General features: G+C 42.1%; 1 protein-coding gene across 3 annotated transcripts; it reads right to left on the minus strand.

The window, feature by feature from the left end:
* Window positions 1–7,994: 7,994 nt before the first annotated feature.
* Window positions 7,995–117,352, minus strand: DOK7 (docking protein 7). Of its 3 annotated transcripts, none has more exons than XM_066573344.1 (11): window positions 117,144–117,351; window positions 116,976–117,021; window positions 103,830–104,060; window positions 99,889–100,089; window positions 57,714–57,833; window positions 52,878–52,976; window positions 48,012–48,838; window positions 40,487–40,535; window positions 37,803–37,874; window positions 19,975–20,127; window positions 7,995–10,637 (listed from the first exon to the last, which is right to left on the minus strand). In XM_066573344.1, the coding sequence occupies exons 1-11, from the start codon at window positions 117,195–117,197 to the stop codon at window positions 10,501–10,503; spliced, it is 1,989 nt and encodes a 662-aa protein (XP_066429441.1). In that variant the 5' UTR covers window positions 117,198–117,351; the 3' UTR covers window positions 7,995–10,500. The 3 variants fall into 3 exon arrangements, with proteins under 3 accessions (XP_066429441.1, XP_066429443.1, XP_066429442.1); XM_066573345.1 differs by lacking the exon at window positions 7,995–10,637 and adding an exon at window positions 19,780–19,892 and having other exon boundaries at window positions 117,144–117,352; XM_066573346.1 differs by lacking the exon at window positions 19,975–20,127 and having other exon boundaries at window positions 117,144–117,349.
* Window positions 117,353–144,179: the final 26,827 nt, after the last annotated feature.

Below are 144,179 nucleotides of genomic sequence, written 5' to 3' on the forward strand. Positions count from 1 at the left end.
GCTTGACTTATGTATCAAACATAGGCACCACCTTGCAAGATGAAACGTGCCCTACCATTTGTCCATATGATGCACATTCACCACTGAACATTGTGACTGGTTATGCAAACTTGCCATTGTCATTGGAATTAGAGCTACTCATACAATATCCATAGGGGTCATGACAAAGACTGTTAAAATAACATTGCATAGTTATGCATAATCATCAGCAGTTACAGTTGTCACATTTCTCCTAATGAACTTCACCATTTATGGCATTTACCCTAATAAACACCAGGATCCTACATCATCTCTCGAAATAAACTCTAGCAATAACTTCAGTGCCCATTATGACAAACATATCATTACAAGCAGTTAACTTTTCACATTTTTATTTCATGGTGAACATGTAACTAATAATGTCTATACAAATTAGAAGTACATCTGCCAAATCCATTGATTTTTGGCGGGACCATCCGACCATCTAATGTGTATGGAGGCCTCCTGACTCACCCTTGATGGCAGATGTTGGAAAACATAAGCATTGGATTACAGCTGCCTAATGTTTTTGTGAGTCTGATAGCGGCTTTCTCCCCTTTCTGCATTTATACTAAATGCATATTTGGCCAAGCCAAACATGCTTGTGTATGTGGGGTCAAGATAGTTATTGGCCACGGCCAACAGCTATCAAATCTTTATGGCCAGCCTAAGACTGGAATGCAACAGAACATAAAAATACTCTGTGTTCCGAGGGCCAAAATAATGGGTTTCCTTTAAGCGTTAAGAAAACTACAAAGATATTCTGTTTACTTACCCTACATCTAGATGTATCAGGGGAATAGTGCCTGTCGTATCATAAAACACGGCATATTTTATATCGTCATTTGTAGAACATATTAATTCTCATCTCAACTCGCTGAGGATTATACGAAGAGGTTTATGAAGTAGAATAACACTTATTTGCTAGCAAGAGTTTGTTATCATACCTTGGAGGAACGTTCGTTCTGCTATACAAAGGGACATTATTCACATTTTCTTATTCATTGCAGGCTGATTTTCATATTTGTAGGGAAAGCAGGTTCTAGCACCGCACAGGCACAAATTGCTTCTTTTCACAGAACACTGTGCTACTCTATAATATTGTCTAATATTCATGATTCCAGCAGATTGCTTCATCGTATCCAAGCATCCTGACACGGCAGATATTCCAGCACATCCATCTTATTATCAGGGTGGTGCTCATGGAAGCTGTGCACATTTCTAGCCACAAATCAATTTACTTTTACTAGTTTTCCATAGAATAGAGAGCAGAGTACATGGAAATTGGACAGTATTAAAGCAACTTTGCCTCAGTCTCCTCTGCATATGTGCAGCAATTTGTAAGGACTCTTAGGTCGGCTTCACACGGACGTAATTCCGTGTGCAATATACTGTGAATAGAACCCATTAATTCCAATGGGTTTGTTCACATGAGCATGTCTTGTGAGCGCATTTCAGATGCACAAAAAAAGATTGGACATGCGCTATTTTCCTGTATATTTGCACACCAAAGATCCCCATAGAAGTCAACAGGGATGCGCAAATGCAAGGAGATGCTTGGAACACTGCAGAATTGCGCTAAGAAAAAGAACGCATCTGAAAATAATTAGCCATTTTAATCGGTGTGTGTTTGTTGCGTGCAAATTAACATGCTTTGCAGGCAGAAAAAGTAGAGCTAAATACGCTGATATGCAAGCAAAAAAGCCTTGTACATAGTGCAAAATGTTACACTCGGGTGGAACCTTAGAATGAGGAAGTCGTGCAGACTCCGACTGATGAAGACAAAGGCCTCACTCACACAGTCGTTTTTGTACAGTGAGGCTCCTATTCATTTCAAGGGGGCTGTTCACACAAGGCTGAAAATGATGCGTTGAAAAACGCTGTGTTTTGAAAGCGTTGCATGTTCTATTCTTGGCCGTTTTCTGCCGTGTGTTTCTCATTGAAATGAATGGGCAGCGTTTTCAGCTGTGCTGAAAATGCTGTGAACGCAGCGTTGAAAAATGCTGCGTTTTTGCAAACACCCTGTGTAAGAGAGGCCTTAGGCAACGCTTTAATTGAACTACTTGGCAACAACTGTAGGAAAGTAGGGCGGTCTACAATCGGCTTGACAATCTCAACCACCATGGGAATTCCTCTGTATCCACTTATTCTCAAGGGTCTATGAGAAAATGGGCCTAAACCTGTGGGTCACCGAGAAGCCACCTTCTACCTCACAGCAGCCTTGGCATTCTCGCCTGACTCTCTCTCCTGGGAGCTTCAAACCAAGGAAGATACCTTCCTGGCCCTCCACACATCGCAGGTTCTTGCAGAGGAACCACTACCATTCATTACAGACCCTGCATGTGTAAGGCCCTATTTAGACACAACGATTATCGCTCAAAATTAGCTCAAAAGCCGTCTTTTGAGCGATAATCTTTGTGTCTAAATGTGCCCACCTTTCAGTCTTCTGCCGAAGGATGGTTTTTAGTTCTGCTTGAAAACCATTGTTCAGCAGAACTGCTGATAAGCAGGACCCCACACTGTGCTCTGCCAGCAGAGATCTGATAACTGATAATATTGTTACAGCTGTTCTCAGCCTCTCTGGCAGAACAACAGATTAGCAGGACCTTATGCTGTGCCTGCTGTCCATGGTGCTGAATTCTCCAAGGGGAGCCTGTGGCTGAACAATACAGCTAATTACAGAGCCCGGACCTCCTGCTGAGTTCTATAACTGCTCCCAGAAGCTCATTTGCATGCAAATGAAGCTGATAAATACTAATAGCAATTAGTGCCTATTAGTACTTTTATGAAAAACGATCGCTGATCTTTCAAGCTTTTGAAAGATATCTGTGTGTGTAAATGGACCTTAAGGCCGGCTGCACACGACGCCCCCCAGGAAACCCCAAACTTACCTGCGGAGAAAATAGTGGAAAATTAACTCTTTCCATCAGATCTCAAGGTTAGCTAACAATGGGTGGTTCCAAGCAGGGTATCTTCCTTTATGATGTATTTATGCCCTTAGGCCTGTGTCACATAGGCATATTTACAGAGCGTTTTGTGTATGCAAACTCTGCAGCGCAATACACAGTGAATAAAACCCATTGGCTTCACTGGGTTTGTTCACATAAGCGTATTTTGCACACGCATTTCATTTTTGCCAAAAAATACACAGCATGCTCTACTTTTCCTGGCCATTTGTGCAAAAAAATAGCACATATTGAGCTAATTTAATGGCCCATAGCAATCAATGGAAGCATGCTTGCGTGTGCAAATTTGCACAACTTGCATGTGCAAAAAGTACAGTAAAACATGAACAGGTATGTGCAAAATTGCAAGAATACATTGTGCAAATGCACGCATTAATGCACTAACACTCTATGTGACATCAGCCTTAAAGGGGTTTTGCCATGACTTAAAATTGCTTTACAACCATTCTGTCTTTCCTGGCTGCTGCAGGGCATGTGACTACTGCAGCCAATTACTGGCTATAGAAGGTCACTGCTGTGGACAAGGATTGGCTGCAGCAGTCACATGTCTTGGTCAACAGGAAGGAAGGACAGAGCAATTGTGAATTTTAAGTCATGGGAAAACCCCCTTAAAGGGTTTTTTTTTTTTTTTAAACCCCCCCCCCCCCCCCGTTCGGCGCGAGACAACCCCGATGCAGGGGTTAAAAAAACCACCCGCACAGCGCTTACCTGAATCCCGGCGGTCCGGCGTCTTCATACTCACCTGCTGAAGATGGCCGCCGGGATCCTCTGTCTTCATGGACCGCAGGGCTTCTGTGTGGTCCATTGCCGATTCCAGCCTCCTGATTGGCTGGAATCGGCACGTGACGGGGCGGAGCTACACGGAGCTACACGGAGCCCCATTCAGAAAAGCGCAAGCGCGGCTAATTTGGCCATCGGAGGGCGAAAATTAGTCGGCACCATGGAGACGAGGACGCCAGCAACGGAGCAGGTAAGTATAAAACTTTTTATAACTTCTGTATGGCTCATAATTAATGCACAATGTACATTACAAAGTGCATTATTATGGCCATACAGAAGTGTATAGACCCACTTGCTGCCTCGGGACAACCCCTTTAAGGACATGGTTTGCAAAGATTGAATAACTCTTTTAAATAAATCTGCTGTATGTGCATATGTGTTCTTGAAGGACTACTAAATGGAGATAAAGCACCTTATTGCCCACTTTATATAGTACAAGTGCTTTGTGTCAGAAGGGGTTCCCTAGCTGATGACACCTCGACCCCCCAACAATCAATGGCAATCTGTAGGAAAAAGGAAGCATTACACATTTCTCATAAAAGGGGATGTACCAGAATTGACTTTGCTGCACGCCCACAGTGACAATTGAATGGAGCAGTAGTTGTTCATTGCACCACTCCATTCACTTCAATGGGGCTGACAGAATTAGCTGAGTACAAGCACTTGGCTATCTCCAACAGTCCCATTAAAAATGAATAGAGCTCGTTTGAGCTATTAATCGTTGTGTCTTTTAAGCGCAAGATGATCACTCAAACGTTGTGCCTGACCGCTCTGTTCTTCATACCCCGCCTATCTTCAGGGAGCAGGATACAGCTGAAACAATAGTATCAGCTGTATCCCACTGTGAATCCCTGATAAGGCTCATCGTCGTCTTTTAGCACACTGAAAGACGATGAGCGACGGCTTAATGAAAACTGAACGATGTCAGTGCAGTTACACACAACGATTATCGCTCAAAAGACGCCTTTTGAGCAAATTTTGAGCGATAATCGTTGTGTTTAAATGGGCCTTAACACTGCATTCAATCTACTGACCACCGCAGGGGGTGCTCTAATGAGAAAAGGGGACACGGGACCCCTGTTCTCAAGATCAGTGGGGGTATCATGGATAGATGATAAATGTCAATATTGGTACAACCCCCTTAAAATGAATGTGATGTCCATGTAATGTAAAGGCAATTGTGAATGGGGGGGGGGGGCACCTTTGTTAACTCAAAAGGCCCTATTAATATTAGCAGAATGGATTTTCTAAACCAAACATCGCCTTTTAATTATTTTCTCAGTATGCATAGTTGTGCTTTTTCTAATAGCCTTGTTAAAGGCTATTAATTCTGCATACATTTGTCTACCACTTATAAAGATAAGTCAACCTTTGACTCCCCAGCTGGTGTTCACATGCAAATCAACTTCAGTTGCAAATAATTAAGCTAATATGTAAATATAAGGGCAGCAAGGGAGCAGCATGAATTGTATTCATAGATAGTAGCACAACAATAAGAATAATTCTAATACATTCTACGTATTACGATATTCAGACAGCTAGGAATGAGATAGATATGAGATAGATAGATAGATAGATAGGTAGGAGAGAGATAGTAGATAGATAGGAGAGAGATAGATAGATAGATAGATAGATAGATAGATAGATATGAGATAGATAGATAGATAGATATGAGATACATAGATAGATATGAGATAGATAGATATGAGATAGATAGATAGATAGCTAGATAGATATGAGATACATAGATAGATATGAGATAGATATGAGATAGATAGATAGATAGATATGAGATAGATAGATATGAGATAGATATTAGATAGATAGATAGATATGAGATAGATATGAGAGAGATAGATAGATTGATATGAGAGAGATAGATAGATATGAGATAGATAGATAGATAGATAGATAGATAGATAGATATGAGATAGATAGATATGAGATAGATAGATAGATAGCTAGATAGATATGAGATACATAGATAGATATGAGATAGATATGAGATAGATAGATAGATAGATAGATATGAGATAGATAGATATGAGATAGATATTAGATAGATAGATAGATATGAGATAGATATGAGAGAGATAGATAGATTGATATGAGAGAGATAGATAGATATGAGATAGATAGATATGAGATAGATAGATAGATTGATATGAGATAGATAGATAGATAGATAGGAGATAGATATGAGATAGATAGATAGAAAAATAGATAGATCGATAGATAGATAGGAGATAGTGATCAGGATAAAGGAAAAAACACACACTTTAGCGCTCCGTTGAACTGTGTCAATACATGTAAAGGTCTTACTTGTTAGGGGGTGCCTAGACTCCTGGCACCCCTCACATCCAGAAAAGCAGAAAATCCAGTTGAGAAAGGCGTATTCCTGTAGATCAATTTATTGTATTTAAGGAGGAGGAAGGGGAAGGTCCACTCTGTCACTCCCCTAAGTGGGCGTGATCTTTCGATTATTGGTGTGTTGAAAGACATAAAGACTCTTAGAATGTCTTATCCTATATTGTTAACATCATCCCTTGGTATTGCAGAACACATCGTGTGATGCAACAGCAAGTCTATGTTGGTGGATAGAATTGTATTGAACGGCGTCCACGTGGTAGCGTGGCACCGTTTAGTGACGTCTATATAGTTGACAGAGTGGACCTTCCCCTTCCTCCTCCCCCCCCCCCCCCTCCCCTTGTCTTTCCCATTTGTATGCTCACTATAAATAGAGGCAGTCTGCAACTTGTTTCTTATGCTTGAAAAAGGCTTGGTACAAGCCGAAACGCGTCGCAACACCACAAATTTGTTTTAAATACAATAAATTGATCTACAGGAATACGCCTTTCTCAACTGGATTTTCTGCTTTTCTGGATGTGAGGGGTGCCAGGAGTCTAGGCACCCCCTAACAAGTAAGACCTTTACATGTATTGACACAGTTCAATGGAGCGCTAAAGTGTGTGTTTTTTCCTTTATCCTGATTGCACATTCTTTCCTCTTTAAACGCATTGTTTGGAGTCGCCTTTTAGCTGCTCTCCCTCCGGGATGTCCTAGGACCGTTGATTTCTATTTTACCACACTTTGGTACAAGAGGCTCACGTGGACCAACAAACTGACCGGTTCCTAGTACTTAGGACCGGTTCAGTTGAGGTGAGTCTCCCCATATACCAGTCCTCTCTCTACTATTTTCCACACACCATTGGAGCGCCGCTTCTGACCCATATTGTTAGATAGGAGATAGATATGAGATAGATAGATAGATATGAGATAGATATGAGATAGATAGATATGAGATAGATAGATAGATATGAGATAGATAGATAGATATGAGATAGATAGATAGATATGAGATAGATAGATATGAGATAGTGAGATATGAGATAGTGAGATATGAGATAGTGAGATATGAGATAGATAGATAGATATGAGATAGATAGATAGATATGAGATAGTGAGATATGAGATAGATAGATAGGAGATAGATAGATAGATAGATAGATAGATAGATAGATAGATAGATAGATAGATAGATAGATAGGAAATAGATAGATAGATTAGATTGGTTAGATCTGAAAGATGGGAGGGTCCTTGACAATCATACTAGTACTTACCAGAAGCCAAAGAAGTGATGGGTTTGGAAGGTCCATGAGGATGGGGTAGGCACCCTATAGAATAGTCTTGGAGAGATAATAAAGGAATGTTCACGCAGCAGATTTTTCTGCAGCTAATTCTGCCTCTAAAAACCGCATCAAAATCTGCAGCCCTGTCAAATGGGCTAAATCCGCATGCAGAATATTGTGTCTTCAGAAGTTTTTCTATCAAGAAGTGACATCTAACTTCTTGATGCGGAAATGCTCATTTCTGCATCGAAATTCTACTTAATGATTTTGCTCATCGCCATAGCAAATTCCGGGTGTGGATTTGCACCAAAAACCGCAGTAAAAAGGTGAAGGGTTTGTCTTTTTTTTTTTTGATGCGGAGTTTACTGCAGAAAATTCTGCTGTGATATCACCGGGTGAACATTCCCTAAGGAACAGGAGACTTGCTTGTTAATTTTACGGGGTGAAGCCTTTGCAAAGGGTGAAATCTGCAGCAAATAGGTAACATTTCCACACCAAAATCCATGACACCAAGTAAGTCATTTGTATAATAACCATTTTTAAGAAAACACTTGATATCAAACTTGTTAAAAAAAATGATCAACAATCATAATTTTGGCAGTAAAGTTTTATTGGATGTTTCGGTAATAGTGAATGATGGAAATCAATGCCAGTAGGATTTTCCTGTAAATTTAGCTAATAGTCCAAAACTGCTGTTCAACAGAAAATGTGTAGTTAGGGTAGAGGCAGATGGAGCGCATTGCCTTGACTAAAAATGAAGAGTGGCTGCATGACTTTGCCAGAAAGTAGCCGTTTCACCCACATAACTATATGGCCATTACAATGAGCTGCACGATTTTGAGGGTAAAACAGCTATTTTCCAGTAAAATCATGCGGCCACTTAATAATGAATTTATAAATGCCCCAGTGGCCGCACGATGATGTGGTTTCTGCTGCATCAGCGCTGCTCCCGGTGTCTCTACCCGAGGGTCATCCTACATTTTCTGGATTGCTGTTGGCACTTGATAACATTGTTTTACAAAATAATTCCATTTGTTACATTATGTGGTAAGAGTTATTCAATCTAATTGCATGTAAATGACCGTAATACAAATATATCGCTTTGTAGATGTGCAAATTAAAATAGAAAACAAAAACACAAAAAGTACTTAGAATATTACACACAGTTCATATACATTGTATTTCTGCAAAAACTTCTACTTTTTAGTGTTTTTATATGTCGTAACATTCCTTATATCACAGTAAAATAATATGTTATCTGAGTATTATTTACATACATGCAAGACTGTAACACAGTAGAAACCCCCCATGCTCCTGTGTTCAACAATACAAAGGCATGTATACTGAAAAAGAACTGATAAAAATGTACCAAATACCGATACTGTACATAAATGCCCCAGGAAATATGACATTAAAGGAAAACTCCAGTCATTACATAATGCTACATCAGTGTCAGTCATCTAGGGTCTCCACGGTGATTGGGATTGAAAATTATAGAATAAAAATGTCTAAAGACTATTTTTTTTTATCCACCATAAGGCAAGCCAATACCAGTATTATGACTAATGTTGAGTGAACCAAAGCAGTAGAACCCTGTTTCCAGTCGAACTTTGCTAAAGGTTCAGTTCTATGTGAACCTGAATCGGTCTTTTATCAGAATTATACCAAACGAGGCTTCTACTGGAGCTGTTCGCTGAACACTACCCTGAAACACTGGTGTATAACTGTTACATTTATTCTGGACTGCTAACAAACCCTCTGAGATGACTTGGTACAGGAGCAACCAGGACTGATATATTAGCTTGCTACACTGGTGGCTAGACACAGGAGCAGACAGAAACAAGAGGTAGCACTCAGAGCAGGGCACTCTGAACCACTCCGGCAAAACTCAGCTCGCGGCGGAGCACCCCTCCCGAAAGGGACGACCCCACTACTTTCACGAGGATAGGTTCAAGGTCAAAAGGGAACTAGAGTACAGTAAACCAGGGACACACAGAAACGGACAATAAATAAAAGATGAGAACACAGAATACAGGATAAACAGAAACACAGGGGATAAATCAGAACACAGGAGCCAGACAGAGAGAAGAACTAAGCAAGCTTAATTGATCAGGAACACTGAAATATAACCGCCAACTCCCAGCCAGATAGAGCGGGATTATATAGGGAAAGGGAAGAAGCTGATTGGCTGACACAACTGTCATCACCAGCCACTACCTCAGCTGCAGGACTAACTGAACTAGTAAGCAGAGGAGATACTAACTCTAGTTAGTTAGGATAGCATCTACAGTAGCAAAGGTGTTCTGGCAGAGACTTGACAGTGTGCTGGCTGTAACGGGACAATAACACGTTGGCACATGATAGGTGGGGGACCCTATTGCAAACTTTGCATTGGGGACCAAAAACTACAAGTTCCACTTCTGGATATAAGTACAGCAGAATACTATGAGCATTGTGCTACAGCTAGGTACATGAAGCATAACAGCTACATGCTGCTGCAGTGTAGAAACCATGCTGTAACAGTCAGCACAATGCCTGTACGATGTCCAAATCCTATATAATAATCAATTCCCATTTTTTGACTGAAATTTTCCTTTATTCAGCAAAACTGAAGTCATTTGTGTTTTGCTTTGAAAAAAAAAGTCCTATGTGTAAGACCATAAAACTGAGGAGGTATGTTGCAGAAAACCTTCATGTATAAAATGGCACGTAAATAAAATTAAATAATAATACATGGTGACAGGATACAAATAAATACCTAGATTACCTACACATACAAAACTATGTGACAAGGAAGAAAATTCTATGTGAATATACAAGTATTTATACTGTTGAATATTTTTGTTTCATTCCACCTCAAGATTTAAAGGCCACTACTATGACCAGAAAATTCAGGCTGTTATGTCTCCAAGAGGGAATATCAGTTTTGGAATGACCCCTGTGCCATCGAGCAACATGTAATTCCATTCTTTCAAAAAGTCACACTGGGCTTACCATCTGACTCAAAAAGTTCCAGTAGTTCATCAAGCCCAGTGGACCCTAGTGAGTCAACTTTCAATAAGTTTACAACTAGTACCGCCAGCCCTTCAGCCACACACCTAGATCCATCATTGCTGATTTCCTTTCCTTTTTTGCTCCAGCTCTTGTAAACGTTCTTCTCTGGACTGAGCATGCTGTGACCCCACTTTGTGTGCCGTCTCTGTTGCAGCAATGTCTATCTGAGCGTATCTGGTGGCGCCTCCGCCTGGAAAAAAGAAAAATGACAAACCTTTGTCAGTCTGTAGGTATTACTTTATCGTAAGATGTGATGCAAATATGTAATAGGAACACTGGAAAATACACCAATGACATTTGGCTGGAGCTGTTAGGAGGAAGGTTAAGGGAAATATTGTCACACACACATATCCTGCAAGTTCTGTTTGAGTTAAATGAGTTGTCTGGGTTTAGAAGAAAGGATCGCCTTTTTCCCCAGAAGCAGCACCACTCTTGTCCATAGGCTGTGCCAGATATTGCATTCACCTGAAAATAATTACACTGTAATACCGGACAGAGAACAAAAGTGCTATTTCTGGGGGAAAAACACACTTTTTCAGACAGACCTTTTATGATCAATCCCACCCAAAACTTGTTCAGAGATCTCAGCATTTCCTTGGACTACTTTTCCTTGACATCCTAGAATCTTGCACAGGTCAGAATGATCCAGTAGACTCAGGCCATGGGAATCATTTAAGTGGATATCCACCTTTGAACACTCCATTTTTCTCTAAATAGTTCTGCCATTCTGTGCCGATAGATTTCTTGATAAATCTTTATGACAGATGACACTTTTCTTTTCTAATGAAGAACTCCCAATCACCTGCATAGGTATAAATAATACATTTCTGGCTACCTGCATCCACCACTAGAGGGAGCTCAGAAGCATACTGCATTTAAACTCTTTTAAAGAGGACCTAACATTTAAGTCAGCAGGGCCGGCTGTATAGCTTTGCATTAGCAACCCCACTGACTCCAAACTTTTGTTTATACTCACCTCCGTGTGACCCTTCTTAGATTTGGTCCCCATTGCTCATCATCTCTGACATCACCCACTGTAAATAAGTGATGGAGAAAGCCTACATTTACAACTCTGGACGCCAAATCTAAGTAGAGCTGTGCGGGAGAAAAAGGGTGATTATAAAAAAAAAAGAAAGACATCATTGGAGTTGATGACTATGCAGCCAGTGCTGCTGACATGAGAACATGACAGGTCCTCCTTAAAGTACAACCAAACTTGTAGATTAACTTCTGACGTGTTCTAGTGACACATCAGAACCAGCAATCATCAAAGCAGATGGGCAGAAGCGTTCTTCCAAGCAATCTACTTGTTTGTCTCTTTTCAAGTCTGGTTGAGCGATGTATGGGCTCAATACAAAGTCTTTGAGACCAAACACCTCTTGCTAACCACAACTGAAGAGGCTTAGCTGAGCACTTCTGCGTCTTCGTTTTAGCGATCAACAAGGTCTCAGTATCCAGATCCCCCGTGATTAAAACATCAGACGTTTTCTAAAAATCTAGTTACTCTTTAAGTCTTTATCTTAGCAGGGGATTTGGAGCTCTATATCAAACAAATGGATCTTCAACACTTATAAAAAATATATTAAGAAATTAATCAGCACAGAATTTTCACTCACTTTATGATCTCCGGAGACACTTCGTTATTAAACTTTTGGATGAAGGTTTCAAAAAACAGCCTCTTAATATATAGCTTCCAATATATGGTAGGCTATCTGAAAACATTTTCTACAGCTTTTAACTGAAAATCACCAGCTGCAGACAAACGTTAGTGAATATGTAGCAGAATTGTGACAATGTAAAGAGATAAATAGTTTTCGTCTCGTTGCAGACTGTGAAAAAGTAAACATTTAAATGATCTTGCTTACAATCCAATTCTTTTGGGGAAAAAACTTTAATAAATGCTTATTTTGTACCAGAAAGTTGCAAACAAAAATCAATAGCAGCAATTTACTATCTTGAAAAACTACTGCAGGGAAAAGAGAATTTTCTTTTATACATAGTTGCTATAAGAGTAACCTAGCAATTCTTTCTGCACATTATCCCCCAAGGGTTAATATAGCTCATTAAAAGACTCATAAAAGTGATCAAAAGCAGAAAAAAAGCTGGCTAGAATCAGCTTGTTGGGGTAAGGGAGGGGGTGTAAGATGAACTAATGTTATCAAATGTAATAAAAGACCTTGACTGTGTTTTGCAAGAAAATGCTGCAGAAAAATGCTACACTTCGGTTACTTATGATACTTGGATGATTGTTAGCACTACTTTGTATTCCTCTTTATAAACTATGATATAAAAGACACGCTTCAGACAAGCTGAGAAACACTCAGGTGAGTGTTTAGAAACATCACTTAAGTGTTTCTCACTGTGTTCTTCTCCAATGCTTTGCATATTCAACTACGCATACTTGGTTGATAAGGCTATGATAGCCCTTGAGTATCACCTAAATTGGAACAAATACTCTAACATTGCCTTATAGCTATAGAGTGGATAGATTTCTGTTTGAACAGTTAAAGCTGCAATGCTGACCGCTAACTATAGAGCAATATAACATTCTCCACAAGCTTTTAAAATCTCTACTTTATTTTGACATCACTAAGGGGGAATCTATATACAACTGAAAAGTGGGGACATCTAGGGGTTAAGATTATAGTATTTATGTGATAGAATGGAGGAACAGTGCTCTATGCTGAATACATGGAACACCATAGATTTATTAAGTATTTATGTTACTGGTTCCTTAGCCAAGTTGCTAGACATTAATATTGCAATATGAAAAAGTTATTTAACTTAATGGCTACTTTAAAGGCGAATTGTCAACTTGAGTACCATAATTTAAGGTAAGGAAATGGTGAGTCCGGGAAAGCTTCGTTTGATATTCACCGGGTCCCCATGAAGTTGGGGCATGCAGACAGCATGACTCTTTTCAGAAGGCTGTTTTTGCACATGCTCCCTAAGAGATGAATAGAAAATCTTGTGCAGAGAGCCAGCTGAAAAGAGCAATGCTATGTGTGCGTGTCAATTTCATTGGGGCACAGTACTGGAACAGGGCGCCCAGTGACTATAAAAAACACTGCTTCTCAGATTTCCAGTTCCCTCACATTTGAGCCCTACAATGTAGATTATTGGGCTTAAAGGTGACGACAGGTTCCCTTTAAATTCGTCTAAATTTAAGATAATGCGCCACTCTAAATTAAATAGTATTATATAAATATAGGCAAAACCCTTAACTAAGTTTGTAACAGTGAACATATTTATTTAGTATATTCTACACTTGTCCTTGGAAGCCTGTAAGAGATTGTCCAGTTTAGTGTAATCAACTGAAGCAGACCCCTCCTCTCCTTAATAGATACAATAGCTTATTGGCTAATGATCATTTCTTAGTAAGCTTTCTAGTGTGTTTTATTCTAGGATTTCATGGCAACTTTTGGTCACATTATAGTTAAATTGTATCATTCATCCTTCTTTTTTATGGAAAATTTTCATGACAAATACAAGGATTCCCACATGGTCAGAATTTTTGCTTTAGCTCTATGTTGTCCGCAACTGTGAGATGAATCGTAGCAGTAGCAACCCAATATTTTACGAATGAATTGAGTTGAATCTCAAGTACCTGCAGCAAGTGGTTCTTAAGGTTGCTTCACACGTGATGATTATCGTCCGAATTATCGCTGGAAACCATCGAATCTGGGCGATAGTCATCCCATGTACAAGAGGTTGCCGACAGGGCACTGAGCAACAAATAGCTCAGTTGTCGGAGTCATTTGGCTTTTAGCTCACCTATAAACCAAGAAACTGTAGGGCCATGTAAAACAGCCGAGGCTGTATTGTTTGGTCTACTCATGTAAACAGGGCTATGTTGTAGTACAAGATACAGTCTGTATACTAGCACAGCACTGTTTCCAGAAAAAAGCTCAGCCTTTCTTCTAATCCTGGACAAACCCTTTAATTCATAACATGGTATTTTAAAATAGACTTTGTACGTCCAATATTGAGCGCATTCAAAAAGTTTTACATTAGTAGAGATTTTAAACTTCTCAAAAGGCTCTTTAAAACACTCTAATCTTGATAAAGTACTTATTCCCTTTATATAAGAGGAGCTCCAGCGCCAAGTTCTCAGCTTTTCCCAAATATCTTAATTTCCTTCACTCATAAATACACTTGTGTCTTGTTAGAAGGCATCAATTAAAAACAGCTCCAACTATAAAACATATTCATTAAAACTTGGAAGGAAATGTATGCAGGTTGAGAAACATAGTCAGCTTGGCCAAATGAAAAGACATTCAATCTTTATTAATTTCCAGGTCTTAATTAGAATGATTAGAGAATAAATAAACACAATTTCTCTTCCCTATGCCAACCATTATCATTCATTATGTTAGTGATAACATATAATCACTTTTAGTTAGATAAATGTTCGCTTTGCAAATATGTGGATGGACAGGAAACGAAAGGTGAGCAGTAATGCGCCCTGCCTGGCTAATTACAAATATCTGTCTCTTTCAGATGCTTAGGTGATTTAATGGACATGTTTGCAGCCAGTCTATCCATCTAGATGCACGGCTAATTGTTGACTTGTAGATTTATATCTAAAAGTGACTAGAATAATAAGCGAATATAGAGGTATAGTACATCTTATGGACTAAAGATCCTTAATAGATTTTGTATCCAATGCGTAGCCATTTGTGTGTCAGGTAGCCATCTTGTATGCCTCTTTTCATTATATTAATTCGTCCTCTTTCTTGAGGATTTATAGATATTATATATAGTTACTCAAAAAGCCTTGAGTGAATAATCGAGGTCAGAGCTACAGGAGATAGCTATGTAGCATTTAAACTCGTGGGTCGAGATGATATGTTCCTAGCTGTTCATATATGTTCCAATATATTCTCTCTAAACAACCTATTGTTTACCATTACTGTACTTTTGTGTTCTGAGAAGCTAATCATGTATGATTCTACTGCGCCTCCACTGAATTGTTTGGAATTTTAGATGTTAAATTCCTTATCTTGCATATTCATATTGTGTTTATGTTTTATCGACCGATGGTAATAAATGAATTATAATAAATTTGAATTATTGTAATTGAAGCATGTGCCTCTAAAAAAACTGCTGCCCTTCAATCAATAAATGGATAACTTTGATCATGCTAAGTGGTGTTGTCGTGAAAGTTATTACCCGTAGCTCAGTCTATCCTCTAACTGAATTTGGACCCCAGAAGTATATCGTACAGCAAATAGATTTATTTGCACTAACAATATCATAGTGATGACACACACTGATCAAAAGAGACTGGCAGTTGTCTGCTGGACTTTACACATGCCGATTTAGACTCTACGATGAATGAATGATTGTTCATGCAGTCATTCATTTCCCATAAAGTTTCATTATTATCAACCACACATCCAGTGTTTACACAGCTAGCTGTGCCGCCAAGAATGATTTTTTTTTTGTGCCATAAAAAATGATGCAATTACTTGACAAATGAGTGTTTGCTCATTTGTCCGATGATTGATGGCATCTTCCCATGGCCCAATGATTGGGCAAATGAACATTCCTAGGATGGGACCAGCCAGGGCTGGGCAGCCTCTATAGTATGTGCACACCTGAAAGAGAGCAAATCTGTTTAGAAAATGTATATCTGTCAGCTAAGTATCTAATGCTATCTATTCTGCCTGGGGCTTATTTACTTCTACCTTATGCTCATTAAACATCTTATCTTCCATATAGGGACAGATTAGACCTCCTAGGTTCCTGATGTGGGGCCAACCCTATCAGGGCAACCGTCCTGCTTCAAGGCAGGATCTACCACTCAAAAGTTTGTTATGGCCCTTTTACATGGGCCAAGAGTCTCACAATCCTCGTTTCCCCGAGCTAATGAACTGGTGACATCATCACCAGCTTATTCGCACTTGTGCAGCCTGTTTAAAAAGCACGATTTGCATTGCGAGTTGTGCAGTTCTCGTGCACTGGGCATTCAGTGTTTCACATTACCATGTAAAACATTGAACCATCAGTGCTTAAATATCACAATAGATACCTGACCCAGTGATGGTTTTCATGTTGGCTGAAACTTAACAATGAGCAAGAATCTCTTGATTCTCATTCGTCATTCAGTTGTTTACCTGCATTTAAACTGAACGACTATTTGAACGATTTTCTGCATGATAATCGTTCCGTCTAAACATGGCTTTAGAGATGGTGTTCTCATTCCTATATTTCTCTGACCATTATTTTCCCTATTTTGTGTTCCCAATGTTTTCGTGATTAAATATGTGTCTGAAATGGTCCATTTTGGACATTAATTATGTCTTTGTATGACATGATGCCCGTGAAATGCACTATACTTTTGACCCTTCACGAACATAATAATATTGGGGAATTTCTGTTATCTATTTACTTTTTCCTGTACATAGCCTGCAGCATTCCTCTTCACCAAACATTGAGCCTGAAACAAAATACATTTTATCAGATATGGGCTATAGAGTCTGATGGCAATGGATTAAAATCTGTTAATTCTGCAGCACAACACAGCATGAAAGTATGGATATTACATGCATACAAAAGAACATGAATATTTATGCCTGTAAATCTTATTTTAATGAGGATCAGTCGTTATGTATATAATTGACTTTAAGTGTGGCTCACACTCTTCTCTGACTTTATAGCTGATTTTTCAAGGTCAAGGTCAATATAACAAACCATTTGATTAACATATAGTTCTTTATCTGCATAGTCTGTCAATTTTAATGGCTCTGCTAACAAAAAGCACTGCGGGAATCCTGTTAATAGATGTTCTTATTGTATTGTACAAAGGATGATTGTTCTGACTGACACTTGGATTGTTTAATGCTTTGAATTTCCCATGTATATATTCAATATGGAATTATTAATTTATTTATCTAAAGGTTCATTTCAAGGCTTTTGGCGCTTGTCTAAGTATGCAGTATTGAACTTTAAAGAAGTGGCCCAAAACCCTTTGAAATGACTAGTCCAAGCAGCGAAGAAGTTTAAAACTTGCCCAATTTTTAAAGGACTTTTTCTTAACTAATATGTTGATAGCTTATTATTAGAATACATCATCAATGTCTGATCAGACAGGGCCAACCAAATAAAGGGTCCACAAAGCTTCAGCTAATTGATTTAAGGCACTGTGTCTGGACAAATAATGATGGGGCCATAGCTTGTTCATTAGAATGATTGATGGGGGTCCTGGAAGTTCAACCCCACTGATCATAACATGTAAGCATAAGCCATCAATGAGCTCACACAGTACTATGATGAGGTGTAAATTTAGTTATGTAGAGACATAATGAGCACTTTTAAGAGCTAGAAGTAGACAATATTTTGCACAGAGGACCTCCTATTGCAAAACAAAAGGTGTTCCCATTGCAATACATTAGATGTCAGCTACCATTTTTCGAGCAAAATGTGGAAAATAAAACAAGCCGTTGTTTTGTCTTAACTAGTTTCCACATATAGAATGAGGTTCAGAGTGATTGCAACATATTGGGCAACATGTTATTGTCTTAACTAGTTTACATATACTATAGGTGGTTCAGAGTGAATTGCAACATATTAGAAAGTCTTGATAAGATTTATCCTAACCTACATCAGTGCATAAGTGTCCTGATAGTATTTATCTGAGGACTGATGTCTCATCAACTTTCACTGTTGTGAAGAATCTACAGTTCTATAGCTGCCTTGAGAAAGGGTATTATCTATTTACAGAATGTACTCTTCTGTCCGCTCTTATACATTGAGCAAATAAGATCTTCATTAGTTCCCAACAACTCCTAGAAGAATCAATTCCCCGTAAAAGAGAAGGAAAAATTCAAAATTGATCTTGTCAAATTCCAGTAACATTCTTTATTCTAACACATAGTCAGGGACAATTACAGTAAAGTAATTTTCCACTTCAGACATGTGAATTTCAAATAAATGTCTAATGGGTGGGGGTCCTCGGACATTGACGATCTTGTTTCCCTAATACGTGGGGTTTCTGAGTAACCCCTGCTTTAGGACATTGGTGGCATATTCTGCATGCATGAAGTAGATAATTTCTTTAATATACAAGAAAATAGCAGTGATGTTTCTGAGCAACCTATATATACTTCATTGAGCCCCTTCGAAAAAAATCGATTAGACTGAAATTTGCTGTTGTATGCTAACATTTAAAATATAAGGTTTTCTACTGTATTGTAAAGTGCTAACCCATTAATTTTGGCATTTTACTGATTTTAAGATGTAGAAAGTGGATCTCTAAATTTACGAACCCCACTAAGGGGAGTGCGGTTACAAATCTTTTGCTCTGGAGGACAACTCATTGATTTGAATGGGTATTGTGAACTTATCTTCCCCTGTCGTGGTGCTGTAGGGAAACTGAACAATTCTTGTCTTGTTTCCCCACAGATTGTGTATGCTGGGAGTCCTAGTGGGGGAACACTTTATGACCTGCCTATCGTCAAGGCACCCTTCTAACAAGTAGGGAGTGTCCAATGTGGAGAACTCCTTTGAGTCTTTCAATGCGCGAAGTACAGAGATTGACCCTGGCATTGGTTCTCTCTTAGGGCATTAAAATTTGGCTTCAACTTGTATGTCATTATTGCCCAAAGTATTCTTCAAGCCATGTAAAAATTTTCTGCAGGATTCTAACTATATTGTGTCTTAACACAATTGCTAATGAACACATCATTTAACCCTTTCCAATCCAATTTTGGATTCAGTGTTTCCTAAAAGGCTCTCTTTTTGCTGTTATACAACAGCGCCATCTGCTGGCTAAAGCCAGTGTGTGTGCGCCGGAGAGGCACTGACAGCAGAGTGGCTAGCAATAGACGGTAAGAATACCCTGTCAGACGTCTTCTGACATTGGAGCTGTGCAAGCTTCAATCAGAATGTAGGAAGACGTCAGACAGTGGATTGGAAAGCGTTAAATGCTCCATGGCCAAATTTATAACCAGTAGAGCACATACATTGCCACAACCAAGAAACAAAGGCTTTCAACTAGCAGGGGTACATCTTTGTTCCTCACTTTTGGCAAAATATGAAACGACGTTGCGGTTTCTATGTGGCTTCACTTCAACATGAGATAAAAGCTTTCTCTAAGAAATGGTTTCAACCAAGTATTGAATTGGATCTTACTGTATTTTTTATACATTGCACTATATAGTACCATACTATTGGCTTTTAGTGTTCTTATCTAATATGTGTCAATAGACTATATGGCATTATACTACTACTAAATAGCTGCAACATTTGGTGCTTCTATCTAATGTGCTCCAATTTCTTCAAATGTTGGACTTACTATTTAGGTTTTGACTTAATGTATTTGATATAGAATAGAGCAGGTCAATGGTTATTGCAGAAATTGCTTGAATGCACCACTTTGGGTCGTGGCTAAGTTATCAGGTAAACCTCCAGTATTCTGTATCTTCCCTTGTAATGTTGACCCCTGATGATGAAGAAGGTTAACAATTAGTCATTGCCATGTAGACATGTGAAGGATCTGCTTGCATGAGAGTGATGGATGTTACCTCTTATTCCTGTACTAGGATCTTGAAGTTCTAATGCCATGTAATGGAGCTGTTTCTTTGATGTTGGGCTGATAGGAATATTTACATAAGTTGCTGTCTCACTGCGAGGTCGGTCAGAAACCAATGGCTCTGCTGGATAACCTCCTGCCCCTGCTGACCAGATGAAGCAGACATATTCTCATTAATTCATGCTTGCGGCATGTGTAGCTTACACCAGTGAATGTTAGTGATGATGATAAACACTGCAGCACAGGCTGCTAGACATCTTACACATGTAATATACTGTAGACCATTTCGGTGGGTCTATTGTATACAGTCAAATATGTTCCATAGCACCATGTTACCATATTCTTATGTAGTGGAATTCTTGGTAAAAGCCATATTTCACCATGCTCTGAGTTTGAGTTTTCCATTTCTCTTTCTCATTGTCATCCTTAGTCTAGCCAAAAATGACTACAAGACAACTAAGGCAAATACTTCTCGGCATGACCCATTTGAAGAGTATAACTGGGCTCAGTTATAGTAATTCATGTATGGCTAGTGCTGGTATGCTGTTTCTTGGCCCTACTAGAGAAATGCTTCTGAGGCTCACCCAATCTATACAGAACATGGATATCCACTTATAATTTAATTATAATCTTGTTATGATTCTACACACAGGACATATTAAGAAGATGTAATAGGGTATTTGTGTATCAATAAATACACCATAGAAATAAGTGATTGCTCAAAAATCACCTCCAAATTGTGTTTTCGTATTGCCAGACCCATTATTGTAGCAGATCGTAGACTCACTTGTACTCTTCTGGGACAAATTGACCCTGTTCGTAGCCCATGCACACATAGCTGCAATACCCTATCTGTTCTGACAGCTTTCTATCATTGCCAATACAGTTTTCTGCAATTTGTGCTACAGTAGCTCTTCTGTGGGACTGGACCAAACGGGCTAGCCTTCACTGCCCATTTACATTAATGAGCCTTGGGCATTGTTGCTTGTTCACTGGTTGACCTTCATTCGACCACTTTTGGTAGGTAATCTTCACTGTATTCGAGAAACACCCCACAAGACCTGCTGTTTTGGAGGTTCTCTGCTCAGTCATTTAGCCATCACAATTTGGTCCTTGTCAAAGTTGATCAGATCTTTACATTTGCTCATTTTTCTTGGTTACAAAGCATTAACTTCAAGTACTGACTGTTCACTTGCTACCTAATATATCTCACCCTTAGACTAGCAGTGTTGTCACTAAATAAGCAATGTTATTCACTTCATCCTTTTGGCAAATAAGGAAGATGGAACAATACCTCTGCAGCGCCACCTATTGGATGGCAGCATTCCTGCAAATCAATGTCCAACCTTTATATAGGTCTATGCAACAATGATTGGGAATTGAAAACCAAGCCAGAATCTATACACAGACAGCTGTTTCGGGGTGGGGGGTGGGGGGTGCTTCTGTGACATATCAGAAGTTTAGATCAATAGGGTTTGGGTGCAGGGACCTATCAATCACTAAAATGAACAGACAGAAATGCTCATCTGAGCACTGTGCCCATTTGTCTGTTTCTGTCACTGCTTGGAGCAGTATATTGGCTCCATAAAAAGTCTATGGAGTTCGTACGCTACTTGCAATGACAGCAAACAGGCACAGCACTCAGTTGAGCATTTCCGCCCATTTGTTTTTTGTAATCTATGGGAGTTTCAAAACCCCTCTGAATAAATCTTCTGATATGTCACTATAATGTGTCAAAAGTTTGTAAAAAGTTTAGTTATACTTTAACTTTTGGTGCATAAAGGAAAAAGAACAATTATTATGGCCTTAACATGTTTGCTGCAAGGTAACCCTCCCCTATATACAAAGCCATATTTGCCATTAGGCACTGGTGGTCCATTACCTAGGGTGGCTACTTGCGGGGGATTCGCCTGCATCAGGGAGCAGTAAAAAAAAAATTATCTTTTTCATCCCCCTTCCCTGTCTGCAGTAAATCCACTGTCCTTTGCTGGGGGGGGAGAGTGAAAGAAAGAGCCCACACAGCACTGTACTAGTATTAGCTGTGAGATCCATGGATGGCAATCTGAGTTATAGAGTTGATTGGTGGAGCAACAGTCAACAGGGGCTGCTGCTCCACCAATCAGAGAGCTGTTTGACTGCACAGAGTCACTAATCTACCTAGTGCATTGGCAGTCACAGCGCCACTGATGAAAGTGGAAGTGCTGCTGCTCGCAGCACTTAGGCCTCATATCCACGGCATGCACAGAGTTTTCAGGCAGATTTCCTCAGCGGATACACTGCGAGTTATCATCAAATTGATTTTTTATTGCTTGCGGGAGATCGCGGATTGCATTAATTTTCCTCCCACCTCCCAGCCTTTTCCCCACCTCCCTAATTGATTTTAACCTTGAAATCTGCAGTGCATCCGCAAATGTATTTGCGGATACACTGCGGTTCGTAAGCTCCCATAATGATGAATGGAGCACATCCACGATAAAATGGAGCATGCTGCGATTTATTATCCGCGCGTCATATCCGCATATCAAATAAAAACAAATCTGCAGGTGTTAAATGCAGTGCGGACGCCCAATGCTTCCCTATGAGTGGCTTGATTTGCAGTTCTCATGCACGGGTGCCAACCGCGGATGCCACAAACAAAATCCGCCTGTGGACATTGGGCCTAAGTCACCCTCGTTGACCATCTGATGCAGAAGAAAAGTCCATTATAAACTGCCATACTAATGTTATTCTGATGAAGAGATGTCGGGATGGGTCCTGGGTTGCCAAATCTGCGGGGAAGGTGGGTAGATTTCAGGGCATACAGGGGACTAAGAAGGGTTGCTACTGCAGTATAAGAATTTTAAATGAATTTTTTGTCTATAGGAATAGGCTGAGCAGGGTATGTGATAGGGTCAGTTCACGTTACTGCAGAACATCTTGAGGCTGTCATATACACATATGGCAACCTGAATATGTTCTCCTGTAGCTACACCCTCTCATCTATGCTGCTCAGTTTATTCCTAGAAGCAAAAATAGCAGCATTAAAATTCCCTAGTTCCCTATATTACATCAATTGATCTTAGGAACTTAGCGGCATTAACCATATGGGCACTTAAAGGGAACTTGTTACCAACGTCATGCTGTTCAAACCACAAGCAGCATGAACTCAGGACATGCACCCACATTGTATGTTGTATTCTGAAACACTGTGGCATTTAATAAGTAACATAGTTTGTATATCTGCAGGGATGGGGTTTGGAGTAATGGAGGCAGGGCCTTTTCCTGCTCGTATCGTCTAGACTGGGAGAGACCTGTCAGTCTAGGTGATCTGGGCGGAGAGCTCGGCAGGATACCCACCCATTACTCTTCTTCCTGTTCCCAGCAGACTTTCAAAGTACGTTTCTTAAGAAACACAGTGGTTGCAGTGTGGGTGCCTATACCAAGCTCATGCTGCCCATGGTTTGGACAGTATAAATTTGGTGACAGGTACTCATTAATAGGCACCATACATGGGCAAATTTATATGGGGTTCTTGGTGAGATACACGACATTTTACAAGTTTATTACAAATTATCTTCCAGATTTGAAATACTTATTACTCCTGTATTATGACACTCCCATACATACATTTGATATAAATGGGAAAGGTTTTGTAGCACAACATCAAAAATGTTTTCCACATCGGAGGTGATCAATGTGAGCCACTTTTGTTACTCAACACATATCAAACCTGTAGTCAGTCACGTTCCTGCCATACACATTGTACTGTACCATGATTGACTGATGCAATGGCTTCTGTGATGTGTCCTCGCAGATCATGTATGGTGGGTGGTAAGTGGGGCATGTAGACTCTATCTTTAACACTGCCCTAAAGACAAAAATCACAAGGTCCGGGAACGTGGAGGTCAAGGAAGAAGTTCACTATAGTCACCACCTGCACGGCCAATCCATCTGTTTGGTATTTGCTTATCTGACTTCATTGTGAAAATGGATGGGGACGGGGTGCCCCACCCCGTTGGAAGATGAAACCTGGGATTTCCTGTTCCAGCTGCGGCAGAAGCCATGTCTGTAGTGCCCAGGTATGAAATCCCTGGGATTGTTTCTTCATGGAAAAAGGGTCTGTACACGTTTCTACAGGTTATAGCAAAAAAATATTCACCTTGGGGGAGTCGCACATATACCCCATGTAGATTCTGACATTACATTTTGTAACTGTACTTGAAAGATGGATGGCGGCTTTACCACTTAACGCTAAAGATTCCATCAAACCATCCGTTTCCATTAGTTTGCATACTCTCAAAGAACGTCGCCTCACTTTGTCGTCCGGCTTCATGGCTAGTAACAATTGTAGTCAGTAAGGATAATATCACAAATGTTTGCGTAGGATCTCCCACACAGTCGGCTGTAGGATGTCCAATTCTCTGCATGCTCTGATGATGGATTTCTGAGGACCTTCTGTGAAACTTGCACGGACGCGCTTCACTGTTTTCACGCTGACTGGCGGACAGCCGGATGATTTTCACTTACAGATGCAACCTTTCTCCTTAGAATTGGAGCACCACATACGAATTGTGTGCCCAATGGATGGATCTTCACCAAACGTTGTTCGAAAATGACGTTGCACACTAATAACAGACTGGAAAAATCAAGAACACAAAACACTCTCTTGTCTTCATTGGCAGCGATGTTGTCTCATATTATAGACAGCTCTACCAAATAAAAATCTTTGAGTTTCTATTTCTATTGATATCAAATTTATGTATCCGAGAGTCATTAAATATGAGTTATGAGGGGTTCAAAGCGGGAAGAGTATTTGTAATAACCATGATTTGGGGGCACTTTGGGGAACACTGTATTAAGGGACTATTAATTGTGGGGCACTTTAGAAGGGGCACTATGGATATGGCACTATTTACTACTGATTACTATTTGTATGGCATTGTTGAGTGCGGGGTATTGGAGGGGCATAAGTTCTATGATGCTATTTCTGTATTACTGCACATATGATGCTTTTAGCAGGCACAAAGTGTTTGGTAGTATTTGTGGGGACAATATTTGAATTGGCAGTATTATTTGGGGGTATTAGAATTATTATTTATGCAGTATTTCTGAGTACTCTGGGCAGTACACCTGGCACAGTACTGGTATCAAGCGCTGCACTGAAGTTGGAAGCAAAAAGGAGGCAGCATGTCAATGCTATTCTTTTCTGCAGTTTAGTATCAGTGCACACTACTGGGGTCAATGGCAGTATGGGTAACAATATTACGAACAGCAACAGGTTAGGAATATTGAAGGAGGCACAAGATAGGGAATTTAATGGGGCATATTCAATCTAAAGGTACTTTTACACACAATGACTGTTGGGCTCATCAGCGCCTCACAGTCGTTTTGCCGACTATCGCTCCTGTGTAACGCAAGTTGTTTCATTTCGTGAATAAAGGCAAAGGGGGCCAAAGATCGTAGTTTAATGACTCCTGCTTACACTAACTGATAGCTTGGTTTTTAGTTCTGCGACTCCAACAAATGAGCAATTTCTCGCTGAGTGCCTTGTCTGCATACACGACTATTGCCCAAATTTGCTGTTTCCAGCAATAATTCAGGCTTAAAATTGCCCCATGTAAAGGTACTTTTAGTGCTTACAGCAGTATGAACTTGAAATACAGCACTGCCTACATACATAGTGATGTACCAGACTTATGAGAAGAATCAAAATGACATCTTCTTCTGGTTCACATCATCACACGCCTCAACCAAGAAAATAAGGACAGTATTTCACTTCCATCCTTCATAGCCTGTATGGGACTGATGGACCCTTGTGTTGGACACCCCTCTTTTTGCTCTAACTAATACCTGAGAGTGGGCCCAATGTAACTACACGTACCTCATGAGAATGTGAAAGGAACCAACTGAAGCAAGGCACGCACTCCACAACTCCAGTAGAGTCTACTTTTGACTGCATATGTTTTTTTATTAATTTTGTTTGCTCATTGTGTGAAGTTCTAAATTTTTCCACAATGTCAGAACTATATTTGTATTTGTAAATGAAGACATCACTGAAAGTGATCAAAGGAGCTTATGGATTCCATCATTCCTTCACCTGTGTATGACTCATTTGTTTTTTCATAAGTCCTTAACACTACAGGAAACAGCAAAATTGTTGGATGTACTGGGCTTTACGTCCCCTTCTGTGACTTCACTTTGTAGCTATTGGCTGTAGCTTCACCTCATAGACTTCCTGCCCCTACACACACTCTGCACGCAATACTGGCAATTCTGAGAGGCATTGGTAGCCATTTTTAAACATTTACTTTGGTGTTAAAGGGAACCTGTCAGATGTCTTATGGGGCCTTATCTGTAGCCAACACAATGTAGTGCCAAACACAATGATTTCAGGCATATGCCTTTTTGCAGTGCTGCATCAGAATCCTAGAAGGGGTGTCCCTTGTCCTTTGATACTGTGGTCAATAGCGACCGTGAAACCTAGGTGGTTGACAGAAGAAGGAGGTTCTCTCTCTTTCCCCAAAGCCCTGTTGCAATGTGATCTCAGAATACCAATGGGTTGCCATGCCAGTCGGAAGCCTAGCAATGACCCCAGAAAGGTACAGAAGTCTAATAAGCCCTGCCACAGGCACAGTCTAGTAGGCTGCCTGCCAGCGTAAAATTGACAGACATAATACATTGCAATAGAGTATTATGGTACTAGTAGTATTCTAGTATTACAGAATGTTATAGAAGAGATCGGAGAATATCTAGTTCAAGTCCACTACTGTGAACAAAAAGCAAACAAAAATTACAAAAATAAAATCTCAAAAAAAAATCTTACTTTTGTAGCATTGCCGCATCCAACCCTAAATATTAAAATTAACACATCTATCTTGTACAGTAAGCATCGTAAAAATAGGGAAAAAAAGAAAACAAATGTCAGAAATACTATTTTATAGCGATTGACAAGTTGTATGTACCTCAGATAACCAATGAATAGTACAATTAGGACTGCAAAAAAACAAGTGCTTATCTACCTCTGTCAACTGAAAAATAAATAGGCCATGAGTCTTGGAATGCAGCAACATACTGTTACGTGTGCTGCTGGGATCTGTAGTTCTAAGCTTCCTAGCAGCACAGCCCTCACAGAGTTAATTGATTGAGCTGTCTGGGTGTGGTACTTCCTGCTAGCCAATCTCCTGGGTCTGTGCTCACATATAAACCCAGCTCCTGGTCAGTCTCTGTATGGTGTTCAGAGTGAGCAGTCATGAATCCTTGTCTGTTGAAGTTTGCTGTGTGACCTGCTATCTGTGCTTTCTTGCAGCTTGCTGTGTGATCTGTGCCTTGCGGTTCATGTCCGTTTGTACATTTATTTTGTGTCAGTTTGGTTTGCTGATTTTGTTTGCTATGTTTGTGCTAGGTTGGCCCCTAGGGCCCTCTAGTAGATGTGTCTTGCTAGTGTAGGGACTGCAAGATACGAGGGGCCTTGCCGGGGCTTGCAACTTAAGTTCATTGGCCAATGTACGAACTAACACCTCGCATTTATATTCAACTTATCATCTGCTATTAGTGTTTGCATTGTGGCTGCTGTATGCTGTGTATTCTGGCTCTGTGTGTCCTGTTTAGTCCCTTTCATGTGGCATGTGTATGTGTCCTGTTCTGGTGCGTGGCTCCTAGGATCAGCTAGGGCCCAGATCCGAAGACCGCTGGGCTGCCCTTATTGGGGCAATGTCCCCGCTTAGGTAGGGCCAGGACAACCTCCTCATAGCACTGGGTCAGTTTGCCAGAAACCCGTGTGCGTACCCATTCCCTTCTGGATTGTTGGTCGCGATCATGTGGGCCCCGTGCTTAGTTTGCCCACACGATCGTAACACATACAAAACTTTTTTTAAACCAATTGTTTGGACTGCAAATGCTGTAAAATTTAAGAAATATATATCTGCATTTTCTATCACCATCAAGCCTGAAATAACACACGGTGAATACCGAAGTGAAGAGAAGTTGCTGTTTTTTGTTCATTCTATCTTCCAAAAAATAGAATAAAAAACAATCAACAATTCATATGTACCCCAAAATGGTACCAGTGAAAACTAAAAGTCATCCCAAAACAAGTAGACTCTTACATTGTCATCGACACAGTGATAAAAACGTTCTGACTAACTTTTTCATTGTCCAAAAGTAGTAGATCAGGAAAACACTGTATTCATTTGGTATTACTGTAATTGTAAAGATCCGTAAAACAAAATTAACTTGTTATTTATACCTCACTGTAAATAATGAAAATGTATAATGCACAAAAACAATGGTGAAATTGCAGTTTTTTTTCTATTCCCATTTAAAAATCTTAATGAAAGTTACTAAATACATTCTAGGCACCCCTAATTAGTTCCATTAGAAGGACAACTCATCCATCAAACAACAAGTCCACATAAAGCTATATAGACCATAAACTAAATAAGTTATGGCTCTTGTAATGCAAAGATGAAAGAAGGAAAAAAAAACTGCTCGGTCATTAAGGTGCAAAACAGAGCAGTCACTGAGAGGATAAGCAATCCAATCTTGGAGCTTGCATAACTACTACAGCCATGCCGCCTATGTGAAAAATGCCCATTAACTGGAAGGTTCTTTGAGGTCATTTAAAAGTGGGTACTGGGGTGGGAATGATCATATGATCTTGAGTCTTGTAATCAGAGTATTTACCATAAGTGGACAATATCAAGAATCAGCCATATCAAAAATATGCATAAAAACAATGTAAACATATCAAGTTCCCTATAGTTATCCCTCTATTTTCAGTAAAATACTACATTATTTCAGAAGCTTTACAAACTGAATTACAGGGCTAGTTTTCTAGGAAAGTACTTATTATTCTCCAGGATAAACTCATTTTTACTACTCTGTAGTGAACTGGCCTTCAGGAGAAAAGCAGAAAAGAAAATGCTGGCTCCCAATACTTATTATATACTCAGATATAATGTTCACAGCCTGTGTGGCTGAGAGCTACCCTCATGGGACGCTCTACATTATCTTTCTCACCCTCTATGAATTTATCTCTATGAAACCATTTATTTTTTTCATACAGAAAGTATTCTCTCTCATATATGGACAGTTTTTCATCGTGCGATGAACAAAAATTACTTTAACCCTAAACCTCTCCAAAGCCTCATTCCGATACAGAAGCCTCTGGGAGACGTAAGGCTTAACTTGAGGTTTTCTAAGATGAATATAAAGATTTTTGTTCTCATTTCCTCTAATGACTGCAGGTCTTGCATCCAGAATATAAATACAGCAATGTGTAATACTTTCCACATCTCTCACATGGAGAAAACCAAATTTCAAACCTAACTAATAAATGTTTGTATATTTACTGGTAAAGTTGAAAATTCCAAGACCTGAAATCACAAGAACTGCTTCTAAATTCTTACAGTTGTATATAGAGACCTTTGTGGACTTTCTTAAAGCAGTTGCCATTAAAGTGCCTTGACAGGAACATAAGGGTTCCAATTATTAGCCAAAGCAAAGGGGCCATGGCAAGCAAAGCGCTTTGTTCTGTAGAACCTTGGGGAGGAAGGAGTTTACAATAGGACATTAGATTGTCTAAACTTAAGGCCCATGTACAGGTAATGATTATCGCTCAAAATTCATTCAAATGACCGAAAATTAGCGATAATCGTTATATGTAAACGTGGGCATCGTGCACTTCTAGCTTGAACGATGATTATAAGGTGAATTTAAAATCCATCATTCATTTAGTGAGAGATAAGGTATCTCTCAACAGACTGCAGGCTGTTATCTTGACAGGAGTCGGGAGATTACATTGTAATCTGCGGGCAGCCACGAAGAGAACAATGCAGCTGTGTGCACAGCGGAGCATGTAATTAATCACACTCTGAGCTCTGACAACATCTCCTGGAGACCCTTTTACATGCAAATAAAGATGATAAATTGTTAATGGCCATTAACACTTTATGCAAAGAGATCGCAAAATCAATCTTTCAGTCATTTGAAAGATTATCTTTGCATGTGAATGAACCTTTAGGTTCTCTTAGATAAAACTTCAGTGTGAGCCATTAGATTTGTGTAAACACCATATTACAGATCCGTACAAAATATGTTAAATCTGTATCGCAGCCAGTTTTGGACTGAGGTGTAGATGGCCCATGAGTAAAATGCACTCTGGGGGACCACTGTACACCTAGCTACATGCAAATATTACCTGATCCCCATTAGCAAATTATGCATTCTTCATACTCTTCAATGGAAAGGTGGTTGTGTTTGCATGCAACCCTGTCCCATTCAGGACCCCAGTGGTGGCATTTATGGCATTTCCTGTGATGGATGAGCTCGCACCACATGAGCAAAAACTGCGCCAAAATGCAGTTTTATCATAAAGCGACAGTCTTTTCACATAGATTTTTATCGGCTATGAGGTTTTCCAGATGAGCAGCAGTATTACCCACAAAACCCCACGGTGATTACCAACCATATCGATATACAGTAAAACTGAATGTCAGCATGGCTTTTCTGTTACTTCACCCTTAACAAGGTCCCTTGTAGAATATAATCTGTGTGGAAAACTACAACTCTCAGCAGCTCCCAAAAGTTTATATTATTATAGCTCCTTATACAAGAAAAAAGGGTAGTTGGAATTTGATAATTAATTGATTTAAATTACTTAGTAGGATTGGGGACACTTTTAGTTTCTGGAGGCCCTCTCAATAGCCTGCTGCATGGTCCTTGCCTTGAACTAGGGACTAGAGATGAGCGAGCACGCTCGGTAAAGCATAGCTCTTCTCGAGTAACTGCATACTCTCTCTCTCCCCCTCCTCCCGCTCCACCCCCCCCCCCCCCGCACATTTGCTCGGATGAGTATGCAGTTACTCGAGAAGAGCGATGCCTTTACCGAGCATGCTCGCTCATTTCTACTAGCGACCCTCTAAGCCTTGAGCCAGGCATATGTGCTTACATAGCATCAGGGTGCAGTCAGCACTAAGAAGCTGCTAGATGTTTTTTTGAAAGAGTGGTGCCCATCATGGGAAAACAATGGCCGGCCTCCCAATGTGCCTAGATGTCATCTCAGCCACCTTGAGCATCTATACAAATAAATAATCTAGTTTATTATATGGACGTATAGGCTGGATGAGATGATGCTTCTCTGTAGTGTAGCTAGGGTACTGCACTGTGTGGCTCATACATGGGTGGGGAATAGAGACCCACTCCTGACTTGGGGCCCACTAGGGGATTCACCTGTCCCCTATGGGCCAGTTTAAGCCTGAACACAGCCCTCATGGAAATTTGTGAGCCTGTAAGCCAACATCAGGCTCAACAACTGGGCTTGGAAGAACTGCGCTGGGCACTGCTGCCATGCCTGGCCTCCTCATGTTGTCTACGGGCAACCTAGGTTTTCTGAAGTTGTGCTAACCATGTGTTGTGTCTAACAGGATAAACCACAGTGAAACAATGGAGAAAAGAGATAGGGCAACATGGTGATGCTTTAACAGTTCTTTACTGAAGAAATTTTTAAGGAACACTAATACCGGTAACAGGTGTCTTTTTTTGGCTTAAACTCCATATGACAACACTTGTGGGAGCACTAGCTCATCAACTCTGCGTCTAGCTCCAATATTGAAGATCCCCAGGATCTGAGGATCATCATGCTGCTGAGGAGGCATGGAAGGGAAGAGCCATCAGGTAATGCTGGGTGGCCAGGTAAAACAGAGGCAAGACAATATGTGTAGTGAGACTGAAGTGGCTTGGAGCGCTCTGTACCCACATGATTCAAAATTTGTGTGACAAATCATTCACCCACATGTCGCTGCTTGAACTTAAACTTCGCTGAACAATTTAGAAAATTTTTCAGCATCAGGGGCACCAACTTCTGCTTTTAGAGGGAACACACTCACTATCAATCTTTGCCTCTAGTCCTCTCCAGAGGTTATAAGAACCCGCTTGTAGCCCACAGGGGCAGTGTCAAAACCCACAAGACACCTCACGCCAAAAGTGTTGTCCCCTAGGCACACCAGCCTTAAGCCACTTCATATATAACTAATTTTTAACTACAGGCCTACTTCCATTATACGTTGCACAGGAACCCACTACACAGTCCCATAAGCGTACACAGCCACGCACCCAAGATACATAGCTGCCCTGCCATACTCTGTGCACCATTACAGTTTTGCCAAGTCATATTTATTAAAGTGACAATGTAAGGGCCCATTCACACAAGCTTATTTTCTGTCCGAATTGTAATCATATTTTCTATGGACGCAATACAGATAGCATACAACACCATGGATTTCTATTGGTGTATTCCGATAAGCAATTTTTTCATGGACTGATTGTTCGCTAAAAAAAAGCACTTTATCATGTCCTATTTTTGTCCGTATTTATGAACTAAAAATCGACCATTAAAGTCTATGGGATCACATAAAAACGCAGCAAATACGCTGTTGCATATATATTCACTACGTTTTTAAGTATGTTGCCAGGAGACAGTGGTAAAGAAAAAGTGACATCAATGGGGCCTTCTTGTGAGTTTTTATTTGCGTGCATGGAAAACGCAGTGAATACAGATGCGATGCGGACGTAAAAACTGCGCACATGCATCAAATGTCTTTGCAGCACGTACATACACACAGTGAAAACAGAGCGTTTTTGACAGACCAAAATTGCATATGCCTTGGTGAATGAGCCCTAAAGCTCAACTTTTAATAACATTGAGATTTTGCAATCAGCTCTACACAATCCCTATAGTTTCAGGTGATCAATAAAGATTAAACACTTCTGAGTGGTTAATGTGCTTGTGCAGACCCTCCATCCCATATTATACCAACATGTGCCTCTGATTTTACATATTCTGTATATTTTTTAAATATTTTTTTCCTTTCATATTTATAAAGCTAGAGGAAAGGACAGAGGTGCCCCTTATGTACAGAACCACAGATTATCTTTCCCTACTTGTAAAATATCTTCAACCAGCTGTTCAAGACAGACAGGTGTTAGGAAACTATTATTCTCAGTGTGCCCTGACTTCCAGGGCATACTAGGAATTGTAGTTTCCCAACCAGTGAAAAACAACAAATCGAAGTTCACATGTTGAAATGAACTAAAACACTCCAATGGAGCCTTCATGGAGTCTCCATTAACCCCTTCAGTGACTGGTTCATTATTACCATGTCATGCCGTGCAGGGCAGGTTTTCTATATGAGTCAACAATGCAAGTAAAAACCCCAGAGATTTTCAGATAACAGCTCAGTGCTCTGCACATTTCAGCAGTAGAGCTGTCCACGGAAATCTTCCAGGGTTTAACTGCATGGTCAGTGCAGCAAGCCCCGGAGATTTTCCGGGCGTGCCACTAAATGGGTTAATAGCCCACAACCTGCTAATCTGTGAAGACTAAATGGATAGAAGGGTTTGCATTAGAATAAAGTTGTGCTGCGATATTAGACCCAGTCTACATGGACAAAAGTAGCATTGCCTTTGGAACAAAAAGCAGATGTGATTTTATTTCATACAACCCCTTTAAGTTTGACTTGAATATGTTTTTTAAAAAATATATATTTTAAGGCCTATTTGAATTGAAATTACGTAAGCAAATTAAACCTGTCTCTGCCATGACAAATTTCTATTAAATCACCTAACACGCTGGCAAAACATTGCTGTGCTTCCATAGAGACCTGTCGCACAGCATGCATGCTATATAATTAAGTGATTATTATGTATGAAGGGAAAATATTAGTTCTAGGCAGGTATCTCATTGTACAACCTACTAAATTATGACTCATATAACAAGTGTTGACGCCCTTTGATTACTGGTAGAAGAAATAAGACTTGAGTGTTAATTATATGTATATTTATGTTCAAAAAGAAAATGTTCAAACCAGATGTGATCAGTCATATAAGAGGTCCGCTGCATTACTCAGAATTTATTTAGCTAAATTAGTCATATGCCATCTGGCAGGTAACATTTGAGTAGGTTAAGGAATGGAACCGTTGTGTTTGCATTATTGGACATGGATAAACTAAATTGGAGACTGATATCCAATGAACTAGGTGCCTTCATTACAAGGAACAGCATCAATAGCTACAACTACAACATTATAATGGAGTGTAGGCGTTTATATACACAGGCCTATCTTGTAGCTCTTTGGCCTCAATGGAATATCTATAACAATGCCCCCACCTATCATGTGCCATTTATACAACTGCTGTACAAGGTAGAGGGGCAACTGGGCACCCTCAGGTACCAGGGTCTAGATATATCTGCACCCCCTAAGGGCTACACCCCTGTCCATGTGTCTTATTAGGGCATATGGATGTTATACAGAGAAGTCCCCTGCTTAGGACTCCTCTCTATTATCCTTATATATAATTGTGACAGTAATTTCACACTTTTTTTCATCCATGCAGTACAAATATGTGAATATACAATCAGATCAGATACAACTGCCACAATTAAAGGGGTTGTCCAGGAATCCACAAAATACCCATGTCCATACAGCCTGTGGATACTCGTCGGATGTGAAAATGCATCTCTAGACCGCAGGTGAAGGGGACAAACTTCGAAAGGTGGCATAGCCAAATGTCATATTTAATGTTCTGCCTTAAAAGAACCAAACAGTGTGACATTAGGCCCCACCCCTCACACACAACCCCGCCCCAGGAACTACTCCCCTCCCATATACAGGAATCTCCTAAACTTCCTTTAGTAGCAGTTGCAGGTAGCCATCATGATATCTTTTAACTCTGTCTACACATAGGATTTACAACTATGTGTCAAAAGGAAAAAGCACCAACAGTTATAAAGATATTTATTAATTAGCTTAGAATGTTGAACCTAAAAATGACATTATGACAAAATATTCACTTTGTTCTACATAATTTTTTCCAAGTTCAAACACCCATAACCCATTGAAAATGCCAGAATACTATGACATTTTCTGGTATCTAAATTCCTATCCTACCATGATATGTCATGGATGTTGTTAGAGATTGCCCACATTATTCTGCATATAATATAAAGAATTTAATGGTATTAACTCAGATAGATAAATGAATGGAAGGACAGAGAGATAGATAGATAGATAGATAGATAGATATGAGATAGATAGATAGATAGATAGATATGAGATAGATAGATAGATAGATAGATAGATAGATAGATAGATATGAGATAGATAGATAGATAGATATGAGATAGATAGATAGATAGATAGATATGAGATAGATAGATAGATAGATAGATAGATAGATATGAGATAGATAGATAGATAGATAGATAGATAGATAGATAGATAGATAGATAGATAGATAGATAGATAGATAGATAGTGGAGGGGGTACAGTGCCAAACCAGTGCTGCAGCCCATTGCTCAGTTTGATCGACCGGGCAATAAAATCGTATCGGGTCATCCTGACCCCATTTATGATAAAAATCTAAAGAATATAATTTTAATAATAAAAATGAAAGAGTGAGTGCATTCTCGTATTAATGTTTTTTAGTTGTTAATACTGTTGCCTTTCACTGCTGGGGTCCTAGGTTCAAATTCCATCAAGGGTAACATCTGCATAGACTTTGAAAAACTTCAGATGTTGCCCTTGGTCAGATTTGAACCTAAAACTCCAGCACTGCAAAGCAGCAGTGCTAACAACTGAGCCACCACACCTGTCCTTTCAGCTCTGGGTGGGGAGAATAACAGGAAGAATAAACACAAAAATGTCATAAAAACATATAGTTGTTGCCTTTGGACAGATTTGAACCTACAACTCCAGCACTGAAAAGCAGCAATGCAGAAAACAGAGTCACCACCCCTGTCCTTTCTGCTCTAAAGGAGGAGAAAACAGGAAGAATAAACACAAAGATAATATAAAACCCTTTTCCAGATGTTGCCAATATACAGATTACAGGCTAGAACTGCAGTACTGTAAGACAGCAATGCTAACAACTGAACTACCACACCTTCCCATTCTCTGGAGGAGAAAGCAAAGAACAGGAAGAGTAAAGACAAAGAGAGCATAAGAATCCCCTCCAGATGTTGCCCGTGTACAGATTTGAACCTATAACTCCATTACTGCAAGGGAGCAGTGCTAACAACTCCTTCTCCAGAGGAGAAGATGCAAAGGAACAAGAATAATAAACACAAAGAAAACATACAAACTCCAGGTAGATGTCGATATTCAGCTGTGAACCTAGAACCCAATGCTATAAGGCAGCACTGTCCGTCACTGAGCCACCAAGCCTGGTACTTCTTCCTCCTCCTGCTTCTTCTTCTCCAAAAGAGGAGAATGCAAAACATAAGAAGGGGAGGAAGATCTTCTTTTTCTCCTTCATTGTCTTCTTTCCTTCTCCTTTTTCTTCACTTCTTTATTGACCTTCACTTTCTTCTTCTTCTCCCTCTTCTCATAAAGAGGAGGATGAAGAAGAAAAAAGAAGAACAATAAGAAGGAAGAATAAGCATGATGGCTCATTGATTAGCACTGTTGCATTGTAGTGCTGGGATCCTAGGTTCAAATCAGTCCAAGGACAACAGTTACATGGATTTCTCCCTTCGTGTTTCTCTGTCTCGTCATCTAGAAAAGGACAACCAAACATGGTGACTCAGTTGTTGACTTGCAGCACTGTAGTTTGACGTTCGAAATTGACCAAGGGCAACTTCTGGATGTAGTTTTTCAAAGTCCATGCAGATGTTACCCTTGATGGGATTTGAACCTAGGACCCCAGCAGTGAAATGCAACAGTGCCTAAATATATGATACCATGAAATAGAATGTTGCAACTCAAAATATAAAGTATTAATCAAGACTATTTTGTCAATGACATAGTTTTTTTAATCAATATTCAGTAAGCAGATTTTGAGGCAATTAGCCAAACGTCTTCATTTCCTTTCATTTACACTAGCACTGAAGGTGGTACATAGGGGGCCAGACAAAATAGGCATCTGGGACATCTGTATGAGACCTTTTTTGTGACAAAACAAACCATATATTATTTTGTGGCAAAAATGTAAATTAAACCTGTCACTAGGTTCATGCTGCCTAAACCACAGACAGTGTGAACCAGAGACTAGAGATGAGCGAGCATACTCGCTAAGGCAAACTACTCAAGCAAGTAGTGCCTTATGTGAGTACCTGCCCACTCATCTCAAAAGATTCGGGTGCCAGCGGGGGAGAGGGGTGAGTTGCGGGAGTGAGCAGGGGGGAGCGGGGGGAGAGAGTGAGAGAGAGATCCCCCCCCCCATTCCTCCCCGCTCTCCCCGCCCCCCGCCGACACCCGAATCTTTTGAGACGAGCGGGCAGGTACTCACATAAGGCACTAATCGCTCGAGTAGTTTGCCTTAGCGAGTACGCTCGCTCATCTCTACCAGAGACAGATATACCCATTCAGCCCATGTACTTTATTTTTCATTCTAAAATGCTGCTGTGTTACAGATAGGGGTTTGACTTCGGGCTCATCTGGAACGGAGCTCCGAGTTAAAGAGGCGGGCCATGCCTCTCCCTGCTACACACAAGCAGGGAGAGAAGCTGTCAGCCTTGATGTGGCAGGTGGGGAGAAGCCAGCACAGCCCTCGCCTTCGAGAACTCCAAAAGTTGAGCTTCAAGTCAAACTTCTCGGTATAATGTCTCTGAAACGCAGTAGAGTTTCAAAATAACACATACATGGTCATAATAAGTCTAACTGTCCCAAGTTCATGTACTTGTGGTTCGGGCAGCATAAACCTAGTGACATATTCCTTTTAAGTTTTCTTTAATGTTGCCTCAATTTTTTTTAATTGTACAGATTTTGGTTTAAAAAAATATATTTTGTTCTACAGAGTATGCTATCTACAAACGTCACTTCTTAGAGTATATTTGATGATACTTACCAGTAACAAGTAATATTGGTGGGACTTTGTGAGGTTTATGTGCTCCTGTTGATGCCAATGCAGAGGTGGCACCTGTGAAATCATTATATAGAAGACAAATGTCATAAATAGCAATTCTGTAACTTGCATTGTTTTATTGATATATATGTGTGTGTGTGTATATATATATATATATATATATATATATATATATATATATATATATATATATATATATATATATATATACTCAGTGTGTTCAAAAAGTATCCAATCGTATTTTTTTTGTGCGTAAACAAATGAAGCTAGGGAGTCATGGTTTGGTGCACATATTTAGCGATCCTAATATACATGCCTGGATTTTTTTCCTGCCTATAGAAGCTATCAGTCGCCGGCAGACAGCCGATGAGTGAGGAAGTGTAAGTGAGCGCCGTCTCCTTTTCTTTTTTGACAAAATGACAGAAAAACTTAAACAACGTTACTGCATAAAATTTTCTGTAAAGCTTGGAGATTCCCAAGTGGAAACGATCCGCAAGATTCAAAAGGCCTTCGGGGATGAAGCAATGGGCACCACACAGATAAAGGAGTGGTATAAATGCTTCAAAGATTGGCACACATCAGTGCAGGGTCAGGCTCCTACTCTCCCGATGGCTCCATGTGACTTCTGGCTTTTCCCCAAGCTGAAAATACCCTGAAAGGAACCAGATTTCAGTCCAGAGAAGACATCATGAAGAATGCTACTGACCATCTACACGCCATCTCAAAAGAGGCATTTTAGCATTACTTCCAACAGTGGCAGAAGTGTTAGGAGAAGTGTGTGGCTGCCCAAGGGAACTACTGTGAAGGAGAATAGAGTAAGATTGTTGAATCTGAATACAGATATTTCTTATGAATGAAGGTTGGATACTCTTTGAACACACACACACATATATATATATAATTTATAAAATTGTAAACATGCATGCCAATTGCTTAAAGAGACACTAAACCTTTGAATCATTAGTAAAATATAAATCAGAATATAAAGTTGCCAGCAGTGTGCAGGATTTTCTACATGTCCTTGAGATAAACAATGTTGTAGAAATCCTGCACTCAAAGATTAATGTTTTCAGCTGGTGAATATCAGAGGGGTCTAACATGTTTGCAGATAGGGCAGAGGGGAGAGGCTCCTGCTGCAGCCAGTTATCCTACAGTGAGACACAGGATTGTGTAGAGAAGGAGGAGTAATGTCCAGGCTCCTGGGACATGGAGAGAAGATTTCTTTACATATTTCTCAGTTTTAATTTTAATATCAGACAAATTAGGATCAAAGGAAAGTAACAGCACGAAGGAGTAAGTGCTGGGACCTTGGGACCTTATTTTCTCATCACGTACAACCCTCTTAATACTGAAATTAATTGATTTAATTTTTTTTGGAATATGCCTGTACTGATGTATACTAGTAGTCAGAATTGCTATCCAGTTTCCATAGTAATTGCCAAAGCATGCTGTCCAACTCCTTGTCTCCACATGTATTCAGACACTTGGAGGATGTAATGTCTATCTAAAAATACAGCATGCTGGAATAAGGAAGGAACAGTTAGCCATGGGGCTATATGGCAAACTTCACTTCAGGCCTAACCACAACAATCAGCAGTAAAAGTGCTCCAGAAATTGGAAGATAGAGGCCCAATGTCCACTTGCACACAATTGAATCCCTGCGTTCCCGCAGCCATGGAGAGAAAAAAAGGTTTTCTTACCTCTCCGGCTCCAGCGCAGATTTCGTCTGTGCTGGACGGATCTTCTTTCTTTAGCACAGCGGATACGTCTGGACGTACCAGTCGCATGCTTAGTGCTTTTTTTTATGTCCTGCTTTCCCGCGGATCCGTGGCACAGCCACAATGACAACTGTGCCGCGCATAGGACGGCTTCCATTTACTTCAATGGAAGCCGTCCTGCGGAATCTGAGACCAAAGTGGAGCATACTGCGATTTTCTCCCGCAGTGTGTGATCTACACACCGGGAGAAAATGGCATATGCATGTTTTTAAATTGTTTGCGGATAATAATGCATCCCAATGGGCGGCTTTTATTTGCGGATCTCCCGCGAGGGTTCCGCAAATCAAAGCCACAAGTGGACATGGGGCCTAATTGTCATGGTTATTGCTCTTGCTGTACCCTCTTACTGCTGTATATTTTACTATCCTTCTTTCTTTCTCCTCATATCTGATATATCTTTAACCCTTTCCAATCCACTGTCTGATGTCTAAAGACATTCTGATTAAAGGCTGTACAGCTCCGATGTCGGAAGACGTCCAGCAGGGTATTCTTACTGTAGATTACTGGCCGCTCTGTTGTCGGGGGACCTCTCCAGCATGTCACATACCACAGTACTGGCTCTAGCCAGCAGATGGTGCCATTGTATAATGTCAGAAAGAGAAAGCTCCCTAAGAAACCCTGAATCCAAAATTGGATTGCAAAGGTTTAATAGTGGAATTTGGTCTACCCTAGGTTACTGGGTATCTGCTGGAGATGAAAAATGTGATAACCATTCATGTCTATAGCAATACTTGTCCTACCTGTAAGGATATTGCTGTTAAACATATACTCACCAACAAGCTAACCACAGATTAATATAAATATATATATATATATATATATATATATATATATATATACAAGCATACATCCAAGAAAAAAATCATAATGCAAGACATATCTTCTTACCTTGCAGGGGTGTTGTCGTTAATATTCCTGGGTGCAAGGCTGTAGCTCCCTGAAGCAGAGACATAGCAATTAGATTGATGAACAGATAGAGTACACACAGTCTACTATACTTATAGGCTCCAATATTCTTGTCTATCGCAGTGACAGTACTATGGAATGAGGGTCAAAATAAGATTAAATGTGCTCCAAGTTATGTCAAATTTTAGAAAGCCTTAAGGCCACATTTACATGGGCAAGTGTGATATCGGTCCGAGAAACTTGGACCGATATCATACTTGTATTTCTGTGATTTTCCAAGTGCAATGCGTTTTGCAAGAAAAACGCATTGCATTGTCTAACATTTAATTTTAACATATGTGAAAAATCGCATGTTATTTCTAAATGAAAAATAAAAATCCCAATGCACGCACATTAAAAAATCGCATCTGCATGCGAGTGCAATGCAATCTTTTCTTTTTACTGCCATAGGAGATAATGGATGATACCGCCCAAAAAATTTGAACATGCTGCGATTTTTCTATCTTGCAGCCTTACTTCGAGCAAAGAAAAACATCCATATAAATAGATCTATTGCAAAGAATGGGTTCTATTTTCATGCAAGTTTTGTGCATCTTGCAACGTGTAAATATGGCCTTATGTGGTCAACAATCTTAATGCCAGCACAACAGGATCATTCACACATTTATATATTGTGAAATATGGATCAGGGATCCAGTTATCTGTCGTACTTATCTTACTTGGAACTCAAGTACTACATAAACATTTCTGGTAATTTCAAACTATGTAAAACTGTTGAATTTGATGTTTTTGTTAACTTTTTACTTCTGCTATTATTTTTCTTGATATAGAAAGTAGATTTCATAGTTGCAGGAAGAACACCTGGATGTATAACTAATTTGTCACAGTGAGGGTTCTATTGTAGTCTCTAAAACGTAACCTTTATTCAAAAGTCAAGAAATAAAAAGGATTTATATCTCAAAATCCTAAATTTATAGACACACGAACAGAAAATAATAAAATGTAACCTATTGTATAATGGGGATACTAATGTATGAGCCACCTTTGGATAGGTATTTGTATCAACAATATCGGAATAGGGAGATCCCAATTTTTTATTCCAAATATCCAATTATGTATGTCTTGAGGTTGAAAATCAAGTATAGGTCGGCTCAATAGGAATAGTGTTCCCACCTCGATGAAAAGATAATGCAGCTATTCAATAAGTAGGTAGGAGATTTAGGGCTCCAAGAATAGAGCAGGTGCCAACTTCCTACTATTGATGAATGCTGTCTATTTCGTCTAGAGCCATAGATGTGTATAAAGGTTGAGAATATCCACACTGTTTACGGCTTCTTAGGGAATGTCAGGGAATAACAGATGTAAAGCTGACATCTAAAAATTGCTACAGCTCAACAAAACCTTAGTGGGCTGGTAGCAAACAAAAGCCTAAATGCAGTGCATCAAACTGCAAAATAAGTTCATAGATGGGTTCAACGCGTTTCCGCTACGGATAGCGTAGCCTCATCAGGAACCACAAAAATTCTATTCCAAAAAGGTCAGCTTCAAAGTGACCGGTAAATCTCAAAATAAGGAGATACCCCTCATCAAAAGGGGAGATAAACAATCCTATCACTAGGTAAAACAGAAAAACTCAGATTCCCCCAGAAAGAAGTTGCAGGAACAAAATAACAAATGGCAGCACCAGCCTCTGTCATTCAGCTAAGAGCTGCCCCTGATTGGCCCTGCGCTGAGCCAATCAGAGGCAGCACTCACTCACCCATTCATGAATTCATGAATGGGTGTGAGTGAGAGCTGCCTCTGATTGGTCAGGCTGTGACTAATCAGAGGCAGCTCATTCAGCAGGCGGGGATTTTAAATCCCTGGCTGCTGAATACTACAGAGAGCAGTTCAGGAGAACTGCCGCCGGCCGCGGCTGAACTCCGTCTGCCGGGACAGGGTGAGTATATATTTTTTTGTTGTTTTTACACATTTCTGGATGAATTGCAGGGAAGGGCTTATATTTTTAAGCCCTTCCCGAAAATTCATCCCGCGCTCGCCGGCAGCCCATTGCTTTCAATGGAGCCGGCTGTATTGCCGGCTCCATTGAATTCAATAGGCAAACATCATTCTTCTCTGCCACAGCTGTTACAGCTGTGGCAGAGGAGAATGATTTGTCTACTATATGTTCTCAATGGGGTCGGCGCTCAATGGGGTTCTACACCAGTTTTAGGGATTCTGCTGAATTTCTGGTTTGGTTTGAGCTCATTTGGGCCGAATCAAACTTTTTACAAAAGTTTAGTGAACTGGCTGAACCAAACTTTTCAAACTGCTCATCACTATCCATAGGTGAATGGATAATTTTAAAAAGTTTAAAAGTAGCCCCTCAATGTTGTGGAAATGGGTGGAGGACATTGTCTTCATTAGAAAGGGCCCCCCTGTGGTGCTGAGTAGTTTGGTGTCCACTCCTTGAATTCCACTCCTTTAGATGGAGTGATGAAGCTTTTCCTTACTTAAGTTTTATGTTAGCGAACCATGCCTCAAAAATAGTTGTCCGTTACTTAAATGTTTCAGCAATATTGATAGCTTAGTGTACGAGGGTAGTAAAAGGGGTTGCACCGGGATTGGAGGTTGTCCCCACTCTGCAGGGTATGGTATGGCTTGCTGATCTGTGGGGGTCTCACCACGACTGAGGCGCCCACTGACTCCAATAATGGGGGTTTCATGTGAAAAAAAAATACATATTGCCACAAGTGATGGACTGATAGCTCCCCATCCCATCCACCAAACTTTTTACCCCTATACTGTTGAGCTCAGTGCGAAGCTCATCTAAACACACGTTTGACTCTTTCAAATATAAAGGTCTAAACTCTTCTCCCTTCCAACAAAATCTTTTATTGAACCTTACCTCCACTCAGAGAAATTAAGTCTTATGTGGATAAATGTAACGTCATGCACTTCGGAAGAGGAAATAAGTTTCATATTTGGGGATTAAAAAGTAAAACACTGGGTACAACTTCCACAAAAAAAGAGACTTGGGGATATTGGTGGACAGAGTAGACTAAAAGAGATTCTGTTAACTCCTATACGCCCCATAAACTAAAGTTATGGGCTTATGGGGGCAGAAGTACTAAGTCCAAAGGTATCACTTTCATACCTATCTTCCTCGCCCTTCCCCTGCTGTGTACTGTACTCATATTGACAGGACTAGTCCTCTTCATTACAAGTGCAAATGTAATGAAGGCAGACAGCAGCGATAGAGTGAGGAAGGTAAGTATGATAGTAACACCCCCGTACTCAGTGCCCCAGACCCTGTGAGCTCATAACTTTAGTTTATGGTGCTCATAGGAGATGATAAAAGATGACTGAGTTCCATTAACTTTAGCAACTAGTACCAGGCAGCTGCAGCCTAGGCCAATAAAATAATGAGATGCATCAAAAGAGGCATAGATGCCCATGCCAAAAACATAAGATTACCCTCAGGCTGCTCTCACATATGCATATTCAGAAAACACAGTGCGAAACTGCGGCATTGTACCACAATTTTATGCAGCGTTTTCGAACACGTTACAGCATTTGACAGCATTTTTTAACGCACCCCATCACTGTGATGGATGATGAGGCACGTTAAAAAGCACTAAGATGCACAAAAATAGAGCAGACAGCACTCGAAAATTTAAATCAATGGTGGCGTTGTATCTTGGTTAGGGCAGCGTTTGGCACACTTTACTAATCTTGGTAAAAAGTGTCCTGTGTGAGAGCGGCCTCAGAGTCAACAAACTGTACAAAAACAGATACATCATACTAATGCGATCTATTTCCAAAAAGTCATCTTTAACCCTAAACCCATTAATCTTGTTCAATTTTTCAATAATTTGTACCTTGCCAACTTCATTTTGGGTACATTTTTACCATGACAGATAGAAATGGTAAAAATGAAATGAATTAAATTAACAATTCTGCTCACAATCATAGTAGTTGATGTTGATTATTTCACTATTAGGGGAACTGTTTTACTATTAGGTATAATATGCTTCTGGGGGCAGTATACAAGTTTATTCACTGCCGTGGTAATAATTAGTTCTGGGTATAATGGTATTATTTGATTTGATGTGTACGTAAATCATTCTTGTGTGTGTGTGGGGGCGGGGGGTCAGGGGTCGTATGCCTTGGGGTTTGTCTTACAAGACCCTAGCAGCGCCCCTGGAGGTCATAAAGGGGTTCTGTCTAGAGATGAGCGAGCACGCTCGTTTAAAGCTGCTACTCGATCAAGTAGCAGTCTTATCGAGTAACTGTGTACTCGCCTGAGCAGCATGTTGGTGGGGCGGCGGCGGGGGGATCTCTCTCACTCTCCCTTCCACTCCCCCCCGCCGCCCCCTCGCATGCTGCTCGGGCGAGTACACAGTTACTCGATAAGACTGATACTCGATCATGTAGCAACCTTAAACGAGCATGCTCGCTCATCTCTATTTCTGTTCGTAAAATAAAAAAATGTATACTCACCTGCATCCTGCCCTGCATCCCTGTAAAGTGCAACCTGTATAAAGAAAAGAGTGAAAAAAGCAAAGCTAACCCACCTAATTCCATTGTCGTTCTTCCCTCCGCTGTTTACCTGGTGCGTGAGGGGTCAGCTCCTGCGCGCGCATGCACGCTCTCGTCGACCTGGCTGTGTCTATCCTCTGCCGTCCTTGGAGAGTTCACAGCTAGTGCGCAAGCGGAAAGGGGGATGCATGCACACTCGCCGTTGACTCTCCGAGGACGGCAGAGGTTAGATGTGGCCAGGCCAATCAGTGGGCAATGCATCACTTGTGATGCATCAACCACTGACCTAGGTGGCAGGAATTGCTGCCTGGCATAGTCGGAGCAGGGGCGGAAGATGGAACTTTGCCAGCTTCTGCCCTGTGATTGGACGGCTGCCGGAGGGAAAGAAGAAGAGCAGCAGCCTCCCAGTGACCGGCCCCGTAAGGCACAGGCGAGTATGAATTTTTTTTCTGAGAGAACCCCTTTAAGCCCCATTTACATGCAACGATTATCGCTCAAAATTTCTTTGAACAATTGCTTTTGAGCGATAGTCGTTGTGTGTAAACGCTACCATCGTTCACTCTTTGGCTGAACAATGATTTTAAGGTGAGCTTAAAATCCATTGTTCAGCTGGAGAAGAGATAACAGGGACCGCAAGCTGAGTTCTGCATGAGAACAGATGATTACATTGTTTTTAGCTAACAGCCCATGAGAGAACAAAGGAGCTGATTGCAGAGCTCCGACCACCTGCTGTGTTCTGCAAGCTGCTCCAAGAGGCTCATTTACATGCAAATGAAGCTAATAAAGTGCTAATGGGAATTAATGCCCATTAGCACTTTATGCATAACGATCCCTAGAACTGTTAGGGCTCCCACACGCTTGCGATTGCGTTTTTTGTTAAGGCGATTGTCAATGGGACTTTCTAATGTTAAAAACACAACGCAATGCACCAAAAACGCAGTTGCGTGCTTTGCGTTTTTTTACTATTGTTTGAAAGATTGTCTTTGCGTGTAAATGGGCCTTTAGAGATCACTGTTGCAGTACTCCGCCTTCTAAATTCATTGTATGTGACTGTGTTATTGGTACAGTATTTCAGGGGCCCACTTTTAGATATGCTAATGGCAACACTTTGTCTACAACTGGCCCTGCTTGGAGCAAACTTCTGTTACTGTTTCTTTACTTGTAAGTACTGTATGTTATGGCGTACCTCCCAGCGTGCCCACAGCAGCTTCACACCATGTTCACTATAATATATGGTGAGAACTCTGTGAGCCGCTGAAGGATTGTTAGCTTTGCTTCCTTCTAAAGTGCAAATTGGTGTCATTAAATTATTCAAAGGCAGATTCCGAACTACGCAATGCCATCTATGTACTATAATGATGACAGCTCTTCCTAGGCCCGGGTGTTGAGTCACAACATCATGTGAACTTTAATAAGCTCCATTTTCCCTGGAGATTATAAAGACCCTATAACTTAAAATACTCAATTCTGCTTCTAATCATACAGACTGCTCTGTTCTCTGTTCTCTACATGAATGTCTCCTACCGGTAATGAGGACAAAGCTGGAGCTCTACAGGTGCGGCACACACACCGGCCTCTATTACAAATGTATGTTTGTCCAGGTATAATGATAATAGCCAGTGCGTGTCGTTTAGAAGCTCATATGGTTGTCTTTCAAAGAGTCTCAAAGCACAAATAAGTCATTCGACAAATCAAACGAATGTATCCTGCGCCATAGAGTTGTCTAGTCTGATGAGGAGAAACAAGACAAATATCTATCTCCTATCTATCTATCTATCTATCTATCTATCTATCTATCTATCTATCTATCTATCTCTTATCTATCTATCTATCTATCTATCTATCTATCTATCTCATATATATCTATCTATCTATCTATCTATTTATCTATCTATCTCATATCTATCCATATCATACCTATCTATCTATCTATCTATCTCATATCTATCTATCTATCTATCTATCTATCTATCTATCTATCTATCTCATATCTATCTATCTCATATCTATCCATATCATACCTATCTATCTATCTATCTCTCATATCTATCTATCTATCTATCTATCTCATATCTATCTATCCATCTCATATCTATCCATCTCATATCTATCTATCTATCTATCTATCTATCTATCTATCTATCTATCTATCTATCTATCTATCTATCTATCTATCACTCTTTGCATATCTGAATAGCATACTGTATATTTCTATGTTGTAACCCCTGCAAGCTGCAGTAACAATGCAGGATATCTCAGAAGTCTCAAAGAAAACTAAGCAATTACTGTACTTTTTAGCAATTAAAAATTCTTAGAGGAGACATTGCAGATAAAGGGAAGAAGTGAATCTTGTATACGGTATGATGCCCTCTAATGTAATTCCTGGAAGCACTGCATATTACCAACACCTGATATTTAGGTAGAAACATCCACTTTAAAAGGGTTGTCCGTTGTAAACTATTGATTATCAACAGTAGATCACCAGATGTCTACCACTGGGGACCTCTGCAAATCAACTGTTCTCTCATGCTCAGTTCCCACTGCGGTGGCTCAGTTTAGTATTACATTCAAAGTTTCCATTGAAGAGAAAGGCCTGTAATACCAAGCCTGACCACTGCAGTGGGAACAGAGCTGTCTACTTCCTGTTGAAATCAGTTTAGTGCACAAGTACACTGGCCAAGAGAACAGTTGATCCGTGATGGTCCCGGGCTGATCTACTATTGATGGCTTATCAACTATTTACAACTGGGAAAACCCTTTAAGTTAATTTGTAAAGGTTATTTTAGTGCCATGATTTACTAAGAGAGCATTAAAAGTGTCATCTACAAAGTGCCTTTCTATACATTGGCACCAAATAATTATTTGAGACCTATAATAAAACATTTGCTTCTTGAACTCATTTTTATATTGGAGCCTTCCTATGTCTGATGTAACCAAACAATGCAAAAACTTTATAAAATATATAGAACAAAGAAAAACGACTTACCTTCAGCCCCCCACATACTGGGCAGGCAGAAAAAAGGGCCCTAGTAATGCCAGGCTGTGGGCTGCAGATTTCACAAGTCTCACTTGTTCCTGCAGCTGGCAAGTCACTTCCTTTTGGCTCCATCCCCTGTGGTTGCACCTTTACAGCAGTCCACTTTGGAACAAAATCCACATAGGTTTCATCACCTGAGTCTTTGCTTTCTTGGAGTAATGATGCAGTTTTTGGGTCACCATGGGGCATCAACAGCTTAGTATCACTAGTACTTTGAGTTCCTTGTGCCTGGTCCTTAGGTAATGTGGAATCTGAAGTCTTGTGTTGAGCTTCTCTAGTAGCTGCCTGTAAAACACTTCGAGGTGTGTCGTATAGATGTCTGACGGAGGCAGGAATCTGATATTCAGACCCTCTCTGTGAATCCGGATGCTGACATGTACATAAATTCTGATCTGTGGCCATGGCCAAAGGTAAGCTAATCAATGACCCAAACTCCTCACCATGGCAAATGTCCAGGCTTTCGGCATAGGAAGAAAAGCTTCCAGAATAGGAAGAGTGACTGCCAGTAGCTATCCCACTGTCAGAAGAGCTTTGACGGCCTATCTCCTGCAAGTGTCTAGAAGGTGCAGGTTTAGGAGGCGGCTTGGATGCACGAAGGGCTTCGGCATAAGCTTTATCTTCTCCAAGATGAATGCCTTTTGCAGCTGCCATACCATGACTCTCAGCAGAAGTACTGGCCGAAGAAGAAGGATCTGCCCAGATGGTCAACCTGCTTCCGGCACTGGCATCTGAATGGCTGGTGTCTGAAGAGGAACTGGACAAACTTTTGTCATCCCCTGCAATAAATCAAACTTTTTTTGTTTACTTGTCCTTCTAAACACATACAGTTGAATACAATGACTCGTTGATACTGGTTTCATTACAGACCTGAGCTACGTCAGGACCAATGGTAAGCAGTGTTCATTTACAAAGTACGAGCAAGGAATGAAAGAGAAGCCAATGACAGTCACCTGAGGCTGGGTTCACACAGGGCGGATTTGCCGTGGAAGTTCCGTCTGGAATGTCGCCGTGGCAAATCCGCCTGCGGCCGCTAATCCTGGGATTAGCCAGCCATGTGGACAAGATTTTTCAGAAATCTCGTCCACAGGGAATGGTGTTGTGACACAGATTCCCTCGCCGCAGCATGTCCATTCCTTTTGTTTTTTCCATTGTGGCCGTGCTCTCCTCTATGGGAGCGCCGGCCGGAACGGAAAAGTGTGCTGCCATGCCGCTCCAAAACTCGCAGACTTTGAAGCAGTGCTTTCCCGCCAGAAATCTTGCGGTTTTTCGCTTTGCCCAAACCCCGAGATTTCTGCCGGGAATGCGCCGTGTGAAAACCCAGCCTTATTCTTTCCTTCCTCCACTGAACCACTAGGCTTCAGCTGTGGACTAGTAGAGGGCAATGGGAGATCTTCAGAATGACAGCATTCAGGCAAGTAAACCTTGTTGGTAAGTTGCAATCCAGGGCTGTGGTGAAATGCTGGACTTTCAGTTGTCGTTTAGAGTTATATTTTAAATGGACAACCACTTTTCACACAACTTATGGTCATCTAACAGCCTACTATATATGTGTATCATCAATCTTCTAACATACTTGCAATTCACTTTTGTTTATTTTATCAATGAAAATCAAGTTTGAAGTGCCGACCACTGGAGGTCTCCCTTCCAGCACTTTTGCAGTCCACTGCCTGTCACTAGGCATTTGGCTTCTCTAGCAAGAGGTACATAAGGACACTACAACAGAGGCATGGGCATTCAGATGCTACCTTGCAGCTGATTGGACCAGGGCTATGCAAGGCAGCATGGAAAGTGTGGTGGAGGACATCTCGGCCAGTACATTGCTGGCAGAATGGCTGGCTTAGGACATGCTCCCTTCCCTACGTGTAAGTGAATTTCAAACAGCAGTGCAGTCAAAAAAAAAGGAAAATTTACAAGAAAAACTAAATTGATAGACTGGGTGCAAAAAAACTACAGCAATACACCAGCCAATGAAGACCTGGACTGCTTTTTGAAATACGCAGGTACACTTTAAGGTATAGAATTATTTTAAAGTATACTCTAAACACAATGTACAAAAAAAAAACTCCATGGACAGTGGCAAAGTAATAAATTCATATCACATATTCATATTGCATTACTATTCACTTATCCATACGGAGTATAATACTTTGCGTTAGCAGCCCAACATGACATCCAATAACTGCAGTACAGCTGCTGAAAAATGTAATATGGGATTTACTCTCAGCCCCCAGTATAAACAGCTATTGTTATAATATCCGTTTCATTCCCGTACCATAGGGACACACTGAATATTTCCCAATAATGCCTATGATTTAGGTTTATTATTGTAACAGGCACTTGTCTGCCTGAATCTCCGTTCTACTGCTGTTGATTCCTCGAAGCCTTAGCGTCATTTTGTTGCATGTTAGAAAGTTGTTCTAGTAATGATGGATCATGAATTTAATTTTATGTTTCACTATAATAGGAATATTTTAATCCCACGTTTAATTATGTGCATTAAAATGAGCTGCACAGTATAAGGTTTCCATAAAAAATACAGGCTGCCTACTGTTATTTGTTCATGCTGCATGCCTTTCTGACAGCACAGCTGATTGGTAAAATGCCTTAAAGGGGTATTCCAGCATTTAACATAAACAATGTCTGTGTCATCTGTATCCTGTACGACCCCCACCAATCAGCACAATGAATTTCTCTTAGTCTTTATAGAATATACTTTATATTATCTTCCAAATACTAAATAAATCATCTTGTTTTTGAGAAACCCCATAGTGAACGTGCTTATGACTACTGATGAGCAAACTTTTAAAAAGTTCAGTTTTGCTAGTTTGTTGAATTCTGGCTAAAAGTTCTGTTCAGTCCGAACCAAAACTTTACTTATACACCTAAAACTGGTATATAAAACTTTCTAAGAACCATAAAAGTAGTAGTAGTTCATAAAAATAATAATGTGTCTTAGTGGTAAGCACCGTGGTTCTAGGTTCAACTCTGACCAAGGACAACATCTGCATGGATGTTTACGTGGGTTTCTACAAACATTCATGCAAACTCCATGCAGATGTTGTCCTTAGTCTGATTTGTACCCAGGACCCAGTACCGCAAGGCAACTACTAAGACATTATGCTTCTGCCTCCTCTGGAAAAGGAAAAGATCTTCTCCAGAGGAAGACGAAGCAGGGTTCGACTGTTTTGGTTTGCTCAACACTAATTATGACTGATCTTGCCCAGAGTATAGAGTAACTGCGTACTGACAGTAAAGTTACTCTATAGTCCCCTGTCTTTAGCATAGTTTAGCATTGACCACAACTGTCAACTAGTATGATTATTTTTGTGGTAATAAGTATAGATGAAATTTGTGCTACAAAACAAGATGGTAGCACATAGTAAGGAGTGAAGTTGTAAGGGTTTCTGCTGAGATCTTTGCTACTACATGGGTTTCCATCAGGTTAGCCCTACAGATGGGGGTTAATTGAGCTGACTTGGAGTGAATTTCTTCAGCCAGTCGGTCCACCGGATTTTAGACCCCTGTGTGGTAGGTGCCTGTGCCTTCAGAGCCCCCTCTTTAACGGGGAGCTACTGTTAGGGTTTCTGCTGGGATCTATTGTACTACATGGGTTTTTAGCAGGTTAGCTCCAGCCAGCCGATCCCAAAGGTCTATTGCTCATATATACCAGCTCCTCTGCTAGAGGCTGCTGGCCTTTTCTCTGTTTGTTCAGTGTGAATAGTGTCATGCTCCTGCATGTCTGTGCATTTGGCTGCACATGAGGTATCTGTGCAACGATCAGGATGTTCAGTGTGAACAGTGTCATGCTCCTGTGTGTCTGTGCAGCTCTCGGTACGTGTGGTATGAACTGTTTCTTGCTGTGCGTCGTTTATCATCTAGAACGAGGTAGGTCCTTAGGTTCCAGCATGAGGTTGTCCCTATCGGGACAATCGCACCTCATTGGAGGCAGGTTTCCTGGGGTTTGTTGTCTCGTTAGTGTAGGTACCCACGAGACCACGAAAACCCTTGAAGTGGGCTTGTGGGCTTAAGTATCTTGGCCAAAATACAAATGAATACCTCATATTGTATCTATTCCATCTGTAAATACATGCGGGTGTGCTTGGTGCGTGTTTTGAGTGTTTATCAGCCGTTGCTTTGTGTCTGTCCACGAGTATGACGTTTGTTTAGCAGTTTTGCTGTTCAGTCTGGTTTCGCCAGTTTGTGAGTGTTAAATGGCTTTTCTCAGTCATGTATGCCAGTTTTGTGTCTAGTCCGCAGTCCTGTGGTTCAATCTGAGTTTGCCTGCCGGTGAGTTTCATGTCCAGTTTGCCGTTCTGCAGTCCATGTACCAGTAAGACTCTGCTGAGTGTTTATGTCCCAGTTTGACTTTACAGAATACACATGTACACAGATAAGGAGATATTTGTTCATGTCCCTGTTTGCCACTTAACAGAAGTACTCATAGGGAGTGCAGCGTCCACAGTTACACTCAGGTACCTCATCCAATTACATCCGTAGCCCATAACAGGAACGAATAGATCAATGGCATATCACAGTTAGAGTGCCTGAAACAGATTTTTCAGCTTTGCCAAGGAGCTTCAAATTTCTCTATCACAATGCATAGCAAAACAGCCCATTAATTGCACTCTACTATAACCCACAAGATCACAGCTTGAATGCTGCTTCAAGAGCCACAGGAAACTAATGTTGTGCGGTAGACCTGATCTTTGGTTCCTCGGAAGTAAGACATACATTTTTGATGACTCTCCTAGTGTCTACTGCAATGGTTGACTTTTGTGCCATCTTTTAAATAATTTATTGTACTCTAAACCTTACCTCCTAAGCTATGATGAGAGAGCAGGCTGAGTCGCTTCTCCAGCTGTAGGGTCTCATGAGCCACCCTTTCTTCCATATAAGCAGGGTTTAAATTTGGATCTTTAAAAGAAAAAAAAAATTGTCAGGTATTGTCTACTGCATTAAGTAATACACATATTTTCTAGCGTATGTCAACCTTTGACATAAAGGAGTTGTACAAGAAGTTGAAGTTTTCCCTATCCACAGGATAGGTGATAACGTGCTGATCATTGAGGATTTCACCACCGAGGCCCCTGCCGATCTTTAGAAGAGGACTCTAGTGTCCAGTTATCCTGTTGCTTCTGCCCCCGCATTGATGTCACTCTGAATAAAGCGCTGGCCGCACATGCGTAGTCAGCACTCCATTCATTGGCAGTCTCATTGAAAGTGAATGGAGTGCTAGTGCGCTTGTGCGACCAGTGCTATATTCAGACTCCTCCTCACAGCTTGAGTTGCAATAACCTCACAGTGAGGAGGATGGGGGACAAGAGACCCCTGTTTTTGAGATTAGAAACCAAAAATCAGGGATAGCGCTCCAGCTTTAACACCATATTGCCATAAGAATAAAAGGAAGAACAATATAATAGGACTTACCTGGCATCAGGGGGGTACTTTGCCTATTTTGGCAGCCCCCCCTACTGACACCTCCCAGTCCTGGATAGCGTTTAATCAAATCAAAGGGATAGATTCCACTGGTAGTTTCCCACTATCCTGATGTGTTCGCAGGAGAGCAAGCCTCACCAATCGTGTCTCCCAACCGGGGTCCGATAAAACTAGATGCATATACTGGATAGATAATAAAGGCTCAGCGCTCGAGGAATGTTTTTTTTCTGCACGAGCGCCGAGCCTTTTTTATCTATCCAGTATATGCATCCTGTTCTTGAGATTGGAGGGGGTTCTCCCACAATCAGCAAGTTATTCTCTATCCTGTGGATAGGGAATAACTTCAAATTCTTGTACAACCCCTTTAAATTTCTTAATTTAGTAGCAGATCCGCTCTTAATAATGGACCTTTCTGACACTACTGACTGCATAAATATATACTTCCTATGACTGACCAAACCCCAGTGATTGTGAATGCTAGCTGCAGTTTATCACAGCCTATGTTCTATGAATAAATTGTTACACAATTGTCAATGAAGTTTTCCAAAAGTAGGCGGCTCTAGGACTTTTTATTTCTGTAGTTGGTGATTCATCAGGGACAGAAAACTCCATTATCGAATAGGAGAGGATGTGGTAAATGAAGTACAAGTACCTATACAATCACACATTAAACTATCCATTCCCATCCCCACACTAATTACACCCAGATTGTTTGGAATCCCCCAAAATAATAGTATTATAATTTTTATGATCGTATGCTTTTTTTGCTGTCACAACAGTTTTTATGACTATACTATAGATTTTTCTTATTATAATCCTCATTATTCTTTCGATAACATTGATTATTCATCCAGGCAAATGAACAAATCCATGACATTCTAAAGATGAAACAAAATAAATGCAATTAAAACTAGCTTCTGCATTGAGCGCTATAAATAGCAGGTGGTAATTCATCCTGAATGTTCCGTTCTTCATTTATTTACTTTGCACACCCCTCGCCTGCCCCATGTGCAACCTTACACCCTTTAGGATAGTGAGACTCCAGTATACATATATACATATTTATAATTGGCTTTGCAGTGCATTCTTAGGGACTCAGAATGAACACATGGAGCATACTTCTCATAAAAGACACTAAAAAAGCTCTGGAATTAGATGTTTTAGTTGCATTTTATGTAAAATTGAAAAGATAAAAAAGCAAGAGGACACAGTCCCCAGACAACAATTCTTATGTTCTCTTAGCTCCATAGTACATGGAGTTCTATAAACCACTTGATGTTCTTTCATTCAAATGTGCATCCATCTGCCGCAGAGACTTTTTTGCAAGAAGGGATTATTCACCTGAGCTGCCAGGGACGAATAAATTGCTAGACATTACTAGAAATAACTTGCTTACATGGTAGTTTTGAACTTGTATGACCTTTCATCTCCCCTGTCTGGGTAATTTGTGTTTTTTAGTTTTATTTTCATTTTATGTTGCCAAGTTGGCTTGAGTTCTACTTAAAAAACAGGTAAGAAAATGATCATTTGTGCTGCTTCTTAGTAGCCCTGCAATCTTTTGGATAGACCCCAAGGACCGGACTTTACAATAATGATCATAATCTTCTGAGATTGAGGTTAGAGATGAGCGAACCTACTCGGCCACGCCCCTTTTTCGCCCGAGCGCAGCGATTTTCGAGTACTTCCGTACTTGGGCGAAAAGATTTGGGGGGCGCCGTGGGTGAGTGGGGGGTTACAGCGGGGAGTGGGGGGGGGAGGGTGAGAGAGAGGGCTACCCCCTGTTCCCCGCTGCTACCCTCCGCTCCGGCACGCCTCCCCCCGCCCCCCGGCGCCCCCCGAATCTTTTCACCCGAGTACGGAAGTACTCGAAAATCGCGGTGCTCGATCGAGTAATTACTCGAAACGAGTATACTCGCTCATCTCTAATTGAGGTGTATTTACCCAGCGAGAAACTTGTGCGAGTTCCATCTGATGCGATTTGGACGGAACTTGCAGAGTAAAGGTCCCATTATTTTCAATGGGTTCATACACATAGGCGATTTTTCTGTTAGACCAAGAGTTTAAGATAGAAAAATTGCAGCATGTCCTTTTTTATGGGTGATTCCAATCCAGAATCGTCCATTTTTTCTATGGGTGCATGAAAAAATTGCATCACATTCTCATGCTATGAAATTTGTATGTGATTACAATGCATTTTTGAATTATAAGCAATGGAACAGCAAGTGATTTTTTTTTTCGCGCGCATTAAAAATGTGTGAAAAAACGTTCATGAATACGAAATTAGTCTGATATTGCTTTAGTCCGTGTAAATACAGCTTTACAGAATTGAGTGGAGGAATGATGTACATACTATAGAAGTAGCCTGTTAGGTTGTGCGTCTGGGACCTGTGGTTCTACAGGTTGCCATGAGCACAGCTTCACAGGTGAGGGTTAATTGAGCTGGCTGGGTGTGCTATTCTCCACCAGTCAATCCCCTCTGGTCTGCTGCATATAAAACCTGCATTTCTTGTTAGAAGATGCTGGTCATTTTAGTGCTTCACTCTGTTTTAAACCCACTCAGAGTTGGTGTTATGCATGCTTGTCAGAAGTGTCTCTCTCTCTCCTTCCCTTAGGATGGTCTGGACACCTGCTGTCCCTCCCCTTCTTCCATTCTGGGGTGCATGCATTGAGTAGTGTGTGGTTTGGTGACCATGCAGGTGCATGTGCCTGCAGGTTGCTCCCTATTCCAGGGCAGGTGCGGCCTTCAGGCGTCTGATGTCTTATGTGTGTGTCAAATAGGTGATGCCTGACACTAATCCCTGTATCTCAGCACAGTGTCTGACTCTCTTTCCCCTTTGATTGAGGACACTTGGACTAGCTATAGTTTGTTATCTGGATGCATGTGAGTTCTGGGTGGTGATTCTGTTCTATGTAGAATGCAAAACCTTGTGTATTGGTGTGAACAGTGACATGTGTGATATGTCTGTGCAAGTGGCCAGACATGTGCTCTATGTGCAGTCCTGTTCTATGAGGTTTACTTAAACATGTGTGTTGGTTTGAACAGCGACGTTTTTTGTATATGTGTGCAAGTGGCCAGACATGTGGTGTATGCGCAGTCCTGTTCTGTGCGGTATGCATGGCCTTGTGTGTTGGTGTGAACAGCGACTTCTTCTGCATGTCTGTGCGGGTGGCCAGACATGAGGTGTGAACTGTTATGTTCTGTGTTTTGTGTGTGTAAACAGTGTTATGTCCTGTGTTTGGTGCATCTCTCCAGGTTCCTAATCAGGGATAGCCAGGTCCCAGATGAAGACAGTGGGGCTGTCCTTATCAGAACAATCACCCTGTTTTTAGGCAGGGGTTCCCCAATTTCCCTGATTATTAAGGGACAGAAGTCCTTCCATTTTAGCCTGGAGAGGTGCAATTGGTCCTTGCAACACCATGAGAGATGTTTGCAGTTTTAAATAGGACACCATCTTGCATCCGTGTTTAGGCGTGGCGCTTTAGAGCACAGAGCAGACGTAACACAGCCCATACAGCAGTTATGGGTTTGGTCCATGAGAAGACAGGGCTAAAAGGGGTTAGAAAAGCATGGTGCTTTCTTCCAATAACAGTCTCATCACTCCTGTCCCCAAGTTGTGTCTCTTATTTTAACTTAGCTGTATTGAAGTGAAAGGGGCTAAGCTGTAATATCACACACAACCTGTGAATGGTGTGGTGCAGTATTTGGAAGAAAGCAGCCATGTTTTTTTTTTCTAATCTTGTGCAGCATTTCAACTGGATCAATACATATTCTCTTTCCTATTGGGTGTTGAAACTACACATGGTTTTCCTACCAAAAATATTAGGGGAAACAACCATGCAATAATATAATAATAATAATGTCCTCTCCTATAAGAGGACAAAAATCTCTTGGCCTTTCTGAGTGATGGTAGGAAGCAGGTTATAAAGGGCCTCATTTTGGATTTTGCTATGGAGCCCCCTCTTGTCTCTGTACATTATTAGATTAGGCATGTTGGATGGAGCAAGGACACAAATTTTCCCCTTTCACAGTTTAGAGATGGGAATTTTTCCAACAATGTTGAAAGAGCAATCTCAATTGTTCAGATACGAATGAGCGAAACATTTTTCACACCCATAAGGATCAGTTCCCTGGGCAATTCTATCCATTCAGTGATACAATGTAAATGAGCAAATTAGCCCAAAAGGATGTTACATTGTTGCATTTCTAATATTAACCTGGTAACACCGGGCGCAGACCGAATGGGCCTTTCGTTGGAGAGATGCCACGGACAATACAGTCAAATAGGAAACTGATCTGGTCACCTTCTGTACAGGAGAGAAAAAACACACCGGCCCCTGTGAAGAAAGTCCAGACAAATTTGATTAATAATTTCTTTAATTGGAGATGATCTACATATGATTAAAATATTAACCAAAACAACATAACTCTTTCTTGAGGAACAGTCCTATCTGTTGACCCAAATCCCTTTGTCTCTCTGAAATGTCCTTCTTTTAGAACCAACCATTCAATCTTCATTATTAAATATACTATAAAGCCCTGGAAAGGATCCATGTACCTCCAATCCACGTATTAGATCCCACCTTGTATGTTAGTATATTATCTCATAATTCATTCCTATATTCTTGTATGTTTTAACATTCAGTTGATTCTTGTGGTAATGCGGACATACATAAAAGAATAGATGATTCTTTATAGTTTGGGTTCATCCAACCTCTTAAAGTGCTTTAATTATCACATAGTGTTATGGCATTTGACTAGGATATACGATAACATGAAGATGTGTGGAGATCTGACCGCTAAGACTCTCAAGAAACCAAGAATAAAGGGAAACTGGGATGCAGCTGCTCAGGGATCTACAACACAGCTCTATTGAAGTGAAAAACTTTGAAGTTATAGGGTGTAGAGAAATTCCTCCATAAATTGGGATTGTCGCAAAGGGTTACAGTTGCACAATGTGCCTCATAGACTGAGTCGTGATGTGTCATCGGTTTAACAGGTTTCAAAATTGATTCTCTCTTCTATTGCTGCATTGTTCTTATTGCATCCCATGTCTTATGTACGATCTGTTTGATACGTTTTACATTGCACTGCATTATGTAAACTTACATGAATACTCTATAGCTGTGGCTTTCCCTACCACATTAATGATAATATGTGTGCCGGACGTAGGGGGTACATGACCAGGTCTGCAGATCCTCCAAGCAGTGTGTTGCGGATGTGCAGAGGAGCTGCTAGAACTTAGAATAGTTAGAGATTGCATTGGAACAAGGATGTTAAGTTGCACCCACTTGGTGGGCATGAACGGTTATAAAAGTTAGATGAGCTCGCAATGTAGAGTTTTTAGCACATGGGATATGACGCTAAGGAAATGGGCAACTGATTGTTGGCAAACAGTTTGCAATGACTGCAGACCAGCCAGGAATGGTGAGCAAGTGCTACTGTCAAGACTAAAGACGGTCCTGAGCGAGTAGAGTGGTCCCTCGTGTAGAGCAAGTAAATTTGGAGCTGATTGAGCTGTAAGCTACAGGAGATAAGCTAAATGGGACAGAGCTATAGGGACTATACCCATGAAGCAGATGGATATCACAGATGCTGATGCCATCACTGTGAAATACAAGGGAATCGTGCGGAGCTGAAGCTCTGTAACAGATTAAGACTGTGCGCCTCCTGATGGAGAAGTGTTACTTCAAATAAGCACTATGGGGGAATTTAACCCTTTCTAATCCACTGTCTGATGTTTGAAGACATTCTGATTGAAGGCTGTACAGCTCCGATGTTGGAAGACGTCCGGCAGGGTATTCTTACTGTATATTACTGGCCGCTCTGTTGTCGGGTGCCTCTCCAGCATGTCGCATACTGCAGTACTGGCTCTAGCTAGCAGATGCCACATTGTATAATGGTAGAAAGAGAAAGCCCCCTAGGAAAACTTGAATCCAAAATTGGATTGCAAAGGGTTAATAAGACCCGCGTTTCTTTTAACAATCTTTATATAATCTACGCTGCAGAAAGATGCTCCTGATTTATTAACAGTTGCACATCTCTTTATACATAAGGCGGATCTGGTACCAGCACCTAAAAAAAAAAACCTACACTAGCTATGAGCTGGAGTAGGCTTCTGGTATAATTCATACCAGTTTCTGGCATTAATTATATTTAAAGGTGTTTTTCAACCAACCAGCTGGTCTGGTACCCATCATCAGTGCCGCAATGCACAGGGTAAGGAGAAGCAGATTACTCTGACCCTGTATAATGGCCAGCGCTGGTAATTGTAGGCGTAGCTCCCATTAAAATCAATGACCTGCGTATAACGGGTGGGTGGTACATGCCTGTGTTACAGGTTACAAGATGGTGCGGTACTGACAGATGGAGATAGAGGCGGCACATATTTTTCAAAATAAACTTTACAGAGCCGGAACCAAGTTAACATATTTCCACTCCATAGGAGGGTTTGCATACTTTAACATTGCATAATAACTAGGCAACAAACTATTAAAATTAACTGCACTCAAGATATCTACCGCGACACAAAATATACTTTTTTATCAAACAGCGTCCATCGCCATTACATACATTGCCTTCACTCCTCCTTTAAAAACAGCAAGGCACATAACTTTTTCACATAAGTTTCCAGTATCACTTTAAGGCTGGGTTCACACTAGGCGGATTTTCCGCGGAAATTCCCTACGTAATTTCGCCGCAGCAAATCCGCCTGCAGCCGCTAATCCGGGGATTAGCCAGCCATGTGGACGAGATTTGCCGGCTGCAGGATGTTCATTTTTTTTTCTTCCGCTGCGGCCGCGCTCTCCTCTATGCCGCAATGAAAAAGCGAGTGGCCAGTCCACTTCAAAACCTAAGTGCCGTGGGTTTTAAAGCAGCGGATTCCCAGCAGAAATCTCGCGTTTTTTTGCTGTGGCCAAACCGCGAGATTTCCGCGGGGATTTGCCCAGTGTGAATTCAGCCTAATTGCGTCATAATCTTTACATACATCACCCTTAACCATAGGCCCTGACCTCAAACACTTGTAAGTGCGGTGTCAGTTCACTCAGAGCACGATACATTGTAGACGTCATTCATATCCAGAGGTCATCGCACACTACCGCTCTATAACATGTGCCTTAGTGCACCATTAAACCAACATCACATAAATATTCTAAACATCAGCATATCATATTTTACATTATGAATAGATCACACTACAACCATTAACCTTTGCAAGGCCTTGCTCCAACCCAAAACTATGGCACCATGCTAACAGTCCCCACAAGTCCTCATCCCCCACCCTGACCAGGGATTTTACATAATGCAGTCCCAGGGAACATAGTGCACTCGCGCTCTCTCACAACCGTTATTGCAGCTTGCTCTCTTGCTTCACACTTCAAGTGCATAATGTGTAGTAGCCTGAAGTATATATATATATCTGGCCCCTCCATAATTGTTCATATATGTGTCCCTAAATGTCTGTCATGTCTTTAATGTGGATGCACTGTGCAATTGTCTTGTCAGTGATTTATATGTATTGCACAGTTGCAGCGGGCAAGGGGTTAACGTCTAGGTCTGTCTGGAAAATGTAACAGTTTGTGTGTAGTCTATGTTGTCATGTGAGCATGAAAGATATATATGTTTGCAAGGTGTGCAAATGGATCAGTCTGTCTGTCTTTGGTCTTGCTAAGGAGAAAGTGGTGGAGTCTAGTCTGAGTGGGTGGGGAGTCAAGTCGGCTAGCAGATAAAGAGGGAGTCTACAAGTCTACCCGTGAGCAAGAGATACGCCCACCTAGGCCTATCCAATATGGAGGAAGCCAAGCGATATATCCATATGCTGTGAATGGAGAATACCCCGTTTACCCCCAGTTGGAATAGAGGTTGAAAGCTGCCATGGAAGGATTGAGAGAGTGCCTTGTCAGACAAGTAAACAGTGAGTGTTGGCCGGTAGAGAGAGTGAGAGAAGCCGTCCGGGAGAGTGATCCTACAGATAACGTGGACTGTATGGAGGAAACTGCTGCCGGTCACATGCTGTTCGTTGTGCGTATGACCGCTCAACCACTCACAGGCTTTAGAAAGCATTCTCTCACAACCACTGAAACCTGTAACTGGCTGAGCAGTCATATGCACAATGCCCGACCACCCACTAGTTCTTCTGGGTTCCGATCGGTGAGCACTGAGGGTGCAGTGCTGGACAGGGGGGCTACCAGAATAGGCGAGTACTTATTTTTTCTTCACTTTTTTGATTATAAGCCCCTACAATTTTTTTTATGACACGAAAAACCCCTTTAATGAGGAGACACACACATACTGGATCCAGCAGTGTTTTAGCCACTTTATGAAAAAAGATAGGTAATTGCTGCGGGAATCCCTCCTGCACACCTACTAGTCAGTGACTTATAAGCACGTGTCAGATCTGGTTTCCGCAGCAATTGTCTTTCTTCTTTTACTGAAAGTGGCTAAACTGCTGCTGAATTCAGTCAGTGTGTTGCCACTTCCCACAATGCTTTGGGCTGTCTGGCGCTATTGTCTAAAATGGAGTTGCTCCTGGTTACGTCCTACCTTTTGCAAATCCACTCTAGATAAATATTTCACTACCCAACTGACTAGAATGGAGTTGCTCCTGATAGATCCTACCACCAGTAATTCCATTGTAGTCAGCTCAATTGCAGAGTGTTTAGAGTGGAGCTGCTAAATGGAGGACCTGCCAGGAGTTACTCCATTATAGACGGAACCCAACACTGCCAGTGCTCCTTCTCAGTCGGCTTCCATGGCAGGTTATGCAGTGTGACTTCCTGGACGATATTAGCCCCATCCAGACTCCGAATCGTGTGGCATTAAAATGGCAAATTAATTGTAAATTAAGTGAAATGTAATAGAAGAACGGTACTCCCACTGATTTCAATGGGAGTGAATCTGGTGCTTCAACTTCCTGCCCTAACCACTGATGACAACGTCCAGCTACTGCACTGACCACAGGCCAGGCGATCGACTGATGAATGATGATCCTGAGCAGTGGGTCCAAAGGATAAGCCATTAGTTGAAATACCTGCAACACCCCTTTGAAGTATACTGGCCCTCCTATGGAGTGATCTGCAACCTGAGTAAACATTCCAGTTCACCAGGATGAGGGTGGCATGGCATTATTTGTGGCAAGACTGCATCACATTATGGTACCAAACTGTGGCCACAACAGTAAACTAGCGCTGCAGCCCATTCATTCTGTGGATCAGTAGCGTCCCCAGCAATCCATGAGTGATGGCATTTACTAATGGTCATATCTTAACCAAAAGACTAGCATCATAGGGTTCTTAGTGACGGAAAGTTCAGTTCAATAGAACAGCTATGATAATGAGTTTCAGGAAATGATGCTAGTGAGGCATATACTGAAACCTCTGACTTGGACGCCTTAAGAGCCCATCACTGCTCTCATGCCCCTTTCACAGGAAACTAAGATTTGGGTTTATGCCCTCACATTGGGAAATAAATAACGGTGGTGCCTTATCTTTGCTAAAGAAAACAGAGCCTTTGAGTGAAAAATGTATCTTTAAAGGGAGTTTCCAGGACTTAAAAATCAGTTAAAAAGGGCTTAAAATAAAAAAGTTGAATACTCACCTATCCCAGCAGTGTTCAGAAACGTGCCATTCTTTGTACATGGACCACTCAGCCAACAGCTATAGAAGAATCACCTCTGAAGCCTGAGCAGTCACATGCACAATGAATGGCACATAACCACCCGCTATTTCTTCCGTGTGTCGGGCACTGGGGCTGCAATCCTGGATGTTGAGTGGCCTGGATACGGGAGTATTCAATTTTTATTGACTTTTAATCCCTTTTAACTGTTTTGGGTTTTTTTCTGAATCCCGGAAAACTCCAGAGCTACTAGTTGGAAAAAGAGCTAGTCATCACCAGCTCCCCAGTAGGAAGACTTTGCCAAACAGCTCCTCGTATCTCCGGTTCCCTTGAGTGAGAAACAATAAGGGGATAATTTGATTAATTACTGTTCACCAGAATTTGTTCAGGTTTGGAGTGGTTAAGGCTTTCCAGAAAATGTAAACCCAACCGTGTAATTCATGGAGCCTGGTTGCAAGAGGGAATAGATGTTCCTCTCATTTACCTTCTAGGAGTCCTCTCCACTATTCAAGCTTCCATGCTTAAATAAAGTAACAAGCTTTGCCAACCGCATGACACGCCGGTATAATTAGCAATGTTTGTTACTGTGTTGTACATAGGTTAGATGACCGCAGCACATAATTCACAATTTCTATTTGTGTTTTATATGACCTAAATATGAATAGTGGTAACAACAACAAAACTGTAAAGGTATACACTAGCAACAACTAATGTTGCATTATCCGCTCGCCAGGGCGATTACACAGGACGCCTCATGGTCTAGAAGACACAGCATGTCTTATTTCGGGAACTTTTTCGCTCTCCTAGGGTAGTTTGACTTTGTGAAACAGTTCGTTATGTGTTCCAACAAACATTTTGTATTCTTATTAAGAAAGAATATTGAAAAAAAATGTTTTTATATACACTTTATGTGGTAATTATAGGATCTAGAGTTCATAGGAGGGTCCTTAGTAAAATAGTAATGAACAGCTACAAGTATATATTAAACATTTTGGTTGGAACAGAATAACCATCTGTTGTAAATATGATATAGGAAACTGAAGAATGTACAGTAGGCATTACATCCCTAAACATTAAAATAGAGGCAGCATCAAGCATGACTACATTTCACAATGTGCCTTAAAAACTGCCCTGAATCAACTTAATCCCTTAAGACTTTTTTGGAATATTTTTGGCTTTGGCCTGCTTACATTACCATAACATTTTATTTTTAAGGCTACATAGTTATTAGACTCCTTATTTTTTATGGGAATAGTTGATTTTGTAAATTATTTTTAGAGTAGTATGTGGTAGCAATTAATTAAAATAACTGACATTTTCTCCTTTTTTTCATTCTTCTCTACAGTGTTCATCGTTAAAATTAATAGGGGTAAAAGATTTATTGTATGGGTCATATGTGTTTTTCTAAAGTTCCTTTTTTCATTATTACATTTTATTAAGTTTAACCCTTTCCAATCCAATTTGTATCCTGGTTTTCCTAGGGGGCTTACTCTTTTTCTGCCATTATACAATGGCGCTATCTGCTGGCTAAAACCAGTACTGCATGAGGTGACATGTTGGATAGGCTCCGACAACAGAGCGGCTGGCAATATACTGTAAGAGAACCTAGACTAGTATCTTCCAACATCAGAGCTGTACAGCCTTAAATCATAATGTCTTCAGTGGATTGGAAACGGTTAAAGGGGTTGTCTCGCGGCAGCAAGTGGGTCTATACACTTCTGTATGGCCATATTAATGCACTTTGTAATATACATCGTGCATTAAATATGAGCCATACAGAAGTTATTCACTTACCTGCTCCGTTGCTAGCGTCCCCGTTGCCATGGTTCCGTCTAACTTCGGTGTCCTCTTGCTTTTTTAGACGCGCTTGCGCAGATGCATCTTCTCCCTTCGGCTGGTCTTGGAAGCATCGGCGTTTTGGCTCCGCCCCCTTGTACGCATCATCGCGTAGCTCCGCCCCCGTCACATGCCGATTCCAGCCAATCAGGAGGCTGGAACCGGCACACGTCATGGGGCGGAGCTACGCGATGATGCGTACAAGGGGGCGGAGCCAAAACGCCGATGCTTCCAAGACCAGCCGAAGAGAGAAGATGCATCTGCGCAAGCGCGTCTAAAAAAGCAAGAAGACACCGAAGTTAGACGGAACCATGGCAACGGGGACGCTAGCAACGGAGCAGGTAAGTGAATAACTTCTGTATGGCTCATATTTAATGCACGATGTATATTACAAAGTGCATTAATATGGCCATACAGAAGTGTATAGACCCACTTGCTGCCGCGAGACAACCCCTTTAAGGGTGCATTTACATAGGTGAATGCAATATCAGTCCAAGATACTCGGACCAATATTGCACTTGCAAACCTGTGATTTTCTGCAAGTGTGGTGCATCGCTGCACTTGCGATTTGCAACATTCAATATACACCATGAATAGAAGAGCGGTCCTATAAGGCTGGGTTTCCACATTATGGAAATCCCGCGGAAATCTCACAGCTTGGCCACACCAAAAAGCCGCAGCTTCAAAACCTGCTGCATTACACAGCTGGTTTTGGAGCAGTTCGGCCACCGATATTCCTTTGCGGCTTTCTCTTCCCATAGAGAGGAGTGAGGCTGCAACGGGGAAAAAAAAGAATTCACATGCTGCGGCTGTCAATTCAGCGCCGCATTGCCAGTTTTGCCAGGCTTTGCCGCAATGAATTGGCCACCCCGTGTGGACGAGATTTTGCAAAATTGCATCCACATGGCTGGCTAATCCCAGGATTAGGAGCCACGGGCGGATTTGCTGCACAGAATTTCTGCGCCAAATCCGTCCCATGTGAAGCCACAGTTGAGCGTCATTCAAGATATAACTACAAAGACACACATATAATAATAGAACATATTCAGTCACTACAAGAAATACGGGCAAGGCCAAGCATCAAGCACCTATGTTGTGGGAAAACTATGGAAAACAAGTGGAAAGGTAGCAAGAGAATCCAGAAACATAAAAACAGCAGAAAAAGTGAAACAAGAAATGAAATTTTAAAAAAGCTGATGGGGTGGGGGAGGAGCCAGATGGGAGGGGGAAAGGGACCTGCTGTATGCCACGCCACTTACAATGCATACCCATTTCTGAAAACAATCCATCCAGCCTGGGTACGGGTGATTTTTTCTTAAGTTCCTAAATAGGGATGAGCGAACGTGTCCGTTACGGACACATCCGCACCCGGACACCGGCTTTGCCGAACACTGCAGTGTTCGCGCGTAAGTGTCCGGGTGCCGCCGGGGGGCGGGGAGATGCGCGGCGGCGCGGGCGGCAGTAGCGGGGAACAGGGGGGAGCCCTCTCTCTCTCCCTCTCCCCCCCACTCCCCGCCGCACCCCCCCGCGCTGCCACGGCGGCCCCCGAACTTTTTCGCCCGAACACTGAAGTGTTCGCAAAGTTCGGTGTTCGGGCGAAAAAGGGGTGGAGCCGAACGTGTTCGCTCATCTCTATTCCTAAACTATGTACCAAGATATGTTTCATTCTCATGAGATAATTCACTTTAACCCCTAGTGATATCAATCAGTTATTGATGGCGGCACACAAGATTTCCTGATTAAGGCAGCAATTGGAAAGAATCTAAAAAGACCTTTTTTCAAGGTGAAAAATGAGCCAGGGATCCTGGACAGAAGTCTAAGGATATGGTGACACTGGCAAAGAAGTACCAGAGAGTTTATTAAGAAGCTGAAAAATTCTTGTCCAGAAATGTAGAACCACATTGTACTCCCACTAAATGTGGAGCACTGTTCCAGGGGCATCCATGCACTGCCAATATTGATCTGGCACAGAGGAGAATATCCCATGGAGCAAGGTGGGAAACCAATACCACCACGTTAAGCTGTTATAATTCTTCTCCTGTGTAAAACAGGCCAAAGGTATTTTGTGTGGTAACATGAAAGCTTTCTGCCAATCCACTTCTGAGAGAACTGTAAATTAAGCTCAGCTTCGAAGGACCTAATATATGACAAATCTAGAGGAGGAGGAAGTCTGTAGAAAGCTATACATCGGAGACAGTAACCGGAAGGGAGGCGAGGTTTGTATTAAGAAGGCTTCCAAAGGTGTTACGTCTAACAGAAGTAGACAACATCACTCAAAGTTGGTGATGTAGGACTATAATTGAAGATATGAAAGCCAAAACAATGGCCTCTCCAGACGGGAGGATGCTAATAAGGGCAGATTCAGAGAGATTATCAATGCTGAACAGCTATGCTCAGAAAGGGACCAAATCAAGAGATAGCCCCCACTGCTGGTGAAAAACTGGGGTTATCAAATAAAGGTGTAAGTGGCCCCAGACTGTGTGATAGTCACAGGGGCATTTGACTGCCTCAGGATCAGCTGGCAACTGGCTGCAGTGATCATATGTCTCTGTGACGGAACGTCATACCTGGAGCCAAAGGGAGTACAGTAGGGAATCAAGCACCATTAAAATAGGAGCTTTTGGGGATCAGATGAGGTAAGTATTAATTTTTTGTGTTTTTATACTGTGCTAAGCAGATTTCAATACAAATTTTCTTTCCAGATTACCCCTTTAACTATTTTTAAGCATAATGTACTGTCATATGTCTATTTGACACCCAGCATGCGGGTTAAATACTCAACTAGTACACTTTTAAATACATATCTGGATACACCCCTAGAATTGCATCAATCATAATGCTACATCCCAAAAGAAGTCTATATTAACCCATTAACTAGAACTTCTTTACCTAAGAGCTCGTTACGAAGAGAGCTGTGGGCACGCATTAGAGGTACACACAGAAAGCGCTTCTATAGGAACCCGTGGGTTCCTATAGTAGTGTTCACATGAACAATTGTTAGACGCGGTGAATTAGCGCATGTAACAAAGATAAGACATGCGAGTGCAAACTCGCATGTCAGCTCCGAGGTGCACGCTAAGATAGGACCTGTCCTACCATTGCTGCGTGCTTTCCATACACTCCTATGGGAGCTGTAAAGCACACATATCGCACCTCGAATCGTGTGAATAGGCTACTTCAAAGTAGTTTGAATTAACCCGCTCACTCGATATTTAGAGCAGTATAGCCACGAGCTACGGACAGCGCTCGTGCAAAATAGCCCTTAAGAAGAAACAATCCTCAGCTAGTCGGTGGGTTCCTTCCCAGTCTATAAACCTGGTCTTATGCTATGAAATGTACTATATGGCCATTGTAATATGCCTATGAATTACTTTCCAGTGGGGCTGAGACCTCAAAACTAAAGAAATTACATCACCAACAACTTGATGATCTTGCAAGATTTTGGTGCAAACCTGCTGACCAAGATCACCGCCATAACAAAGAGAACAAAGAAAACGGATAAAATTCTCTGATATATAGAGCTCTGCAAAGACCTATTACAACTAGGGATGAGCGAGTATACTCGCTAAGGCACTACACGCTCGAGTAATGTGCCTTAGCCGAGTATCTCCCTGCTCGTCCCCTGAAGGTTCGGGGGCCACCGCAGCTGACAGGTGAGTTGCGGCAGGGAGCAGGGGAGAGCGGGCGGGAAAGAGGGAGAGAGAGATCTCCCCTCCGTTCCTCCCCGCTCTCCCCTGCGGCGGCACCTGAATCTTTCGGGACGAGCGGGGAGATACTCATCTAAAGCACATTACTCGAGCGAGTAGTGCCTTAGCGAGTATACTCGCTCATCCCTAATTACAACCCTTTACTAGTGATGAGCGAACTTTTCAAAAATTCAGTTTGGTAAATCTGGGCAAAAAATTTGGTTCAGTCTAGAGATGAGCGAACACGTTCGGCTCCGCCCCTTTTTCGCCCGAACACCGAACTTTGCGAACACTTCAGTGTTCGGGCGAAAAAGTTCGGGGGCCGCCGTGGCAGCGCGGGGGGGTGCGGCGGGGAGTGGGGGGGAGAGGGAGAGAGAGAGGGCTCCCCCCTGTTCCCCGCTACTGCCGCCCGCGCCGCCGCGCATCTCCCCGCCCCCCGGCGGCACCCGGACACTTACGCGCGAACACTGCAGTGTTCGGCAAAGCCGGTGTCCGGGTGCGGATGTGTCCGTAACGGACACGTTCGCTCATCCCTAGTTCAGTCCAAATTAGTTTGAATCGAAATGGAACTTCACCAATACCCCTAAACAAGAACAAACATACAGAAGAGAAACACAAGGGGTTAGACAGAGAAGAGCAGGGAAGCAGGATAAAAGAGCTCAGTGTACCTAAGAGCCACTATTTGAACAATGGGCTACTAAAACTGGCCATCCCTTGAACCAGGGCTGTATTTTTAGTGTTGTCAAATTTGACAATAGTTAAATTCCCCCGTTTACTAAGGATCCCCTTGAAAAGGAACTTCAAGAGCACACTAAAATTGCTCAGTATTATTTACCATGTATACTGGTATCATGTGAGATTGAAGTCCAATATAATGTGGGAACGTAAAGACATATTCTGGTCATGTAAAGTTGCTGTCCATTGAATGACAATCAAAAGTTATTAAAGTTTGCAATGTGGTTCTGCTTTGAATCTTGTGTCTGCAGCTCTAAAACCCAATACCAACTAGTAGTACTTCAGAAGTGTTTATTCCCAGGTTGTCTCTGGATAAGACCCGCAGACATTCCAGTGCTACAGGTCGGGATTGCTCAGTAGGAACAACCAGGGAAGGATGATTTTCTCTTCAGCTTTCTATATACAAATATTACGTTGAAACTTTTTACAACAAAGGAAAGTTTGGATTTGTTATTGAGATCAAGGAGCAATCAGACCCTGACCAATGATAACATGATCGCCTGTGCTAGGAAGATACCATTTTTGTCTATGATGGAAAACTCCCCAAACTTTGCAACCCAGTGGTTCTTTACAAAGGCATGCTTGCAAAACTCTTCTGCATATGGAAAGAAGCAAGCTAGAGTGAGCAAATATTATAGAGTTGCTACAGTAAGTTTCCGCAATGCATAACTAGATGTTATTTGGCACAGGTCATTTTAATATCATATTGTGTTACCACAATACCAGGCTGTAAATTAAAACATTTGTCAGCTCGCATTTTTTCTCTCATTCTATGTATTTTCACAGAAATACACTAAATATAATTGTATTTGTTAAAAAAAAGTTCAATAGAGTATATAGTAATGGTTGTAAATATAGGGGTCAAGCATGTACTAATTGTTCCATTTATAGAGGTGTAGTAAAGCTGGAGCTGGTGGGACATGCATGCAGTCAGGGCTGCTATTCTAGGCCCCATAGAGTTAGATGGCTAAGGCCCATTGAACTCTCTACCACATCCTTCTACATCTTGGACCTCTATAATATGCAGTTGATGAGCATCTGAAGGAGTATGTTGAAAGGATAACATGATCATAACACAGCATAACTATCATGTTATTCCCCTTCTATGCAGGGCTATTCTGGTAGGAAGAGAAGAGGGAATAATCTGATCTTTATGCACCCTCTCAGGCTCATATCATAAATTTACACCCTCTTAGGCTGATATCATAAATTTGCAGGTCCTTGGAGAAGAGGATAGAAGATTAACTGGGTGTGGTGAAATCAATGGTCCTCGTGGATGCATATTATTGCTTATTAAATAGAACTGAAATGTCACTGTTAGAACCCCATAGAGTGAATCTCAGAAATGGGTGGCATTTAACAGGCTAGTGTGGCCTCCTTCTTTGGATTAATTAGCTCGGGCTTCAGATTAGAATACCATGTATGCTTCCCTAATGACGGCCATGCGTTCATCCGAAGTTCTGATGTCTAGAAGGCAGAAACTGGGTGAAACCTTATATACACAGTGCTTAATTTTGAGAGACAATTTGTAACAAAAAATAGAAAGTTTAAAAAAGTAATAAAGAAAGAAAAAAAACTATGAAAACAATTGAAATAGCCCATAACCCATATAAAAATTTCTACAAAAAAGTCTGATCATTAAAGGCATTGTGCCAAGATAGGCTTTTATCAACTATTCATAGGACAGGTGATAAATAATTGATTGGGGGGATCTGACATCGCTGAGGGTGAGAGAATCATCCCTGCAGTGACAGAAGACGGGGACAGGGCATGTTTTTATGGCTGCTAGTCAATTTTGGGTGCTTTGGATACTTAATGGTCTTGCTCATGATTTACAAGATTATAGCGTTGAGTTTTTGGAGTTCTCCAAAGCCTATTTAGGCAATCTAAAACATTTGGCTCCCGTGGAGCCAATATGCTCATCTACAGTTGCCAATTTAATCTCCGACAGGGTAATAATGTTACTTGATTTTATTTTATCTCCTTTGGTCTTGGGCATCGAATTGGCAAGGCTCCCTTTTTTTCTCCCTTACTCCCCCACCCCTTGCTCTTCTTTTTTCTAGTGTCCCATTAGCTATCAAGTTGCAACTTTCAACATTGACTTTGTCACCTTTGCTCTAATTATCATAATAGATCAGTAATGCTGAGGTCAACTACTTTATATTGCTATGGTTTATTACTAGAGTTGAGCGAACATACTCTGGCGAGCTTGATGCTCGTTCGAGTATTAGCGTACTCGATGGTGCTCGCTACTCAAACGAGCATCAAATTACATTCGATCCCACCCCAGCTATTGGCTCCTCCCCGCTGTAACGTGCCTGTTTTGGCCCCTCCCTGCTGCGACGCAGCGCGCGTCATTTGAATATTTTTGGTCTGGCAGGAAGGGGAAGGAGGAGAGGGAAAGGGAGAGGAAGAGAGAGAGAGAAACACAAACCATGAAAAAAACTAAACAAAAGCTCGGGACCATGCGTTCCACATACAAAAATGTTCGAGTCTCCCATTGTAGTCAATGGGGTTCGCTACTCGAGTAGAGCTCTCGAATTTTACGAAAAGCTCGACTCGAATAACGTGGACCCGAGCATTTGGGTGCTCGCTCATCTCTATTTATTACCATTGATTTCTATATGAACTTGTATTCACTTTGAAACCGCCTTCACATTTGTATTTTTGAAACTGTTCAATAAAAAATTATTGATCAAGGAGAGGGGGACACGGGAACCCTGCTCTCAGAATCAGTGGAGGGTCTCAGCAAGGAGTCTTCCACCGAACAGACTCTTATTACCTATCCAATGGATAACTGATAAATTTCTATCTTGGTATAACCTTTTCATTCCAAAAATATATATGTGCTGCATTAATATTGTGAAAACATATAAACATTATTATATAATGTTTGTAATTGCCAGCGAAGAGTCACTAGATTTGTGTTTTAACAACTAGATCCATATGATGCCCGAAATAGAACACAATTCCACGCACCCAATCATATGATGACCATGAGCACTTGCCAAGAAGAAGCAAAACAATACAGAGCTATGTGCAACACAGAGCCAAAAAAACAGACATATGTGGTCCCTCTCAGTAGCTACTGAGAACGTCTGGATTGTTTCTGGATACCACTAGCTGAATAAGGCGGACTCTACACTAGCTGAATAATGCGGACACTCAAAGACAATGTAGAGGGGACAATGACTTCAGAAACCACCAGGATCGCTTACTGGAGACATTCTCTTTCGGGATTCCCCAACATTTTTTGTTCTCTACTCTTGTGCTAAGTGACGATACCAGTTGTCAGACAGATATTCACAGGTTATAAGATCCAATGCTGGCTCCTCATGCTTTGGTTTACAGCGTGGTGGCGAGCTCTGGAAATAGGCCCAGAACATCTTAGTCCAAGCTGTGACGAAGAACCTCAACAGTTGTCTGACGTGGAAGATGAGGAATTTGTGAATCGGGTTTCATGAATCAGTCATTAGATAGATTTATGCTATCTCTAAGTGAGCAATTCCCAGAAACACGTTGTCAGTGTCATGCAATGACTTCCATTGGGTTAAAAGGGCTTGTGTCTTACCAGGCAATTTGCAGATAGTCAGGAGTCTTGGGCAGTGAAATTGAGAACCTACATTTCTAAAGTGAACACTATCGAGCAAAAAATATGTGGACACCTGATCATCACACCTACTGTGTATGAGCTTGTTAAACATCATATTCCAAAACCATGGGTGTCAATATAAAGCTGGGCCCTGTTTTACAGCTGTGACAACCTCCACTTAACTGTGAAGACTTTTCACAAGATTTTGGAGTGTGTCTGTGTGATTCTGGGTTGGGAGGGGTATCATCTTTCCTTCGGAGAACACCTAGAAGGTGAGTAAGAAGACTTATAAGGCCATGCATGCTCCTCTGGGAAATATATGCAAATAAGGAAGTTGAAACAATACCTCTGTAGCACCACATATTGGATGGCAGCATTTCTTCAAATCAATTTCCGACCCTTTATACTGGTCTTTATAACAGTGATTGAGATGTGGGAATCTGCGCACGTTCATCCATAAGATCATTTTTGTAAGGTCAGGCACAGATGCTGAACATGAAGGTTTGGTTCACAACAAGAGTTTCAGTTCATCCCAAAAGTGTTGGATGGAGTTGAAATCAGAGCTTTGCACAGCCACTTAAATTGCTCCACATCAAACACATCATGCCATGCATTTATGAACCTTGTTTTGTGCACTTGAGTACAGACATGCTGGAGCTGGAGAGAGCCTTCCCAAACTAACAATTGTATAAAATGTCTTTGTATGCTATAGCACCAATACTGGAAAAAGAGGCCTAGCAAAAAAACTCTGGTAAGCCGTCCCATACCTTGATTTCTCCTCTGCCAAATTTTACCATAGGCACTATGCATTGCAGTAGGTAGTGTTCTCTGGTCATACGCCCAAAACTTAGACTGTTAGATAATGAAATGTGATTAATCACATTTCCTAATCTAAGTTTTTCCCATTAACCCCTTTTCTACATATTCCCTGACCATCTTCATCCCACGTATACCCCACACCCCATACACCCTAATGCACTTTCTATCTGTATGTGGCAGGCATCGTATGGAGCAAGAAGGTTAGCGGGCAGCTCCCCTGCACTCCGTGTTATGGACCCAACGGGCTACCGGGACCAAGCAGGCCCTATGGGCAGGAAACAAGTGACACAGATTCCTTACACCTCAGAGAGGAGAGGGCTCATTCAGAGACTTTTCTCCCTGATAGCTGTTTAGAATCGGCTGACATCTGGCCAGGACATCACTCACCGGGTGTGCGAGTATAAGGACTTCTCTACTTTAACTTCTGATAATTAGCAAGGCTGTGCTAGGTTAGGAAAAGCCTTTTGGATCAGAGTTATCAAAAAGAAAACCAGAACTCCAGTCAGGTATAGCCTTATTGTTGTTGTTGTATAGACTTTAACCAACTATGGCTTTACGTTGTTGCTGATGGAATATCTTTGATGCCACCAGTTCTGGATTGTTAAACCCATTGTGCAGCCTAATATCATTTATGGAGGAATGAACAAAAAGTATCTCAAGCGCTCTGAAAGAACATTCGGGTCTAAATATAAATGCAGGAGATTCCTGCTAAATTTATTAATAAATAAATAAAACCATGGCACAGGAAAAATGCCTATGGCTAATCTTACAGAAATATACAGATATGCAACGCGTTTCGTCGCCCCTGTGGCGACTTTCTCAAGCATAAAGATAACACTCACAAATAGCCATATATATACATAAAATCAAACACTTACATTTAAAAATTAACCAATCCTGGTGCCTCTATCCATAACCTTCAGAGCGTCCTTGTAGCAAAGGGCGCGCTGAAAATTGCCGCCCTGCACGGTCCATAGGACTTCCGGGTTGCGGCTGCTTCATGGCAAACGTCATGACGCCTGAAGCGTCATGACTGACGTCCAATACATATACATGGGCTAGTCAACCCACGGGACTCCATACGGAGGTGTGATGCACTGACGTACTTACTTCCTCGGTCATGTGACCGCACCTAGAATGTATCAGTTGCTATAGTTACCTACCCCGTGACCAGTCACAAGCGACGTACCGGGAATGTACCTAGACTAGTGAATCCACGGAACTCCCTGTGGTGATGTGATGCAATGACGTCCTGGCGTCCTCGGTCATGTGACCGCACCTGAAGTGTATCTGTTACTATAGCTACATAGCCCGTGCCTGGTTACAAAGCATATTTATACATAGAAGGCAAAAAACCCTCCGTAACTCATTTTTGCCAATGTAAGGGCACATATACTAATATATTCCACCCAATTTTGAAAAGTTCCTATATCTCCACAGACCTACTATAAATTACACCTAATCCATTCTTCTCCCTTGGATTAGGTGTAATTTATAGTAGGTCTGTGGAGATATAGGAACTTTTCAAAATTGGGTGGAATATATTAGTATATGTGCCCTTACATTGGCAAAAATGAGTTACGGAGGGTTTTTTGCCTTCTATGTATAAATATGCTTTGTAACCAGGCACGGGCTATGTAGCTATAGTAACAGATACACTTCAGGTGCGGTCACATGACCGAGGACGCCAGGACGTCATTGCATCACATCACCACAGGGAGTTCCGTGGATTCACTAGTCTAGGTACATTCCCGGTACGTCGCTTGTGACTGGTCACGGGGTAGGTAACTATAGCAACTGATACATTCTAGGTGCGGTCACATGACCGAGGAAGTAAGTACGTCAGTGCATCACACCTCCGTATGGAGTCCCGTGGGTTGACTAGCCCATGTATATGTATTGGACGTCAGTCATGACGCTTCAGGCGTCATGACGTTTGCCATGAAGCAGCCGCAACCCGGAAGTCCTATGGACCGTGCAGGGCGGCAATTTTCAGCGCGCCCTTTGCTACAAGGACGCTCTGAAGGTTATGGATAGAGGCACCAGGATTGGTTAATTTTTAAATGTAAGTGTTTGATTTTATGTATATATATGGCTATTTGTGAGTGTTATCTTTATGCTTGAGAAAGTCGCCACAGGGGCGACGAAACGCGTTGCATATCTGTATATTTCTGTAAGATTAGCCATAGGCATTTTTCCTGTGCCATGGTTTTATTTATTTATTAATAAATTTAGCAGGAATCTCCTGCATTTATATTTAGACCCGAATGTTCTTTCAGAGCGCTTGAGATACTTTTTGTTCATTCCTCCATTTGCATTCCTTGTTAAGGAGTTGCATCCCCTGGTTTTTTGGGGATACAACAAGCTCGAGCACGCTCCTCCTCGTTTTACGGGGGGTCATTGAAGGAATACACTCACCAGTTCATTGACTTCTACCGACATTCGCCGGTTGAGTGTATGTGCCAACCAGGACTTGGAGGTGTGGAGTGGAAGGGTCTGCCATTCAGGGGTAGTACCCTCTACTCACACCGGGTAAGTCACCTCTAATTTTTATTACACGAAATTGTGTCTTCTGGATATTTGCAAGAGGAGCGCTGTCCTCACTGTTTTTCTATTCTAATATCATTTATAGTCCCTGTTATTAAAAGTTGTAAGCAGCAAATATATCTGGCAACCATCAGTATACTGAGTATCCCTGACGTTCCTGGCTGCGTATCATGTCCCAGGTACAGTATAAGGAAACTAACACCGACCCCAGCCCATATTATGGGGGCCAGACCACGGACATGAGGCGTTAATGACTCTAGTTCCTGATATGTCCGAAAAGGCCAAAATTGACCCTATGGAGGACACCTGCTGCAGCACAGACTGAAGCAATCACCATAATGCCAGTTTTCAAGTGACCAGTAAAACCAGAGGGTGCTCTGGTGGAGAGGGTGTGACTCCTACCTCAATTGTGGCCCGATCCTCTAACAGTGACATATCTATAGGGATCACTAGGGTCGCAATCGCGACCCGCCCCTAAGCCCATGCAAGAGCAAGTAACGTATTGTGTGACAAGGGATAGAAGAGGGGCCAGGCATGAAGGGACATCCCATATGATGAGGGAGGGAGGAAGGGGACGGGACACAAAAGCAGTATTCTAAATGACAAAGGGGCTGATGGGGCATCCTGTGTAATAAGGAGAATGGAGAAAACTACTTGAGGTATTCTGTGTAATTTGGGAAGGGGAATGACAGAACTGTAAGGGTGCGTTCACAGTGGAATTTTCCATACAGAATCCACCTGGAAAATCAGGACATGTCACTTCTTCAGATGTTTCCACATGGAAGCGCTTGAAAATTTTGCACGTGGATTTAGCCCTATCAGTGGGCAAGATCCACATGCAGAATTTCCGACATTTTCTGTGTGGATTCGCAAGTGAGATGTAGTGGTTTTGCAAGTGGATACTGTGTGAAGCCTTGATGTGTTAGCATAATAATATATACAATTGAGATAACATATAATAATAATAATTATGCCTCTAATGTGTGTATGGATAATATATTTCTATGGGGGAAGCAAAGCATATGTCTTGTGGCTGGTGCCTGGGAAAAGCCCTTGACTGCTGATGCAGCATCGATGGGTCACTTAAAAGTCCAGCAATGCAACTAAAAGTGATGGACGAGTTACAGCCATGAAGTGGAGTTGGGGGGACCCAAGCTGCTGTCTCACACCCGCACCCATGGGCCTTTAGCTATGCCCCTGCCTTCATATACTGTCTAATTAGTTTAAAAGTTGGCTGGACTATTGTAAAGAACAAGCACTTGTATCTCTTGTGTAACTTATTTCCTCATGGATTGTAAGGTCCTGTGAGTATTTATTGGGTTAATAATATATGCAATATCCTGTTTTGTGTGTTCATGTTCCCTCTGATTTTGCTGTAGAGTATGTTGACACTATATAAATAATTAAAGATGATTATTACTATTATCACTCTAAAGAACACAGTTTCACTGTTCCAGGGTCCGGTGCCAGCATGCTTTACACCCCTCCAGTTGATGCTTTGCATTGAGCATAGTGACCTTAGTGCAGCTGCTCAACCATGGAAACCCATTTCAAAAGCTCCAGATGCACAATTCTTGCACTGAAGTCACTTCCATAGGCAATTTGGAATGTTTTATTGAGTGATACAACAGAGGAGAGGAGATTATTACGTGTCTGACACTTCAGTGCTTGGCTGCCCTCCTCTGTGAGTTTGCCTGGTCCACCACTCTGTGGATGAGCAGTTGTGCATAGAATTTGTATATTTGTTCAGTGGTGGGTTTGGGTCTCCTCCAGGTTTTCCAATTTCTGGCCTCATCCACACAAATGGGATGTCCTAGTGCTTTCTGATGCAAGTTGCGCCCAACTTTTAAATCACCCATGTACATGTACCTTTAAGTCTCTATTCACACTGGCATTTTTTTTTGCCTTTACCACCAGGATCAGTTTTTGCTATCAAAAATGTAAAAAACAGTGATGGAAATCCACTGGATCCTATTGCAAATCAATCAGGATTTGTTTGGATCTATTTGTAAATGAATCTGTCAAAACTATCATGGCTCTATTATGAAAGTAAGATTTGACGTTTTCACTGAGGTTTGATTACTTGAAAATACAGGTCCAAAGCCTGAGGCTGCACTACTGAGGTATTCTAATGACAACCTTTTCTTTTCTGATTTTTGTACAGCACTGTTGTGGTGGCCTTGAATGAGCTAATATAGCCATTAGTGTCAGTGTTCACGCATATACAAATATTTCCTAATATTCAAAGCACTAATGATGTTAGTATTTATGTAAATGGTGTACAGGAAGAAAGCCTGAGACTGCCCTTGCAAGAGGGTTGAAGGGTCCCCCATAATAATGTTATTTTATTAGTTATGCGACTGCTTTAATAATTTTGTTGGATTGTTAAAGCCCATTTACACGGACTGATGATCGCTCAAAAATCACTCAAAGGACAGTTTGAGTGACAGTTTTGGGCGATCATCTTTGCATAACTCTGAGTAGCTAATTAGCTACTTACGAGTTATGCAGGTGGAGTGGGATAGTGAATATGCCAACAGCTGCATTGTTCTTGGCGCTTTCAGCTGGTGTCCCGCTGAGAACTGCCATCAGGATACCAGCTGAAAGAATACTATCAGCGTCGCCCGCTGAAAAGGCTCATCGCTAATTTCTATCTTGCTAGAAATGATCGATGAACGAACAGTGCATAATGGTTCACGCGTTTAGACGCAACGATTATCGCTCAAAAGATGGCTTTTGAGTGATTTTTAAGTGATAATTGTTGTGTCTTAATGGGCCTTTAGGTCGCTGCTGTGGGATGAGCCAGGCATGCTGGATAATGTCTCATTAAGTGATAGAGCCTGACTGTAAATTTTGTCTTTGTGCTCTGCCAGAAGGCGGTGTAGTGTGTTGCAGCATTGTTTGTGAGAGGCTCTCTGGAAGGCCTGAGCTTTTGCTACATGCTTCTTCGGGCCTTCGTGAGCCTACAAGCACTTAACCCTAAGTGCTCCCTGGGTAACTTGAGTTCAGGCATCTGAAGAAAAACACTAGAACCTTTTTTGGGCAAGCTGCATCTTGTCTCTCATCTGCTCTAGGAGAGAAACTAGGCTGCCAATGCCATCGGTCCTGTACTACCACGATACAGAGCACCAAGAGACTGTTACCATTCATCACATAGAATGATAGAATGGTAGAGTTGGAAGGGACCTCCAGGGTCATCGGGTCCAACCCCCTGCTCAGTGCAGGATCACTAAGTCATCCCAGACAGCTGTCTGTCCAGCCTTTGTTTAAACACTTCCATTGAAGGAGAACTCACCACCTCCCATGGTAACCTGTTCCACTCATCCCTACTGGTGGTCTGTAAAAATAAACCGTTGGTATTGTTTCAAGCAAAAAATATGGTGTGGCTTGTTTGTCAGATCCCCCCTCTTTATCGCTTGAGAGGTTGGCCCTATGATAGGGCATTTGAACAACGCTTTCCGGTGCCAGATCAGAAATGAAAGAGAAAGGACTATGCCTTGCTATCCCCTACAGTAAGTCTAGATAAGCTGCTGAGGGACCCCATGAATTATTGAGAGACTCTGTTGACAATGTGTCTTTTTTGATTTTTGTAAGGCGCAATGTTATCATGAGGATCTTTTATGGAATCAAATTATCATCTACATTAATACTTATATTGCTGGATAGAGTAATGGCAAAATATGTATCTATGTGAACATTGGTGTGTATGGTGATATTTCTAGACTCAACATTATCTTTTTGATAAGTAAGGCTGCAATGTAACTAGCTCACAGCCTATTAGTCTTCTGTAACAATTAAAAATGTGTGACCTTTTAGATGGAACATAAAAATCCAAATTCTTCAAAGATTTCGGCCTGTAAAAGAGATCAGCCAAAAGTACTGCAATAAAGGTTTCTTGGTACTAATAATACAATATTGACGGTAAGGCTTGTGAGCAACCTAAGCAAACTATGAACAAATACAATGTGACGAAGTCTTACATGATATACTGACTGAGAGATTTACCTAAAACCTGGCACCAGTAGGGTGTTGAGTATAATTTGGCAGACTATTTTTAGGGCTAAGTGTACAAGTCTACATATAGCTCAGCTAAACTATATACCTGACATGACTGGAGCTCCAAGGCTACAACGTACATGGTCAGCATTCTTCCTCTTTACTCACACAAGCCTACGAAATTCTAGTAGGTAATCAGTTATATACAGACCCCCTTTTTACCGCTTACATTACGTAGATGCTATCCTGGAAGAGGATGTAAAAATAAACTTTGTGATGAGAAGATAAGTTGCCTCGAAAGCTTGCAGTAGCCTCATGCCTTTTTGTCAACCATTAAAATGTATCATATCTACATTATTTTGTTTTTGTTACATTTTGTTCTACTGGCTAAACGTTTCTTTTTCTGGACTCAACATTATATTTTTCACAAGTCAGAATGCAATTAACCCCCTATTCATCAGCCATTCGGCTATGTACATCATAACTGCTTATGACCCGTGCAGTTAGGTCGTATATAGATGTGCACAGTATATGCGGAGTATGGAGCGGACTCAGAAGCCAAGCGCACTCCATACACAGCAGGTATCGGCCCACAACAGCCGGGGTCAGGTAGAATACCGATCCTGCCTGTTAACCCTATAAATTATGCTGTCAATTCTGACACTGTCATTAGAATGTCTTGATCGATCAGGATTTAAATGTCCTAAATGCCTCTGTGAAGAAAGAGAAGATAACCAGCTCCACTGCAAACAGTCCTCAGGAACACACACAAGGACTTCAGTACATCAGCCCAGTGTCTATACACTTATCCAGCATAGCGAAAGAAGATAAAACTTAAAATTATATTATAATGTATTAACCCTTTCCAATCCACTGTCTGACCTCTGAAGACATTATGATTTAAGGCTGTACAGCTCCGATGTTGGAAGATGTCCGTCAGGGTTCTCTTACTGTTTATTGCCAGCCTCTCTGCTGTCAGAGCTATCCAACGTGTCACCTCATGCAGTACTGGCTTTAGCCAGCATATAGCGCCGTTGTATAATGGCAGAAAAAGAGTAAGCTCTAAGGATACAAATTCAATTGCAAAGGGTTAAAACCAAAAGCACCATATGTCCAAAATACTGACCGCTGTCGTGTTTCAGATGATATATCCTTAATTGTAGCTACAATTAAGGGCACACCATCCGAAATGCATCTGAAGTCGCTACAGTTTATAATAAGGCTTGATATTTTATCCTTCTTTACTATCCTGAACTTTCCCCCATGCAAAGAGATTGGTGAGGTTAGTAATTGGATGCCTGTTAATATACAGTATACCATAGTACTGCATTATTCTGTCTAAGCAATCAAACAATTGCGATTTCAAGTGCCCTATAGTGACTGAAAAGGAAGAGTAAAAATAAGTAAAACAAAGACTTTTTAAATACAAAAAAAAATTAAAAAAGACTTTTCCCAATCTTCACATTAAAAAACACTGCGTCCATAGAGGTCCAATCTATTGAAATATCACATTATTAATCCCAGACGGTGTATGCCATCAGAACAAAATATGCAGTGCCATATTTTTGGTCACTTTGTCTTAAAGAAGAAATTGACTAAAATGCAATCAAAAAGTCATATGTACCCCAAAATGGTAGCAATAAAAACTACAGTTCACCCTGTAAAAAGGAGCCCTCATACAGCTGCACTGATAGAAAAATAAAATGTTATGGGACTCAAAACATGGCAACAGACAGGTATTTTATTTTTTCTAAGTGGTGCCACATAAAAAAATGATATCAACTTAGTATCACCGTAATCCTACTGACACAGAATAAAGAAAACGCATCATTTGTATTGCATGCTGTAAAAGCAAAACCCACCCGCCCACTTAGAAATTTTTAAACATTTTCTAATACATTATATGTTAAGTCATACTATTGAAAAGTACAACTCATCAAGCAAAAAACAAGCCCTCAAGTAGCAAAGAAATAAAAGAGTTGTGATTTTTTTCCGAAAGTGGAGATACCAAAATATCTGAAAACCTATTAGTCCGAAGCAAAAATTGAAAATGTGTGCAATTTTCAATGGACGATTCTTCATGCGATGTCATGTCACATAGACTTTTTGTTTTTACAGTAAGCTGAGTAAACAAGAAAAAAAATGGGAGTGATGCCCATAGAATGGCACAGAATCAAGGGGGGAAGTATATTGCAATATTTTTTTATTTAAAATTTTCAGCTCAATGGGCCGATTTACTAGTCCTGTTGTGTCCGGCATTAGTTGTGTCAAACGTTTGGTACAAATCATTTTAGATAATTTCTTTAATGATTTCAACTAGAGATGAGCGAGTATACTCGCTAAGGCACATTACTCAAGTGAGTAGTGCCTTAGCCGAGTATCTCCCCGCTCGTCGGAGCGGCGGGGGAGAGCGGGGAGGAACGGAGGGGAGATCTCTCTCTCCCTCTCTCCCCACCGCTCCCCGCCGCAACTCATCTGTCACCGGCGCCAGCCCCCGAATCTTTAGAGACGAGCGGGGAGATACTCGGCTAAGGCACTACTTGCTCAAGAAATGTGCCTTAGCGAGTATACTGGCTCATCTCTAATTTCCACCAAAAGAACAGAAAGTTGTGCCTTTGAGTATGTAGAAAAGGAGGCAACAGTTTATCAAGTTGTGAAATGCACCAATTTAACACTGTCATGTGCTAGTGTTTAGATGCAAAAAACTGCTCTAAAGTACCCCAGCCAAGAGGCGGTATAACGTAGGAAGCCGAGTCAAACGTGCACTAAAAATGCACCAAATCTATCAAGTATGTTTCATGCATTTTCAGACTGCCTCACTAACTTTATGCTGTCTATATATAAGACTGCCCTAATAAATCTGCCCAATTACATTTTATTTTTAGATCCTGGGCAAACCCTATAGATGTGACATATCCTGCAGAGCCATAACTAGAATGTAACATTCATGCCAGTAGAGCTGCCGAATACCACCAGTCTGTGTTTACAATGCTAGGCTGTTATATGTCATCCATAGAGACGGTCATGGATGCGGAATCTGGCTGCAGCAGTGAGTGGAAGCATTTTTATAACCATAAGTATATTCTATTCATGTATCTCCTAAGTATTAATAATGGAAGCTTTGGCATGGCTGAGCATTTAACTACTCCGATAAACTACAATAAAGAGAGCTAGAAACGTAGAATCTGGTTAAAACTGATGATCTGCCTAGTTGTTCAAGGAGCAACAAAAGGAGAAAACTAGACACAATACTAGTTTTGCATGGATTGCTGCTGTCAGCATCTTTGAGCCCCATAAACTACGTTATGGGTCTCAAAGGTGATAGAACAGGCAGTTTGGGGAGCTGCGTTTCATACTCATCATGTGCCCCGTTCCAGCGCTGTGTCCCTGCCAAGTTACTGAGCTCACACCGTGACTCTTTTCAGCTGGCTCTATGCATGCGCTCTCCCTTAAAAGGAGCACCTAAGCAAAAAGCATTGTGCCCCCTCAGGCCCTGCAAAAGGCATAATTGTGAATAGGTTTTGCCTGGAGTGATTTAGCAATCCTATTAAAATGAGCAATCCTATGTTTTCTACTGATACGGTGTAATAGTTGATTTGGGATTTAGGATCTTTGCCCGGCACCAACATTCTTAGAAATAAATGATTACATGTGCAGTTATAAGTAAGATAAAAACTAGCAGTGAATGACTAAATAACTGCGATGACGGCTGGTAAATAGCTTTCTATTACTTGACAAGTGTATTCTCTCATCTGTGACATATCTCTGCATGATTACTGATTCTTTCCAAACAAATAGAATGTAACCAACAATTTGTAGAAATTTATTGTGAATAGGGATGAGCGAGTATACTCGCTAAGGCTAAGTACTCGAGCGAGTTGTGCCTTAGCCGAGTATCCTCCCGCTCATCTCTAAGGATTCAAGGGCCGGCGGGGAGCGGCGGGGGAGAGGGGGGAGGAACGGAGGGGAGATCTCTCTCTCCCCCCGCTCCCCCCTGCTCACCGCTGCAACTCACCTGTCACCCGCGCCGGAAGCCGAATCTTTACAGACGAGCGGGAGGATACTCGGCTAAGGCACTACTCGCTCGAGTAATGTGCCTTAGCGAGTATACTCACTCATCTCTAATTGTGAAACTTCATTTAAAGTCTTAAAAAAATAATAATTTCAATTTGCATTATGTCAATTCTCAGAAGAAAAAGTTGGTACATAGCTTTCATGGGAGGCAGTGGCATACATAGAAAACAGAGGGCCTCATAGCAAAGATCAAAATGCGTCCATGATTAAGGTGCTGGATTTTAGCACCCAGGACAGAGGGTCTGGTGTCTGTTTTCACTTACACTATATTTCTATGACCCTCAAGACATTTTCCAACTCCCTGGGTTTCAAGCAATTCAGATTATCTGTAGAAGGAGGTTCTACACTGGTTCCAGTCAATCAGTAAAAAAAGTGGATTAGGCCAAACATTGCAGAGACCCATCTCCCCATGGGCCCTATAGTAACCACACCATCTGCAGCTATAGTACATACCCCCCAGATGAAAGGAGGCCAAAAGCATAACTGGAAGCTCATGGGCCGCAATGTATAATTTGTAACAGGGCCTCCTATCTATAATACTGTGTGTCTTCTTCTGTTACAGAAAGGCCAATGGGTCCCTTCAAACAACAAACCTGGGTGCAGCTGCAGCCTCTAAACCCATAGATGGTATTACTTCCATGGAATGCTCATTAGATTTGGTTTCACCACTCTAATGCTCTCCTATTCACATTTAGCTGCTCGTGTAGAAAAAAAATATTGGTAGGCTACCCAAATCTTCTATTGAGCGATAGTGATAGGGACCTGGAAATTAGGATGTGCGCCACTATTTACAGCATCCTTACACTGTATACCTGCTTTACTTGCTCCCATTGAACTATTATTGGGGTAACCCAATGATCATTTTGGTTACTTTTTCCTTTAATTAACTTAATATTGTCAGAGGTCTAACCTGGCTCCAAATGCACAATCTGTAACATGTCCCTCCCGACATCTGGGTGACCATGTGCCATTTATAATACTAGTGTCTTCTTATATGACCCCCTAGAGCTTAGACACTACTGCTTGTAACCCCTATAGCTACACCTATGATGCTGGCTCTGTAGTGTCAGAAAATAGAAGTAAATGGGAGAGAACTGCTATACCCAGATGGATATATTATAACAGGGGTATTTAATTTTGGAAAAGAAGGCTAATCTAATCACTAGTAACAAATATATCAATGGACTGTTTACAAATCTATCTAATAAATTATTTATACCCCGAATTCTAACTATAACAAGGGGGCACCCTCTATGTCAAGAAGAAGATTCCTTACTGTAAGAGCAGTGAGATTATGGAACTCTCTGTCAGAGGATAGTGTGATGGTTTAATGAAGGTTTTTATACATAAGTTATATGTACTAGATTGACACACCTGTAATGTTAACTTCGGGCTAAATCGCTGTTTAAGCTAAGTTATACTAATATAGTATTCTTTCCATGCTTTCGCTATCACATTAACTGATGTAAGCCTAAGGGCCTACAATACTGAATTCAATTTACTCATATAGTTTTATTACTTATGCATACTTCCATATGCATATAATGACTTGGCAACCAAGAACCTTCCTCACGTTCAATATTTTACTAATCGGAACAGAGAAACTTCTGCAGCGCAGCTTTTATCAATGTACATATTCCGTCCTTGCAAAAGGTTAAAATCCTGATTCAGAAATCCTGCTGTAGCCGTTCTACATCTCCGTCATGTCTTGGGGCTGAGTTCATGCCACAAACATTTGGCAGCTCAGTTATATGTGGCATACATCAGTGTAATACCACGCAGCTGTTTACTGGGTAGAAGGCCTCTGTGTGAGGAGAGGGATGGAGTGAAATGCAATCTGTAGCAGGCTGTACAACGTTAAAAGACTAATCCTGTCATTAGCAACGCTTGGCTGTAAGGTTATCGTACAATGAATTTTCCAAATGTATAGAGCCTATTGAGGAAGGAGGCCACATTTGGACTTTCTTTGACCTGAAACACCCATATCGTTCCTAATACATATATTGTTTTAAATCACGGGTACGACATCTCTCACCCTTGGTGATTAACGGTTATTGCCAGGGGAGGAACTTCAAGACACACATTTGCGCTGCAGCAGCTTCTATGGGGAATCGGTAGCATTAAATTTTAACCACTCAATTGAATGGGCATTCATGTAATGAATGGACATGCCGGGCCACCACAACAGAGGCCTCTTTTACACAGCGGCATGCAGAAGGGCATCCGTATGCCCTAACAGAAAATATGGACAGAGGTTATGGTGATGAGAAAAAACGCTTTAAGGTAGACCTCTATTGTTTCTTGCTCTGCACTTCCTCCTGGGTTAGACTGATGACTTTTAATGGAGAGTTTACTTTATAACTCTGCATTTCTTCTGTGGGATTTTATTATTGCTTTTCCCTCCATGTATCTCCACCCATAGAGACTCCACATATTCATCTTTCTCACATATAACTTTCCAAAATGTGGGCTTTAAACAGGTTTTTGCATAAAGACAAACCCTCACCCTTTTCAGTTTCTACGATCAGTTCTGAACAGACTATAACCCTGTAAATTCACCGCCAAGTCCCAGCTTTCATCCAACCAGGTTTCCATTCTTCCCACTATGTCATATTTCCACTTCATCGTTATTGGACACATTTCTAGCATTAATTACCATATAGTTTAAAGGCTTTATTTTTTATATGATGTGTATCCCTACTAATTGTTCTGCTGCTTCTAACTCTACTAACCCCTTACACTGCTCCATCCCCACTCTCATTACTTAGTCCCAGATCACTGTCCACACCAGTGTTTCCCAACTCCAGTCCTCAAGGCACCACAGCAGGTTATGTTTTCTGGATTCCTTCAGTATTTCACAGGTGATGTAATTATTGTCAGCGCCTCAGACATTGCTACAGGTGTCCTTACTATAGGATATCCTAAAAACATGACCTGTTGGGGTACCTTGAAGACTGAAGTTGGGAAACACTGTTCTACTTTATCTTCCCCTCTATCTTTCCTTTTGCCCCCCCCCCCCCCGCCCCCAATCTTTAGTTTAAACACTCCTCCAACCTTCTAGCCATCTTCTCCCCCAGCATAGTTACACCCTCCCCATTGAGATGCAGCCCATCCCTACGGTAGAACCTGTAGTCAACAGCAAAATTGTCCCAGTTCTCCAGGAACCCAAATCTCTCCTTTCTACACCCAGTCTTGTATCTCTGCCAGTGTGCACCATGACCATTAGGTCTTCACCAGCCCCTCTCAGTAATCTGTGAACCCAATCCACAAGGTGTCGAACTGGAGTGCCAGGAAGACAGCACACCCCTTGACGATCCTGGGTTTTGTGACAGACTGCCTTGTCTGTCCTCCTAACAATTAAGTCCCCTACTACCAGGACCTGTCTAGTCTGCCATGTGCTCCTGTTCCCCTTTTTACTGGAGCAGATATCCCCTGGCTGTCAGAGGGCATGTCATATCTTCCCTCTACCCCTCCTTCTGTCACCCAGCTGCCTGATCATGCTGCACTCCCAAACTACCATCCACCCTCACATCTACCCCAGTAACTGCCTGCTCAGTGAGCAGCAAACTCCTTTCCATGTTGTCAGTGGATCTCAGCATTACAAGCTGCTCATTTAAATCCAGGATTAGTGCTTCAAAATTGCGCAACATGCTCACATCTCCTACAGCAGTATGCACTATTGAATGGCTGATCAAAGACTGCATGTATGGCACAAGAGGTACACTGGATGGCACTGTCAATCATGGAGCATATTCTAAATGAGCACTGCACATTTAGATTAGATAAAAGTAATATATGTAAGTAAAAATTAAAATGGACAAAGAGTAAATAAATACTGTATAAGTGACTATGAAAAGTCATTAATCAAGTCACACACTTAAGAAACAGCACACTTTAAAAGACAACACACTTAGAATACAGCACACACAATCACTGCTCTTCCTCTATTTAAATATCCCGTTTCTCTAATGAGGTTGGAAGAAGCCCAGAAACGGTGGGATTGGCAAACAAGGGAGAGTGTAAGGAGAGCACTGAGGATGGGTGCGGCATTAGGGAGTATTTCCTAGGAGCAGCGCAGTGAATTGTCCGCTTTCAATGGTCTTACAGACTGCAAGTAGCAGAGAGAAAGAGAAAGCACCTTGTCATCAACTGTTCCACTACAGGTAAACGGGACATGGCATAAGAATGTACGCACTGCTTTCAGTTTTGTACCTTGTTCTCACTGACATACCTTGGGAAAAGAGTAAGGTAGACTGTTAGGGACTATCATTCAAACTGTTAATAAATTGTGCCCAGCTATCGACATGAGTCTTCAGCCATATGAGTCTTTTTCCTGCATGCTCCGGTGGACCTCTTGTGGCCGTGCCCTTTTCCTGACCTGGTATGGTCCAACTCAGGGACCAACCTGTATAAAGCTCTGATGCTCGTGAAAGGAGAAGTACCAGCACCCATGGTACCCATGTCCTTTAGAGCCCAAAGGCCTCTATTACCCACCTACCCCTTCCACCAATATTAAAACCATACTCCTATTCGAGTTTTGCGCATGGCCACCTTAAAAGCATCAGCAGCAGTCTACCTTTAACTTTAAAATCCAAAGTCCTACAACAAAATCCATGTAATAACAGCTTAATCCCCTGTGTATAATGACATGGAAATGCATATACAATTAGTTCTATACATTGAGCGCACACAATTAAAAAAGGAATTCCCGCAACATTAATTTCATGACTTTATATAGTCTGCCTCAATTCTCTCCTTGCACAATACACTGCTCTGCCGGCCCATGGGAGATGGCGGTCAGTACCCTACAAGCCGCCTCTCTCTCCTTTGCTTGACATTGGAGGTTTAATACTTGAGCGCAGGAGGGATTGGAACGCCATTCATCAGTCTATTACTGCTGCTTATGTGCTCAGTACAATGAGGTCTTGCTCGTCTTGTTTTGTAGTGCTATCCGGTTACTTTCATTAATCTTTTCTAATTGTCTCAAATGAGGTTAGCATTAAATAAGGGAACAAATGGCACATCAAAGCTGTGAACTGACTAGGAATAGCACAAATTAGAGAACGATTCTGGATGAGATGAGCCGCAATTTGGAGTGAGATAGAACAATTTGCAATAGACCTGCTGAAAGCACAGAAGATTAATGCCCAATTATAATGGTAACATAACAGTTCTACTAACACCTCTGTTTTAGATAATGCTCCTATGAAAATATAATGCTGGATCATCTTCTCTCACAAAGTCAGCATTGTGCCGCTCCTCTGTTATTCCTCCTGGAAATGTATGAATGATTGGATTATTGTCCTCCTTAAATGTTTCTGCACACTATGGCACTGTTTAATCCGTGCTGATAGTGGTATGGTGGCTTCATACGAGCGTAAGCGCAATTACGCATGTCTTAGCGCACCTTTATTACGCTATGAACAAGACTTTTTGTTGACTGCATATCAGCGTATTTTACTATATTTTTCTGCCTGCCGGGCATGTTCACTTGCATGTGGCAAACAAACTCACCGATTAAAATTGGTAATTAGTTCCAGTGCCATTTTGCAGTGTTTCACGCATCTCCTTGCGTATTGCACATGCATTTGAGCACCCACTATTGACGCCTATGAGGACCTTTGCTTCACAAATGCGCAGAAAGATAGACCATGTTCTTTCTTGTTTTTGCTCAAATACTCGCATGTGAACGAACCCGTCGGGATCAATGGGTTCTGTTTGCTGCACGTGCAAATTGTGTGCACGCAAATACATCCGTGTGAAGCCAGCCTGTAATCAATAGGTTAAGTCTGAGTTTTTGCTCGTAGGCCAATTGTACGCGGCTAAACATCGCCCATTTGAACGAATACATTCAAACGCTTGTGTGAATAAGACCTTAGTGAGCATTTGCATACCAAAAGCCCCACAGAAGTCTATGGGGGGGGTGCACGAATGCGCACCCGATACCCACGTAATTGCCCAATACACTGCACAATTTTGTGGGAAATTGAACACATCTGGTACTAATTAGGCTTCACAGCCTTATAAATCATGGCATGATTGTGTCCCCTTCCAACTAGAGATGAGCGAGCATACTCGCTAAGGGCAATTACTCGATCGAGCATTGCCCTTAGCGAGTACCTGCCCGCTCGGGACAAAGATTCGGCTGCTGGCGGTGGGCAGGGAGCGGCGGGGGAGAGCAGGGAGGAACGGAGGGGAGATCTCTCTCTCCCTCTCTCCCCCCGGTTTCCCCCTGCTCACTGCCGCAACTCACCTGTCACCTACGCCGGCAGCCGAACCTTTGCTCCCGAGCGGGGAGATACTCGCTAAGGACAATGCTCGATCGAGTAATTGTCCTTAGCGAGTATGCTCGCTCATCTCTACTTCCAACAATAAAAAAAGTACAGTAAAATGAGCAGATACACGAGCGACATTCACATCGCAAAAACATCCTGCTCTTGTGTGAGTCTTTACGTTCATGCTTGTGTAAAAAATCGCGGCCATGTGAAGCATGGGATTCCAATGCATTCATTCATATGGCCAATTGTTAGCCGCGTAAAAACGCCAGACCGGCAAAGATAGGACATCGGTGGCAAAATACGCCGTCAAAACATTGTCCGGAAAGGATAGGTCTTGCCCTATCTTTCATCACGATTAGCTGGCAGTTCTCATAGAAGTACAAGGGAGCTGCTGGCAAAGGGAGGGAGTTTCGCAACGGCTAGTGCTGCTAAACTATGTCAGCTGGCTCTATTTTTCCCGGCCAAGGCTGTGTGAATATGCAAGAAAACACGAAATTTAGCCGCGACTCGGTTGCGGCTTTCTCTCGTTCATGCAATTTTCATCCACAATAGGGGCAGGCGAAAATCGCAATGCTTGTGTGAAAGATGTCTTAAGGTTATATTACACAAGTGCTGCCAATACTGTCCCTAAAATAAGCCCTAGCTGCATAAAAAAACCAAAAACAATACATTACCTAACAGGCGCTGTGCGCTCCACTGGACTTGTTTTAATCTTAAACTAGTGCTTCCTGGTCTGGGGGTTCAAAAATTCCGCCTTCAGGAAGCGCTGGCCATGATTGGTTCTCGAGCACCGCGGCTCAAACAATCATTGCAGTGCTCGATGAACCAATCACAGCCATCGCATTGATTTTTAAAAAATGCAACTAGGGCTTATTTTCGGGGTAGGGCTTATATTTTAACCCCCCACCTCCCCAAATATCCCAGTAAAAGAGCATTACAAATTCTCGCGACTTTGTAGTGCCACAGAGTCGTGATATTGCAGCGAGAAAAACACAGCAATGTCGCACAGAACACAGCTGCGATATCGCAACGATTTTTTCATTGTGCTATCACTGTGGACTGTGTGAAAGAGACCTTGGTTACATGTGTCAAAAATTCACAACTAACAGAACCAATGGTTTCCTACGGAAACCTTCAGATGAATGATTTGTAGCCACGTCAAAAAATCGCAACAAAAAGGATACAGCGAATTTAGCGACTGCAATTCCCTGCTGCGTCAAAAAATAGGTCTTGACTAGAGATGAGCGAGTATACTCGCTAAGGCACATTACTCGAGCGAGTAGTGCCTTAGCCGAGTATCTCCCCGCTCGTCTCTAAAGATTCGGGGGCCGGCGCCCGTGACAAGTGAGTTGCGGCGGGGAGTAGGGGGGAGCGGGGGGGAGAGAGGGACAGAGAGATCTCCCCTCCGTTCCTCCCCGCTCTCCCCCGCCGCTCCCCGCCGCCCCCTGAATCTTTTAGAGACGAGCGGAGAGATACTCAGCTAAGGCACTACTCGCTCGCGTAATGTGCCTTAGCGAGTATACTCGCTCATCTCTAGTCTTGGCCTATCTTTCGGCATAAAATCACAGAGCCTCCATAGACTCCTATGGGAGACCATGTGATTTGGCCGACAAAGGGCGATAAAGGGATTTCCCCACAGCGGCTAGGGAAAGAGAGAGCAATGGAGGGAAGCATGGGGGAACCCCCTTCATTGCTGGAGACTTCCTTCATCTCAGCCAGGCTGGAGTGATTCCTATACTGCCCGCTGAATTCCCCAGCAGCCAGCTGGAGGGATCTCCCCACAGCATGGAGAGAGGGATTCCCCTGCAGGTGAGATGTCGGGATTTACCTGCCACAGGGGAATCTCTCCTTCTTCCCTGCAAGGCGCTTTCCTTCATTTCTCTCTCCTTCCGAAGCAGTAGCCTTTTTTTTCAGCGACGCGCAGCTCCCAATTGTGTAAATGGTCAGTTTTACCGCTATTTACGCATGGGACTTGATAGCAGGAAATTGTCCATTCATGCGATTTTCTTGCGAGTTAGCTGCAATTTTTTTGCACGGCTAACTTTCTTGTGATTTTTACGCCCACGTGAACGAGCCCTATTGGGGAATGCCAGTGTATGCTAATACAGACATATCAGGAAGGATAATTTTTAACCCTTTCAAGACCAATGTCTTCAGATCCTCTTATCTATGCGCCAAAGCAGAGCGCTATTGTGTTGAGTTTCCACTAGGCATTTATGTCACATGACATTACCTGGCACAGAAGAGAATCATTAATGCTGAAATATACTGTACTTCACTAAATCCTAGACATATCTAGATAAAATAGATTTTATTGACGGACTGATTTAAATGAATCTGAAAGCTATAGACTGCAATCACCCCCATTTCATAGGAAAGGTAACGTTCAGCAATCTGTTCTGGAGCAGAAAGATTACAGAATGAGCGGTATGAATATAGCGAAGAGCAGAATATCAAGACGACTGAAGAACAGATGATTAATGCAACTGACAGGCAAAATTAGAGGTTGCGTGTCAGTGTCAGAGTGATGGCTGCGGAGTATTTGTAATGATTAGTCATAGATGAAATGACGCCATTATAGCGGGAACAGACTTCAGATTCCGTGGGAAATTGCTGGTGTCTTATGTAATAACTTTTGCTAAAACTGTACCTGCACTGAGCCATGTCACTCTTATAGGCAAGAGGACAAGGAAGGAGTGCGGGAGGAGGGATGTGCTTAGTTACACCAAGACTCAGATCTATAGGTAGGGATAGAGGATGTAATTATATGGAAAATCAGGTTCAATGAGAATATACTCCATGAAAAGTAGATTCTCTGTGTGTGATCCAATTCAGTAAATGACTTTGAAACAGAAGGAGAAATACATTTGAAGGATGGAGGGTCGGGAGTAAAGAGACGAGGTGGAATATTTTAAGTTCTGAGGAGATCTGAAGACTACATTGGTGTCAATTTCTTTTTTGAAGTAGGTGAACGGATTATGTACTATAGAGGAAAGAGTATAGAGTTGTCAGGGGGCTGAGACAAAGGTTTAAAGTAGCAATGCTTACATCAATGTCAATAAACAGTCATGAAGAAAGCATGCCCTTATGGGACCTTTCACATAGAACTGAATTACGCCGCAGCTGTGGAATTCTGCACCAAAATCGGCAGGTCTAACTATAGATTTTGCTACAGAATCACAGGCAGGTTTTAACCCTTTCCAATCCAATTTGTATCCTGGTTTTCCTAGGGGGCTTACTCTTTTTCTGCTGTTATACAACAGCGCAATATGTTGGTTAAAGCCAGTACTGCATGAGGTGACACGTTAGATAGGCTCTGACAGCAGAGAGGCTGGCAATATACAGTAAGAGAACCCCGATGGACGTCTTCCAACATCGGAGCTGTACAGCCTTAAATCATAATGTCCTCAGAGGTCAGACAGTGGAGTGGAAAGGGTTAAGCAATCTTCAATTCTGTATCCAAATCTACAGGTAGCCTGCAAGTGCATCGGACGGCATATTCCGCCCCGTGGGAAAGGTCCCTTAGGTACACTTCAAGGCAATGATGGCGAGTGGTTTAGAACAAGCACATTTGGTGTTCTTATTTTCTCCATTTTTGGATGACTTCAGTCAATACAATTCTTCATATGTCTGCGCTGCGCATTTCATCACTGTGAATATAGCTATTATATATATATTTTTTTTTTAGAGAAGTCAATAGAGCCTGAAAAAATATTCAGACTTATTTTGATTATTCATGGCTGTACAATGGGATTATATTGACTACACAGCCATAATTTCTACATGTTTTTAAGAAGGAGGAAGGTAGAAGCAGAACAAGTATTTTTGGGCTCCAAAATTCTAGATTCAGGATACGATACGTCAGATGAGCTTACCAAAATGTACAATATTTATTCAAGAACAAAGGAATGAAAGTGAACAGAGTTATGATGGCAATTAAGCAGTCTTCCCTTAAAATAGTTTACCACTAACTATTGCTAGCTGAATCCTAGGAGTAATACTAATACTTTGTACATAATACAAAAAAACAGCAAGGCTCCAAAAATCGTATCAACAAAGCTATTAATAAATCAGTCCCATCGAACAAAAATATACAGCAATTAACCACATAACGTAATACAGTCCGTCTATAAAGGATTTACACTTGTGGTGATCAATACGACAATCGGTCTCTTAGGAAAGCTAGTTCCTTTTTACTTGTGTATTGTTTGTTTAACCCATTAGTAACCAAGCTTTTTTGTTTTTTTCTATTTTCATTTTTTCCTCCCCCAACTTAAAAAAAATCGTAACTCCTTTATTTATCCATTGATGTAGCTGTATGAGGGCTTGTTTTTCACAGGACGAGTTGTATTTTCCAATGGTACTGTTTATTGTACCATATAATGTACAGAAAAACTTTTTTGAAATTCTAAGCGGAGAGTAATGGAAAATTAGCGTTTTATCGCGGCGCTGCAGCCGAAAATTGCATGAATGAGATGCAGCCATGACCAAGTCATGGCTGCATCTCCTGTTTTAATGCCTGTTCAGATGGCCTGGCCTGTGGAGCATATACGCTGCAGCCTGGGGTACCGGGAGGGAGAGAGTTTAGCTCTGCTAAACTCCCTTTCCTCTCTGCCCCTTGCCGACTCCTGGCAAAGGAAGGGGGTGGGATGAGGCGAGAGCTAGTGTGCTAAACTCCCGCCCCTGTCCGCCACTTGCTGGCTGCCAGGGAGGGGGTGGGACAGGGTGGGAGCTTAGCGAAGCTAGTGTGCTAATCTCCTGTCCTGTCTCGGCCTCTCCCTTTGCCAGGAGCTGGCAAGGGGCAGAGAGTGGGAGGGAGTTTAGAAGAGACGCTGCTAAACTATCTCCCACCTCCCTTCTGTTGAGAACCGCTGCTTCCAACACATAAGCAGAAATTTCCGCTCCTGGTAGGAAAAATGCACCATGCTCCATTGTGTTCGGTTTTCCATCCTGCGGCCCTTTTGCAGTTACCACTGCATAAGGGTCACAGAATCCGCATCATCGCCTAGTGACGGCATGGCTTTCTCTGTACTGCGCTTGTGCAATGGCCGGCGTTTACGCAGTATAGAGAGAAAAGAACCCAGACAGGTAAGCAGGGTCACCGGCCGGGCACAGGGTCGGATCCTTTTCTGACGAACGATGATTTTATGTCTGTACTATTAGTCCTTATAGCAGGCCAGATAGCTAACAGACTAAGTCCCTTTCTAGTGTGCACCCTTAATGTGGAGGCTGGCCTCACTCATGGTTTGCTGCATGGGAGTTTCTGCCTCTACTGACCCAAGCTCGTCTGGGTTCAGATGTGTCACACTAACACTGTTCCCTTTCAGTCCCGGGCCAATTTCCTGGTCTCCAGTCTGCAGCAACCTGGCTTTGTCGTCCTTGACTCGCTGTAGCCAGGATTCTCCTGGGTCCTCTCAGCGAGCAGCTCCACAATCTCTGTTGTGTCTCACAAATTGCCACAGCCATGACCTAGCAGTCACAAAAAATCCAAACCTGAGGGAGTCCTTGCAATTGTCAAGTCTCAAGCCTGCAACTTTCCAGCCACAATGTGACCACATTCACTTACATTAGGATACAATGTAGCAGGGTCATAGTATGAGCTTTGGCTGCTCAATGTATTTTGCGGCCAAAGCTGCTGCATAGCACTAGCCCTATGTGAAGAACCAAGAGATTGTGCAATCTCAAATATTTGTTGATAAATATATCTGTGTGAAATCTGACACTATTATTATGCCATCTGAGTTGGCACTGTTTGGTGAATAGGGCATGTCTGCAGTAAAGTCATTTGTCAGTCATGATCAGAACTCAGGATTCCCATGGTGAGCCACACAGCAAGGAGCCAAGAGCCACCTGTGGTTCCTGAGCCACTGGTTGGGGACCCCTGTGTTACAGTATGTCTAATCTTAGTGCTATCCTAGGAGTTTTCTCGTTCTTAGCTTCTCAACCTACGGAAAGCCTACCCCAGGATGTACTTGCTATGTCTCGAAGGTCTACCTACAGTGCCCTTTTGTAGCAAAATGTATAAGCATAGTCTTGGGGTTATTTGAATTAGAGGGTACTTGGCTTTGAAATTCTGAAAAAACACTGTTCTAGTTTATATCACCAGCACTAACCTACTGCTGCTGTAAATGGAGCTCATTGGCTGGACCCCAGTGACGGGTAGAGTTTCCACCAATGAGTACAAGCCTTCAACATCAAGAAAGTAGTACACAATATAATGGAGTGTGCTCAAACATACACAGCCACTAGAGCGAGCATACTCTTTAAGGACAAATACTCGAGCGAGTATCGTCTTTTTCGAGTATCTGCCTCGTCCGCAAAGATTTGGGTGCCGGCGGGGGGCGGCCAGGGAGAGCGGGGGGAGATCTCTCCCCCCCCCCTGCTCCCCCCTGCTCACTCCCGCAACCCACTGCTTACTCCCGCCGGCACCCAAATTTTTGCGAACGAGCAGGCAGATACTCGAAAAGAACGATACTCGCTCCAGTGTTTGTCCTTAACGAGTATGCTCGCTCATCTCTAACAGCCACCTCTTTTCTGCTAACTGGTAACAAGAGACCCTCATTCTTGGGCTTGGTAGTAGATAAGCCTAGACCCTTTTGATATGCCATAAATGTTTATGAGGAAAACCTCTTTAATATGATTCTGAAATAATGAAAGTTACTTATGAATGCCTCAAATAATACCATATACAGACCCTTTTTTGCTGCCAAGTGAATAATGGATCAAAACAAGTTGCAATCTGATTACTGATATTGGAAGCCCAGGGTCTGTTACAGATATTGGAAGCCCAGGAACTTCCATTTATACCTCTGTAAAAAGAAGGTTATGTTTTCGGAGCTTACACAGAAGCCAGAGGAAGCAAGGAAAATATAGTGCTGTTTCCTTGTTGGATATAAACCCATGATACCCAGTACTGCAAAAAGCACAGTGCTAACCAATCAGCCAAGTAATGTCAACGAATGAGGTAATCACTTTTAAAGAGATGATTACATTTTTGTATACGTATGTAAGGTTTATATGAGAGATCAAATCTATTCTAATAACTCCCTTGAACAGGCCTTTGTCGCCTTGAGTGACCTTGAACAGGCCTTCATCGTCTGTTCAAGGTCACTTATCTGTAATTGGGTTACAAATGAAGAAAACTTCTGTTGCTCTGGTACGTGTCCACTCTACTCCCAAGCCATTGAATGTCAACTCTGTTTTGTTGGACATATTCTACACCTACCTAAGGTAAGACTGTCAAGAATCGCTATCTCATGGAATCCAAAAAATCAGAAGCATCAGTGAGGAAGGCAAAAGTTCACCTGGCGATGTACATTATAAGAGAGGACTTGTATACTGTCAACTTTTCATGGGATGATACAGAAACTGCTGCCTTTGATCACCTACAATGGCGTTCTTTTGTCGCCCCGTGTGCTGAAAAGGGTGGAAGGACATAAGCTTAAGTAAGTAATTCAGCATGTGTTAAAGTCCCCATGTGCTAGAGTCCCCTGAGTGACTGCCAATGACTTGGGTCAGGATGGCTATCATCTCTCCTTAAGGAGAGCACCTAGAAGATGTATGAGGAGACTTACAAGGTCATTCATGCTACTCTGGGAGATACATGGAAATAAAGAAGATGGAACAATACCTCTGCAGCGCCACTTATAGGATGGCAGCATTCCTGCAAATCAATCTTCAATCCTTTTTTACGGGTCTTTAGAACTAGGTGCTCACCTTAGGGAGAGATGATATTCCTCCCGACCCATGTCTTACGGTAAAAAGGGTCAAACATTGATTTTCAGGAATGCTGCCATCCAATAGGTGGCGCTAAAGAGGTATTTTTCCATCTTTCTTATTTGCCAATGACTTAACACACATTTCTTATTGTACTTAGTTCAATCTCTGGTTATAATATGGAGCCAGAGGAGAGTATAGCACTATACGGGTATGTCCACATAGGATATACTTGCCTACATGGGAAAACTGCAACAAATCTATGGCTGTTGCAGATTTGCTGTGGTTTTTGGTGCGGACTCATCACAAATTTCAACTATCTCTTCAAGGTGTGAAATCCATTGTGAACATCGGTCTGGTAAATTGACATGCTACAGATTTAAAATCCGCAATGCAGGTCATTTTATGATGTAGATTTTTTCTCTGCAGTGTGAATGACATTTAGTCAAATCTTATCCGCCATGCTGCTACTGTAAATGCCGCTGGTTTACTGCGTGCAATTCCACTTGGAAATCTGTAGGGTTTATGCACCCTGTGGACATATTTGTGCTAGCAGTAAATGGTGCTGTGTTTAACTAGAAACAAGGCAAGAGATTTACAGCAGATCTCCTCCCTTTATAGAGACTCATTTGTGCTATTAAACGCATAACTGATACTAAGAATCTACTTATTCTTATTCATGTGTTAGTTTATAAACATTTTATTCTTCCAGTAATGCAAATCAGTTTCCCTTGCACTCAGTTCCTGGTAATGCTTACACATAGACGCCAACCTGAGAGCAGCAGTGTAAAGCATGGAGTAGGGATCGCTCTGCTACTTCGGTCTCTGATGATTTTAGACTACAACAACAAACAATGCTAATTTTACGTCTGAAGAAGAGGTCAAAAACAGCCAACAATGAACACCTTGGGCTAGGACTACACCGAGACTTTGTATAGCACTACTGATTATTTTAACTATTCAGTTACAACTGCAGTAAACAAGATTGCATCCAACTCAGTATATTTATTTGGGCTGCAGATGTAGCTCCATATTGAGGTAACATCTCTCAGTAGCATTACAAAAAAAAGTCAGTATTGCCCTGGCCTTAAAAGCAATGTCCACCTTTAACCCCTTCAGTCGCAGGTTTATTATTACCATGTCAACGCAGCAAGTCCCGGAGATTTTCCTGATGTAATTCGAAGTAGCAAACGTGTACAGTGGCACAATAACTGTGTGTCCTTGCCAGCATTTCAGCACTTGAGCTGTCCACGGAAATCTTCCAGGGTTTAACTGCATGGTCAGTGCAGCAAGCCCCAGAGATTTTCCAGGCGTGCCAATAAAGAGGTTAATCATGAAGTCACTTTTATATACAAAACTACATGCTGACTCATTTCCTAGCAGAGTATATCACGCACTATTGGAAACATGGTCGTCCTACGTATAAATGTAATGTAGTTGTAATCGTAGAAAAGACTGAGGCAGTAGAAAATAGAGAGCAGCTTATCATAGTACTTACAGTATCCGCAGCGTGTTCCTCCTTCAAATACAAAGCCATTAGCCACGGCTCCATAGCGTCTCAAGTCTGATAATTTCCACTGTCCTATAACAACTGGTGGAAGATCTCTAGCAAGAACTAAGATGTCGTTGCAGAGATGCAAGGTCGCAGGTCCACTTTCTAGTTTGGTACCAGGCAACACTGCAACATGAAATCTGTGAACTGAGATGAAAAAAGAGAGATGTAAAGCTCCAAGCTGGATCCTAGGATTTTCAAAAAATGATTGGAGATCAGATATTAAATGTACCAAAAACTGTTATTTCTCTAGGTTCTTTTTTATAGGGGGGATGGCTAAATAGGTGCAAAACCTAAGACACCGAAATCCTACTTTAAAATGCAATTCACACTATAGATTTGCAGAAAATGCACTCGGTTATCTCCAAAGTCCCCTTTGAAATAAGTGAAGTGATGGCACGCATGCTCAGCCACTTCTGTTTTCAAACAAGGGATCAATTACTGAGCGGCTGAACTCCCACTGATCAAATAGTTAATTTCTTTTCCAAGGATAGCAGATGTAGATTTGAATTTTTGATAAAAAAAAATGTGCAAAAACTGATCAATAAATGTGGACCAATGTGTTTTGGTAGTACAGGCATAAGGAGGTTGAGCACTACGTATAACACAAGGGGGCAGATTTACTAATCCTGTTTAACATACAGTGTAAACTTAGACTAGACAGTCTGAAACCGTGCCAAATTTATCACAGTGGCTTATTCTGTAAAACTTGGTGCATATTTTTGGTGCACTTTTATGTAACTTTGTGTCACTTTATGCCAGTATTTTGCACCAAAATTTTGCACAGCTTTTTAAGCCACACCCTCTCTCACTAAGTCACTCCCATGTGTTCAACGAGGTACAAAAAGTGTCTGAAGCGCAAAATAAATCTCTTCCATTGTATTAGTTTTTCTGTAGGGCTCAGCAATTACTCAAATTTATTATTAACCCTTTTCCTTTTTTATAACCTTATCATAAAATGCCATTTATTTTTTTGAAAACAGAAGAAACCTTGGGGCGTGTTTACTTGGATTGACATTTCATACGCCGGTCTACGTAAACTCTGCGTCCATCTATAAGCAACAAATGCATTAAGAGACATAAGGCTCTCAATACATTTGTTTCACATGGTAAAATGTCCATGCGCCAGAATAAAAACCTACTGCAGCTAGGAGCTGGACTAGATTTTTGAAATAATCTATGCCAATTTCTGGTGTAGATTATAGTAAAAGCGGTGGACAGTGCGCAATCACGCTACCCAAAGTCAAGCCATACCCGTGCGGTGTACGGGTCTCAAAAGTGCAACCACACTGAGACTTTTGGACTTCACAATGCTATGCCCAGGGGTTCATAATTAGGTCCCCTTGTTCTTAGATTGAAATGTTCTAGGTGACAGCTCAAAAGTAATAAGCCATGGGGGAAAATTATATGTTTCCATAATTCATTAGTAAATATGATCTGCTTCTAGTAGAAATATGTAATTTTTTCCCCATAATTCACTAAGAGGCCTAATTTAAAAATATGCTGACCTGAAAATATATATGCCATGGAAACACGTAAATGTAAATTCCACGTGTCAGGTTAGAAGTAAATTATAAAGTAAAAAATAGATCCAAGCGGCCTAATGATTACAACTTCGGCTCTCTAATTAGGAATGTCTTTTGCAGTTTTTCAAAGTTTAGGGTGCTTCTTAATAAGGATAAAAAATGTCTCTAAATTCCGTGAAATCCAGTATACAATAAATACAGGAAATACTACGGTAATAATTTCTGAAGTTGAATTCATACCAGATAATTGGTCGTAACCAGGAATATTTTATGTTGCTGTCCCAAATAATGTAACTCTCTTCACTAAATGTTAAAGGGCTGTCCAGCCACTTAAAAGTTTTTGAAAAGTGGTCAAAATACTCTAAAATATTATAACAAGCAATACCCTATCGATCCCCCGCCACTCCCATTCTGCCTGCTGATTCACATAATCCTTGCTCCCTGCTAATACAGACATGTGATTGCTGCAGCCCATTAGTGGCTGTAGTTGGTTACCAAAGTGGTCAGAGATTGGCTGTCGCACGTTAGTGTGAACGGGGATCGGGAAGTATCGTTGGGAAGCACTTGGGAGCATCAGATTGGTAGCGGCAGGGAATCAGTAGCGTGAGGATTACTACTTTAATTGTTTTAAGCATTCTAAGAGGTTTAAAAAAAAATTGTAAATGGCTGGACAACCCCTATAAATGCAGCCCTGGTGTGATCCAATTACACTTAAAATATACTAAGCATACTTAAAAAAAAAAACAAAAAAAACAGCATTATGATGGTTTTATTGCATTTTCCTAATATATTTCCCTTGCACACATATTAAGCTGCTTGTTGTCATCACCAGGGGTAGATCCATGTACAGTCATATACAGTGATACCTTGGGTTAAGAGTGCCTCAGCTTACAAGCTTTTTGACTTGAGAGCAGGCTCTCTCCCGAATTTTTGCTTTGATTTAAGAGCAAAAACTTGGGTTAAGAGCCTTGCTCTCAATTGGGTCGTCGCTGCTGCCAGTGGCCCCATTGAGAGCAATGGTCTGCCGGCAACCCCTGCAGTAATTTTCGGGTAAGGGCTTTAAATATAAGACCTTCCCTGAAAATCATCCCTAGCTGTAGTAAAAAATATCTACTCACCTGCCCGCTGCTGCCGAGGCTCAGGCGTGTCTAGCCGCCACTTGTTCTCCCTACATTGTTAATCCCCGCCTGCTGAAAAGCTTCAGAGCAGTGCAGGGAGAACAAGCAGCAGCTAGATATGCCTGAGCCCCGGCATCGGCGGACAGGTGAGTATATATTTTTTTAATTTTTTTTTACTACAGCTAGGGATGATTTTCAGGCAAGAGCTTATATTTTAAGCCCTACCCCGAAAATCACTGTGACGGTGCCAGCGTCCTATTGCTTTTAATGGAGCAACACCATCCCCAATGAAATCAGTGGGAGAGCTTCGCGATCCGGAACAGATTAATGGCTTTTTCATTCATTTCAATGGGGAACATTGATTTGACTTACGAATGTTTTGGGTTAAGAGCTCCGTCATGGAACAAATTAAACTCTTAACCCAAGGCACCACTGTACTGATCCTATTTAATTGAGCACTAATCTCATACAGTTCCGCTCCTAGTGGGGCTACAGGCAGGTTTCTTCTATGTGTAGGTGAACAGAGGAACAGGAGCCTTGTTGATTATGTGAAGGAAATGAATCAATTCATATAAAGTGCTGGTTTCTTAGACAGAAATTTGTGAGGAATATAACCTACCACTACTCGCTATACACCAAAAAATATTTCTTTACTACTGAGCATCAGAGAATATCGCATACCTCCATACACTGGATAACAAAGAATACAGCGTACCCCTATCCACCCTTGGGACACCAGGGAATATAATTCACCTTCCCTGGCATAACTAACAGGATGCAAAAACATGACCGCAATACACATGTATGTGACTATTTGCGAATATATTGGAAATTATCAAAATTTGAGGACCACTAAATTCTCAATGTTCACTAGGAACTACATATGAATATTCCTGCAGATCATTGCTGCTGCCTTAGTATATGTGCATCTGACGGCTATCCTTGAGGAAGGCGTATTTCTCCATATATATGATTAATTTATATGTAACTTGTATAGTCCACCCATATTCCATAATTGCTGTCACCACTGGGCAAATGGCCAAGATGCACTTTTTCACCACGGTTGTGATGCTTCAGCCTATTTTCCTGGGACTTAATGCAAAATTTGTCACAAGCCCCCTCCCATATACTGTGTGCCATTTATAATACTGACAGTAGAGCCATTGTGTCCTGGTGTCAGTGCTGCATTTGAACCCCTTATTGCTACAACCCTTGGAACATAAGATGGTTAGACAGTCTTTACCTTCTCCTAAACTGTAACGTATCCTCACATCCCAGGCATTCATAATTTCTTTATTGTCAAACCCCAACATAACGGTTTGTGAGAAACAGACAATGGCCAGAGTGTGGTTCATGCCCTCATACGAAAGCCCTGCATCCAAGCCACAGATGTCCTCCAATGTGACGCTGCCCTTCTCTTTATGTCCCTTTGTCCTGTCTGACTTGTCTTTATACACCAACATCAGCAAGCAATCTGAAATAGAAAAAGTACAAGTCATCAGTATAGAACATTCTATATCTGCCCCGACATGAAAAATGTTGAGCCTTTTAATGAAGTGCTACTTCTCCCATCACAACTTTATTATTTCAATGCAGCTATGTCAAATTCTTTTTGCACATTCTGTGGTACACCAATAATCTCATGTAACAATATCATGTTATCATCATTATTTTTGTCCATTCCTTATTTAAATCAACTTATCACATTCACAAGCAGTGTAGTCAATGTAAGCATGGGGCATGGACATCTGTTTTCATTCAGTTCTGTAGTACAGTCCTATAAATCAAGTGTGCGCACTGTATATGGATGGTATTGCATCCTAGCCCTTATGAAGTGGATGAGTTCAACTTCAATACAAGTGGCTGGACTAGAACATTGTACATTATCTGGTGAAACTCAAGTGGGATGTAGAGGTCCATCAAGAACCCTTCCTTTTCATGATTTGTGTAAGTCTTAGTAGTTGAGTCCACACCAACCACAGACTGATGCCTTATTCTAAGGACATTTCCAAAGGTTCCTCTTGAGAACATCCGTTAACAGTGGTATCTTGACCCTTAATCAGTAAGCCAAGGCGAGCAGTCGCTGCTACATGTTCAAGGAAACAAATTGGCTGTTTCTGGCTGTTCCATAAATCATATAGACTTCAATGGAGAGTGCCTCACAGCCACCATTGTGTCTCCTTGTATATACAGCTGGAAATAGTTGCCTTTGCTTGCCAAATGGTATCAAGGGTCATGCACAGTGGCTATGCTATAAATGTTTATCAAAAGTCAGAGTAGCATTTTAAGGAACTTGTAGACATTGGTCAAGTTGCCCAGTTCAAATACTAGATGAATCTTAGGGAAGAGACAGAAAGGAAGATAAGGGGGTGCTATCAGGTGTAGTATGTCCAAGATTATCCAAGAAAACAGTGGTAAAACAACAAATAGGTAATGCTCTGGTTTGGTTGTGCCAATGATGAGCACAACTACCTAATATCACATGGGGATTGATAATATCAACCCAGTGGTAGAGCTGCAAGCCTTGTTGTGGTCCTACTAGGAAAAGCCCTTCCCTTGGAACTCACACCAAGATGATAACATGAACCATACAAAACATGACCAGTGGGTAGGTGCTACTCAGAGGACATTGGCACATGTAATGTCAGGCTCACTTCATATAGAACACTATTCTCCAATATAGATAACATAGACAAAACGTTTCCACTCCAAAGTGAGCTCCTCTTCTCCAACCTGAAGAAGACTCCCATTCAGGAGTCAAAACACGTTGCCTGTGTTGGAGAATAAAGATTGTTTGTTGAGAAGTAAGCCAGATAATACATGCGCCAATGTCCTCTGAGCAGCCCATACCCACTGGTCATGTTTTGTATAGTTCATATTTCAAATACTAGTCACTATCTCTGTGAGAGGCTCAAAAAGAGCTGCAATTGCTTTTTTTTCCCCATACGTAAGCAGACTTCGTATTTGTCTGTGCTTCATCTTTCCATCTACATAGACATAAACATGTAAACTAGACCATCAGAGTGATTGTACAGATATTTGATGACAAGCTTTAGTGCTTGCTGTTTCTTGTATCTATGCAGCATGACACAGTATTCCTTCCCAAGCAAAGCAAGTCGAGCATAAATTCCATCCTATCTGATTTCAAGGGCCCCAATCTGTTCTCTACATTCTGTTATACAATTTCCACGGAGCTCTCGGTACAAACAACACACACTACTATACTCATATAAATAAATGCCCACTACAAGAGTATACCTGGGGGGGCTAACTGGGTACAGGAGTGCAATACTCTGTATGGATAGTAGAATACATCAACATTACCCAGGGACCCCAGCTCTCTTGACTAAGACGTCATTGTCATACACTACTCCATAGGAGAAGGATAAGAGAAGATCACAGCAGAATAAAGCACGATTGTCCACTCTGATGTCTCCTTTGCTTGAATGATTTATTAAGTAACCTAATCCTTTCCAGATAGTTCAGCCAGAAGGTGACACAGTCTATGAATCTAAACTTGTGAATTTGAACGGGGAGGGTGATAGGATGACCAATTTAAAGAGGACCTGACACTCGTAAGGCTGATTACCTGTGTAGAAGACAAGCTAAAGAAGCAGGGTAAAGGTCCTTGTTCCCTAGTGGCCCACAAAGACATTAATTGAAAACATAAACATGTATGTCACTATTTCATAACTGATTATTTGTCTTTGGTTTAACTAATTTCACCATATACAGTAAATTTTAATGCCGCAACTTTCCGCAAAACCCCCCTTTCACTCCAGGGCATGCAGAGGCAGATTTGCCATAGGCTCTGCATGGAGAAATCCCAATAGGTCATTCAGGTCATGGGCCGGTTTGGTCAGGCAGGGCTGGCATCAGCACCTTGGCAGATGCCTAGACCAACTGCACTGCAACTGAAATAGGGTTGACACAAAATGGAACACTTGCTATGGACCCTGCACTACCGCTGGCTCTAGGGCCTCCCTGCACTCCCGCTTGTTCAAGGGCCTCCCTGCACTCCGGCTGGCTCAAGGGCCTCCCTGCACTCCCGATGGCTCAGGGGCCTCCCTGCACTCCCGCTGGCTCAGGGGCCTCCCTGCACTCCCGCTGGCACAGGGGCCTCCCTGCACTCCCGCTGGCACAGGGGCCTCCCTGCACTCCCGCTGGCACAGGGGCCTCCCTGCACTGCTGCTGGCTCAGGGGCCTCCCTGCACTGCCTCTGGCTCCGAGGCAGCTGCAGGCTTGCTGCAGTTGGGAAACTTTATTTAATGAAAGTGGTGCTAATGCCTGTATCATCATCAGGCGGCTGCGGTGTCAATTCTAATTTCAACATCCTCCTCCATTTCCTTTGTAGAACGATAAAGAGCTGATATGGTACAATGTTGCAGTGCATCCAGGCCCAGAGAATCAAACAATGAACAGATGATATCTCAAAGCACAGATCCAGCATCAGGTAATACTTGTGCTACCCCCTCTGCTAGTTACTTGTACCCACCTAGAACATGAAGCCACTTTCAGATTTTTTTCCGGGGCCATTTTAAGTTTCCAATCCGCCCCTGTGTGTAGCAGAGTACCCCTTTTAATTCTGTTAGGATGTGTATTTTGCCCCTATTTTATGTGTTTATGCCTGTTTACTCTACGAATATGTGTTTAGTCATGAGTGAGGCATGCAGACGTTGGGAATGAAGGCATGCCCTATATCTGATGGAGCAGCGCAAGGTGTAAAACGAGCAGGAAGTGAAGAGTGGCAGTAGGGATACTATACCAGTCTCGCTCCTCACAATAACACATCATCAGTCAGTACTTGGCCGTGACTGCATAGAAGTGGTGTGGTCGTTGCTACCCCTAGGGACCTCAGTTGAGATACATTCTTTCGACATTTGAATCTGGAGTGGCTTTGACCTAGAAGGACATCCCAGTGTCTGCAGCGATCTTTCCTTGAAGTTAACCGGTCAAGAGACCTTCTGTTAGTATTACAACCAAATATAGTAAAGTTCATCCAAGACTGTCACAAACTCTGTTATAATAAATGTTACCAGCATCAGCAATGTGGTCGCTTCTTCCCTTGACAACTCACCAAAGCCCCTTGTCGACAATGTGTTAGCCCTGTTTTGGGGTCCATTTCAGCTGCTATTGAACAGAGCATGGGGTGAGTCCCCTCGCAGCTATGTTACTTGCTGCTTCTGAGGCCCCCCATTGGAAAAGCTGCCCATAGCCCCTCTTCCATCTAACAAGGCACATGTGCATAACAGTCCCACTGCAGGAAAAGGGATTGCAATGACAGATGTCAAAGTCAGAAGACGAAGAAAAACTCTCACTGCATCCCTTTTATTCTAGCAACTGCTGGGGATCACAGGACAGAGACAGGGACCTCATGATATCTTCTGAGATGTCTCAGTGATACAGCATGTCGGTAGATGTTTAAGGGTGAAACATCCCTACATAATATGGACAATAGAGGCAAATAAAGACAAAGTCATCTGTATTCTGCATCTGTATTGATCTCCATGTCTCATAGCTGGCATAGATTTTAAAGTCTGATGCACAGACTAGCCAAATATGCACCCCATGGATTAAGAGGCATACATCACTCCAGGGTGCTCTTTTCATAGACCAGCACATAAAATTCCGGTCTAAGGGTGCATTCACACGAGCGTGTTTTTATGCGTACTTAGGTGCGCACCTAGGTACGAGCAAAAGCACGCGTGAACACAGCTGTGTGCTTGTTGTCAATGGAGCTGCGGCTGCTGCCGGCGGCTCCACTGAAAACAATGCTCTGCCGGCCCCCTGCATTCTTTTTCAGGGAAGGGCTTTATATATAAGCCCTTCCCTGAAAAAGAAACATTTTAGTGCAAAAAAAAAAATTACCCGCTGGCATGAAGAACACATCTGCCGTATGGGCAGATGTTTCCTTCACCCCCGCTAGTTAAAAGAATTCCCTGCTGCTACATCTGCCACATCTGTGGCAGATGCAGCAGAGGAATTCTTTAATTCTCAACCGCAGCCGTCAATGGCACAAAAACACGCTTGTGTAAACGCCCCCTGAGTAAATTTCGCCCAGTATGTGAATAGAACTACCAGTGACAACTTACATACATATAAATGAAGGTAGTCAAATGCTAGGCACCCAGACTGAAAGTGTCTGTTGCAAGACAACCTGAAGTACCATAAGACAGTGCAAATTATTGCAGTTTTACTTCTGCAATGATTTAATGTTAAGTTCACCATATTCTAGCTAGAGTTTCCATAAGTTTCTCATTAGTTGCTGCCAGCATGGCCCCACATTCTGTCTACATACATTACCAGTCTTGCTCCTAACAGAAACCTCTGTAGTAAAGTCTGTAAACCTGTCAGCTTTGTATTCCAGGAAGATGATTAAATACCGGGAACTATGTCTACATCGTGTTCGAACCTTAAGAACATGATACGACAGCCAAGGATTTCTAATAATTATTGCAGATGAGCATCAAATCCCTAGAAATAAATGAAATCAGTTTTCAGGTCGATTTTTTGAACTGCTGAATTAATGTAAGTTGGGGAATATGGCTTCTTACTACAGAGGGTTTAGCGGTAAGACTCGTCACTGCTGTTATCCCAGATTGACATGAGAAACTTATTTTCACCTCCAAGGTAATTGCATAGTAGAGTAGTAGAGGCAGCGATATTATGGGATGTTTGAATATATATATATATATATATATATATATATATATATTAAACACAAATATATACTGTATATATATATATATATATATATATATATTCACACATCCCATAATATCGCTGCCTCTTGTATATATATATATATATATATATATATATATATATATATATATATATATATATATATATATATATATATATATATATCAACTCATACTTATATATATTATCAGCTGTGATATTCCCCAACATTTGAACCCAAGTTTGTGGATATTTTAGGCATTATTGCAGGCACTACTCTGGTTGCCTCCTTAAAGGGAAATTCGGGTATTACCTTGGCACCCCACCTATCAGCTATTTGAAAGGTTCATGGCACTCGGGCAAGTGTTGCGGCTTTTCTTCGCCTATGACATTACATCAATCAGTCACATGATCTTTCTACAGTCCAGTCCTACTCAAGTGAATGAGTTTGAGCTGCAATACAAGGAACTGCTGTTACGCAATGTACGATGCTGTGCTTGTAATCAATGTGGAGGCCGCATTGCTTGCACAAGTTCCATGGCCCCTTCAAACAGCTCATTGGCAAAGTGCCCGGAATGAGCCCCCCACTGATCTGATGTTGATGACCTATTCTAAGGTCATCAACTTAAGGACTGGTTGTGAATATGATCTATCATATCAATATAAAAGTCTCAGAATACCCCTTTAACGTTCTTTGAACAGATTCTCTGTCTTTTTCCTCCTTTGCCTTTTTGATCTCCCCGTCGGGCCTCGTGTAGTGTGTCTCCACCGTCCATCGCACACTAGGTGTGGGAGGTAGTTGACATCGTGAGACTAGAGGAGCTTAGTGCATCACGGTGGGGCTCCGAGTAATCCTACACCTTCACTTGGTCCTTAAGGATACAATTCTACACCTCAGAAGCTGTTAGAACGCCCAACGCTGAGCCCAATAGTCCCTATAACAACTTTGCCTGATCAGATGTTATCATGGGGACAATTGGGCGGTTTTAATAATCTGTCCTAAATTTAGACAGATTAAAGATAGACTGGAGAAACAACGTCAAATTCAACAGTGACGCGCGCTGTATGATAAATGTGGCATATTTCGCTAGACAAATTAGACATTTTCCCTTTCTTATGAAGTTCAGTGGCTCTTATACTTTACACCAGCATTTTGTGCAAAAAATGGGGCACGCATTTCATAAATCTTTTGCAGTTTACAAATCCTTTTAGGCTGCCTGTCCACAGGCATTTTTGGATTGCGTTGCCCGCGGCGATAATCTGTCCGCGGAGAAGGCAATGCACGCGTTCCATAGCGTTGCTATGGAAAGCGCAGCATACCTGTCCATGAGCAGAGAATCATAGCGATTCTCCGCTCACGGACGGCAAATCGCAGCATGCTGTGAATTGCCGCAATTCTCCGCCGTCAGCCTATGTGTCAGATAGGCTGGCCGCGGAGATCCGTCTGCAGGCTCTTGCTCCCGGGCGGCGGCTCCACCGCGGGATACCGCAACACCCATGAACAGGGGGCCTTAGTCACTCCCATTTTTATTGATACTTTGTAAAACTGGTACCAAAAGTGTCTAAAACAAATGAAAACTTTATTTGCCTCTCTGATGTCTCTAAAAATTCTAAACAAAACCAGAACATAGACAGGAAGTGTTGTCACAGGAGTAAAGAACCTGATAGCATCAGACCTGTAGCCTCAAGCACTAGGAACTCATTGGAGAAGTTTGAAAATGTCCAAACCATCAAACCAAGACTAGAGCATCACTGTAAGAGTAAAACGAATACCACCGCAGTGCCCTATAATACCTTCACAGTGTCTCCATATCAAAGCAAACCACAGGGCCATTTAATAAAGTCAACCAAAGTTTACCCCTGCCCCATTCAATGACAACCATAGTTTACCTCTACCTTATACAGGGTAAGCCACGGAAAAATAAGCCGTCACCACACTCTTATGAAAGCTGTCTAAAAGAAAACCTGTCTTGTTTCCCGACCAATCACAGCACAGCTTTCATTTCTTATACTGCTGAGGTAAAATGAAAGCTGTGCCGTGATTGGTTGCTATGAGGAACAAAGATTTTCTTGTAAGCCAGCTTTCCGTGGCTGACCCTATACAAAGACAACCACAGTTAAAGTGCTACCTACAGAGCCCTTATTCACAGGCTCAAAGACATCATTTCCGGCCTCAGAGTCCTTAAAGCGAACTTGTTAGCACTTTATTTAAAGGGGTTGTCTCGCGCCGAAACGGGGTTTGTTTTTTTTTCCATAGGCCCCCCCGTTCGGCGCAGGACAACCCCAAAGGATGTGTTAAAAAAAAAAAAATTATTACTTACCCGAATCCCCGCTCTGCGACGTCTTCCTTCTTCCTTCTTCTTCCTTCACCAAGATGGCCACCGGGATCTTCACCCACGATGCACCGCGGGTCCTTTCCCATGGTGCACCGTGGGCTCTGTGCGGTCCATTGCCGATTCCAGCCTCCTGATTGGCTGGAATCGGCACACGTGACGGGGCGGAGCTACGAGGACCAGCTCTCCGGCACGAGCGGCCCCATTCACCAGGAAGAAGACCGCACAGCGCAAGCGCGTCTAAAAAAGCAAGAAGACATCAGAATTAGACGGATCCATGGCGACAGGGACGCTAGCAACGGAGCAGGTAAGTGAATAACTTCTGTATGGCTCATATTTAATGCATGATGTACATTACAAAGTGCATTAATATGGCCATACAGAAGTGTATACCCCCACTTGCTGCCGCGAGACAACCCCTTTAAGACAGTAAACCAAGCCCAACACTAGAATAATAACTTCCCTCTGTTTAGAAAACTTATTGCCCCATGTTTTTTTACAAAATGATATGTGCGTAATCACTGTTTAAAATGTTCCCTTGTAAATTCGGAAGAGCGGTCTAGTGGGCATGCCACGCCGTCTCTCTACTCAGCAAGCTTTACCCATAAGCCCACCCTTCTCTTGTAAGGCAGCACTGCAAATTCTCATGACACTTTGACCTCACTGACACATGCGCAGGTAAGGGGACAGATGATCGGCGCATGCACAAGACAGTGTCATCGGAGCACTGCGAATATGTGCAGCGTTGACTGTAAAGAGAGGGAAGGGCTTACAGGCAAAGCCTGCTGAGATGGCAGATAGTCTGGCACACCCACCAGACCGCTCTCCCTAATTTACATGCCGCGCAGGAACCTTTTAGACAGTGATTAAGCAAGTATGGCTTTAAAAATAAACATGTGGCAATAAGTTTTCTAAATGAGGGCAAGTGATTATTCTAGCGCTGGGCTTGGTTTACTTTCCTAAGCAGTGCAGACAGGTTCCCTTTAACCTCCTAGACACACAAAATAGGCACAGAAATTGTGGATGATAAACAGAAAGAAGATGATTGATGAATACTTCATTTACACCAACAGATTCTGACAGAAAACAAATTAAAACTGATGAAAAATAGATTAACATCATATTTACTCTTAATCAAAATCCACTACCAAAAAAAAGCTAATCTCCAAACTGTAAGTTATATATGTTCCTGCAAGATTTTGTATTCTACAGTAATCTGCTTTAGTGAAAAATGAAACTAAATCAGCATAATTACGTTAATTGCATATTTCACTCAATTGATGGGGAACGATTTATCAATGAATGTACACTGGGTCTTGGGCATAAAGACATTTTAAAAAATGTGCTAATGCTATATTTATAATGTCCTTGAGGCATTTTTACCGATATACGTGGCAGTCTCTCTGTAAGTGGCTGAAGCTTCAGAATTGACTAATTTATTAAACATTTTCGATGCTTTTCTATGTTTATCTTAGGCCTTGTTCATTTAAGCACGGTTTTAGCACACACAAAAGGTTGCGTCTATTAGAACCAATGGTGTCCTATAGAACCGTTCAGATGAAGGAATTTTAACTAACAAAGATAGAACATGCGGCTGCAATGCATGCATCTAAGGCTTCTTTCCCATGAGAGTATATCGGCCGCCATTTTCACAGCCGTCCAATATACGCTACGTTGGGAGAGATAAAACTGGTGAACGGGTACACAAATCAAATGTTTGTGGGCCCGTTCAGACTGCATGGGTCCCGGTGCGTATGCACCGAGACTACCATGCCATCGCCCCTTTCCTCTCCCTCCCCATCACAGGCTCACCTCTGCTCTTCTTCCTGCTTGTTCTTTGCAATGGGAGGGAGCGGGGCTGTGGTGGAGCTAAGTGCTGTCCCGTCCTGCCTCCTCCTATTGATGGTTATGGACAAGGGGCGGGTAGAGGGCGGGAGCCAGCAAAGGGAGGAGACCAGACGGGCTGGTGCTTAGCTCCGCCCCCTCCCATTGCTAAGAGCCAGTGGGGAGGAGAGCAGAGGTGAGCCTGCATGGGGGAGGAGAGCAGAGGGAGGGAGTTTAGCAGCCACGCTCATCCAGCGGCTGACGTATTCCAGCCCAAAAGATACAGGACTATGTTTTGGGCCCGACATAAAAATGCCCGGCGCTATATTGGCCGGCTGGGTGCTTTTACATCTCAGGAATACGGCCATGTGATCTGATGCAATTGGAATCCAATGGATCAGATCACAGCGTATATCAGCCAGCCGTGAAAACGTCCGGCCAATATATGCTTGTGGAAAAGCGCCCTAAGGTCCATGGTGTGTGAAAAGATAGGACCTGACCTATCTTTGATGCGAGATGCGTGTGAGTTTCCATAGACTTCTATGGCAGCATGTGAACATGCAATTTCAAAGCTAATTAAGCTTGAGACTTAATAGCTGAAAATCACCGGTTCACATGATTTTTAGTGCAGTAAAGATGCGTTCTTTTCGCACGCCTATACTGTGCTAAAAGCACACTCATCTGAATGAGTCCTTAGGCTGATGTGGACTGACTAAGCTCATCACCAGGACTGGTCCACATCAGTCTTTCTTGTTCAAGATAAACGTAGATAAAATCATCAAAAATGTTTAATAAATGAGCCAATTCTGAAGCCCCAGCCGCTTATAGAGACGCTGTCATGTATATCTGTAAAAGTAGCATTAAAACAATTTTTTAAAATATATTCATACCCATGACCAGGTATACATTCATTGATATATCATTCCCAGTCCAATCAGCCTTTCTAATTGATAAAGCTCAATTAGACTGAATTATCCGTGTTTCAATACTATAGTGGTTACATTAATCAATTAACATAAATTCCACCTTGCGTATGTGTTTTTTATATATGGAATGAATCATATGTTGGATAAAAAAATAAAATCTGGATTGTTCATCGCAACTATTTGTCCCGAGTGCTGTGGATTCTTTATCAGGGATAGTAGAGGCTTATTTTGGTCATCGTCCTGCACCGTAATTATTTCAGATGGTGTGCACCCATAGGCACTGTGTGTGCCTCTATATACTACCATTGTGAGGCACCACATCTAGAAAGAATGCTTCTGTGCATAAAATGTGAGGTGCTTAAAGGTACAGTATTGGCACACAGCAATCTGTGCAAAATAAATCTATAACACGGCCATGTTCATGAGCCCTAAGTACTAGTGCACCCCACCAGAGACGTAACTGGAAGATTCATGCCCCCAATGCAAAATCTGTAACAGGTCCCCCCCAAACATAATGCTTGATTCATAGTAATGGGCTCCCTATATGGGGAAGAGAGGCCTTATGGGCCCCCTAAGGCTCCTGGGCCCGGGTGCAACCGCATCCCCTATAGTTACATGCCTGCACCCCACGTTAGATAGTTTATATCCAGAATTACCACAAGTCATTTGAATCAACCATTAGTTGCTCTTCTGATTAGAGTACTTGCACATGTAGCAGCAATGTGCCGCATTACTGTGATCTGTGCAACAAAACCATGAGCTGTTTTATCAACAACTGCCATTACTTTGCCATGTTCTTCTTTATCCACACGGCTGAGACGGGTGAAATACATAGTTTTAATGTGTTTGACCTGTCCAAGCCACATGGCCAAAAACTTCATTGCAAAACAGCAGCAACTTCAGGTAGAACCATGTGTATTTTTTCCCTTGCAGTAATAAGTTCTGCAGCACACTACCATTACATGTAATATTAATAACATGCAAAGTTAACGGGATAGTTCAGCTCATGGTGGAAAACCCTGAAAAGTACCCAGAGCTATCATATATAGAGCTTACAAGTGTGAATAGATGTGATCACACAAATGAACAAAATAGGATAATCTCATTATTCCTGCAGCGAACTGATAATAGACAGGACAATCCAGGGTTCACAACCCATCAAACCAGTAAATCACATGAAACTAGGTACTGACAGGACCCAGAGCCACCAGGCTGAGACAGAAAAGCTGGTATGAGGACATGTAATGTAAACCTGTCTTGACCAGCTGATGGTGAAAAGTTTCCAGTGGACTGGAAAGTAATGCTGTTCACTGGCTGTATTAGACGGGGAGGGGGGCGCCGTTGGACACAGACTTGGACTGACACGCTAGAGTAGTAGAGGATCCTTTGGGGGACCATGGTTCTGACTCAATAACGAGCCCCAAAAGTTCAGCAGAAAACAACCCAAAATGAAGTTGATTTGGAGTCCACAACTTGCAGCTATGGATAATTTTTAAAGGGTTTATTGGCAGTATGCTGACATGGACGTGGAGTTGTTCTGCATAGACTTATTGTAGGCCCTCAGTATCATTTGCTCTTGTGGGCCCAATGAACACCAGTGCATCATAGATGGGACCTCATTATCTGCAAGTGGCAGAATGGGAGCTTTGAGGCCCTTAGGTTTTGTGCAGTTCCCTGACCACCAAAGTTAAATTTAGTCATTACCAAATACATATAAAACATGCAGCTCTTCCGCTGCTGGAATGTATCATCTGGTTCAAGATACAATTATATATATATATATATATATATATATATATATATATATATATATATATATATATATATATACGGGTATATAAACTAATTCATTTTTTAACATATTTTAAGCATTTACAAAATGTATTTATTTTATGTTTTTTATTACATAGTTTAGGTTTTTTTTTACAATTTAACTTTAGTACGAAAAAGCAGGAAGACCCACTATTCTGCCATAATTTTTCTGTCTGCTGAGAAACATGAAACCTGCCAAAGACTTTTAATGTCATCTCACCCCTTTCCTACAGCTCGCTCACATACTAGGCAGAATTCTGTATCCTCTTTCTATTTCTGTAAGTGCAATGTGCTTTGAAGTAACAAACCCCTCTCTGTGCTCATTGATTTATCTGAAAGGGAGGCCCTTAAATATGACTCTAAATTATATCTCCATTGAAAACTATATCAGCGTGAAGAAAAAATGAAAAAAAAAGGAATTCAACCAAAATTTGCATCTGTATTTACAAAAAAAAAGCCCACTTACAAGAACAAGAACAAAACTGGCTATATAAATACACTCTAGCAGACTTTGAACTAAAAGAAAAGGCGCAATCTGAAAAAAGAGCTCGGGTTCACAAATTCTATTAATTATTTTCCGTCTCTTTATATCAAATAAGGGTTTTTTTTCAATGGCTGAGGCACCAGGACGTATAGTGCAGTCTATAAAAGCATGGGCCCCCTGCTTGGTTTCTTCATAAGGAATCTTTACAAGAATCGTGCTTAGCTTTGTGGGTATTCTAGCAAATACATGTAGGTTCTGTTATCGATTGACATGGTCAAAAATACAAGATAATAGTCAAAAAGAAAAGATAAAAATAAGTACCGTACCTGCCACAGGGGAAGGTTTTCGGAGCAGCACCCACCTATTCTTCCACTGAAATCACAAAACAACAGGGAATGGTTAGGAAAAACGTATGAAAGACCATTTAAAATTCCAGGACACAATGTTTCCTGGAAATCCAAGACGACGGTGGCAAAAATGTCCATTTCGCTGACCTTTTTTCCATCTCTCAATCTGACTTGACCCTCCACCACAATCGAATCCGTCATCTTCAGTCATGGTTCCAAACAGCTGCTACCTCCTCTCTCCCCTCTCTCTTTCTGAACGTACTTAAGCTGAAGGGTCACTTTCAAAATAGCTTTAATAGCTCTGCCTGGCAGGAGACACAGAGACAGGGAAAGTTGCATTTTGTGACACACGCAGCCTACGGCTGAGCAAATGGCCACTAACTTCTCCAGTCGCCTCCCACCGGCTCTTACCAAGTCTTTCACCCACACTAGTGGGCACGGGGATTTAACAGCTGTCCAAATCCTTTTTTTTCCCTTTCACCTCTTTAAGGACAGAAATTATGCAAGAATGCCATGGCTCTAAGTTTGTGTTCAGAATTTATTCTGCAGAAGATATAAGTGGGAGGATATGGCTGTTTGGACATGCAGGCAGTAATCCTACTTATTATCTCTTTATCTGGTGGCTTAGGGATGGAGGAGGAGATGTGGGCACCAGAATTCCAAAAAATCCCATTCCTAACAAGGAATCGGTTACATAATGCTGGAGAGTGTGCTGCCTGGACAATGTAGATCATTGCAATTAAAGACTGTATGGTCTAGGTTCCTTTACTAGGGACGAATAAGGTAGGATCTACAACTGACATTTACATAAAGAGAAATTCCCGAAGATATATATGATAATGTGCCCCCTACTGTTAATTAGAAGAATATTTTAAGTCATTGTGACCATATAAAGGAAAAGGCTGGAGGCTGGGTACATTTACACAGGGTCTGGAACTTTTAATATGTTTCACAATTTATACTAGGGGGTACATTATTGTGATACACAGATCAGTTACTGCAGAAGTTGTTTGACAAGTAAAGAAGAGGTTCATGTCCCCCGGTGAATGATTTTAAACACTTTCATACTTTTCAAAAAGAAGGGCTGCAGCAGCTGAGGTGTGGATGATGAAATTCTGCAGAAGCCAAGGCACAAAAATAATAATTCACACTGCTGAAAGACCTGTTTTGCAATGGACCTATTGTCTACATAGTGCTCACATACCTCCCATCACAGAATATTTTATTTCACAAGAGCAGTTAGGCCGGGCTCACACGACTGGGTCGGATTCCGCAAGTGTATATTCACAGCGTATGACCTGCACATGACCACCAAAGTAAATGGTGTATGGTCACTTATGCGTACGGTTTTCTGCATGAACGGACAGCATATCGTATGCGCAGAATAACGAACGCAAGCAGGGCATGACAGCAGAAAGTTGCCCAACCCTTCTATCACTCAGGTGACATTCCCTTGTGCTGTCGTGGTGAGAGTTGCTCTGAGAGCCTTCAGAACGGGATACTGCTCTCTAAGCTTGGCTGGATTATACTACTTTTTTTGAAAGTAGTATAAATCACTTAAAAAAACAAAAACACTTCTTCTTGAGGAGGAAGAGCCCAGAAGAACAAGCAGAGGTTGCAAACAGCAGTCTGAATGCTCCTTTCACTCCTCCCCCCAGGTCTCTGTCCTGCATTGCCTGTCCACAAATTCCTGCTTTCTTTATACCATTTGTTATCTGGTCTCCTAGCAACATGAATACGAACCCGCATCCATATACAATTTTAATTTCGTATGCACTGTATTTTGAAGGCATCCATAGAGATTAATGGAGCTCATACGTGTAAAATCTGCAGCAAAATAGACCATGCTGCGATTTTTACATGTGAATGTGAGTGAAACTGCAAAAGTCAATGCATTTGATTGCCCGTGTATTACCGCAGAATCTGCAATTCAAGTTCGGTCGTGTCAGCCTGGCCAGTCGCAATAGGTATAACCTTGAGAGTTAGAGTTAGAGTCTATGTAAGGCATAACACTTGTCAGTTACAATCTCTTTATGAGAGTCCTTAGCTGAGACATTTCAATTCACAATAAATAGTCTCTCTAAGGGCACACAGCTTAATGGTTACAGTCTCTTTGCATGGCACTTAGCCTACTGGTGAGGCCTCGCACAGACGAGCATTTTACACCTATGTGCTAAAAAAAAATGCGCTCCACGGATGTGCAAAATGCGCGTGACCGAAGCTCCGTACTACTGGAGAAGCTGTGCTTGTAGAAGAGCAGCTGCTCCACGAAGGTCCCCTCATCACTGAACACTGTGACAGCACTGTCACTGTGTTCAGTGATGATGGGACTCCCCACAGGCACGAAAGAATCACCTGCCACAGCTGTGGCAGAGGACTGGGATGCTATCCAATTGATTTAGGTGGAGCCATCACTGCTGCCGCCCCATTGAGAGCAACGAGATGAAGGTAACCCCTGCAGCGATGATTTTTGGGAGGGAGGGGTTAAATATAAGCCCTACCCCGAAAATCATCCCTAGCTGTTGAAAAAAATAATAATTAACTCACCTAGAAGTGCTGCCCAGCTCTTCTCCCCGTCCCCTTCAGTCCTCATCTGTATTCTGGTGGCCGGGGATTGTAAAATCCCTGCTGCCTCTGATTGGCTGAGCGCTGCCTCTGATTGGTCACAGTACTCAGCCATTTAGAGGCAGTGGGGATTTTTCAGTCCCCAGCCACCAGAATACAGATGAAGACTGACGGGGAGAAGAGCCGCACAGCACTTCTAAGTGAGTTAATTTTTTTTCTTAACAGCTAGGGAGGATTTGGGGGGTAGGCTGCTTATATTTCAAGCCCCCTCCCCCCAAAAATCATTGCTGCAGGGGTTGCCTTCATCCCATTGCTTTCAATGGGGTGGCAGCTGCGCCAGCCCAATTGAAAGCAATTGGATGGCATTGCGCTCCTCTGCACATCTGTGACAGCTGTTGCAGGAGAATTCTTCATCCCTATGTTGAGTCCCATGATCACTGAACACTGTGACAGCTGTGACAGAGCGCATCTTCTCCCTATGTTTTCAATGGGGCCGACATTGCTGCCACTGGCTCCATTGACAATGTGAAGCCCCTGGATCTGACAGCATCCAGGGGTTTCCCATCCAAGAAATCCCCTGCTGCTGCTGTCACAGCCACAGCAGGTGATAGTGATTCACTCCCATTGCTTTCAATGGGGTGGCAGTAGCTCTGGCCCCATTGAAAGCAGTGGGATGGCATCGCGGTCCTCTGCCACAGCTGTGGCAGGGGATTCCCCTCATTACTGAACACTGTGACAGTGCTGTCACAGTATTCTGTGATGTGGGGACTCCCTGTAACATCAAACGATGTCTTTACGCACAGCATGGACCTTACCGGCGCGCATTCTATCTTTTGCAGGTGTGAGTATTTTGCGCCTCTAAAAAAAGACATGTGAACACTTCATAGGAAACCAATGGTTCTAATAGAAGCGTTTTTTTTGTGCACATAGGTGACTGAGCCCTTACAGTGTCTTTGCATGGCACTTAGCTTCTCGGTTACAATCTCTGTTGAACATAACAGTATGCAAGGCAAGAGGTTTAGCCTAACAACTTGGTCCACTGAAACATTTTAATTTTTTGTTTGCATATAAACATTGCATATTTTTAGTAACTTTGCTTATTGTATTGCATCCTGAATCTGTGTCGCGATACCATCACCCATAACACATTAGTCTATACTCCAAATATAATGGAAACCAATGGAAACCCTGCCAAACGGACACCAAAGTGGTGTTTGTTTCACTAAGGCCTCATGTCCACGTGGAAAATCAGGCCCGCTACGGATTCTCCATGTAGAATCCGCAGCGGGTCCCTCCTGCCCCGCGGACATGAGCGCTGAAAATAGAATATACTCACCTGCAGCGGTCATAGCGTGTCTTCCCTTCTTCCCGGCCAGATCTTCTTTCTTTGGCCCGGCGGATGTGCTCGGCACGCCGGATGCGTGCCACGCGCATGCGCGGGGCAGGTCCGCCGGGCCGAAGCAAGAAGATCCGGCCGGGAAGAAGGGAATACACGCACGGCCCGCAGCAGGTGAGTATATTCTGATTTTAGGTCTCCCGCAGATCTGGACGGCTTCCATAAGCTTTAATAGAAGCCTGCAGGAGCCGTTCGTGCGGGAGACCCGCACCAAATGGAGCATGGCCCGGATTTTTTCCTGCATGCGGATCCGCGTCTGCAGGGGAAAATGACATCCGCAGGTATTTAACTACCTGCGGGTGTCTAATGCATCCCTATGGGGGCGCGGATCCACGTGCGGGAAAAACGCTGCAGATTTAAAATGGTAATTTACAAGTGGACATGAGGCCTAATGGTTCTGTTTGTTTCCATTCAGGGGTTCTATCTCACTACAGTATTCAGCAGCTGTGACGGAACTCCCTGGCGGAATCCCACAGCATAGTAAATAACGCTGTGTAAATGGTTACTATGTAAAGCTGCTTTCACACCTGCATACTTCCATTTGCTTCCTTTCTGTCAAGTTTTCATTTTTTCTTATGGAAAAGCAGCGCAGTCTGCAACATTATTTTTCAGTCCAAAAAACGGAAACCTGTTGGAATGAAAGCAAATGGAAACCTTTCCATTTGTTTTCCTGTTTTTTTTTAAACCCCATTGAAATCAATGGGCAAAAAATTGGATCAGTTTTTTTTTCCATTTTATTTTAGTTTCTCTCCCCCAAAAACGAAACAGAGAGATGGAAACCCCAAACTGAGCCCTAACGCAGGCATGAACGCAGCCTTAATACCACAATACAGTGCTCAAATAGTATCAACAGAAAATAAACAAAAAACAGAGTCATTCGTAAAGTAATCTAATGAGTGTTATCAATATCTGGGCATCCCCTTCAAGTGCCCAGGTTGTACAACACGAAGGCTCTGTTTAAACCTGCCAATTTCTCGTTTGAATAAGCGAACTATGTCAAAGTTCACTTGTTCACGCGGGCAGGCTATTTATACTCACAGACACATTATTGGCTCGTTCAAACGAGAAGTTGTTCAGTCGTTCACATTCGCTGTATAAGTAAATAGGAATGACCGAATCATCAGTATCTAAAACAAATGAATAGCGAATGAGCCATGAATGATTATAATGCCTGCATAAAATGACTGACGAAGAAAAAGCAAACAATTATTGTTCATTTTTCGCTCGTTTGAACGATTTTTTTAATGATAATCGTTCTGTGCAAAAGGGCCTAAAGACCAGCCTTACAGGTAACCTAGAGAAATATAAACTCATTAAAATAGGTATAAGAAGACTAAACAAGGCAACAGAAGAATTGTGAGATAATGTACTGTATTAACAGTCCATCAACAATCCATCAGCAGAATTGCTGCACTTAGAAAATTAAAGGTAATTAATGGTGTCGGACATCTACACAGGACACATTTCCACTCCGCAAGGAGCCTTGATCAAGACTCCTAGCGGAGTGGAAACGCGTCCTGTGTAGACGTCTGACTGTTTTTATGTAGCACTTCATTCAATAAAAACTTGTGGACACTATCTCTGTGAAGACAGCATTTTTCTGCATCTACTTACCTGTATGCCGCAGCTGGATGGAGCTGTTGAAGCAGTCTGAAAAAGATCCCAAGCCGATGTATTAATCTTTTCAAAGGAGGAGACACATAGGCAGTGGGTGAACAAAAACCTTTCTAATACATATCGTAATTAATAGTGCTCTTATTTCTTCCACATTATTACGGTATTTTACAATGAAAAATGAACAATGCTTTAGTGCAATTAGTCAGATCTGATCAATCTACTCAGATTTACTCAATTTAGATTATCTCAATAATCTCAGTTATCAAATAGAGCAAACTAATATTTTTATCAGAAATACAGAATTATAATTAGAGATGAGCGAGCATACTCGTTCGAGTATTAGGGTGTTCGAGATGCTCGTTACTCGAGACGAGTACCACGCGATGTTCGAGTTACTTTCATTTTCTTCCCTGAGAAATTTGCGCGCTTTTCTGGCCAATAGAAAGACAGGGAAGGCATTACAACTTCCCCCTGCGACGTTCAAGCCCTATACCACCCCCCTGCAGTGAGTGGCTGGCGAGATTAGGTGTCACACGAGTATTAAAATCGGCCCCTCCCGCGGCTCGCCACAGATGCATTCTGACATAGTTCAGGGACAATGCTGCTGGTGCCGGAGCTGCTATAGGGAGAGCGTTAGGAGTGATTTTAGGCTTCAAGAACCCCAACGGTCCTTCTTAGGCCATAGAAATCGCAGATCGCACCTATGTGCGATCTGCGATTCCTGTTCTCTTCTCTATATGCGCTCAATGGGACCGGCGGCAGCAGCGCCGACCCCATTGAGAACATATAGAAGACAAATCATTCTTCTCTGCCACAGCTGTAACAGCTGTGGCAGAGAAGAACGATGTTTGCCCATTGAATTCAATGGAGCCGGCAATACAGCAGGTTCCACTGAAAGCAATGGGCTGCCGGCGATCGAGGGATGAATTGTCGGGAAGGGCTTAAATATATAAGCCCTTCCCTGCAATTCATCCAGAAATGTGTTACAATAAAAATATATACCGTATATACCGGCGTATAAGGCGACGGGGCGTATAAGACGACCCCCCAACTGTCACCTTATATGCCGGGAATACAGCGGAGCAAAAAATAAAATTCATTACTCACTTCCCCTGGCGTTCTGCGGTGTGTCGCTCCCTCCTGGTCCCAGGCAGAGCATTGCTTTCTGGACGCAGGGCTTGAAATCCCCGCCTCCAGAAAACACACGTGCCTTCAGCCAATCACAGCCAATGACAATGATGTCATTGAATGGCTGTGATTGGCTGAAGGCACGTGTGTTTTCTGGAGGCGGGGATTTAAAGCCCTGCAATGCTCTGCCAGGGACCAGGAGGGAGCGACAGCCTGCAGCAGCACCGCAGAACGCCAGGGGAAGTGAGTAATGAATTTTATTCTTTGCTCCGCTGTATTACCGGCATATAAGGTGACAGTTGGGGGGTCATCTTATACACCCCGTCGCCTTATACGCCGGTATATACGGTATATATTTTTATTGTAACACATTTCTGGATGAATTGCAGGGAAGGGCTCATATATTTAAGCCCTTCCCGACAATTCATCCCGCGATCGCCGGCAGCCCATTGCTTTCAGTGGAACCTGCTGTATTGCTGGCTCCATTGAATTCAATGGCTAACATCGTTCTTCTCTGCCACAGCTGTTACAGCTATGGCAGAGGAGAACGATCTTTATGCTGACAGTGCGGGGGGGGGCCACTCTTGCCGCTATTGTGGCTTAATAGTGGGACCTGTGAACTTGAGATGCAGCCCAACATGTAGCCCCTCGCCTGCCCTATCCGTTTCTGTGTCGTTCCCATCACTTTCTTGAATTGCCCCGATTTTCACAAATGAAAACCTTAGCGAGCATCGGCGAAATACAAAAATGCTCGGGTCGCCCATTGACTTCAATGGGGTTCGTTACTCGAAACGAACCCTCGAGCATCGCGAAAAGTTCGTCTCGAGTAACGAGCACCCGAGCATTTTGGTGCTCGCTCATCTCTAATTATAATGTAATTTCCTGTGACACTTCATAGCAGATACATTAAACTCATTTATATGTAGTGTTGTCTAATACATTGCAATTACCATCAAGAAATATCTGCAATACTAGACAATTGATAAGGTTGGCCATACGCAAGATAAAAGTTGTGCAAAATGGCCAATTTTTACCACTTTCGCCGGCCATTGTTTTTAATTTATACACAAAGGATTGCTTGCAATGGCTGACAGCAAAACAAATTGGATCTTTGCCCAAGTGTATTCAACTGCCCATTTACTCTCAAAGTTAATGTGTAAATGTAATTTCTGGCTCCCATGGAGAACACAGCATGCAGTCTGTTGAGAGATACTTTATCTCTCTGTGGCTGAACGATGGATTTTAAGTTCACCTTAAAATCATCGTTCAGACGAAAAGTGCACGATGCCTGCGTTTATATTTAATGATTACCACCCATTTGCGGTCGTTTGAACAAATTTTGAGTGATAATCGTTGCGTGTAAATGGGCCTTTACACTTTATTTTTTAACTATGTCCCAGTTAAATCTGCCAGTTTAGTTTCATATATTTATGGTTAGAGTGTTAGTAGGCCATTATATTAACGAATGTTTGTCTTCCAATAGAGTCTGAACCGGCCAGTAAAAGGCCATGCAGGTGGTCAACGATCTCATTGATCAATGTTCGTGAATGCTGTCAGGTTTCCCCACAGATAACAGCTCATCACTGGGGGTCCCAGCAGGGGGATACTTCATGATCAGCCTATAATAAAAGGGATTGTCATAAATCATCCCCTAACTAGAGTATCAGTATCTCATTGTGTATTTATCCTCTTGGTTACCTTGTAATTTCTCACCCTTGCTCCTGGCTTGTCCTTTTGGATTTTATCATCTTGTACCCTTGTGAGGTGGTCCTGGTATCCGGCTTGGAGTGTACCTGGTCATTTTAGAAGGTGTTGGTAGCACGGAGACTCTGAGGATAGCCCACATAGGGTCCAGGAGCTGAAATGTATGCTTGGAGTAGCAAACTTTAATGAAACAAAAAAAGAAAATAAATCAACAGTGTAAGTCCAGTTCTGGGGTGACTCATGACCATGTGAAAGATTGGCTATTAGGGAGAACCCGTGTTAGCAGTATTGCATTAAAAGTCCAGTATTCATACATAGGGTTTCTCAAAATCCTTACCCAGTAATGAAGGTTTCAGTCTAAGGCCTCTTTTCCCTGTGTAACAGATTTCTCAAAAGTTTTTACCCAATCACCAGTAAGGTAGTCTTTGGCAGCTATTTATCACGTCAGCATTGTCGGGCAGGAGGGGAATGAAGAGGCAGAAGTCTATTCAATGTTTGTATTCAGCTCAGCCTTTAGGCCCCCTGTCCATGGGCGAGGTGGAATATTCGCCGGGGAGCAAGGGAGAGAACTGACAGTGCTCTGCGGTGAGCCTATCTAGCAGATAGGCTCACCGCGGAGAATCGTGGCAAATCGCAGCATGCCGTGATTTGAGTCCCGCGAGCGGAGAATTGCCATGATTCTCCGCTCATGGACAGGGGGCTGTGCTTTCCACAACAACGCTATGGAAAGCGTGCACTGCGTTACTTGCGGCCAGATTATCGCTGCAAGTAATGCAATGTACTATCGTTTGTGGACAGGAGCCCTTGTCCAAAAGAAATGTCTGTCCCATTGACGAGCTCACACCCCTAGGGCCAATCCTGCACATCTCGGTTTCTCTCACACCAGGGAATATCCCTTGCTTCTCACTCCACAGCATAGCTGCACAGAGTCAGAGGAGTAATCCCAGCTCCCCAGACTGTAGCATAGCTGCATAGACACTGGGGAGCATCTTCAGCTCCTCACACTGCAGCTTTCGTGCACAGACTGACTCACTTTCTGTCTCTTTCCTGCTCAAAAACCTGTTCCTCATTCTTTCCCCTCTTTAAAGTCACAGTAGTTTACAAATCACTGACATAGCAGAACATCAAATGAATAATAAATTGTCAGCATCAACCATACCATGTTTTTGAACTCTCTTATTGGCTCCTTGCTAATTCTGCCAAAGTCTGACTACATTCCTGGCATTGACCCTTGGCTATTCAGATCTTTGCATTGGCCCTCATATCTTTGTCTTGACATCCCCAGCAGTGCACCTGCTGCTTGTTGGTGACTACTCAGGGGTCACTACCATAGCCAGGAAAGTCCATACTGCTGTGATGGGATCAAGAGTAAAGAAAAAAAGGGTTCCTCAAACTAGTGTGTTCTCCTTAACTCTATAACTTATCACTTCCATTGTGCTATACATTGTCTGGGAGAACTAGGGCTTCCTGGAAATGACATATTATTTTATTTCTAATTTATATTCTATGAATTTCTAAATTTGCTTTATATTTTTTACATTTCTTTGATATTTTACTTACCCTGTTTCCCTGAAAATAAGACATACCCTGAAAATGAGACATAGCATGATTTTCCAGAATTTTTGAGGATGCAAAATCATTTTTCAGGCTTTTTGAGGATGCTTGAAATATAAGTCCTACTCCAAAATTAAGCCCTGCTAACAGTTAATTTAAAAAGTCAATTTAAATAGTGTCCAGGCAGCTATACATGTAAAAAACTTAAACCTTTTTGAACAAAAATTAATATAAGACACTGTCTTATTTTGGGGGAAACACCATATTTAAAGGAATAAAAGGAGTCTGCTGGGCCAATGTGAAAATAAAAATCTGCAAAGTTTTACAGACTATGAACTACACAATATGGAAAACATGACTCCCAACTGTTTCTCAGTATTTTTGGTCATGAGGGATTCATATTGTAGATGTCGAATACCTCTTCTGTATCTTGATCTCTGCCCACATGAAATGACATACAATACGGAACGGACCAGTGTTTCCTTTGCACCGCGGCTTTTTTTTCAATTTAATGTACACCAAGGATCTCATATTTCCTTCTCATGTCATGAGGATTTCCAAATAATCTCCAAGCCTCCTGATAAAATGCTATGTAGTCTATCAGTCTGAGAAAATTCCTTTCCTACCATTGCCAAATTGAATTCAAGAGGCGGCAGCTGTGCAGCACGTCATAGTGGGGAGGGGGAGTACTGGCTAACTCACACAGACAAAATCCACTGAAAAAGTGAATGCATCCTAATAAAACTAAAGATTTCTCTTATGCTCGTAGTCACCCCCTACTGGTTACTAATCTGCCACAGGAAAGGGAAGTTCTAAGCGCTTTTCGAATCTCTGTGGTTGTCAACCACTAACCTGAAAAACTGAGAATCTAATACTTACCAGCGATATCTGGGTCCAAAAGGAAGACAACTAAAGTGTGTTTCCCAAGCCTTACTAGTTTAAACCCAGTCAACGTTTACCTTATTTTCAAAGACAAAAGTACAAATTAAAATACTGAATACTTTTTTGGGAAAGTTTGATAGTGTTTAATAGATTAGCATTAATTGTGAAAACATGTCTCTAAAAATTACCAAAGAAGTATTTTAGTCAGCTAAATTTTAGCTGCTAAAATGTAGGTGTTAAATATTTAAAAACAGGTAAATTGTGAATACAATAAGAAATAGGTTTTATTGTAGAAGATAATTTTTTGGGGGGAAGCAAGCAATAATACCATCTTTAATTATCATTCGATAGAAATGTACAACGTATAAAAAAATGCAAGATACACCTTAATCCTTAATGGTCAGAAGACTACTTAAGATGCAAGAACAATGAAATTCGACTAATGATAATAATGTTTGTTGCAATCAATCTGTGCCATTAATGGCTGCCTTGGGCCTGATGAGCGGACGCCAATTTCGCGATATCTGATTCTATCTTTGCCAACTGCAGCCTCAAGTCGCCCCTTACACATATCTGAATTTCGTTTCTTGCTTTTGTCAGGAGCTGCTAAACCGTGCTGAAGCCCCTCTTCACTAAGTACGTAGATGGAAAAGCTAACATGAGCAACTTAACTTCCTGCCATAGGATAGGGTTCCTTCATTTTTACCCAAAAACATTCATAGCCACATTGTTGGAAAAGTGCTTGGGATTCACTATAGTGTTTCAAGTCAATCAATTGCTCTGGTAATCTGGGATGAAATTCCCCTGCATCTGCTGAAAATACCCACGTTGGTATTTCAAGGGTACATAGATCATGAAACCTAGTTTGCATGTCTTCTTTGGCTTGTTTGAGGTGTGAGCAAAAAACGTCTAAGTCTGCATCTTGAAGTTTGTCTCCGTCTTCACATGCAATTTCTTTAAGACTCAAAAACTGACAGAGCTCGCATCAACTCAGGTTATTGGTATGAAGGTCCAGTTTGGCAATGAAGGAAGAGGTTATACCTTTAGCCTTAATGAAATTCATTTTGTCTCCTTGTAGCTTTGTGTTGACCTCATTGGGTTTGTCAAATATGTCTGAGATAGACAACACCAAGACGTCGTAGTTCAATTGCATCACAAAGACTTAGGTCGATTGGCCGAAGAAACTTGACTGCTGTGTCAAAAAGTTTGTAGAAGTGTCATAAGCACTTTCGTCTTGACAGCCACCCCGCTTTGGTGTGTAGCAGAAGACGTTCGAATTCTTCATCATGGTCTTTACAGAGTTTGCAGAAAAGATGTTCATTCAAAGAGTGTGCTTTTATCTTGTTAACAGCAATAATCACGGAGCGCAATCTCTCATATAAATGTTTAGCAACAAGGTGCTGCCAATGAATCACACAGTGGACTGCCATTATGCCAGGTGTAGCAGATTTTAAATGGGCTATAATTCCGCAATATCGACCAATCATGGATGAACAAGCAAGTACATTTGTTAAAGGGATATTTTCTTCTTGGAAACATTTTTTACTCTTTTGTAGCCTTTCGTGTCTGTGGTTAAATCTCTGGTAAACAACAGTTCCTCCACTACCTCTTCATTCCAATTAATCAAATGAACATAAGCTAGCAGCAATGCTTCATTGTCTCTAACCATTGACTCGTCAATTTGCATTACAAATTCTGTGTTCTTTAACACTTCCAAAAGAGTTTCTACCACATCAGCACCCATCTTGTCAATTCTTTTTGAAATAGTGTTATTAGTCAAAGGAATCGATTTCACCATGGCACACGTGTCAGGCACCAGCATAGTACTGACAATCTCTTTAACTGCGGGTAGCACAAGTGTTTCCACAATAGTATGTGATTTGTCACATTGCAGTATTAATAAAGAGACTTTATAGGAAGCAAGGAGGCCTTTGTCAGCATTGAGAGCAGATTTTCCAAATAGCTCGCCTACAGTGCTGCGGTTCTCAAACTTTTACATTAAACCTTGGAAAAATGAAATAGGCGTACCTAATTTGCCTGAAAGCATTTTTTCAAGGTGATCACTCAGTCTCAAAGGCTTCATAGCTTCATTCAAAAATGCATTTTCAAAACACTAGAAGCCCACAATCAAGAGTTACATCTACACTCTCAACAGATAATGGAGCTTCAAACCCATATAGACGACCTGGAAAACCGTCATCGAAGAAATAATCTACGAATAAGAGGACTTCCAGAAGAAATCGAACCGTCTCAATTAGAAACTTGGGCCCAGTCCTTCTTCAATAATATCCTAAAAAGACCCGAGAGCTCCAATCTGGAAATAGATAGAATACACAGATCGCTGGGCCCGAAATCATCCGACCCGGGCAGACCCAGAGACGTGGTCTGCCGAATTCATTTCTACAAGGATAAGGACTTGATCCTGCAAAAATTACGTGCCGTTAAAGACCTTTCCTACAAAGGCTCCCCGTTCCAGATCCTCCCGGACCTCTCATGCCGAACTCTCTAATTGCGCAGGGCCCTGAAACCCCTACTGACACTTCTACAGGAAAGGGAGATCCCATAACTTACATGTTTGGTGGGGAGTTGGGTGGCGGGTAGAGCTCACCCCTCCTTGGCCCCCACGCTCCCACATAGGGCTGACAGCTAGCTACTGCTGTTATCTTTTGCCAAATTTAGGCAGGCCATCAGTTTTAGTGGCACCCCTGCGGCCCCTCAATGTTTACGTTTTATGTTATATGTTGTGTCCCCATATTATTCCCCCACCCCCTCTTCCCTCTTGTGTTTTTCCTCCACCCGCTCCCCCCTCCCCCCCCCCCCACCCCTCCAGGGGAGACAGTAGGCACACACCCTTCTCCATACCGAACCTAGAATGTTGAACCTAACCTTTTGCTCATTCAATACTAAAGGGTTAAATAGTCCTCAGAAAAGAAGACAGCTCCTCTACCATCTCCATAGAAAAAAGGTGATGGTGGCTCTGCTGTAAAAGACCCATTTTAAAGAGGGGTGTGTGCCAACCTGTTCCTCCATGTACTACCCAAATTGGCTGCATGGCCCCGATCCTCTGAGAAAGGCTGGGGGGGTTTCCATTGCCCTTCACAGAACCCTACAGAATCAACAAATTGATTCAGTGATCGACCCAGGAGGAAGGTATATCTTCCTCAAGTTGGAAATAACAGGCCACGTAATCACCTTTGCAAATGTTTATCTCCCAAACCAGAATCAAGTTTCTTTCGCGACAAGAGTGCTGAAGGTCCTGACCGACTTCGCAGATGGATCAAGAATAATTCTGGGCGGAGACCTGAACATGGTATTGGACCCAGCGGTGGACTTCTCTTCGGGTAAGTCCTCCGTCTCCCGATCAGCAATTAGGGCCCTTAAGAAACAGTTAGACACACTACAGTTAGTAGACCTATGGAGAATTCACCATCCAGATGCTTGGGAATACACCTTCCATTCAGCTGCACACAACTCCTACAGTAGGATCGACTATCTTTTGATTTCAAATAGTCTCCTCGATAGTGCCCCGTTCTGTTCTCACGGAGACCTACTATGGTCCGACCATTCCCCGGTCTTGGGAGGTCTCGCAGCCTGGGGATCTATCCCTAGAACCCAATTCTGGAGACTAAATGACAATCTGCTAAAAGACCCCGTATGTGTCGCAGCAATTAGGAAAGAAGTCAAAACCTTCAAAGAGTCACATCAAACAGATCAAACCCCCACGCCTGTAAAGTGGGAGGCACTTAAGTGTATCCTGAGAGGCATGTTAATTTTCCATGGCTCCAGAATCAAAAAGGAAAGATCCGCTACTCTATCAGGCCTACTAGCCTCCTTGGGAGCTAAGGAAACTGCCAACAAACACAAACAGAGTGAATCCCTGAGATCAGAAATCTCATCAATCCGACAACAGATCCTGGAAATCCTAGACCAGCTCTCGCTGGCCCTCAGAGATAAACTGAGGAAGGGGTCATTCGAGTATGGTGACAAATGTGGGAACCGACTCACTAGAACCCTTCACCCCAGCGCCCCACTAACGTACATACCTAAAATACAATCTAATAGCGGCCGCCTGATTCACAAAACTAAAGACATTCTGGAGGAATTCAAAGCTTATTATGATAAACTCTATAACATTAACACAGATGCCCAACCCACAACCCCACTGCTTGACAGAGAAATAGACACCTACCTATCCTACCACGCACCTAAGAGCCTGCCATTTTTAGAGGCAGAGGAATTAGAGTTAGACTTTTCACCCCAAGAGCTATCAAGCATAATCCAAAACCTAAAAGTAAACAAGAGTCCAGGTCCAGACGGCTACACGGCCAGATTTTATAAACTATTTGCCGAAGAACTCTCCCAAATAGCCCTAGAAGCACTCAGTAAACAGAGGATGCCAATTCCCCAAACAGGCGCTACAGGCTCATATCACCATCATCCTAAAACCAGGCAAGGACCCCTCGGCCTGTGGGAGCTATAGGCCGATATCGCTAATAAACCTCGACATTAAGATGTTTGCCAAACTGATAGCAAACAGACTCCAGGACCTGATTCCTGGTCTAATCCACCTGGAGCAAGTTGGCTTCGTCCCAGGCAGGAAGGCAAGGGACAACACAATCAAGACGATGTCCCTAATTGCCAGAGCCAAAGCATCCAAAACCCCGCTTTGCCTCCTCTCAATCAATGCGGAAAAAGCGTTCAATGGGGTTAGCTGGACCTTCCTCTCTGCCACTTTGGGGAAAATTGGAATGGGACCCCGGATGCTCCAGTAAATCATGGCCCTTTATCAAGACCCCACGGCCAGGATCAGAGTAAATGGAACCCTTTCTGATCCGCTCAGAGTAAGCAATGGGACGAGACAGGGGTGTCCCCTCTCCCCTTTTTTATGTATCCTAACCATGGAGACCCTAGCCAACACCATCCGAAGTAACGACTCGATAACAGGCGTCAGAGTCGGTCACTCGGAACATAAAATGGCACTATTCGCAGATGATTTCTTGTTGTACCTATCCAACCCCCGAGTAGGCATGCCCGTACTCCTAAAGGAATTTGATAGGTTCGGAAGAATTAACAATTACAAAATTAATGCACAGAAATCAGAAGCGCTAAAGGTCTCGCTCCCGCAGGCTGATGTCTCCCACCTGGAGTCAGTTCTCCCCTTCCGCTGGGTTGGGTCCCACCTAAAGTACCTAGGAGTCAATATCCCCGCAGAGGCACAATTAACCTTTAAGTTAAACTTCATCCCCTTTGTCGAGAAACTCGAGAGAGACCTCAGCAAATGGAGCCCCTTATACCTATCATGGAATGGGCGAGTCAGTGCAATTAAAATGGAAATACTACCCAGATTCTTATATCTCTGTCAAACAATCCCAATTGGGCTCCCAAGAACATTCTTGAAAAAATTTAGATCCCTAATCTCCAACTTCGTTTGGAAAGGCCATAAATCATGGCTGCGTCATTCACTACTAAAGAAGGGAAAAGAAAAGGGGGGCCTATGTCTCCCGGACTTCACCCTATATCATAAGGCCAACATCTCTAATTGCGTCCTGGACATTCTCAAAAGTAGAAACACAAGGCTTTGGGTAGATATCGAACACGCAGGTGAAACAGTTGGCCTCTACGGAGCCCCCTGGATATCGCCTAAATGAATTCAGTTAATACCCAACATCTCCGCCTTTAGCCTACAACTATTTAGGACGTGGGCAAGTTTCACCCCCCAATATAGACTAGTCTCAATTCCAGGCCCCCTAACTCCACTCACAGCAAACCCTAAATTCAAAGCCATGATAAGACAGAAGGGACTGCTGCCCACCTCAGCGGAGCCAACCCCAAGACTGAGGGATGCGGTGACGCAGACGGGCCTGAAACCCATGACCGAGATCCTAGGCCAATCCCCACCCCAGCCAGGATCTTGGCTTAAATACCTACAACTGAGAGGTTTTGTGAGCACGCTGACTCCGAAAGAGAACCTGACAGCACCCCTGATGGAGTTTGAGCAACTATGAACATCAGACGTAAGACAGAGGCACATGATCCCCGCACTGTATAAGTTGTTGCTTGATCGGGAGACGGGGGAGGAGACCCCGAACTACAAGGAGGCATGGGCACGGGAACTGGGGGAGGACATCACGGAGGAGGACTGGTGTAAAATCTGGGACCTAACCCTCAAGTTATCCACAGCGGGCAAAATACAAGACCTCAATTATAAGATAGTCTCAAGGTGGTATAGGACCCCCGACCAACTTCAGAAGATCTTTCCCCAGTCCTCCCCCGTGTGCGGCGGGAGCTGTGGCACATTGACACACATTTGGTGGGGCTGCCGACCAGTCGCTGACCTATGGGACGAGGTGACAACCTTATATAATTACCTCAATCATTCAAGGGTGAGAATGACCCCGAAACTAGCTCTGCTCTCATTGTTTCAGGGCAGCAAGAGAGCCGCAAAATTAAGCCTTCTAAAACATTTCATATTTGCAATGAGACGACTCGTCCCAAGGCTCTGGCGCTCACCGACAGTCCCAACCAGGGGTATGTGGGTAGAGGAACTCCACACCCTCATGAGATTTGACGAATTGGGGGCAGAAGACCCTAAGTCTTGGGAAGCTTTCTACAAGACATGGCAGCCTTGGGTAGCGTTCAGAGGATCGGATGCCCTCAAACGATGGGTAGATCAAGGCTCACTAAACTAATCCACCACACGGGTCGGTACACGGAGGACCACCCTCCCAGAGTCAAGCCTCTGCATATATCTCATCTCCCCCATCCTTGTTTGTCCCCCCTCTAAACGTAATCGAGATCGAGGCAAGTCCCTTGTCTCGAATTCTAGACAGAAATTGGGGAGAAGAGTGGAGGATGGGTGCCGGAGTAAACCGTCAGCGTTAGCCATTATCAGACCAAGACAGTGGTGACAGGCACGTCCTCTACCCTAACCCCCCTCCCCCATCTTCCCTCATCTGTTCTTTCTTCTTTACAGTTTTCACTTAAAGATTTTATTGTATTGACGCAATGACTGAAACACAACCACTACTTGTTTGAATGCAACCAATAAAAATGTATGCCTTTTCACAAATGAGGCACAATGGAAGCTGTCCATTTGTCGGAGAAGGGAGGAATCCGTATTTCAAGTATTCATTTGAATACTGATGGCATTTCATCTTTTAAGCCATTTTTATAAAGTATACTTCAAGAATGCACTGTTTGTGTTGCTCTATCATCTAATGATGTATGACTTTTATAACTCCATGACTCCGCTACAGATCAATCACAATGGATAACCTAAAGAACAACCTAACCTGCTGTTTTCCATAATACCAGTCAGCTAAAACTTTCAATTGTTTGGGAGTTGTAGTTTATATGAGTGTTCTGAAAAGATACTTGGCATCCACTAAGACTACAACTCCCAGAGACCCACACAAGTGAAAGTTTGAAGCGGTTTCAGCCAATTAGCGGCGTTATGGAATACAGCGGGTTAGGTTGTGCTGTAGGTTATCCAGTGTTATGAAGTGTGATTGATCTGTAGCGGTGTCATGGAGTTATAAAAGTCATACATTATATGATAGAGGGGCGCAGGCTGCACACAACTCCCATTACATGTAAGTCATTTATATGGAAATAATTGCCTCAGTTTTCGTTGGTTTCAGATTTCACCGATTGTTTCCAGATGGATTATCGAGAATCGAGGTATCACTACTAACTTTTAGAAAAGTGTAGTTACTAGACAAAAAAAAAACAACAAAGCAAACACAGAACGCCCCCCCCCCCCCCACGGCCCCTTTTATGTTCCAACACCCCCCTGCCGCCCCTTTTTGTTCCACTGGCCCCCTTAAGAAGTAAAATTGCCCCCCAGGGGGCAATAACGTCCACGTTGAGAACCACTATTTTAGATGACTATCCTTCGGCTTCGAACAGGGTCTTAGAACTTGACTCATATATCAGCAAAGCAGAATCAACTACTGTATTTCTGAATAGATTTGTTTCCGCTTTTTTGACCTAATGAGAAAAGATGAACTGCTTACTAGTTAGCTTTGTAAATTGCATTCCTATTGAAGGTGAACAGTTTGGAATTTTTTTTAAAAGGAATGTGTCATCAGAAAATGATCTATTATAGAAATCACATTCTTGTGTTAAACATATTTTTAAAGAATTTTTGGTGATTTTCTTTTACGTTTTTGTTTTAAAGTTAATATTTTCTTTTAAAGGGGTTGTCTCGCGAAAGCAAGTGGGGTTATACACTTCTGTATGGCCATATTAATGCACTTTGTAATGTACATCGTGCATTAATTATGAGCCATACAGAAGTTATTCACTTACCTGCTCCGTTGCTAGCGTCCTCGTCTCCATGGTGCCGTCTAATTTCAGCATCTAATCACCCGATTAGACGCGCTTGCGCAGTCCGGTCTTCTCCCTGGTGAATGGGGCCGCTCGTGCCGGAGAGCTGGTCCTCGTAGCTCCGCCCCGTCACGTGTGCCGATTCCAGCCAATCAGGAGGCTGGAATCGACAATGGACCGCACAGAGCCCACGGTGCACCATGGGAGAAGACCCGCGGTGCATCGTGGGTGAAGATCCCGGCGGCCATCTTGCTAAGGTAAGGAAGAAGTCGCCGCAGCGCGGGGATTCGGGTAAGTACTAAACGGTTTTTTTTTTTAACACATGCATTGGGTTTGTCTCGCGCCGAACGGGGGGCCTATTGAAAAAAAAGAAACCCGTTTCGGCGCGGGACAACCCCTTTAAGTTAATATTTTTTTTAAATCCTAAATTTTGGGACTATCTGCTAACTTTGGAGTGTAATCTACCTTCAGCCCAATTGTGTGTTCTCTCTGCCTTGCAGTGAGGCTTCAGTGTAGACTGTTTGTGGAGCTGAAGGAAAATAGAAGTGCTACGAGAACCCTCTCTCCCACAATATAGGCTGTAGCACACTTGCTAGACCTGCAGATCAGTTCAAAGGGGTGAGTGTTGTGGCAATGCTGGGGTTAATCCTTTGAACAGCCCTCTGAACTCTCTTGCCTCCTCTCCTGGGGAGCCCAGTGGTCTTATTGACAGGCTACCTGGCTCTGATAACAGGCGAGTACAAACTGATTGTGTTTAACATTATCAGTGGACACTGTTTGAACTGGCTGCTGTCTAGTAGCTGAGCCCAAACCCCGGTGGACCGTTATACTTCGCAAGCATCAAACAGCAGCAACTTCTCAGGAAAGGTTCTCCATCACCACGTTCCTCTACTGGCTTTTCTTCATCTGATCATTCTACGACTGCAGATGATCTAAATATGGAGAACCTCTGCTGTAATTTGCAATCATATGCAGGTATGGATAATCCTTTAAACACTAATACATTGAAGGAGCTGCTTTTGTTTTTTTTAAAAAAGACATTTCTCAAAATATGCAAAAAAACATTTCTAATCAACTTCAATCCAATATTGTACAGCCCATACAAAATTGGGCAAATTATCCACTGCCCACAAGGAGTTGGTAGATGCTCACAATGTCTTAGAAGAAGAGATCTCCACGAAAAAATTATAGACCACGAAGAAACATAAAACTTTGTGGGATTCCAAAATCAGTATCCCCTGCTGACTTCCTCAAAACCTACTTCAGCTCTTTCAAACTTTTTTATTTCTTCTTGTTACTTTTGTTTTTGTTATATTAATAGCTGCAAGCTTCATTTGTTTCACATGTTTTGAAATAAATTGCTCAGATAAAAAAGAGCACTTTAATAATTGGGGATGACTTCAATTCAGTTATGGATTCAACTCTGGATTCTACTTCTGGATCTAGATTACCTTCCTCCATAGTCCTGTTTTTGAAGAGAATTGAGCTGTATGATGTTTGGCGCTGTCTTCATGGCTCTAAGAGAGACTATACCTTTTTGTCTTTGCCTCGGTCTTCCTATTCAAGAATTGATTTGTTTCTCTTGGACACCAGAGGATTGAGGGAGGTTATACGAACCGAGATCGGAACCATCACCTAGTCGGACCATTCTCCAGTGTCTTTACCACTACACGAGAAGTTTCCCTATTTCCTTCCTTCCCTTGAAGACTTAATTAATATATTCTTTCCTACGCAGAACATGAATCTAACTTGAAAACAGAATAACTCTCAGGTCAGTTTCCAGCATCTTTTCAGTGCAGAATGTCCACAATGCCTATATAGGAGGTTTATTTATAAAATACTGTTCTAGAGCTAAAAGAAAGAGAGAGGAAGATTTAACTTCCCTGACCTTTCAAATTAATACATTTGACTCCCTAAATAATGCTAATCCCATACCTCAAAGAACAGAAGAGATATTTAGGTTTCAGGTGAAACTTTCGAGTCTTTTGGTGGTAAAACATGATCTTTTTTTCCAAAAATTAATATGCAATTTTACGCACATGATAACCGTACTTGGCCAATCAGAAATGTTAAAGGCTGTATTGTAATTCTACTTAAACCTTCCAAAGAAACTACTTCCCCAATTAATTTTGATCCTATTTCCCTATTGAATACTGATATAAAAATTTCTCTCTGATTTCTCTTTTTGGGTTAAATCTCCACCTTTATCACCTCACTCCTTACCGAGCTTGCTAATCTCCATGTCTGGCAGCATTATGTTTCCTCATCATTATCCCTGGTTTTGACCTCGGTCTTTTCTTTACCTTTTTTAATCACCATCCTCACAGACTTTGAATTTAGAGCTTGGGTATCTCTGGGCATAAGGAAAATTAGCGATTTATATGAAAATAATTGTATATTTAATTTTCCTATGCTTTGTAAGTCATTTCCAAAACCTAGTAGTATGTTTCTAAGATTGCAACACACTCTTCAATCCCTAGATATTCATAAGCCTACTCCGCCCCAGTCCACTTTGTTTTTTTTTCTTTGCTTACTTGGGCATACAAGGTCATTTTAATCTTTTATGATGATTTTTTCCCCTCGTCTTTCAAAGCAAATCTCTAAATATTATGGGAACAAGACTTTAAACATCAATTCCAACTGGAGGAATGGAGGATGGCTCTATCTTGGACTAAAAATGTTTCACATGGAATCAGGCATTTAGGGGCCTTTTAAAAAATATTTATGTGTTGGTATCTAGACTCGCCAAAATTAATAATTCCATCCCTGAAACATGTTGAAGAGGATGTTGCCTTCTATATGTGGTGGTCCTGCCCTGTCCTCTGTTCTTTTTCAAATATGATTTTTGATTTTGTTTATACTGTATCATGTAATTTTGTTGCCCCGGTCTGGCACCGGCTCTTTGCTTTTTATCTACAGATAAGCTCCAATATTTTTATTCAGTTATTATCTCCATCTCATCTGGCAATTGTCAAGAAATCAGATGCACCTTCTTGAGTGAAGTTAATAATTCCAATAATCTTACGTATCATTTGGAGGAACTATAGTCTTAAAGATACGTTTATAAAACCTCATCATTGTCTTCCTGGGCACTTAGGATGGAATGTTACGCTAAAAAAACCATAACGTGAACTTTACCTACATTGTTCTTTTAGAGATGTGTTGCCTGTGTCGGGCCCGTATGCCATGGGAGACGATATGGTCTGTTTTATTTTGATCTGTCCAGCCCCTGCTTATTTCTGTTTCTTTTTCCTTTCTATGGTACTCAGTGATGGTGGACACTTTACTCCTAGCCCTATTATTATTATTTTTAATCTTTTCTTATTGTACACTCATGTAATTATAAATGTGCACACTCTCTTTAACACCCATTGTTCCCATATTGCGATATGTCTTTGTTTTAGACCCCGGCTGTTACTTCTCAAATTTGTTTTATTATGTTAATTATTTCAAAATAATTTCAATAAAGAAATAATTATTTACAAAAAATCCTGCATTTTTTTTTACATTGACCACAAAGCCTAATACTAGCCTGCAATTTCCTAATCTGTAGAGAAAGCTTTGCAGCCGTCATCTCACTAACATCACAGGCAGTATTACACTGAGAGGTAACATGAATATGTAGGGAACACAGGAGCCACTATTCACAAGAGGTATAAGCTGTGACCATCTACTCCCTCTTCCCTGCAAAAAGACCTCTGCACAGGTCACAGAGCACATCTAGAACAGTCTCCTATAGAAGTCAATGGGTCCCCTCCTGTTCTTCGTGTGAATAGCCCATGAAGCTGCTGTAAAGCAAATCTTCTTAATTCTCTAAATGCTGTTAAATGTAGCTCAGGAAAGATGGGCACCCCCAAGGTTATGTATAGACAACCCAATAAAAAATTCTACAATCAGAAAATCAATAAAAATTAGAAAAATGGAAAATGTTTCATTATCTACTTTGAATTAATACAATAAAATCTTGGTGATATAGTCCCTTTAAGTAGCATTCCCAGAAATTTCCCTACCTTCCTGATGATTCTTTTTATGTTACACGGACTGTAAAAAAGTCACACCCATAATTCTGAGGTGCAACTCGTATCAGAGAGCACACAGATGTCCAATGTCCGGGACCCCGCAAATGTACATGTGCTATTTTTGTCCAAGAATTGGACAAGAAAAGAACATGCTGCAATTTTTTTCACTCTGACTTGCCATCCGAATAAAAAAATTCTATGTGCATACACCCATTCAAGTGGACAGGTGCTATTTTTGTCAAACTTTCGGAGCCTTCGGAAATTGGACAGAAATACATTAGTCTCTATTATAGATTGAGTTTATGTGGCATGATGCAACCGCACCTCTGTCAAGATGCACATGTGGGTCTTTAAACATTCAAATGTGACTGCTTCACACATCCTACCTATCTGTCAGGTTGAGAGACACATTGCTATCTGACACCTACAGGGTTGCACTGATGCATGCAGCAAACTGAATGCACAGCATTTAATCCCAGCCTGTAAAGTGACACTGGCTATATTCAGGAAAGGTTGGATTTTATACATAGAGTGAGCTTACCAAAATGTGCCTGTCTTATGAAATAAGATATCTATCTTTCCATACATAAAAAGTTATATAAAGAAGGTAACCCAAGGAGGAAATCACAAGTTTCTCCAAGAAATATGATATTACTGTAAATTCTGGATGTATTGAAGAATGCATGAGATGCTACACTCACAGACAGGGTGTCTACATGGAATTAGCATTTGTAGAAGTCCGAAATGGAACATTAAATTTGGTCCGAACACTGGCTAATGCTAAATAATATAACATACCGGTATAAATATTAGCAGAGGTATAGCTAGGGGCAGGCTGGCAGGACATCCATGTGCCTCTGGTGTTGGGTACCATTGAGTGCATCCACACTGCTTTTGTAAGAAATGGAGCAGCCACCATTGGTTAAAGAAATATGGATGAACTATGTTGCCATGCTTTCTTCATGCTTTGAGTTTTCTATACTATTTTTTGCAGGAGGAAAAGTGGCAATTTATAAACTATGTATTCCTCAGTTATATCACAGTGACCTATTCTGTGGTAATATGAAGTACAATGGCTCTCAGGGGTTAGCAAGTTCATGCGCTAACCAAAATGACACTGAGGAGTAATTTTGAGCGATCATCTTTGCGTGTAAATGGGGCTTAACTGTCCCAGGCATCATAATTGATTGATTGAAATGAATGGAGGCTGGTATGGACTACATGAGAGTGTGAAGGCGTGAACACACAGCTTACCCATGTAGCCTTGTGGCTAGTCTAATATACAGTAGGAGTATTTTCCCACCAAGTCGTGAGTCAGGTAATTGCACGTATGGGCTAAACAAGAGAGAGCGTGCAGTTGACAAGACAGGAGTGAAATACTTACCCAGGAGGGTTAGCTGGTGCCAGAGCCATCATGGGTATATGCTTTTGTTGCAAGCATCTGTCCGTTAAAACGGCTAGTGTGAAAGAGGTTTGGACAAGGACTCTGATCAAGTGTTGGTCAGAAACAGCTGAGAGACCAAGACTCATCCGGACTGAGATTGGGGCTGTGGGCAACAAGTTTGATCCAGTGGGGATGGAAGTAGCTCATTAACCAGGCACCAGGACAGTGAGGGAATGGGGAGCCAGGTATGTATAAAAATACAACCCTAAATTCCTTGGCCCTGTTCTATAAGCCCATAAACTGATACCACAGAACACCTTCAGAGATCTAGTGGAGTCTATGTCACAATGAACCATGCAGGGCCCTATACAATATTAGGCAGCTGGTTTAAAAGGGTAATCTCAACCCAGCTTTACGTGGCTGAGATGGGAAAACCCCAAATCCTATGTGCTGCACTAAGCTGTTTCCGTAGCTCCCATTCACTTCAATAAGAGATACGGAAACAGCACTGCACTGAGCAATCAGCTCTTTCTATAGGCTCCAACTGTATGGCGGGTAGCCATGGCAGTGGTTTCCCATCTCAGCTATGAAAAGCTGAGATGAGAATACCCCTTTATTGTTATAACTGATTAGTGTATGAGGGAGCTGTGCAGCTGCACAGAGACTCAGTGGGGGCTCACTGACACTTCAAAAATTACTTCTGTATATAGTAATTTGGAACAGCTCTCAGTCAGATATATAAACATCCAATTATATCAACATATTGGTATACTGCATTTGTTGAATTCCAAATTTATAGGATTAGTCCCATCTAAACTTTCATGGCATATCCGCCAAATACATATCAGGGTGCATCGACTGCAATGTAGGAACAGGGCCAGGGTGACATCACAGCATCATCCCTGATCATCAGTGTCTGTTCACTGTCATTTTGGTGCTGGGCATCGACGGGAGAACCTTTCTTTGCGTTTGTGAAGATTGGTTGGCTGGGGTGGGATAGCCCAACCAATCGCCATTAGTTATGTATGCAATGAGCTGGACTTGGCAGACGTATTGCCCAGTGGGTGTTCTAATGCTGGCCTAGTCAAGGTGGTGGCTACTCTGTGTAGAACAGTGGCTCATGCAGTAGACTGATTATACAAGGGTGATTGGTAATTGCAAATGGAACAAGTTCAATGTGACGCCAGTGCCTTTGCATGTAGTGTAGTGATGAAAGAAAGAGACTAGTCCAAAGAACTGTAGTAATACCAAAGGCACACAGTTCATTGGCTTTTGCAAAATGACACAACAAAGTTTTGCAGACAGTAGACATTTCAACAATTTCCATAGACATGAAACAACCCGCGGTGATTCCTCAACTCCTTTTTCCTTTAAAGGCTAAAGCCGCTAGACTTAGTTAAATCTTGACTGTCTGTGAAAGTTATTCATGGAGAAATGGAGGGAATAGAGGAGGCTTGCCAGTAGGCACACTGACAGTTAGCTGCGTGGAGACAGGTTAGATTCACGATTTTGATGGCTACTTTCTGTCCAGCTTCCGCGGGATCTGCCCTGCCTCAGATATCTCCTGGCAGGGGTGTAATAGACTCCACTGTCCAGTTTTTGCTGACTCCCGACTTGACTCTCCCTCTCCACTGCTCCGCTTCTCCGTGTTGCCCACTCACACCCTCTCACCCCGACTATGCTTCCTTCCGCTGACTCATTTCCTCTACCGTGCCCTGTGCTTTTTCTCAGGTTTTACTCAACACCCCCCCCCCCCCCCACTCCACCAATAAGGTAATTCAATACCAGCAGACAATCAGGAATAAGCGGTGTGCTAGGCAGACTAGTCTTTAATCCAATATTCAGGGAAAACAGGATCTTTCCCCTGAAAGGCACCTTCTATGTTCCCCTAAGGGCTCATAACGAGGTCCCGAGACTTATTAACCCTTTTGACTACCCTGTAGGACCCTCCGCGTCACTACATGTACAATTACTTCAGGTGGCTGCTCCTCTCAGGGGATGGCGGTTCTTTATTCAGTCTTGTTTGATCGTTCTGTCTGATCACTCTGTCTGAAAATCTGGTGTAGTCTGGTTGGCACTACCTGGTTTGACTCTTTGTCTTTCTCCTTGTTTGTTTCTCTGTCTAAAAATGTATCTGATCTGCCCTTTATCCCTGGCTCTATTTGCCATAGAAATAGAAGCACTGGCTATAAGACTGTGCTGCACTCCAGAAGTTATGGGTATTTGGTGTGAGGGGCGGGAAAGTGTGGTGGTTTCTATGCAGATGACATGAACCTATTTTTGCGAGATCCAGGAAAATCTTTTTTTCCAAGCTATTAACATAACATTCTCTCAATTTTCAAGATTGTACATTAACTGGCCAAAATCTGCCTTCATGTATACTGCTCAAGACCCACCTGATAACTGTTTCACCTCTAGGTATAGCCTGACGGTTGTCTCTGGGTTTAAATACCAGGGAATCACAATGGTATATGATCACAAACAGGTAATTGCTGAGACCATTTCCCCACTGCAAGAATTAGTCAAAATCAAACTTAAAGGGGTTGTCTCGTGAAATCAAGTGGGGTTCAGCACTTCTGTATGGCCATATTAATGCACTTTGTAAT

Source organism: Eleutherodactylus coqui, chromosome 7 (assembly GCF_035609145.1).
Source record: "Eleutherodactylus coqui strain aEleCoq1 chromosome 7, aEleCoq1.hap1, whole genome shotgun sequence".
In the NCBI taxonomy this organism is placed as follows: Eukaryota; Metazoa; Chordata; class Amphibia; order Anura; family Eleutherodactylidae; genus Eleutherodactylus; species Eleutherodactylus coqui.

What these genes read in the sequence shown, in the direction of transcription:
- DOK7 (XM_066573344.1), bottom strand. Translation starts at nt 117,197, where the DNA reads ATGACGGATTCGATTGTGGTGGAGGGTCAAGTCAGATTGAGAGATGGA. An exon ending in GATTGAGAGATGGAAAAAAG is followed by an intron (nt 117,022 to 117,143) that starts GTCAGCGAAATG and finishes TTGTGATTTCAG; the next exon opens with TGGAAGAATAGGTGGGTGCT. An exon ending in AAAACCTTCCCCTGTGGCAG is followed by an intron (nt 104,061 to 116,975) that starts GTACGGTACTTA and finishes TTTCTATTTCAG; the next exon opens with ATTGCTTGCTGATGTTGGTG.